This window comes from Lonchura striata, chromosome 18 (assembly GCF_046129695.1).
Source record: "Lonchura striata isolate bLonStr1 chromosome 18, bLonStr1.mat, whole genome shotgun sequence".
Classification (NCBI taxonomy): domain Eukaryota; kingdom Metazoa; phylum Chordata; class Aves; order Passeriformes; family Estrildidae; genus Lonchura; species Lonchura striata.
In genome coordinates this window covers 6,685,145-6,802,873 of record NC_134620.1, presented here as the reverse complement: position 1 = coordinate 6,802,873, position 117,729 = coordinate 6,685,145, and the positions used below count along the sequence as shown (strand labels likewise).

At 48.3% G+C, this 117,729-nt stretch overlaps 5 protein-coding genes across 6 annotated transcripts; 4 read left to right on the top strand and 1 right to left on the bottom strand.

Moving 5' to 3' along the window:
* Positions 1 to 3,885: 3,885 nt before the first annotated feature.
* GSC2 (goosecoid homeobox 2) lies at positions 3,886 to 6,243 on the top strand. Its single transcript, XM_031506189.2, has 3 exons — positions 3,886 to 4,237; positions 5,001 to 5,248; positions 5,783 to 6,243. Exons 1-3 carry the CDS (start codon positions 3,928 to 3,930, stop codon positions 5,882 to 5,884), a joined length of 660 nt encoding a protein of 219 aa, XP_031362049.2. The 5' UTR covers positions 3,886 to 3,927; the 3' UTR covers positions 5,885 to 6,243.
* Positions 6,244 to 7,302: 1,059 nt separating this feature from the next.
* On the top strand, positions 7,303 to 15,214 carry ESS2 (ess-2 spliceosome associated protein). Its single transcript, XM_021549879.2, has 10 exons — positions 7,303 to 7,490; positions 7,776 to 7,944; positions 8,841 to 8,936; positions 9,252 to 9,418; positions 10,183 to 10,300; positions 10,755 to 10,888; positions 11,001 to 11,103; positions 12,072 to 12,181; positions 13,079 to 13,194; positions 13,762 to 15,214. The coding sequence occupies exons 1-10, from the start codon at positions 7,344 to 7,346 to the stop codon at positions 14,045 to 14,047; spliced, it is 1,446 nt and encodes a 481-aa protein (XP_021405554.1). The 5' UTR covers positions 7,303 to 7,343; the 3' UTR covers positions 14,048 to 15,214.
* Positions 15,215 to 19,640: 4,426 nt separating this feature from the next.
* DGCR2 (DiGeorge syndrome critical region gene 2) lies at positions 19,641 to 62,028 on the top strand. 2 transcript variants are annotated; one of them, XM_021549898.3, is made up of 10 exons: positions 19,641 to 19,868; positions 39,676 to 39,798; positions 47,606 to 47,731; positions 48,904 to 49,114; positions 50,099 to 50,175; positions 52,056 to 52,232; positions 53,580 to 53,783; positions 58,090 to 58,242; positions 58,688 to 58,924; positions 59,707 to 62,028. In XM_021549898.3, exons 1-10 carry the CDS (start codon positions 19,790 to 19,792, stop codon positions 59,946 to 59,948), a joined length of 1,629 nt encoding a protein of 542 aa, XP_021405573.1. In that variant the 5' UTR covers positions 19,641 to 19,789; the 3' UTR covers positions 59,949 to 62,028. The 2 variants fall into 2 exon arrangements, with proteins under 2 accessions (XP_021405573.1, XP_077643286.1); XM_077787160.1 differs by having other exon boundaries at positions 47,606 to 47,733; positions 48,897 to 49,114.
* Positions 62,029 to 68,060: 6,032 nt separating this feature from the next.
* Positions 68,061 to 74,933, top strand: LOC110481339 (carbonic anhydrase 15). The gene is made up of 8 exons (XM_021549900.2): positions 68,061 to 68,283; positions 69,794 to 69,829; positions 71,807 to 71,977; positions 72,177 to 72,337; positions 73,007 to 73,099; positions 73,382 to 73,448; positions 73,659 to 73,825; positions 74,474 to 74,933. Exons 1-8 carry the CDS (start codon positions 68,217 to 68,219, stop codon positions 74,690 to 74,692), a joined length of 981 nt encoding a protein of 326 aa, XP_021405575.1. The 5' UTR covers positions 68,061 to 68,216; the 3' UTR covers positions 74,693 to 74,933.
* An 8,728-nt stretch (positions 74,934 to 83,661) lies between these two features.
* On the bottom strand, positions 83,662 to 88,829 carry LOC110481370 (immunoglobulin lambda-1 light chain). Its single transcript, XM_077787159.1, has 4 exons — positions 88,751 to 88,829; positions 88,325 to 88,616; positions 85,723 to 85,760; positions 83,662 to 84,165 (listed from the first exon to the last, which is right to left on the bottom strand). The coding sequence occupies exons 1-4, from the start codon at positions 88,794 to 88,796 to the stop codon at positions 83,828 to 83,830; spliced, it is 714 nt and encodes a 237-aa protein (XP_077643285.1). The 5' UTR covers positions 88,797 to 88,829; the 3' UTR covers positions 83,662 to 83,827.
* Between the last annotated feature and the right edge of the window lie 28,900 nt (positions 88,830 to 117,729).

Below are 117,729 nucleotides of genomic sequence, written 5' to 3'. Positions count from 1 at the left end.
CCGTCCGTCCTTCCCTCACCCTGCCGGGACCCGCGGTCCTTCCTTCCCTCACCCGCCCGGGACCCGCGGTCCTTCCTTCCCTCACCCGCCCGGGACCCGCGGTCCTTCCTTCCTTCCTTCCTTCCCTCACCGTGCCGGGACCCTTGCCGGCTGCAAGGCAGGAGTTAAAGAGCATCATCATCCCGAGCCGTTTCCGTAGTCGGGGAAAAGCGAGATAACCCAGAACCTCCGAAAACCGTGTGCTGCCTGCCGAGCACAGAGGGATTTGGATAGCATGAGGCGGTGTAAGATCTCTGAAATGCCCACTGGAATGCTTCAGCGTGAAGCATTTGTCTGATTCCATCGTGGTTCCTTGCAGAAGAGGAGGTTTGGTACCCCACGGTCCTGCTCCACCACGGACACCATCTCTGACAGCCAGCACCACTATTGGTAGCATCCCTACTAGAAATATCACTAATAACACTACTACCCAGTGGAGAGATTCCACTTCTTCCTGTGGAATGAAATGGCCTTTGAGGAGAGAGACAGGTTTATTGTAATTATCATCTAATCAAATGAGTTTATTAGAATTCTTAATCTTAGTTGGTGCAGGGTTGAACAATTTTAATTGGCACAATTTTAAGATCATCTTTAAATGCCTCCTTCAATCCAAACCACCCAATGATTTTATGACTTCTGTTTTTTTATTAAACATAGTTTTAACACCTGACTAGCACATCGCACTGAATTTCAGCTACACAGAAAATGCTTCTTGTTTGTGATCTTGAAGGATTATTTTTACCCTGGGTTCTTTCTCACAGTGGTTACGGAGTGAGTGATGGGCATCTGCTGCTTGGATGATCACAGGCAGCCCAGGAAAACACAGCTGGCATGCACCAGTGGCTCCACTGGGTGGCCAGGAGGACATTGAGGTGTGGGTCCTGGGCTGAGCACTTCCCTTGGGGATGGAAAGCCCCCAGATTGTACTTTTTTGCAACACTTGTCAGCAGCCTCCATCTCTGTTCTGCTTTAGGAATCAGCCTGGAAGCCCAAATCCAGCCAGGGGTCCAGGTTTGCCCTGACTGCTGTCAATATCAATGAGTGAAAGAGTGCAAGATTTGTTCCAGGTAAGGCAGAGGAGTGCAGGAGCATGGTTACATCCTTCAGATCTGATCCTCCTTTTCCTCAGCATCACAGCCACCCCACACTGGTGATAGCGAGTGGGGAGAAGCACTGCCAAACGAGAGCTCCCACAGGTACCAGCACACAGGCAGGGGCAGGGCAGAGGAGGGTGCTGCCACACTGTAGGGTTTCCAGTGTTCCCATCACCTTGTGCTGCCTGCAGAAGGGAGGGGCAGAGGAGGGAAAGGGGGATTTTTTCTTGTTTCACCATAGGAAGGATTTTCAAACCCTATAAATTCACTTTTGACAAGTGAACAGCTAAAGCAGATTAACCTTTTTGCTAATCCTCTATAATGGCTTTGGAATCTCCTTAACCAATAAGAAAATTATAAGAACCTGTTTCTTTTCTTTTTATCTATATCTATATTGTCCTCTCTTGTCTGCATGTTTTTTCTTTCTTGTTTTATTTTCCTTTCCTTTTCTAATATGAAATAGCCCAGCGATCCTATCTCCCAGAGGCTCAGTAAACAGTACATCAGAAATCCCTTTCCTTTATTCCTCTCTGGTAACAGGGTGCAGAGAAGTGTCTGCCGATTGGGATTTGATTACCAGCAGCTATCAAAAGTCTCTTTGTACAATCTGGGTCCTAAATCCCATAATTCTTTGATAAAAGAAGTATTACCAGTCCATTTTCTGTAGTGAAAGGTATGGGAGGAATGAAAGAAAGCAATCAGTGGAGATCCTAATAGGCTAAGTGCATGTGTGGTGGGAAGGCAGGGCTGGGACAGGATGCCCAGGGAAAGGCATCCTTTGTTAAGGATGGGGAAGGAGAATTAATCCTCTTCAGGCATATGAACAGAGCTGGTCAGATCCTCCACCTGCCCTATGGCCCCTCTGGACCAGCACAGAGTGGGGAGCAGAACCTGGCCCCACATCCACTCCTTGTGCCAGCGTTTGGGTACATGCATAAAAACTGGGAGCTTTTGTGATCTCTGGAATTAGGGCATCCCCAGTGCCTCTCTGGAGCACTGACACCTTGGCAGGGCAGCAGTGAACGTGTCCAGACCGAACAGCCACAAAGGTGTCTTCATCTCAAAAGGTAAAGATTCGCAGAGCTCAGTTATAATCCAAGTTACACCACTGGAACAGCTGAAGCAGAGGCAAATAAAGGGATGGAAGGAAAAGCAGCAGTTTGGTTTTAGGTGAGTCACAAGTAGAACAGCTATGGACGTCTCTTCCCAGCACTAAGGGACCCGCAGGTGAGGAAGGGCAGGCAGTGAGCAGGGATGAGAAGAGAAAAGGGAGCTGAGAGAGGCTCTCCTGGGGACTGGCTGTAAGTTTTACAGGATGCTGGGGACATTGCTGGGCTGTCCAGCATGAGGATCTTTGGTGTGCAGTGGTTTCACAGCACCACCCGTGTGTCTCCTTGGTGTACCATGGGTGGGACTGCAAGGAAACACCAGGTGTGAGTGCTCCCCATCTGAGCTCCTGAGGCCTTGCTTCTCGCCTTGGCTTAACCACACTGAGAGAAAGGGAACTTGGGTTTAAACTTTGCTAAGCAACCTTATCTTAACCACACCTTCTCTATTTTATTCCCAGCTATTCATGTCAGTTAAAAACACAGGGTCCAATATGTTCTCTCCTCCTGTGGATTGCAGCTTCCAGACCTTGCTGTTTGCCCAGGGGAGGGGGCAAAGCCAGGCCTCCCTTCCTGTCCTGAATCTTGGCCATGGCCTCTCCCCAGTTTCTTTGGCTGGGCAGGAGCCAGGAATTGAACGGACTTTGGGAAAGCCTGGCTGTGGCACTGAATCCACACTCGTGCCTGGATGGCTGTGGGACCTCACTGAGAGCACACAGAGGCAGCAGCAGCAACAATCCCCCCCTTCCCTTCCCCACACAGAGCATGGCTCAGCTGCATGGGAGGCGGTTACATGCCACTAAGCTGCTGTGCAGAGCTGCTGCAAGCAGCTCGTAATCTAATTTATTAAGGTCTTTGAATCCTTACAAAGAGTATGTTGGATACATGCAAAGCATCTGCATTATTACAATGATTAGGGCAGCAGACATGGGGGAAAGGGGAAGGAGGGAAAATACGATTTCTCTGCTTTCAGCAGAAAATGAATCGACTTTCACAGAGAATTCTGGCAAAGCCAAAGGCTGTGTTGTCATTAAAAATGATTTTTTATTAAGCTGAACTCTCTCTTCTCTCATATTGTATGATATGACAGCTCTCTTTTGATGGGAAAGCTTTCATTTGGCCAGAGAAAGGGATAATTTGCTTCTTTTAAGGAGTTAATCCTCTGGTCCATTTCCGGGCTGGGAACAGCTATCCTCCCCCTTCCTTGGATAGGAGGCTGCTGCACAATGGAGATCATAACCACCTCAAATCTACACCCGAGATGGAGAAATCAGATTTCCTTCTCCAGTCATTTTTATGGGATTAGCTAAATCTTAGATCCACACTAACCCTTCACAAAGCTGCCAAGATTAGTTAGAATTTATTTTATTTGCAGGGGGGTTTTACGGTTTTCTTTCCAAAGGGATTATATCTCTCTCTATATATATATATTTAGAGTGGCTTCAGTCATAACACAGCTAGGTCAGAGGGAGGAAAAGAGTGTGTGTGTATAAAATAAAAACTCAGCTGTAAGCATGACAGCCACTTGAAATGCCAAGACAAAGCTGTGGTTCTGGATGGCTTTGCCAGTCCATTTTAAAAGCCACATGAGCTGTCCTTTCCCTAGCAAAACCCCACTAGGGAGCCAGTGAAGGGAGAGCACAGCCCCCAGCTGGGCTGCCTGCTTCCCCAGCCGCTGCTGGCACAGGATGTCTTCAGAGCCAGCGCCAGGGGCTGACGCCGGCAGGAGAGGCCTGAAGAAGCCACGTCCGTTCAGCATCGAGGACATCCTCTCCAGCCCCGTGGAGAAGAGCCCCCAGGTCTTGGTGCCGCTGTGCCTACGGAGCATCTTGGACTGCACACCCAAGCGGCTCTGCGAGCTGGAGACCATCCCAGCCAGCTCCCTGCAGGAGGAAGAGGAGGAGGAAGAGGAGGAAGAGCTGGAAGGGGCAGGCTGCAGCTGCTGCTGCTGTTCTCACACGAGTGCCCGTTCCCAGCAGGACCTGCCAGCTTGGCTGGGTGAGTGTTGGGTTTGGTTCAGGTGTGGGGCTTGCAGAGGGGCTGGTGCCAGTGCTGTGGGCAGGGGAAAACCTGGGTGTTAAGTGGCAATATGGCATCTGGCCACAGCGGTCTTGGGCCTGAGGCCCAGCAATCTGAGCTGTTCTCAGCAGGGCTCCTAAGAGTGCTGCTAGCATTTGAAAAGAAGAGGGTGCCGATTATTACTGGATATTTCTGGTTAGTGTGAAACTCTTGAGAGAATGATACTTCGAGGGGTTCAAGCTCTTTGTGGAGAGTGGAGCCCCATGTGCAGAGCTGTGCCTGTGCTTCCTGACAACACCAGCCCTGGGGAACCTCACTTACCCTTTAAGGAAAAGGGTTTTGGCTATGTCAAGCAAAATTACTGTGGAAAATAAAAAGTAGCAAACCCTTAAAAATGCAGTTCAAGAGCATCCTGAAGGTTCAGAATTCCCTTGTGTCAGGGCTGAAACACAGATCTTTGCCGGGCTGTGAGTTTGCAGTTATTTTCTGGATCTGACCATAGTGCAACTGGTAAGTGAACAAAGAAAACCCAGCCAGTGCTCACCACCTGCATCCTTCTCCATGTCATGCCCCAAACTCTTCTCCCACGTGCATGGTGACCACTCAGCTTGCCACCCACTCCAGGTGACTGGCTGCCTCCTTCCAATCTGTAGCAGGGATGCAACAGGTGCCTGAGCTGCCTTGAGCGTGGCGAGTGTTTGAGCCCCACACCTCTAACACTGCTGTCCCTGTCCCCTCGCAGATGCCCGCTTCCCCTGGCCCCTGCGGCTCTTCCACCCGGCAGTCAGGGTCTGTAGGAGCTCCCAGGAGAAGCCAAGGGAGCTGCAGACCTTCCAGCAGATCCAGCGCCGCACGCGCCGGCACCGCACCATATTCACCGAGGAGCAGCTGCAGGCTCTGGAGACACTTTTCCACCAGAACCAGTACCCAGACGTGGTCACCCGCGAGCACCTGGCAAACCGCATCCACCTGAAGGAGGAGCGGGTGGAGGTGAGGTTCTGCCACTTGCTGAGGGCAGGATTCTTGTGTTCCTGCAGTCCCCAGGAACACAGACTGGGGCATTGTGCTGTCTTTTTTTGGGGGCCTGCACACTTATGGTCTCATTTTAAAATCCATCTTGTGCATTTGACAAAAGAGAGTTTAAGTCTGGTGAGCAATGGATGAATATAAACCATTTCAGCTGGGCTAATTTGTACTGGCATCCAGTCCCACAGACTCACATGATGCCTCTCTCCCAGAATCACCTGTCACACAGAGACATGCCCAGCTCTGCTGCTCATCCCCTGCACCCAAGTCTGTATTCCTTACATAAGTGACCTGCGTGACTTCTGAATTTGTCATGGGGGGTCCCAACTCCTTTGTGCCCCTCACACATACCCAAGAAAGATTGCAGCAGAGGGACTGATTACATTTTGTATCAAGCCTTTCTATTACAGTACCTCACAGCCCCGGAGGGCCACTGCCTGTCCCCCTCCCAGTAACACCTGACATGCAAAAGCCCTTTTCTTGTTTTGCACTTTCTAGGTTTGGTTTAAAAATCGTCGGGCGAAGTGGCGGCATCAGAAGAGGGCGACTGCCTCTGCACTGACCCTCCAGCCCAAGCAGCCCCCCAAGGAGAGCTGTTAGTGCTCACAGGCTGCAGAGAACACCAAGAGCACCACTGCCGTAGCTGACAGGCTCAGGGGGGTAACCCGAGGGGGCTAATGCAGCAAAAAGGGAACCTCTGTGGTTCACACAGGAGGAGGACGGGTAAAAGCACACTTTTTGGCACTTTCACATGCCTCTTCCAAACCTAGTTCACGTGGCAAATAACTCAGCAGGCAGGATGTGCAGGGGACAGAGCTGTACTAGTGTTAGATGTGTGTGCTTTAAGAGAAGGAGAAACTCCCCTTCGTGTCTTTACTCTGTGCACGTAGTATTTGTGCTTGTTTTATTGATGTAGATTTGCAAAATATCCTGCAAATGAATGTGTCCTGTTTGCAGCACCTCAGTGGCATCTAGAGTTGCTTTTGGGGTTGAACTTGCTGGACAAGCGATTTGTTTCATAACAAAGAAACACGGGTTTCTTCCCATAGCCTGGGGAGAGGTGATGAACGTGCTGTGCTGAGAGGACTGGCACAGGCAGCCTTCGCCTTCAGCCCTGCTGCCAGCCAGTCCCTGTCACAGCGAGCCGTGTCCGTGTTCCTGGCGGGGCCAAGGAGAGGCCAGGAGCTGGAAAGCGGCGGGATCAATAAAAGTGCCCTGCCACCCCGCCCAGCAGCCAGCCGGGGTCCGCTCCGCGGGCCCGGGGGGTTTCTGAGCAGGTCTGAAGAGACCGTGGGGGCGTTGAGGGGATCCGCCCGGCGCCCTTCCCTTGTCTTAACCCGGTTCTCATCCCGTGTGTATCCCCGTTGCCAACTCAGCTCCCATCCCCTGTGTATCCCGGCTCCCATCCCGTGTGTATCCCGGTTCCTATCCGGCTCCCACCCCGGTTCCCATCCTGTGTGCATCCCGGCTCCCATCCCGGTTCCCATTCCCGTGTGCATCCCGGCTCCCACCCCGGCTCCCATCCCGGTTCCCATTCCCGTGTGCATCCCGGCTCCCATCCCGGTTCCCATTCCCGTGTGCATCCCGGTTCCCATCCCGGTTCCCATTCCCGTGTGCATCCCGGCTCCCACCCCGGCTCCCATCCCGGTTCCCATTCCCGTGTGTATACCGGCTCCCACCCCGGTTCCCATCCCGGTTCCCATTCCCGTGTGTATCCCGGTTCCCATTCCCGTGTGCATCCCGGCTCCCATCCCGGTTCCCATTCCCGTGTGCATCCCGGCTCCCACCCCGGCTCCCATCCCGGTTCCCATCCCGTGTGTATCCCGGTTCCTATCCCAGCTCCCACCCCGGTTCCCATCCCGGTTCCCATTCCCGTGTGTATCCCGGCTCCCAGCCCGGCTCCCATCCCGCCGCAGTCCCGCCCGGGACCGGCCGGGTCCTCCGCAGCGGCAGGGGGCGCGCGCGGCCCCGCCGCTGCCGGAGGGGCGCGCACTGCGGTGCCGCGGCGCGGAGCTGTGACGTCACGGCCGGGCGCGGTCCCGGCGGCGGTTCCGACGCCATGGAGGCGATACCGGTGCCCCCGGCCTCTCCCGCCGCTCTGGTGCCGGCTCCCGCCGCGGGCCCCGTCGCCGTGACGGGGAAGGAAGTGGTGTCGCCAGCTGCGCGGCACTCGAAGAAGATCCTGGATGAGGAGGCCTATATCGAGGTAAGACGGCGGCCCGGGACCGAGCCCGGGAGGCTCCGCTCCGCCGGTGCTTGTGCCGAGCGCTGCAACCGCAGCTGCGGGTGGAAATAGCGCCGGGGCCGCCCCTCGGGCTGCCGGCCTGGGGCCCGGGGCCGCCCCTCGGGCTGCCGTCCTGGGGCCTGGGGCCGCCCCTCGGGCTGCCGGCCTGGGGCCCGGGGCCGCCCGTGGCTTTGCGCTGCTGGCCCCGAGCTGAGCCGGTGCTCCAGGTGTCCCAGCGGGGCATTGCAGTTGTCTCTGTCTCTGCAGAGCTTAGAGAAGATCATCCAGCGAGACTTTTTTCCCGATGTGGAGAAGTTGCGAGCACAGAAGGACTATCTGGAGGCTGAGGAAAATGGTGACTTGGAGAAAATGAGACAAATTGCTATCAAGTTTGGCTCTTCATTGAACAAATCGTCGAGGGACACACCTGCACCCTGTAAGAACTGGCTCTGTGGGGCATCAGGGGTGTGTATCTGATATTGCTGCTCTATCTAACTTCGTGCGGACAATGCTTATCTTAAAGATTCAATGTTGATATTGCATGAGAGCTGAGTGTGCCGGTTTGGGCAGTGTCTGGTGGCTCATGCTGAATTTCTCTTTGATGGTGTCTAATAATTCTTTGAGGGAATGGTTTTGGGAAAAACAGCCATTTAAAAAGCATTCCTCATAGGCATCTTTTGCCAAGTTCCTGCGCTCTAGGTTATGTGCTCTCTACTATGAGAAACCCTAAGCTATGTTTTGAATCCTTATTTTAGTTTGTAGTTTTAGGGGCTCTTGTTGCATCTACAGATATTTGAGATTCTCATGTATCAGGGACAGAAGAAGCTCGTGGTTATCAGAGGTTCCCACAGCAGGTATCCAGTGTTCTGTTTTATGTTTTCTTTCACTTTCAGTTTAGGTGTTTCCTAAAGCCCAGCCCCTGGCTGAGCTCTTGCAGTGGGGTTTGAGTAAGGGGCTTTCTTGTGGCAAAGGGCATCACCAGGTGGTGTCCCTTCCTTCCCTGCTGCAGGTGCTGGCCCTGGCCTGGGCTCAGTTTGATCTGCTGCTGCTTTTGTTGGCAAAAGCAGGGTGTAGGGTGACTACACCCTGGGCTGTGGCTCTCCTAGGAATTTCTCCCAGCAGGAGAAAAATGTCTTAGATGAGGCCAAAATCTTGTTTAGAGGTTGAGACAGAATTCAGTAGAACATTTTGGAGCTCTTTTCACAAGTTTTTAATTTAATTTTTGTTCTCTTGATATGCCTTCTGTGACTTACTTGGTACAGCATCCTTAGAGGAAATCCTGTTGTGTGCTCCAGTAACCAGGTGATTTTTTTTTTTTTTTTTTGATGGCAGATGTTACCCCAGCCACATTTGAAACCCCAGAAGTGCATCTAGGTGGCCTTCCAGTGGGAAATAAATCTAAGACTGGTATCAAGACTGCAGAGGAAGGTAGGAAAATTATGTTTCTCCAGCTGAATTCTTCCAAAATTAAGTTGTCTGCCAGCAGCTGGCCATTTGTACATTTCACCTTTAAAATAAATTGCTATAAACACCATGAAAGGGTTTATTGGAAGCTGGTTATATGTGTTCCAAGCCTGATTTATTCCTGCACCACTCTGTGGAGCTGTGTCTTTGGCCAAGCTTGATGGCATTCCTGGTGTGTCTGTGGAAGGCTTGCTGCCAGCAGGGTTAGGAGGTGGATACAGTGCTCCCCTGGAAAGGGAGGCATTAACCTTCCTCAGGCTTCTTCCCTTCTCTTGTTAGGAGAAGCAGAAAAAGATGATAAAGATGCTCTTCCCAGCCTGGACACCTTCTTGGCAAAGCACACGAGTGAGGATAATGCTTCCTTTGAGCAGATCATGGAAGTGGCCAAGGAGAAGGAGAAGGTCAAGCACGCCTGGCTGTACAGCGCGGAGGAGGAGTACACCCGGGTAGGGAATTGCCTCAGCTCTGTCTCTGCTCTTCCAAGGGACACAGCAGGGAAATGCATTTCACTGGCTTTCTGCTAAGGCCCAGCTTCCTGCATCCCATGACTGCTCTTTGCTTCCCTGTGCAGTCCTGCTTTTTCCCCTTCTGTCACACAAGAACAGTGCTTAATTACTGAGGCTTAGTCTCTTCTGAAAGCTTTGAGGCTGCAAAGCACTGCACAGAGTGTAAGTATTGCTGTCCTTGGCAGCCTGTTCTGTCAGCAGCATCACAGTTCCTGCTGTTTGTCCGTCAGCCCCTTATTATTTGCAGTTTGTCTGTCTTATTTCAGTTTTCAGCTTCTGTTATCAGTAATAACCCACACAGCTGCTGAAGCACAGAACTGCAAGAGCACGGCTGGCTGTGCTGCCTTCCTCAGCTACCTGCAGGGGAGGTCCAAGTGCTGTTCTGGGCCTGCTTTTTCAGTCTTTAACCATCAGCAGTGAGCAGCTGGGACATTGATGGCTGTGGGATGCAGTGCCTTTTCATGAAGTTTGGCACTGACATGTGGGTGTTTGCTGCTGTTGTTTTGAGGGAGTGTTATTTTTTTTTATCCCAATTGTCCCTCAGACTGTTACATACCTTATGCAAGGTGTCCTAGGGCAGGTGGCTGAGCTTTTGACTGAGCTCTCCAAGTTGTGTCTGCCTGAATAAAAGATTGCAGGAGGCTGCTTCAGAATTTTTTTTTTTTCACCTTTTAAAACTTTTTTTTTTTCCATCACCCTTTCAGCGACAAAATGAAAACCTGGCACTTCCTTCAGCCGAGCAGCAGGCTCTGGAGAATGTGAAAGCTGGGCTGGATACCTGGGAATACACAGCTCGGAACACCCTCATGTATTATCCTACAGGTGAGGCATTGGTTCCAGGTGGGTTGGCTCCAAACAGTGCTTAAAGCATTTCTGTACATGACTGAGCAGCACTTACAGGTCATGCTGTGCTTTTTCTTCTGTAAACTTTTTTTTAAACAATGTCTTTTTTTCCCTGTTTTTCTTGGCCTCTGATTCCAAAGTTTGATCATGTTCTATTTGCCATTGAAAAGCTCATCTGTATTACAGAAATACCTGTTTTCAGCAGCCAAAGCTCTTTCCTGGTCTGTCTTCTTTATGATCACTTGTTGTCATCTTCATTTGTTTGCTTCTGCTCAAAGAATTCTCTTTGGACTTGTCAGTCTGTTTGTTCCTATAGAAAAATATATATTTTTGTAAAAGTAGTTTTCTTTTTTGGCTGTAAATGTACAATTGATAACTTCTGTGAAGCAGTGAAGTAAAGAGCTCTTTTTTAAAAGTCACTTTGCTTTTCAAGGTGTACCTGATGATAGTGAAGTTTTTAAGAAGCCCAGGGAAGTTGTGCATCGAAACACCCGTTTTGTGAAGGACCCTTTTAGCCAAGCTGTGAGCAAATCACAGCTCCAACAAGCTGCAGCCCTCAATGCTCAGGTTGGATAATTTTACTTCTGACTCAAATCGTGTGGTTCATCCCCCAGAACTGTGTGTGTGTGCTGGATGCAGCTGACTCTCACCTTTCTCCACATTGTCTTTTGTATTTCAGTACAAACAGGGCAAAGTGGGACCCGATGGGAAAGAACTGATACCCCAAGAGTCTCCAAAAGTGAATGGGTATGGATTTGTGGCTACCCCGTCTCCTGCCCCAGGTAAGAGGATTTTCTTATTTCTTCTGCTTTAAGAGGACTATTACTGCACTTTCTTTGATGCTGTCTTCAACACTAGGGTGTCATTACAGGGTTAGATGAGGAGGTGAAACCTCGTGCTGTGTATGCCAGCAGGATGCAGGGCTTAAATCCTAGTCCAATACACTGGTAGGAGAAGTTACCCTGCATCAAGAGACTCTGAAGTTGCTGTGCTATTGCTCAGGAATCATCTAGCTGTGGGCTACTTTCAGTTGGAACAAACTGAACATTTTAATTCGAGTTGAAACATATACTGAATTTGTACCTGTTCTGCACCTGCCCGTTGTTTCTCTGTGCTTTTTGTGGTTACCTCAACGCCTGAACATGCTGGGGCTTTCCCTCTGGGAAACCTGTAGGTGGCGTTTGGAGCACCTCCTTTCTCCATCGTAAATGCCTTTTCCAAGCCCTGGACAGCAGGATTTTCCAGCCAGAGACTTAATCGGGCTCTTAGGATCCTTTCTACACCTGTAAGAAAAGGTGCAGTCACTGTTTGGTACAGGCTGCCCCCTGAGGTGATTGGAGTGTACATTTGGCTATTACATGTCCTTAAATCTTCTGCCTGTTTTCTTACTTTTAAAGAGTTTCCTATGTTCAAGGAATTTTTATTTAGCAGCAGAGGGGACAACTAGTACTGTAGAGGGAAAAATGAAAGTATAACTAATCAAAAGCTTAGCAAATGGAAAAATGAAGACATGGAAAGGGTGGTGCTTGGTTGTTGTAACTGGGAGGGTGACACAGCTACAGGCAATCCCTTTTAATGGGAACCACATGTTCCCACTGGCTGTGATCTGTGATTTCCTCTGCAGTGTAGGGGCTCCTTTGTTGATTAATTTGCTGCATTTCTTAATTTGCTTCTCTCTCCCTTCTTTTTTTTTGTGATGAATGAATAACAAACGTCTTGCATGGGCATAACTTGCTGAATTTGTTTTCAGGTGTCAGTGAGTCACCTTTTATGACATGGGGTGAAATTGAAAGCACCCCTTTGCGTCTGGAAGGGTCAGAAAGACCATATGTGGACAGAACACCTGGCCCAGCTTTCAAGGTATTTCATGTTAGCACAACATTCTTTTCTGGGGGGGAAGAACTAAGAAGGGAAAGGCAAGTGAGTAAGGAATAGATTAACATGGAGTGTGACACATCTCTGGGTGGTGTTCCCTGTCCTTGAAACTAATAATCTAGCTTGTGCTTGGAGGGTGGAGGTGAGCATGGATCCACATGAAATCTTCTTGGTGGAGCTACCTGAGGTTGGAACACAGGTAGGAACTGCTGGCAGGACAATGAGATTCTGCATTTGGTGGTGGGCCCAGACAGAAGGGCTTTCAGAGGAAACTGAAGAGATGCTCAATTTTTCTGATTTTAATGTGTGAATAGGTGGAAATTTTAGCATTTCCCTCTGTCTTTATCTTCTGGCTGTTGCAGCCTGAGGCAGATGTATCAGTTGAGAGTAGAAAAGACACTCTGGTTTTGCTAATGGCACCTAACCCTGCATGCTACTTGTCTCCTGCTGGTATCTTTGAATGTGAGATGTCTGAGACTCTTAGTTTAAGAAAGGTGTAATTTGCTGTATGTGCCTCTGTTTTGTTAGACTCCAAAGGCCTTGACTGGTTCTCCTGCTGTTTAAGAATGTCTCTGTATGCCTGAGAGCAGGCTGGCTACAGGCCAGGCAAGACACAGGTGACATTGTTTGTCTAGGAGAAACAGCAGGAGGAAATGCCAGAGGTAATGGCTGCTTCCTTGACCGGACTCGTTTTACAATTTTTGTTACTTGCTAAGGCAGGTTGAAGGTCTCTGTGTCCTCTCTGGCCTTTATGCAGCAGCAAAGAGGTGTGGGCTGACCCCACTTGTCCCTGTACATTGGAATCCAGCTGTGAAGGTGCTTTGACTCATTTTTCATCACTCTTGAGTGCCTTGGCAAGTGAACTGTGTGATGCATTTATAGATCCTGGAGCCCGGACGCCGTGAGAGGTTAGGACTCAAGATGGCCAATGAAGTAGCAGCTAAAAACCGAGCAAAGAAGCAGGAGGCACTTCGAAAAGTGACAGAAAACCTGGCCAGGTGAGACTTTTGTTTTGACAGCAGACCTGGGGGTGGCTATTATCTGATGAGATGTAAATCAGCACCTGTAGAAAGGGAGGAATGATGGTAAGGAAGGATACTGGAATCAGGAAGAGGTGCATTTGGACTGAAAGTTACTAAAATTTAAAAATTTAGAAATTAAAAAAACTTAATTCCTGAGGGAAAGTGGCTGGTGGACGTCCCTGACACTCTTTGTCAGCATTACTGCTCTGCCCTACAGCCACCCAGCGATGCCTCTGGATCAGTGCCTTGCCTTATTGCAAAGAAGAGACATGATAAGAGTTGCCTGGGGGGTCACAGGAAGGACAGAATGGGCTCAAAGGAAAAGTCAGGCCATGCCACTCAGGTTTGGGAAGGATGCAGGAGGTTTTTTTGTCACTTGTTTCTCTAGAGAGACAGGCTGCATTTACCTGCAGGCAGAATGACTTCTGCAGGCAGTGGGTCTTCTCTGTGGGGGGAAGTCACGTAGGAAGGCAGTATTACTTTTCCTAATAAAGGCAGATTTTTTTACTGTAAAATCTCTTAAAGCTTTTTATTCTGTTTCAGCCTTACTCCAAAAGGACTAAGCCCAGCAATGTCACCAGCTTTGCAAAGACTTGTAAACAGGACTGCAAGTAAATACACCGACAAAGCCCTGCGAGCCAGCTACACTCCCTCCCCAGCCCACACAGGAACTCCTGGTTACAAGACCCCGGCCAGTGGGCCTCAAACCCCCCAGAGCACCCCACAGTCTAGGACAGTATCTCACACACCAGTATCTCAGGACACTACATCCATCACGGACAATTTGCTGCAGCTTCCCAAAAGAAGAAAGGCATCGGATTTCTTCTGAACATTCCAGTCACCACCAAGATGATAGTGCTGTGCTCAGTGAACTGCAGACTGGTTACTGGAAACTGGGGAAATGGAGATAATTTCTGAAAGATATATTTCTGTTTTTAAGAGCGCTGTGCATTTAAATTAATTTCTGTTCAGCTGCATCTGTTTCTTAAGTGGGGTAAGCCTTTTTTAAAGGCTGAACTTGACTGGGGTCCAGCTTGTCAAACTTGTTTGTAGTTTGCAGAAGAGGGGACACAACCATGTGCATACTGAGGCATGACACAGAATTTTAGAGAGGTTCTCTTTAACTTGAATTTAAACTGATGCAGTTCACAAGTTTGACTAACTTTGTGATCTTGTTAAAACCAGTGTTCCTTAAGAGGACTCCATTTCCTCTTCCTCTGCTTACACTTTGCAGTGTGGGATTTACCTTGCTGCTTTTGCTCAGACTTTTCTTCTGAAGGGTTTTGGCTTGCCCTGTTCTGTAGCTGGCAGAGGGAAGGGATCAGATTTGTTTTGTAGCTGCTCTGTGTGTGACTCCAGAGAGTTGATGATCATGATGCAGGGGCCAGAGACAGTCCTGTGTCATCCACCAGGATGACAGTACCATTCTGAAGCACAGAAATTATACTTCTGATAGCCACACTGGGGCTTTTGTTTGGTGTTTTTCTCCCGTTCTTTGAAACTTTTGGCTTTAGTTTTCATAATTGGCCAAAAAAAGGAAAAGCAATTTTAACCACACGTGCTGTGGTTGCTGCATATGAGCTGACGTTTGTGTGTGGGATGAGCCCTTGTGTGATGTGATCCAGCTTGGAGAAGCACTCACTGTGCACTCTTTAGAAGGAAGCAGGTGTAGCCAGGTGTTTCCACTTCTTGCACCCCACCTGAGTACAAGACAGCATGTGTAACACTTGCCAGCGTTGGCATTTGTTATAGTCAGGTGATGTTTTTCTGAGGGAACATCCATGGAAAGTCTTACCCAGCAACTTGAGGAGTGTCTGCAGCGTTCTCTGAGGTCTGGGGCACTGGGTGCTGTGTTTGTCTTGGTGGAAAGCTTTCTTTTGTGTGGTTTTCTCTCCCACTTCTAAAACTCGTGTCCCTGACTGAAAAACCCTTCTGAGGGACTGTTTTTATAGTGCACCTTGTAAAAATAAATTTATCAACATGACATTGCTAGGAATCATGACTCAAAAATTAGTAATTTTTACCTTTTTAGTCCAGAAATACTTGAAGGCTGTATTTTTATTTTAAGCAAAAAAATTATTCTCAGGTACTCATGAATTAATGTAAAAGGAGTGCAGTTACTAAAGTTTTCATGCTTTCAGAATTGTTCTTTAAGGACTGAACTGGCTAGATATGAACCTAGTTCTTAGGTAATTTCAAATACTAGTTATTTATTTCACAGTGAAATGCTTGTCTCCATTAAGCATAGGACCTCTTTGTTAGGTACACAGGCAGGAGGTCAGACCCTGGCCTGCAGTTTGGGTCACTGAGCAGACCAGGAGCAAGGAGTGGATGTGGGATTCCTGCCCATTTGTGGGTGCAGAAACTCCTCTGAGCGTGGGATGCACAGAAAGGCTGAGCAGCATTCGAGGCACTGCAGATGGGGTGCACACATGGATCAGGAGTGGCATGTGGCATCTCTGTGCCACAGCATTTCTAACTGGCTGTGCTCATACCAGGGTGTAGCTGGAGTAATAGGGGAATGTGATGTCTGAGTGTGGTTAGTTCCACATTGTGCAATTCATGCTTAAAAGCATGAATTTGCTCAGACTTCTTCTGCGGGTTTTGGGCTTGCCCTGTTCTGCAGCTGGCAGAGGAAAGAGACCACCCCAGGTTCCTGATGTCAGTTTGCAGGGTGTGCTTGGGACTGTCAGGGCAGCACAAGTTTGAGGCGGGAGCAGCTTGGGTCTGGGACCTTCGCTGTTTGGATTTTTTGGAGGCCCCTGGGCACAAACACCAGCCATTTTCCCTGTGAAACCAAACCAGACTGCATTAAATATTTCGTGGACAGTGTTGGTTTTGTGTTTGTCCTCAATTGAATTAACCTAGACAGCCACACTAAAATCACAGTCTTGATTCTACCACTGACAGGCCTTCACGTGTTTGTTGGAAATAGAACTTATTTTCAGTTACATGCTGTAAAACTGGATCTGTTGAAAGGGCTGTAGTGCTCTTCAGGTTGGCTGTTCCTGTAATGCCTGTTGTCTGCTTGCTGCTGCAGTTCAGCCTCTGCTATCTGTAATTAGCAAATCAGTAAATTTTTCATTGCCAGATATTTTTGCTGCTGTAGCAGTGGCAGATAAAATGCCTTACAGGCCCAAATCCAGTGTAAAAAACCATCTTAGTTCTTGATGACTGGTGATTTTTTTTTCCTCCCATTATCAGCGTGTTATTTTTCTTTTGCTGTTGCAATAGATCTGCATTTTCCCATGTGAAGGCCCAAGCACACTTGCTCCCTCAGCCAAAATAGCATCTGTAGCTCTGATGCTGCAGAAGTAGCTGGCAGTGAGCAGTGGTGGCCCCAGGCCTCTCCTGGGTGGCCAGGCTGGCTGTGGTGGGTTACTGGATTCTTGGAAGTCTTGGTGGACCTATGTCCATGTGGTATGAACACCATCACATCCAGAGGCTGTGGGGGCTTGCTGTGCAGCCTGGGCCTTGGCTCCTTGCCCCAGGCAGGAAAGAAGATGGGCGACCACAGGAGATTGTTGTTCTTGTAAGTCTGATCACTGAGCCCCAAGCTGGTTCTCTGAGCTCTTCACCTTCAGGGCCAGGAACCTCTCCCTGGCTCAGGGGTAACTATCTCTGCTGTGGTGCAGGGACTGCAGCTTTTCACCCATCCAAAGGCAGGTTCCAGTAGGGAACTGATTATTTAGGTTAAAAGGGAAGCTGTGGTTGGAGATACTTGTTGTTTTGGAGGATTGGGCTATTTCTTTGCAAAAATAAAGGAAATGGGTTTGTTCACTCAGGGGAGAGGGAAATGGAGCAACTCTCACTTCCTCATATTTGCATGTCTTGCCTCAATCCCAGTTCATAGCTGCTGGCCTTACAGCAGCTGGTTACAAGCTCCAGCTCAGGGTCAGGCCAGGGCTAGGGATGGATTCAACCACCCTCACCATGAGCCCCTTCCCCCGCCTCTCCCTGCCCCACCAACTGACCTGGCACAATCTGGAGCAATGGGCACCTCTCATCCTTCACTTTGGTGCTGCTGGGCCATTGATTCACTGCTCAGGGGTGCTGAGGGGCTGCTGGGTACATGGGTGTGCTCTGGGCCCCCCTCTCTTGAGAGCTGGGGTGCCGTGGGACGTGGCATGGAGGAAACGAGACCTGCCTTGCCTTGGGACAAGAGCCAGGGACCAGCAGCTTGTGCCCTGCTCTTGTAGCGGAGGCATTGTAGGATAATTCTTTATGCATCACCCAGTATGGTGGAATGCCCTGGCCTTGGGGTGGATAAGGATACCCTGGATCAGACTGAAGTTGGCCTGTGAGCCTGTGCTGCAGGAAGCCAGGCTCAGAACAGTCTGTGCCCACAGCATCCCATGGGAGGGGCAAAGCTGGGGAGTTTGATGCTCACACTTTGTGCTGGAGGATGTTGTCATACTTCAGGTCCCCACAGGCTCTTGGATCATGACACTGTTTGGCAGCACATGAGAGCTGGGAAAGTGGGTTTTGGCCTAAATCTTCAGGCAGTCCCTGCTGCTTGTGACGCACTGCAGCGGGTCCCCAGGCACGTTCTGGGCACACAGTGCTCCTGGGGCCCCAGGGCTCACAGCTCTGAGCTCACACTTGCTGCTCCCTCAGCTCTGGGCAGCTCTTGACAGGCACAAATTTCCCCTCCTATGTTAAACTGCACATTTAGGTTTGAAAGAAGCACCTCCCTGGAGCTACTGACCTGAGCACAGCATCAGCTTTGTGGGGGACAGAAGCAGTGAGTGCTCAAGAAATCCTGCAGAAGCCCCTCTTCACTGTCTGCAGGTTGGCAGCTGACCCATGGGGCAGTCAGTGACTGAGAGGGAGCAGGAGCCGTGAAATGAAAAGTAGCTCTACATCCATCTGGAAAACCTTTGAGAAAAGTTTGCTGCTGGGTATAGTGAGTAATTGGTATTAACTGGGAAACTGGGAGTGGGTTAAATTGGGTCAAAATGGTCCTTATTGGAATTGCAATGTTTTATTTGAGAACTACAAGTTGTAGCAAAAGAGTAGAAAACACCTCATTGTAAATATTAAAAATAAACAAACATTTCCAAGGCAGCTTCCCAGGTTTTGATTTTGAATAGGTTGTACTAAAAAGCTGGAATTCCCTGTGGAGGAATCAGCTCTGCTGATGGTGGGTCAGCCATTGTGTCTGGCCCCTGGCTGAGCCTACGTCCTGATGCTGCCCAAACACTTCCCCTTGTCAGTGGAAATTCCAGATTAATTTGGGAAGTGGATCGTAATGCTAAAACTGCCTTTGATCCCAAATGCCACCTAGGCTGATCTCCATCCAGCACCAGGAGAGTTGTGGCACCGGGCCACTCTCTGCGGCCAGGGACAGCCACCACCCTGCCCAGCTGACATGCAGCAACACCCAGGGTCAAATTCCTACAGGCACCTGTCACTTGCAGGGCCACTGGCAATGAGCTGAGCCAGACAATTAATTTTCTTTATGCATTTCCTCTCTGTCTGGGCCCGGGAACTGGGAAGACAATGTTTCCAGGAGCTATGGAAACACCTGACTGGCTCTGGCACTCCGGGCTGCTGGCTGTGGGAATGCCCCAGCCCTGGGTGCCACTTGTCCTTGTCACCCTGCAGACATGAGAACAGGGACTGTCTCTTCCTGCTGTGTGCAGGGGCGACCAGAGTAATGAAAAAGCAAAAGATGATCAACCTGGAAGCCTGCTGGGGCTGGGAAAGTCCAGAGCTTTGTGCCTCTGCTGTGGGGCAGGCCAGGTGGTGGCACTGGGAAGTCCCTGCAGAGGCAGAGAAAGGCCATGGCAGCAGAGATGGAGGGGACCTGGAAAGGCTGTCCCGGGGTACAGAGGAAGCTGGTTGGGGCTGTTCCAGTGGGAACGGGAAAGGCTGTCAGGGAGTGATGGATGTGAGTAGGAAAGGACGCTCCAGCTGAGGACAGGGAAGTGCTGTTCTGGAGAGAAGAGATAGAGGCTGCTCTGGGGAGTCAGAGAGAACAGAGCAAGAGTTATCCTGGGGGTAATGGGGCCTCCATTCTGCTGAGGACTGCGGGGGCTGGCAGAGGCCGTGCTGGGGGTTGCGGTGGCCGTCAGTGGCCGTCCCTTGGGGGACCGAGGGGCCGGCGCGGAGCCCCGGGGGTCGCGGGGCGCTCGGGGCCGCCCCGCCAGCGCCCCCTGCCGGCGGCCCCCGGCCCCGCCCAGCGCCGTAAGGGGGCGGGGCGTGCGCTGAGCCGCGCGCTCGGCCCCGCCCCCTGAGTGCCGATTGGGCGGGCGGCGCGCGGCGGGAGGGGGCGTGGCGGCGCGGGCACGGCGGCGGGGAGGCGCGGCCGCCATCTTGTGCGCCGGCGGAGCCCTGCGAGCCGCCCCAGCGCGGCCGCCAAACCCGCGCCGCTGCCGCCGCTGCCGCCGCAGCCAGGGCCGCCGGCTCCGCCCGGGGCGGCGGCCAACGGCGGAGGGAGGGCAGGGGAAAAGCTCGGTGCGGACCGGGGCCCCCTGCGGGCCCGGCGGCGGCCCCTCTTCCCGCCGCTCCGCGCGTCCCTCCCCGCGGGTTTGTGGCGCTGTGCCGGGGGAGGATGAACGGAGGATAAATGGTGCCCAAGGCGGACAGCGGCACCTTCCTCCTCCTCTTCCTCCTGGTGCTGAGCATCACCGAGCCGCTGCGGCCAGGTAGGGGCGGCGTTGGGGCCGGGCTGCCGGGCCGGGCGGCCGCAGGGTGAAGCCCCCGGGGTGGTTTGGCCCGGAGCCGGCCCCGCCGGGGAGGTTCGGGCTTTGCTGCCGCTTTGTGCGTGTGAGCAGAGCCGGGACGCGGCCGAGCATCCGTCCCCTGTGCCGGCTGCCTGCATCCGAGACAGCCCGGGTTTACCCGGGGAGTCAGGGCAAAACGTTCGTGTCAAAGCCTGAAAGCTTGGCTACAAATCTGCAGAACCCTGCGGGTAATGAGCGCGGAAAATGTGGTGACTTAAGTTTGAAGGTGCTTGTTGCTTACCTGTTTTTATGTTGTGGGCCTTTGTATGCCTGCACGGCCAGACAAAATGTTTGCTTTCGAAGTGCCATTTAATCCTTCCAGGAAGAGTGTAAAGAACCTGCCGCACCTGGTTTGTCTTTCTGGTTCTGTTTATGCTTCTTTTAGGGAAATAATTCAGCGATGGAGTTGGTATGCTAGCTGCTAGGAATGGTGCTTAAAATCTTGAGATTGTTAACTTGGGAGAAATGGATGGTGTTTGCGGGTAGAAAACTACAGTTTTTCTAGGTATATCACTCAGCTGGAGTTTCTTTTTGGGTGTTGAACTCTCTTGGAGCTTGGCAAAGCTCTCGGGTGTCATGGGCAGCTCTTGCCAAAGAGCACCAGTAGCCAAAGCATGCGGCTGCCTGGGGTGGCTTTGCAGGTTTGGGAATCGCTCTCCCATCACACCAAGCAACTGCTCCGTGCTCCTGGTAAATAGGAGAGTAAGAACCATGGTGTACTTTGAAAGCTTCGAAATAACTTTTATGACCCAGACTAATAAAATGTAACAGTATTAATGAACTGCATCTAAGTGAGTTCCCAGCAGAGCTGAAACACAATTGGGTCAGTGTAGGCAGAGTTATTGAAATAACTAACTTGGGTGTTGAAACGTCTCTGTGTCTGCCTTGTTTTGTTTTAGCTTGTTTTTTTGGCAGTGCAATGTATGTACAGGGCTTATGATATGCACTTAAGTAGCCAAAAAGCCCTTGTTGTGTTGGTAGCCTAGCATTATTACAGCTAGAGGCTTTTATGGCTGAGAAAGTACTATGTAAAACTGATTTCAAGCAGTTCCTTTTTGCTGGCACTAAGTGCTGCAGGCTGCTGGCTTGCTGGGTGAAAAGGTTCAGCTTATTCAGAGCTGTCTCTGTGCTTTTATAGGTGGGTGTACTTGACCCTGAACTCTGATGGTGTTGAGACTGTAGCCTCCTAGACATTTAAAAATGGCGTTTTTCATATTGTGTCACATTTGTCACTCCAGTTTGATATTGTACATCTGTCAACAGCTGATGCTTGGTGGATGAACACAAATTTTTAACTTAGATTTGCTTTGTTAAGATGAAGGATATTTTTCTGCTGGCGCTGTAATGTGCCTGCTTTAGAAATTTGTGGTGCTGTAGCCTCACTGGCAGAAGTGTCCTTGTGGGCAAACCTTTACTGATCTGCCCAGATTCTACACCACTGGCTTTGAAACATGTAGTGTTAGAATTCCCCTGTGGCAACTCCATAAGTATTCCATGAATTTTGCTCAAACCATATGTATTCCTGAACTCAAGGTGATGCATCTGGATGTAGTGTTGCAGGTGGAATTCCTTGCTGTGTGAAGAGTTTCTGAGTTCCATTTGGAATATACTCATCCATCCTGTTTACATGGTGGCTGAGCTGTCCATGGTGATGCCTCTCCCTCCTCCTCAGAGGAGAGCCCATCACTTCTGGGTGGCCTCACAGCTCTTTGCCGATGTCACCTGGCTTGTTTGGTTTGCTTCATTTAGTATCTTGAATCTGCTGTCTCAAACAAATCACCCGTTTGATAGATTAAGAGCACAAGGTGTGATCCTGAAACATGAGGTGCAAGTAAGGAAAACCTGGCTCATGCAAGTATAGAGAACATATAGAACCAAATTTGCCACTTTAATCAGTGGTGAAGAAATCTCTGTAGTCTCCTCTGGGGAGAGACAGCAGAAAGAGAAGAGTACTTGGACTTAGAATTTAATTCCCTTGTGGTGTTTGCTTTACTTTTTACTTCTTTAAACCTGTGTGTTGTAGCAAGTGTCTTTTTGGTTTAGGAAGGACTCCTGCAGCTTGCTTAGCTTCAGTCTGTACTTGGAACTATCAGATGAGTGCTGCAGAGCCCTGGGAGGTTTTATGTACTCGGAGATGAATGTGTAGTCCCTTCACAATTCAGTCCCGGCAGATCAGGCATCTCTTTGTATTTCCATGTTAATTTGACACTAGCTTTGTATCCATGTTCTTGCTGTGCTCTTCAGACAAATAAAACCTTCTTTTAAGCCTCCTCAACTGTAGTATCTTTTCTTGCAATCTGAAAGGCAGTGATTTTACATGAACCTATTTTTTTTCTTCTTTTAGGGTGAGGTGGGCTTTAGTAAATTAGGAAGAAATTAATTAAAATTTCTTTTTTTCCCTCAGTTTTATTCTCTCTTGGTTGAGTCTGTTTTGTGCTACTGTCATCACTAACAGCACCAGGTACTTTCAACATACCATGTCATTGGCCTCTGCTGTGCAGATTTGGATTCCTGAAGGCACTGTGGGCAGTGGATTTTTCTGACTGATCCTGTGGACTTGTAATGGTAATTTTGAGCCTTTGAGAATTGCCACTTGGATTTTTTTTTGTCCCAGTGTTCCATCTTTCTCTTTCTGTTTTGGCCATATCCTTCTTCTTTTGAGTAATTGCCTGCTTTATAGTGCATTTTTGAGAGTGTTCTTTTCTTTCAAAGTAGGGCATTTCTCCTTGAGTTGTGTTAATTACTGTTTTTGGAGTCTGCTAATGTGAATCGAAGCTGAATGTATCAAACACTTCCAACTATATGGGTGTAGAGTGAAGGACTAACTTAATATTTCCTTTTAACACTTGCTGATTTTACTCTGGTGCTTTTTGGTGATATTTACCGCAGTAGGGTTTAATTTAATAAAATCTTTTCCAGGACAACTCAAACCCATCTGCTTCAGGTTATCTGACTAGGTGGCTGAGAGAGCTGATGTCTTTGTGTGAGGAAATATTTCAGTGATGTGTTAACTGAGTTGCAATAACATATTCTGATCCTAGCTTAGATTTTGCCCCAGTTTCTGAACCAGTGTATTTCTGTCGATTGTTGGAAGAGTGTCAGAGATGTAAATTATTATGAATTCAGTCTTTCACAGTTTGAGAATATTCAACAAGTTTCTTTTTCTGTTAACATCCCAGAGCATCCCACTGAGAAGCAGAGGTTTTGGTGTCTTTGTGTAGCGTTGGGAGCTTAAGCAGTCTGGAATGACCATGCTGACATGTTTCAGAATACTATTTAGAGGATTAATTAAGATCATCATCACTAAAGACAATAACATGTTTTCATATTTCTCTAACAAGATACTGCTGCTTGCTAATGGAAAACACTTAAACATGGTCAGGCTTTATATTGGATTTTGTAATAGTGGTTTAGTACAGAGCCTTGTGAATGTAGGTCATCGGGCTTTCTTATTAGAGCATTTGCCAGGCAGCTAAAAGCCAATTGAGTTCTTGTTCTTGCAGCGTTTTTTCTCCACTTCAAAGCCAGCTAGAGGAAGTAATTTTATTACCCAAGTTCTGTTTCAAAAAGATATTGCACAACACACTTAATCTGCAATGCTTAGAAAGACTTGCCAGTGCAAGTGGTCTGGTTAAAACCCCACATCCAGCTCACAGCTGGAACTTCCCATACCTTGTGGAGCTTGCTGGCAGCTGTGGCTGTGCTCTTAAAGGTGGGGTGTTGGTGTTTTGACATGATACAACTGACAAGTGTATTAAATTGCTAACTCTTCTTGACTTCTAGTCAAGAGGTGTTGATCTTAAGTGCAAGGCAAAACTCATCAGAGTAGAGGTCTAAGCAAACCCACAATCAGCACAGTTTCAAGGTGTGCTGTGACTGGATGGGTCTGGTTTTGTCCAGTTGAAGTGTATTGATTAGTTCAAATGGAGACCTAAATATATCGGTCATAAAATTTGCTCTGGCCAGTGTTCCTCTGCTCTGGAGAGACTTTGTTGGTAGGCAAACATGAACCCTTATTTTCTCTTTGTTCACTAGGTCCACCTTGGTGAGAGCTGTGGTGACTGATATTTATTCAGGTTCATGTCATTGCTAGCTGCTGTTCCTGTCTATTTAGGTGAATTCCCAAGAGGAAGGTTCTAGGAATGAGGGGTAGAAGTGTTTTTATCACACTTCCTCAGTTAATTTTACTGAAAGTAGAGCTTGGCCTGTCTTCCAGTCTGGTGTATTTCCCCCTCATCCCTTTGCTTCTTAATCTACTGGTTTTAAGTTTTATTTTTCTTCCTACTGTTACCTATTACTGAGTTTATGTCCTGATTTTCCTTGCTCTGCTGTTTGTTGTTTTTACAGCTGCAGAGCGAAGCTGATGGATGCAAAAAAGCTTTTTTTGTGGCTGAGCTCAGTGCATCAGAGACACAAAGCAGAAGGTATCAGACCTTATTAGCAGGTCTGATACTTTAAGACTGGTAATTCCTGATGTTAATTATAAAGCAAAATTTTTGAGGCGCAAGTGTATTTACTGCTAGCTCTGTATACAAAGTAAAGGAGAAAAAAGAAGTCAGTAGGCAGGGCTGTTTGCATTGCTTTGGCTCTGAGAAGTAATAAACCAGAGGGGCACCTTGGGGGTTTGCAAACACATGACTTCTATGTCCCTAAAGTAGGTTTGGGGGCAGGGGTAGGTTGGTCCAGGACAGCAGAAGTGATGGAGGATAGGGCACTGTCGCAGCCTCTCTCTGCAGCAGGAGGAGGCAGCTGTGCTTCTTTCTTGGTATGTGAGGGGAAAGGCACAGCTAGACTGAAGAGAGAGGAATTTTAGATACCAAGTGTGAAAGATGTAAAATCCCCTGGTGAATGTCAGAATGTCAAGACTTCAGTGAATCATTCTGTCCCCTGGCATTACCTTTGTTAGGGCTGGTTTTGATGTTGAATTGTAATGTAAGAGTAGTAGCTGTCTCTGTGGTCCATCTTTGAGTAATTGCCTGGGTCTCTGGGTTTTTACGTGGTGATTTCTTGCAACTTTTATAAGTTCTTGTTTGATGCTGTGAGGTGCATATGAATAACTTCTTTTGTGATTAGCAGAACTTCCCATTGTGCAGACCTGTGTACCCTGAGTGGAGCTTCTGATACCTGAAAGTTCTGTCTGGAGCAGAACCTAGAAGGAACTGAGTGGAATCACAATAAGACTCCTTCAGGTCTTACTGTTTGTGCTCAGGGATGTTCTGTATTTTGAAGTGGACATGTGCATTGGGTTCTTGCAGGGATAGCCTGGACAAGGAAGAGCTTAGATAAAAAGGGAACAAGTACAGCTAATGAGAGACTCTGCAGATCTTTTCCTGTGCAATCTGAAGGGTTAACCTGTTAAGGGAAGAGCCTTGCTAATCTTTTATTCTGTGTAGGCTGATAGAAAGTTATGGCTAGAAGGAGTATAAGAGATGGGGTCATCTGTCTTCCTGTCCCAAAAGAAAATCTGGCAAACCCCCAGCAACTCATGAAGGTGTTTGTGGAGCACATTGTTAATGATTTCCTGTGATAAACTCCAAACACCCGATTCTTTTTGTAACTGTAGTGACCAGTCTGTTTGTTCTGCAGTTATAGCTTATTATCTGTATAGATGCAGTCTAATGCACGAGTCCCTCGGAAGCTGTGGCTTTAAAGAACAGATTCAGTTTTCCAGGACAGTTCAGTGCCAGTTTTTGTGCAGCACTGAGTGTGGTGGGTGCCTGCCAGTGCCCAATCCTTCCTGGCTTTCCACTCACTGGAAGGGTTTCTGTTTCATGCTGGATCCTTGCATGGCAGGCTCACATGTCTGCACTGCAGTTCAGTAGTGGTTTTGTGGAGGATCCCGAGTCCAGGAGGAAACATGGATCTGTCGGTGAAGTTGCTGATTTGCTGCAGTAGGACTTGAGCAATTTAGTTGTTTAAAAACATGAGTTTGGGATTAATCTTTAATCCATATTCCCTGAACTGTGAAATCCTCTGGCATCTTGTGTTTTCCTGTGAAACATTAAATTTTTCTTCGTTTTAAAAGGTCAGCCTGCCAATTCTGGGTTTCATGAACAGCGTTTTAATGGTATTTGCTAAATGGATCTCCTAAGAAAGTTATTAGTAGTGTTTTCCTGCCATTCAGAGAATTTAGTAATACGGTTTTAAGTTTAATGGCAATTGATAGTTACTTCATTATCTATAACTAAACAACATTCAACTTCCTACTTAATTAAAATTTAAATTGGTTGGTCTAACACTATATTTAACTTCTGTTTATCGATTATTTTGCTTGAAAATTATCAGCCAGCTCAGGTGGTGGAAATGTAGAAGTAGTTTATGGTGGCTGCCCTTGGGATATTCCCTGCTCTTTTGTCCTTTAACTGATTTTTCTTTGCCATATTTTCATTTGTGTAACTCTTTTTTCCTGTGTTGCCTTCTCTTTCATACACTGCTTCTGTTATGCTTCCTCATACCTTTCCCACTATAGGACCAGTTACTTGGGGTGCCCAGTGGAATTATTTGAAAGTCAAAGCTAGTAGAAAAATGGGATTAACTGCCATTTCTAGTAGAATGATTCTGAGTGTTTTGGGCTGGCTGCAAAACGATGTTTCTGTTATCCATTAATATTTCTGTGTTTGGTCTGTGTTAATATTTCTTTAGCAATGTAAATAAAAAGATTTATTCTGATTTAAAAGTAACTTGCTCTTTTATACACTTCAAAAGAAAACAACCTGCTGAGTTTGAGTTTGTGCACAAGTAGCATTTTGCTTTGTATATGTTAAACCTCTAAAACTCACTGCAGCTTGTTTTAATCTAGGGAGGGTTAAAACTGCATTTGTGTTTTCTCTCTATTTGATTTGTAGACATTTGATTAACTTAAATTACTCTTCACTAGTTAAAATCAGTGACATAAGAGTACTCTATTAATGAGGTCTGGGAAAATCTGCATGAAATGTTGGGAGTCTTGTTAGGAGGGAGATCAGAGACCAATAGAAGCATCATGCTACCTCAATTCTGGCAGTAAGCAGGTTGGAGGAAATTATTCAAGAATGCTGTAGTGCCCATCTTTGTCTTTCTGAGCAGTAGTGGAATTGAATGTAGTTTTTCTATTGAGGTGGCAGCTGAAAAATGGCAAAGATCAAATTTTGTGGCATAGTACCTGACACATGGACATAATAGATGTTGAAGAGTGCTGGCAGTACTTGAGTTGTTAGGTGTGGGGGATGAGAAAGCTACCCTCAGAAGGTTATGTGCCTTTTTACAGCAGGGTTGGATCTGTATTTGCTGACTTCTGGTAGAACTATTATATTTAGGAGTTCGATACGTGGACTTTCTCCTCAGGTATTTGTTTTACTGGGGAAGAGGGAAGCACAGTGAGGACAGACAGAGTGTGGCTGACATTGGCCACATTCCTGCTTCAGTGGAGCAGGGGAATGCTATTCAAAGCATGAGCATTTGCTCCAGTACACAACAGCCACTACACCAGCTCCTGTGAAAAGGATAAAACTGGCTTTCTGTATTTGAGGTCATAATATTTCTGTGTATTGAATTTTTGCTCTTAAGTGTTCTTGGTGCTTGCTCGTCGAGTCTTGTACAAGATGTGAACAAAAGTGAAACAGGAGCAAAAGGTTTTTTTAGTGTGACCTGCATTTGAATAGTGCTCAGGCACAGCTTTCTTGTCTCCCTGAATTGTTAGATTCTTGTTTAAGACCTTAACTTTCTTAGGGCCCTGTAGAGAACTTCTTCCATGTTAATTTGGTTTTAAAATTAAAAAATGATGTTAGTTTTTAGAGAGTGTTGTAGTTAAAAAATATCTGGTTTCATAGGTAGAACTTTGTCACCTATACTGCAGTTCCTCATGTTTTAGTTTACCAAAGTTTTTAAAGTGTGTGCTTAGCTTTAAATTGTATATTTTCATTTGATTTGTTAGGATTGCTCACGTGCTGAAAGTTTAAAGAATATGCTTAAATACTGCTGAATCTTGTACTAAAAAAAAAAAAAGATAGGAACTTTTTTTGTTTTCCTGCAAAGAAGGAACATGTGTAGTCTTGCTGAAAGTAAATAGGCTTGCTAAGTAATACTGCTGAAATGTGGCAATTCCTACTGTAATTTAAATGGTGGTTACAAATTAGCCTTGATTGCTCTGACAGTTCTTGAATTGATGTTATCGTGTTTCATCTGGGTACTCTTCTTGTTGAAACGTGATCTAAAGAAAATACTAATTCAGTTCATGTAAAATTTTGGATTTGAATTTTTCCTCTGAGGAAAAGGAGTTTCTGTAGAGTATTTTGTAGCTTTTAGTTGTTTGGTTGGGATGTTTTTTGTGGGCTTGGAGTGTGTGTTGGTTTTGTTTATTTGTTTGGGGATTTTTTTTTTTTTTTGGTTTGCTTGTACATATATAGTTTATTTGGTCAAAGGGAATACAGCCTTTTCCTGTACTGACTCTTAGTGAAACTGTTTTGTATATGAACAAATACTGATCCAAACTGACTTGGTGGGATGTATTAATCTTGAGGATACAGGAAGAGAAGAACCATCTCGCGGGCCTGGATTTTTTTGGGAGTAGTTCTGGGTGGGCAGCTACCAGGTAATAGCTTTGGATATAGAAGTACTTTGAGCTGTGGAACCCAGGTAGTTGAAGGATTTGTGGTGTGTGGGGGATAATCCATCTGTCCTGACCTGGTATATGGATTGTAGGGAGAAAGCACTGTTGTTGATGGTGCCCTTTTCTGGAAACAATTGATGGCTTGCTGAGTATATCACTGCTGATGTTGTTCTTAATGGACTTTTTCTCTGTTGCTTCATTTCTTGGAAGAATTAGTATGTTGTGTATGTGGCTGTGTTTAAATTCTGTGTGAGGAATAGTGCTGTTAGCACCATTTCCTGTGAGCTTCTTTCATAAGCAGTGGGGCTTAATGAAACCTGGGCTTCAGTGGGCTTGTCTCTGTCTGTGTACCTCCTCTGCTTGGCACTGATTTAATAAGGCCAGATTTATCCTGTGTCCCTCTGCCTATTCACAATACATTCTCTGCCATGAAAAAGCTGGGGGTGCTGCAGGGTCTCTTGCAAAGGTTCAGTTACCCCAGTTCACCACTTCCCTCTGCTGCCAGCTGGGAAACCACCCCCGGTGGTGACAGTGTGACACCCAGGTGTGCCAGCAGGCTGAACAGTGCAAGCCATGTGGGGTTTCCTGCCCTCTGTAGCTCAAGAAAGTCATAATTTCCTTCCCTTGTGCAAGCTTTGGAAAGATATGCACTGTCTTTTCCTGGTTTTGACTTCTCTCAAGCTTGCTTGACATAGTTTAGTGAATTTGTGAGGTGTGATTGGCACTTTCACTGATCAGCTTTCTTTAGGGAAAGGGTTAAAAATTTGGTACAGCACAGGTGTAAGTCACTTGTCACTGTTGTACTAAAACACTGAAATCCTGCCTAAGGCTGTACAAAACACTTGAGGCCCTGAACAAGGCTGTTAGTGTGGAGAAACAGTAGGCTTTAATTTTGAACTATATTAGAGGCTTCTCGAGTACCAATGACTTTGGTTTTGTTTGTACTGACTGCTCTTTGTGCCTGTGCTGTATTTTGCTTTTCCCTTCTGCCTCTTTACTTATTATCATAATATAACAGTTTATTGGAGGGGGGAGAAGTGCAAGACTGTTGCTTAGCCTGGTATTCTCACTATGAAAATAAACTGGTTTTCAGTCTGGAATGCTGCAATGCCTAATTCACAGTATTCTTTCAGCTTAGTTCAAGTAGCAAGTTCTGTTTTCTCTTTGGTTTTAGCAATGCTGGAGAATAGGGAAATAATTTTTTTCTGTTTCAGTCTTAGGAATAAGTGCCCACTTTCATGAAACTCAAAGTCTGTATTTTCTAAGTCTTAAAAAACTATAGCCAGGATTCCCATTCAAGAAGCTCTAATGTTGTTGCTTTGGCTGAATGCTGTGTCTGTTCCCTGCCTTTGCTTTTTTATTTTTTTGTAGTTATTTTGATTTCTCTTTCTCTTTTCAGTCCTTCTTGGCCTTGAGTTTGCCCTCCAGACAAAGAGCAGACAATGAATTGCAGTGAATGACACTTGTGAGCAAGGAAAAACTGGGTCAGTTCCAAGCTTGAGCAGGGTGTAGGTATAATAAATGTAGAATCATAGGATCATTTCAGTTGGAAAAGACCTTTGAGACTATCTAGTCCAACCATTAACCCGGCACTGCCAAGTCCACTAGAAAAACATGTCCCAAAGTGCCACATCGACACCTCTTTTACATACATAGGGATTGTGACTCCATTTCTCTGGTCAGCCTGTTCCAATGCTTGACAACGCTCTTGGTGAATAAATTTTTCCTAATGTCCAATCTAAACCTCCTCTGATGCAATTTAAGGCTAATTCCTCTTGTCCTGTTGCCTGTTACTTGGCAGAAGAGGCTGACCCCCACCTTGCCAGCACCTGCTTGCAGATAGTTGTAGAGGGTGCTGAGGTGTCTCCTGGGCCCTGCTGTGTGGAAGGTTTTTTACTGAGTGAAGATCATGCCCTCTGAACTGAGGGCAGCCCGTTTATCTAGGAGAATGTTGCAGCAAGTGGTCTGAAAGATTTACTAAAATCTACTGGGTAAATGACATCCACAGCCTTTCCCTGGACCACTAAGTGGGTCACCTTGTCCTAGGAGGAGATCAGGTTAGTCAGGCAGGACTTGCCTTTCATAAACCCACGCTGGCTGGGCCCGATCACCTGCTTGTCCTGTGTGTGCCATTCGTGGGGGATGATCTGCTCTGTAACCTTCCCTGGCACTGAGGTCAGACTGACCAGCCCAAAAATCCCCACATCTACCTTATGACCCTTCTTACAGCAGGTGGCTGGCATTCTTGCTGATTTCCAGTCAGCTGAGACCAACTGAGCTCCAGGACTGCTGGTAAATGGTAGAAAGGGGCTCAGTGTGCAATTCCACCAGCTCCCTCAATATCCTTGGGTGGATCCCACCCAGCCCCATAGACTTGTGCATGTCCTAAGTGGCCATAGCAGGTCACTTAACACCTCCCCTAGGATTATGGAGGTTTACTTCTGCTCCCTGTCCCTGCCTTCCAGCTCTTGGGAGTGGGTACCTGGAGAACAAATATGAAGGGAACTGACACCATCCCTTACTGTGCTGTAAAATCTGGATGTTGAGGTGATCTAGCATAATTTACTATGACAGAACACTGAGTAATACTGAATGTTGATGAGTGTTGCTCATTAAGGATTTACAGTTTTCAGCTGGAATGCTGTCACAATTTTAATTACTTCATGAGGTTATGCTGAGGTTATGCAAAAAATGCCAATGCCTCTAACATGTATTATTAATTTATTTTTGAAACTGGTGCCTTCCTATTAAATGGGATTATAACTTCAGAATCTCCAGTTTTTAGGAGCTGGAATTAGATTTGAGAATAAATGTGGGCTGTGCTTTGGCTATGAGCATATCATGTGGCCTTTTTTTCCTCCCAGGTTGTGTGCTGTTAGGTGCTGTTGTGCTTTCATACTCTCCTGCACATACTTAGGCCATGATGAACTAAAGCTACATGATCTAAAGGTACTTCTAAGCATGTTTTCAGTATCACGGGTGAATCACCAAGCATTTTATCTTCTGTGGAATTGGACATGAAAATGGAATGCTCTTTTTCTTTAGCTTTTGCTTCTTCTGAAAGTTTTAATTTTAATTATTCTATAGGCTTTTAATTTGAAGAACAGTAAATAGAACAAGTTTTATTTAGAAACTAATAAACTGTGAAATGGATAACTGATGGTGACACATGAGTTTCACAAATAAGTTTTCTTCTTTGGAAAAGATTGGTGTTATAGTCTGCTTTCCTCCTACTGTGACTTTGTTATAAAGTACTGTATTTATTTATTCTGCTACACTGAATGCAGCAGTGGGTGGTATAATAATAAACTCAAAAATACGTAATGGATGTCAGATTCACCAAGTGACACAAAGACCTGCTGGGAAATGAGTGGTTAGTGGAAACCTCTGAGATCAGAAGCTGAGGGAAATACCATTTACGTATGGCTTCTCTTCCCTGAGAGCAGAGCCCTTGTATGGGACTGGGGGTACCTCAAAGACAGGTTAAGAACAAGAAAATCTGTGAAGCCCGGGTCAGAACATCCTCAGGTGCAGTTCCTTGTGAGCTGCTCTGTCCCCAAGAGCTGTTCAGCAATCGGCCTTGGCCACTGCAAGCAGAGGCGGGGCAGCACGGCCCTGCTCCTTACAGGCTGGCAGATTTTCAGGAATTTGGTGACAGGTACACTGTACCTGCTCCAGTGAACTTCACCTGTGCACTTGGGAGGCATCCAAGCTAGGGAAACTGCTTTTTAAGTACAGATGCTTACCTTAAGGACAATTTTTTCACATATCTGCTGAGGACTACATTATGATAACCATCATGTTACTGTTGTGTTGGAAGTATTAAGAGTGTTTTAAAGTTTATGTTACTGCAGTAAATACCAGTCTACAGCAATATTGATTGTGTTATGCTTCCTCTTGAGCATAAATATTAGATAGAGCTGTATGTGTGTGTTTGGTGGTGGGCGTGATGTTCCTTCTCCTGTTTTGTTTCTGGTGCTTGTTTGCAGGCATTTGGTGAGCACTGGTGCTCAGCAGAATCTCCAGGAGTGAAGGACTTAGGGAGTTGGGCTTTTTGCTGGTAGGGACTGAGATCTGATCATACTCATGCAGTGTAGCATAGCTCAGGTTATATAGAAACAGTGATTTAAAAAAAAAATTTTTTTTAAATTTTAGTAAACTTGTTCCTAAGTGTGTTAAAATATGAAAGGATAGTGCAACATGTAAGTACAGGTCTTAAGTATGTAGGTTGAGTATTACAAAACGTAAGAAAGACCTGTTGGACAAGTTAAAATCTGAATAAGAAGAGTTACTGGTCTAAGCACTTGTAGTTAGAGTTTTTGTTACTGCTTAATCAGCTTTTGATGACTGTAATTGCCTCTTGAAAGCTGAACAGAATATTCCTTTACAGGTTGGTTCATCTGGTTTGGAACAATGACTGACTTACACTGAGAAAGGAGGAAGTATTTTTGTCTTTTGTTTTCCTTTGGTCTGTAAATAAAAACGATGCCAGAGGATCTACCATGTCCAATCTTGAGAAATGTGATCAAAATAAGCAAAAAGTAAGTTTGATGTACACAAAAACCTGCCATGGTTCATTAAAAGCTTATGTGTAAAACCAAACCATGTACTTCAAGCTTATCTCTTCCAGTACAAAAATTTCAGAGTAAGAGCTTGTCATTGAAATAACATTAAATGCTGGGTGTACATTTAATCAAGTCTCAATTTCCATACAAATGAAGCTCAGCAGACAAGAACAATTAGTGTAGCAAATAAAAAAATTACATTTCTTTGTGTTAAAAACTGAAATAGATTAAAATCTATACTTGCTGTGTAAACATTAACCTAGTGCATCTGTAGTCTTAGCGACTAAAATACTATCTTAATGTATCAGGCTTTGCTAATTGGTGAATCCTTTAAGAAAAAAAAGTTCAGCAATTGCAGCCAGAAGAACCCAAACTTTCATAATCAGTGATTGCAGTCACTGAGTTTAATTTCTGTATCAAAACACTTCGCTGAATTGAGAGTTATGTTTTGGAGTCTTTAGTTTCAGCCTCTGGTTCCTCAACTGTACCTCTGAATTTGTGAATTGCTGTGATATCAAGGTTTTTGTACTGCTGGAGAGTTTATATTTTAGAGCTAGGAACGTAGGTGGGGGGAATGTTCTGGCATACGTTTGTACTTTAGGATCTATTGCTCCTTTTTCCACAGGCTTCTGTAGTGTTAATCTTTGGTGTCTTGAAAATATAAGGTTGAAATTTGGATTTTGAGGACTTGAATGTATTCACCTAATACTTTTCAGTAGATGTTTATTACATGTGCCTGAGATAGGGCTTTGTCATTTTTATTGGATATAACATTTCTTCCAGCTGAATTTCTTCTGTATCTCTGTTTTCAATTGAAGCAGGATAGATAATCCTGCTAAAACAGTATCAAAGTTTTCTCATTTACCCAGCAGCTTATCTTTGCAGGAAATGTTTACAGCTGCTGGCTTTTGCTCATTGCCATGAGCTGTTTCCACCGCTGCTCCTGCTGTCACCCCTGTGGTGTGTGACCTGGGACCAACCTTTCGTGCCTCAGAGCTGGACCCTGATCCTCACTCCAGGCTTTTCAGATGCCATGGAGATGAAGGTCCCAACTGTTTAAATGTTTGCTGTTAGAACAAATATTTAAAGCAATAGACATATTAGTTGTTGTTCTGTCTTCGGTGGCAGACAACTATTATGATGCCCCAATTCCACATTAATGGATACTGGATTTGTACAGCTATATTTCTGCTGAATTTGCTGGAGCATGCAATCTTTCTGGTTGGAAGGGGACAAACCAGAGCTGGTCTGGCTTAATGTGGACAGACAGTAGCTAAATTTATCTAAAGCTTGCTGTTTCAAACCCAACTGATCACATTCATTTAGGAAACTGAACGAGCAAGTTGATCTTGTTTTGAATCAACACTTTGTCTCACGTGTATGTTACAGCCTTGCTTTGGCATTGGAAGCTCTAAAATGAGATGTACTGTGTTGAAAAAGTAGTTTCACATACTGGATATAGATTCTCTCTACCTTTCTTAAAAATAAAACAATTGTTTTGAGTAACCATGAGTAACCTCATGTTTTGCATAAAAAGAGGGTTTAATAAAAAATTAGTTGCAGTTTAGATGCGAGCAGGGGGTGTTTTAGTCCAAATGAACCTCAAAAGTCTTTAAAAATGATGCAGAAAATACAGGTTCCAGGAAGTGTAATGCTCGGGGCAGCTCAGTGACCAGTGTGCATCTGCTGCAGGAAGGATGCACTGCAGCTTCTCAGTGCTTGAGCTCCAGGAGGAAAATGTTCTTGATGACACCGGGGGAGTACATGAGGTTGTTAAACTTGAAAGGGCTTCCTGGATCATTCTATAGTGGCCAAAATCTGTTTTGTGAAACACATGAAGCTGGCTGGAAATAAGAGGGAGCATGTTTGAGTTTGTGTTTTGTTCATCAATCATGAAGTCCTTCCTGTGGATAATGTTCCTTGTAAATGGGTTTCTTTTTTGAGTACTTTGCAGAAAATCGGGAAATTATCTGCTGTAAAGAAAATTCAACAAGCTGGTTGACCCCTGTGTTGAAATACACAATGAGTTCTGTGAAACACCTAGCATTCAACATGCAGTGGGCAGAATCTTCAGAACAAAAGCTCTCTGTGAGCATGTAAGCAACCACCTTGAAAGATTAGGTTTTTCCCATATGAAACCTCAGTTTTTCTGTTAGCTAAAAATCTTGTTTTGCTGCTAGCTAGCTTAGAAAAATGTGTGACAGTTAAAGCAGATGAAGGCCTCTTGTCTGTATGGCAGTGTTTAAATTGATTTATAATCTTGTCATTTCCGGTTTGATGAACTAAATTTCAAACTGTTTTGTAAGTTTTCTTTTAAATTCCAAATTACAAGTCCACAACTAACCTTGGTAAGACTTCTTTCAGATGAGTGACTTGTGGATGGGTAATATTTTCTAATAACATGTTTAAGCAAGTTGGTATTGGTGTTTTTTTTTTGGCCTTTACTTGACAGTAAGTTTTATCTTTGGTTATATATTTAGCTTGTAGAATCAGAATGCTCTGAATCTGATTTCAGTTTTTCTGCTCGTTTTATATCAAGTTAAGGAATTTCTTGTTTTCTCTATCTAGTTTATAGTAGAGAAACGGGTGAAGTGTTGCCAGAGAACACACTGTTGTTACTTAATATTTCTGATAGACATTTGTTCAGGTGCAGGCGTGCTGGTGAAAGAGGTGGTTGCTTGGGGTCTAGGGAGTAAACACAGTGTTATCATGAAAGCATAGAACTAGCAGTCAGGACAGCTGGCTTCCTGCAGCTTCTCTTGTCTGTAGCCTTTGACAACTCTTGAATGGTTCTGTACTTCATTGTAACCGTGGCATGAGGATGCACTGGTTGGTAAGATTGTTGAGGGTTAATGTTGTAGAAGTGCTCTGAGATAGTGAAATGAAGAGATTATCATGACACCTCACTGCTTCAAGTGTTCTCATGTTCTCACCCTGCTTGAACTTTGTGATGTTTTGTAAGTTTATACTCTGTATAGTGCAAAAACTACAGTTGCTGCTATTTTTAGTGTTTTAGTTGTCTCCTTTCTTCCCAGCAAATGCCAGATAAATTTAATTGCTCTGCAATAAGATTTCAGTATGCTAAGTTTTATCTTGTAGCATAGCAAAGACTGCATCTGATGCTGAAAAGAAAAGCCTTTTATGTTAGAATTGCACATGTGAATCATTAACTGCTGATGTCACTTATCACATACGTGAATGCTGGGGGAGGTTGCATATCCACATTTTCACTTCAAGGCAATTGTGTATGCCCTTGACTTAATGTTGTCTTGTGCTTCTGCTCCAACAGCTGCTTGCTCTTAGCTGAACTTGTGCCATTACATATTTACAAATGATTTTGAAAATATGAAATGTTTCTGCATTTAACAGCTGGTAGAAAGTATGGTTTTAGTGCTGTGTGGAGGTGATAGTTTAAGGCACATTCTTTATCCTTTTTTGCTGTGAGTTACTATCAACAGCTGTGCACTGTGAGAGATACCTGGCTTTAAGGACAGAAATGTTCTGATATTTTTGAAATCTTTGCTATTCTTCAAAAGAACTGAAAATATATGGGTGAAGAAAGTTTTTATTTACCATACTCCTAGAAAGTACAAAGTCTGACCATGTGTTAAGTGATTACTTGCATTCCAGGAAAGATGGATGGTCACATAATGTACTATTCAGTAGTGCTCATACATCTTCCTGACACTTGTCCTGCTGCTGGCAGTGTGACTTGCCTTTTCTGTGGTGGAGATGGGCTTGAGATGTTTTCATTTACCTGCTGTTTTAACTTAAAAATAGGCTACTGACATGAAATGTTTCACAGAGTTCTGGAGACCAGCACATGCCCTGTGCATCCTTGCCTCTCCCAGATATCTCCATTCTTGGGCTAAGTATCTTACAGCTTTGTTATAGACTTCCATCTATTTTTGTCTGTATGTTACTGCTGATGGCTATGGGTTGGAATGGCTTAGGAGGGCTTATTGACAAAGATTTTAATTTCACAGTATTTCTTTGTGTCACATTTCCTCCCTCCACAGCAGAATTGCATAGCAGTTCATGTTCCTTGGTCTGAAATAATTACTGCATCTGACAGCATGATCTCCGTTGGGAACAATGGTACAGCTGGTCTGAAAGGTGTTTTAATAGAAATGTTTTGTACTCTTCCATGTATCCACATTCTTCAGAGAGGAGTGTCTCTAACACAGGAAGTAATGACATTACAGCATGTAGCTGGCATTTTTTTAATGCCCATTATGCTGCGATGGAGTCATCATTTTATCTAAACCAGTCATATGTAATTGTACATAAAATGGTAATAGCATGTATGAAACTGCAGACAGAAGTATTCTTGACTGTTTTTCCCTTGTGCAGGTTGGCATTCCTGGTGGATGCTGCCTGTGAAGCCAGAAAGCTGCAGGATAACTTTGTTCACAGGGTGTGTGTGTGAATTCCATTGAAAATAAGCAGTAAAAGAGAAAATCAAGTTTATTTTCAAGTATTGAATTTTGCCATAACTACGGGTGGATGCAGTGCAAACCTGGAGCTGGGCTGAGAAAAGTCTTTGATGTGTTAAGAGATCTAGCACAAGCCCCATTGTAAATTCTGTAGTTGGAATTGTACTAGCAAGACTTTCTAAGGAGCCTCCCACTGTGTCCTGACCTTGTGCAAAAGTGGGGAAAGAAGCTGCAATCATTTACCAAATGGTGCTCTTCTTTGGACTTGAAATCTGAATGCTTTCAATTTGAGGTTTTGTATTTGTTTGATTTGGTGGTTTGTGTGTTGTTGGGTTTTTTCCTCTAAGTTAGAAGGAGATTTAATTAACTCAAAGAGGTTAGATTTGAAATTATTTAGCTTAAAGATAGATTTTAAAATTTCTCTCTTGCTATACCCTCCCCATTTTATTCCCCTTTCACTCTTCAGGCTTAAATAAATTAATTCTTTTTTTTTTTTTTTTTCTGAGGGGGAAGTCATTATGACTGGTAATTTTATTTTATTTTTTTCCCCATTTCCCCTGTGCTCATTCTCTGTTAGCTGTTTGGGCTGAGTAAAACTCTAAATGGGTGAGAACACTGTCGTGCTGTCAGGTCTGTTGTTGCAGTCAGTAGTCTGGCAGGTCCGTGTGAGTTCTTAGCATCTTGTGACCTGAATGTTTGCTCTGAGTAGGTGGTTGCTAAGAGGATGTGCCTGCTTTTATTTTTCTAGAAGAGCAGGTCTGTGCTTTACAGAGGAACCAGTAGTAGGACTGGATTTTAGTCTAACATTGAATTAGAAGCTGTTATCCACATGTTATACCAATTACCAGGTATACCAGCTTTTATTGAGAGTGCCTGGTGACTGGGTTTATTACGCCCAGTCATGTTGTTTGAACACTTAAATGTGACCTCTCTCTTGATTCAGCTTAGGCATGTGTTTCAAGAAGTAACAACTGCAATTACAGTCTGCTCTTACATTTTACACTGTGGATGAGAGAATGCATACCTATATTTTAAATTCTCTTTTAATGATTTCCTTCTGCAAGACAGTTGCCTACTGTATCCATCCATCAGTAGGTTATATATATAAACATTTTTTTCCTGTTTAAAAAGGTGCCAATTCTCTAGACATAAATTACATGGGATTAATGCAGCTCACTGAGAGGACAATGTGCTAAATTGCTCAAAAACAATGGTTGGAAAATGGACAGCCATTGTCTAGAAGAAAGATGGGACAATGATGGTTAGGTGCAAAAGCGAGCCTGTGGATTGTGTTGGCACTGGCACACTGGATGTGAACAAGCTTAGAATTGCTCACTTTTGTAGACAGACCTTTTTATTCCCTGCAAAATGTTTTGAGGGACTTAAAATGAAGCCGTGTTATTAGGTTCTGGCATTTGATAGATGGAATTGAAAAAAAAAAGGTTTTTAAAAAGTTGTACTTTTTGTAATGCTAATTAGGTGCGACAGTGTAGTGATGGCAAGTAGGCAGTGAACTCACAGAAGCAGGAGCAACATGTTTGCAGATAGTGACAGTTTCTAGTAAAGGATATGTTCACATGGAGAAAGTGTACAAAGGATCTGAAGCTAGAAAGTGAAAACAGGTTCATGGATATAGATATTGTTTTACAAGTAGTTCTGTGAAATGTCTGTAAATCACATTGGGCATTTGTGCAAGTCTAATGGGTTCTGGCATACACGGTGATTAGAATGGAAATAGGATTCTGAGGCTGTTGCATAATGCAGCGCGTACCTATCGAAGCGTATTTTTGTTGAAATTCAGCTCTGGAAAAATTGAACAAGCACTCCTCAGTGCCCCACAAGAAGTAAATGGGTCATGCTGTGGTAATAGCTGCTCACAGGCTATCTTTATCAGGAAGGTTTTACCACAGATGTCTTGAGAGAGTTATTTCCCATACCCTCCTGTCTGTTAAAGCCACAAACATGCAGTTTAGGACATGAAGTGATCTGAACTGAAGGAGTTTTTAACAGGCTGAGTTAACCAAAGATATTGTCCATTACGCTTCAGTGATCCATTACATGACAGATGATTAATACATGTATAAATTTTCAAGAATAAATAACATTTCAAAGAAAGCACCATTTTTTTTCTTCTTTGCCAGAGCTCCGCTGCACCCCAGGGCAGTTTGCGTGTCGGAGTGGAACCATTCAGTGCATCCCTTCAAACTGGCAGTGTGATGGATGGCCCACCTGCGAGGATGACAGCGATGAAGTCGACTGTCCAGGTAAGTAAATCTAAGAGAGTGCTCAGCCCAATAGCAGCTTACTTTGCAGCAGTACTTTAACTCTTTCAGGCTATTTAAAAATTTTAAAATAATATCAAATACAATATTTTATTATTATATAATATTATGTATAATATATTACAATATAATATATCATATTATCAATATTATATATTAAAGATAATATTTTATTTATTTTTAAATTGGTGATTGTTTGGTAGAACTGTACACATTATTAACAAAGGCTGGGTTGGCTTTCTCTTCATTTTTTCTTCACAGTTTTTTGCTTGTCTGAATAATCCTTCCACTCTTACGGTCAGAGCAGGTATCCTGAAGATGAGGAGAGTTTGTGGTCTAAAAAGAGACTTTCCTGACAAGGAAAAAATGTTGCAGTTAAACTGAAATGACACATAAGCCTGTGGTTAAATTTGGAATTACTGATTTGGTAGTATATCACTCAGACGGTGCTGGGTGACATTGCTGGACTCGGGTAGAGAGCTTGTTTTATTGCTTCCTGTTCTGATTACACTTCTTTTGCTTAAGTGGAGAACTTTGTTCTGCCAGACAAGCTGGTGTATTTGCACTTCGTAAGCTCCTATGACCATATGCTTTGAGGAGCCTGTCATCAGCAGTGGATCTCTGCTAAAGCTACTGGATACTGAGCTGTGCTTAAAAACAAGCAAAGAAATAGTGATTGTATAATCACAATGTACAACTGTGAAATTGTACAATCACAGTTTTTTACATTTTCAGTTGTTCTTGAAAAACAGGCTAGTGCAGCTCCTTCTGTGTGTCTTAAAAGTGAACTGACCTGTAATTTTTTTTCTGTTAAGAACAGTGAGACAAGTATCTGAAAGCATGAATTCAGCTGTGGCACAATTCAAAACTTTTTGTCTTTACAGTGTGACTAAATTACATTCAAAAACTGTTTTAAGAAGTTTTTTTCCAGTGAACTACTTAATTTTCTTGGCAGAGAATCACATGAACTCCGTGGCATTGCCATAACAGCATTCATCATTCTGAGTTCTCAGCTATTTTAGAAAGGTGCTACAAAATAGTAACATTGATGTTTTACAGCAACAAATTCTTTTAAATTTTCATATTATCTAAAGCAATTACAGAAATAAATCTAACATTCAAACTTTGAAACTGTGCTAGAGTTAGCCCATCTCCCCAGTGTGTACTGTGGACAAATAATTAAAAGAATGTCAGTGCTCTTTTAAGAAAACTTTTTGTTAGTTTGTATATGTGAATGTGCAGTAAAGGGGAAAAACAGTTGGTAGTTTCTTCTGACACTGAAAATTAAGCTGTGCCATTGATAGTCTATTTGAGGATATTCTTTACAATGTGGATGTACTAAAGAAAATTGCTTTTATAGCTGTGCTGTTATTCTTCCTTTTTAGCTAACTTTGGCCAAATGTTAAAAAGCTATGGACCTCATAAAATTCTAGAGTATGATGGAATTCAGTGGCTAGGGGAGGGCAGAGTCATGTTAGTGCTTGGATTTACTCAGAAAGCACTGACAACTTTGCTTGTGGGAACATTTGAACTTCCACATTAATACAAAACTATTTTTATCTTCTCCTGTTCCTGATGTGTTAGTCAGCAACTTAAGTTATTGCCTGGAGTATGCACCAGGATGGTGTTGACTAAGGACTGGAGTTTCAAAGAATGTTTGGTATATGGATAGGAGGAGGGTTTTATGGGAGTAACATTTCTCAATACACAGGTTCTGGTGTTGTGTTTGGGGTGTGGGTCTCACTGGACTGTCTAGCCTGACATGATGAGAAGAACTTGAAGGTTAAAGAAATGAAATGTGGGAGAGACTTGATTCATTTCACCATCATGTCTGTGTGCAGGAAGAGAAGAATAATGCCTGTAAATACCAGAAGGGAAAATGCTGGACAGCAGAGAGAGGAAAGTATTCCACTTGATGAGAGGAATAATTAGATAAGTAATTGGTGAAAAGGCTGTGCTCAGTAAAACAGCCAGAAAGCAAGTGTGGTGTTTATGAAAGAACTGAGATATTTGCACAGTAATGTGAGGAGTGCAGCCAGTAAACCAGAGGAACAAGAACTACTCATGTAGGAGGTAAAAACTATTATACCTGTAGCAATAAACTTGGTGGGACTGCATCATGACCTGCAGTGGGTATTGAGGGGCAGGTGTTATTCACAGCTGTCAAGAATAAGAGGTTGGTGTGCATGGGAATGTTGTGCTGGAGCATAAGGAGGAGTAGCATCAATGCAAGTAAACCTGAGGGCAGAAGCAGTTTGGAAGAGCACAGTGTGCTTGTGTTGAGGAAAGCAGTACAGACGTGAGGAGTCACAGGAGAAGACTGTCTTGGGACATTGATTGGGGAGCTAATGCTACTAATAATAGTAACATAGTCATGCTCAGGAGTGGCAACTTTCTTCTTTGGCCACTGAATTAACAAGAAATGATACAGCTTTAAATTTAGAAAATACCTTTGGATTAGATGAGCAATTGTGTGATGATTCAGCTAAATGTAAATACTTTAATTAAAAAGTTCTTCCCTTCAATAAAGTCAGTCTGAAGACTAAAAGAGGTAGTTAGTGAAGCCACCTGGACTTGTGAAACTTGGAGAATTATAACATCTTTAAATTAAAAGGCATGAAAACTCTCTGAAGCATGAAAAGAAAGCATGCAAGAAAGGGCCCTGAATCTGGTTGGGAAACTTGTTAATCTTCAGCCCTTGAGCCACTAATGGCACACTCCAACATGAGCAACTCAGAACAGATCAATGACAGTGAATTAGGGTTTTGTGTTAAAAGTGTGTTTCAATGACTCCTTAGTCATGTTGGTATTTTGGAAGGTTTATTACAAAGCCCTTGTAAGTTGTTTGCAACTGTTGGTTCACCTTTTTTAGGCCTAATTTCATTTGTGTTAGTAACAAAGGTGCTATTAAAAGAAAAGGATCCATAATTAATAAATTAGTTTTGTAATCATGTATTGGATGAAGTGCAAGGAACATTCCAAATTGTAGAGACTTTTTGTTTGAATTTCTTATGGCATTTTTTTCAGACCACAATTAAGATACTTAATTCATTGGCAATCTGAATAAGTGTATAATGCCTATTTTTTGCTGTATTTCTCTGAAGATTGTCATTACTGCTGTTTTTATTCTTATCACAATGACCATTTTATTTTAAAACATGGAATTCCTTTCAGTCCCAAATTTTCCATGTGCAAAGTATTGTTCCCCCCTGCCCTTCCCACTAGGCACCCATGTGTCAGAGGAATCTGCAGCAGTGATTACCCTCAATTCATCTCTCTGACAGACTAAAACCAGTGTCTGCCTACTCTTGTGAGTGATACCAAAATTGCTGGGAGGGTTTATTTTGTAGTATGTGCCTGTGACCTGCTTCTACTTAAGCAGTGGAGCTTCAAGAAATTTGTGTCAACAATAATTGATCTAAAAATAGTTTATCTCAAAGTGGTGTATTTTATGAAATTGTAGAAACAGGCATTAATATCTTAAACAAGGACTTTTAGAAATGGGAATTTATTCTTTCTAATCACTTTCTCTCATGTTTCTACACAAGCAATCGAAGTAGAAACATGACTTTTTCACCTTTATGAAAGTTCTGTATTTAAACCCATAAGAGGGAAGGGATCTGCAGTTTACCTTTTACTGCTTATTGGATTTCCAGCTTTGCTTCTACCAGAATATCAGATCAGCTTCTGCAGATATCCTGCCTTCTTTGCAGGCCTTCTGGTGTAACTCATTTTCAGGAGGCCAAGCAGAGCAGGGTTTAGTATAGCTCTGGCTGTGTTTTCCTCCCAAACTGCAGGCTTGATGTTTTTTTCTGTTGTCTGTGAATGAAAATGGATGTCTTAAATTCGAGTGCCCTTCATAAATCCTATCCATATCAGTTTTACATCTTTCCCTTCTGATGAAGCAGCAGCTGCAGCAACCTGTTTTGAAGTGATCAAAAACAGCTTTGTGTTTTATTTCACCAAGGATGTTTTGTATGGTTGAAGTGACTCTTGACATTTGTGCACTTTTTACTGAATCTTCTTTTTAAAAGCTAGGTATTAATGATAAAAACCTCTGAGCATTTCCACACCTTTCCTGGGCCCTTGGTGAACTCGTATTTTTTTTTACCCTACCTCTTAGTGTTTAAATTATAAGCTGTTTTCTGCCAGTCCATTACCTTGAATAACACTCAGCACAGCAGGATGCTGTTCTTGCTTGGCATTGATGTCCTTGCACAACACAGTTGATAACACACAGCATGGAGCTGCTTGATCTGAGAAGAATCACTCCCCTCTAGGAGCTTCTGAACTATATTTCCAGATATTGAGGCACAAAACTGGACTTAATCTTGAAGTTCTCTCACCTCTCAAACTACCAGATGGAATTAGAAGCTTTCTAAGCTTTCAATAGGTAATATGCTGGACGGAAAATTTGAAGCTTCAGGGACAAGGCAGGTTTTATGTAAATTTTGAGACTCTATGTGTTTAAACAGGAGCAACTCAAATCTTGGAACTAATATGATATGGCAGACCTGGTTGCTTCTCAGGCAGTTTAATTTTGACATCATTTGACATAGTACAACCATCCTTATGAAGGGTTTTGCTTGAGTGACTTGACATCTGTGACACAGTTTTCCAAAAGGTAGAAGGAGCCATCAGCATGGCAGACTTCCATTCTGAATTGGTAACTTCAAGTTTTAAACAACTGAAAATAGCCATAGAATTACCACAGTTAGACAACTTTCTCTTGATGGATAGCCCTATACTCAGACTATAATTGTGCTGCAGCGAATTAGATAGCAGCTGTAAATTGGAAGGAGCTGGGTGAATACTAATCGTGACTTGATCCTTTGGGAAACACATTGGAGGATGCTTGTGTTCACTACTCTTAATATTCAAAGGGTGAAAAAAAATAGTGCCCATGAGGTTTTCCTTGAACCCATTTTTTCATTTTCTGCACCAAATTTCTAGCCAGCAAATGACATTTCTGGAGTAATTGTATAAAGTCAAAGAAACAGATCTATATCTGGCTTGGCTAGTAAAAATACCACTGTTGTTGTTATTGCCTGTGGTTGTAGTATTTAGAAGAATAAATATCTTGGAAAATAACTGATCTTCCAAAATTTCATCGCTTTCAGGATATGAAGTGTGCATGTAAGCACTGAAAAGTATGGCTTTTCCTTTGTGAAGCATTGAGACAGGGTTAGGTTCTGATCTTCTGAGTTAAGTTGTTATCTAAAGATGAGTCCATGGCACTCTAATTTATTTTTAAAGATAAAATTATTTGTAAAAAGGAACTGCAAACAGCATGTAAAATTCTTCTGCAGAGTATTGCAAAAATGGAATAGAAATCCAGTCCAATTACACCTTTGCCACCAGAATCTGCAACAGCTTTTCATGGCAGTCAAATGCCATGTTAGCATCTCTATTGCCCTGGAAAAAGTTGTCTTTGTGTCTTTTCTTAGGAGACAGATATTCAGGTCAAAGAGAAGCAATTTAATATTTGAACAGCACAGTTTATTAAGCAGCTGTCAGCATTGGGCTTGAAGAAGTGACTTGTGGTGGCTGCTTTGTGCCACTTCAGTCCTGGTTTCAGCAGTGAATCTGCTGACAAGGGCAGATGCTGAGGAAGGAGTGAGTTCCGCTTCCTGGGTGCAGACTGGTGGAACTCTCTTTGTGTGGAATCTGTGTAGCTATTTTTCAAAGCATCTGGCATAAATTCTGTTAATTCAGGAGGTTAGCATGTGTAACCCTTCCTTAACCTTGCATGTTAAAACCTGTGAACTTTTGTTTTATTCCTGGGGGAGATAAATTGTTAAGTCCTCGTGGGCGTTCTGTTTAGCTGCAGAGGGTCAGCCATATGGTGCTGCATCTGCTCTCACTTCTGAGAGGCAACTGATTCTTCATGTGTTTGGTTCTAACTGTTTTTTTGGGTTTAGCTATTACCATTTAATGCCATGGGAAAATAGAGCTCCCCATGCTGAGCTCAGTAGAATTTGATAAAGCATTCTACATTAGTTAGTGTTATTTTTAAAGTCTTGCTATAATTGATATGCTTTTTCAGTGTCTCAGTATCACTTTGAAAATCATAGTGTAAATAGTGCTACTGAACCATTAGGTTTAAAAACAGATTCTAAAAGTAAAAATAGATTAGCCTTTAAAGTAATAAAAAATCAGTAATCTTCACTGTCAAATAATTTTACCATTTTGTGTCCTTTGAAATGTGGGCTGTCTGAGTTTCTTGGCACTGACTCCTTGCCTGTGATAGATAGTGTATTCTAATACTGAACACCAGAATTTCTGCTTTATTCCTGTAAGGCCATGTGAATATATTATGCACAGCCATTCCTTAATGGGTGATCTCTGTAGACATGTAATTCCTCGGATAACATGATAATTAAATAGCCCTTGCTTATCCCATTAACCCAGGGCAAACTCAGTATGCTAGAGACAGATGAATGCAAAGTGACTCTGCTCTTCCTGGGCTCGAGCTAGGGATTTGTTTTGCTCATCAGTGCCTACATTTTTTCTAAGGAGTGCACTGTTTGATGTTGGGTCTTGTGGAGGTCTTTCCCCCAGGTAATGCACTGATCAGCCTGCAGCCTACCATGAAATTGCTGTGGACCTCTTGCTTTCCAAAGACAGTCTGAAAAGAGAAAGTTTTATTGACGTGGTTTCATATGTATTTCAAACAGATGTAGTTAAACCTGTTACAGAAGACTGTAGCTTCTCTTTATTTGGGATCATGACTTTGTTTGTTTGGTTTAGCGAGGCTAAATGGAGCTAATCAGCTTTAAAGGAAAATAAGCAGATTTTTTATATAGAAGTGAATGTCTACATAGCTCTGTGCTGCTTAAACCCTATTACCTTCAATAACATCTAGTAGTACTGAGTAACATACAAGCAGATATTTATAATGCTTATATTATAAGCATGGTTTTAATTTTTCTTTTTTTAAGGTTAATCTCTTGTTTCCACATTAATCATTCTTGGTGCCCACCTCTGTCGTTCCCTAAGGCTTCTCCCCACCACCATACCAGCCTTCCTGCTTAGGAGCTTGCTAGTTGTGCTGGCTATGGCCCCCCCTGCCTCCACCTGAGCTGGGTGTTCCTTACTTACACCTGGTAGGCACATGGAGCCCTCCAGCCCCCTTTCTTGAACAACTTCTTACACTGTGTTCTTCCTAAGTTACTGAATCTAGTGGTCATGTACACCTGTTAACCCTGACACTGAAATGAGGGGGTGTGTGGGTTTATTTCAGACATCATCGCTGAAGTTTTCTTTTAGAAGCTTGAGAGTGAATAAAAAAGCCTCGTTCTCCTGGCTGAAGATCAGTCTCCTTTCCTGGTTTTAATTACATCCTACATCGCAGAGCATGTGTTGGAAAATGTATTGGAGGAGTTGTCTTATGTCCTTGAACACACAGCTGAGGAACAAAGCAGCTGGGGAGTGGGTAGTTCTGTAAACAGGAACAGATACAATGCGCTGGGGATGATGCATTTGCTGCAGCAGTTGAAATGATGAGCAGTAAGTCCTGTGTACAATTGCAGGGTGCTGAGAATCTGCCAAAATATTTCATTTACACTACACGACTCATGTAATGGTTTGTTGGTTCTTTTCAATTGAAGGTATTTCAGTTACCTACTGAGTAAAATGGCCAAGCTGTTACTGTAGGGACCTGCCATCTTTGCTTACCTGAGTCATGCATCACATATGTCTTGAATTAAAACCCAGAGAAAGTTTAATAAAATGAATCTGCCTTTGCTTGCATCTTTCACCAGTACTAACTATTTCTCCTGGTCCCCAGTCTTGACAGGGGACCAGCGAACTTACCATGGGAAGGAGAATGTGGACTCGAGGCACAGTCGAGGGAGAGGAGGAGAGACCACCCGCTTCCACACCGTCAACGTGGCACAGCCTGTCCGCTTCAGCAGTAAGTTGCAGACTGGGAAATCTGGGCCATCTTTCTGCTAATTAATTTACAAATTTAGGCTATTTGTAAATTAAAAAGTAATAGTGTTTTCTCTTTCATAGCTTTCTGACCAAACTTTGAATGCTATTTCAGGTGTTTGTGCATTTCTTTTATATATGTTTTGCATGGTTTATATAGCACACCAGTACATGCAAAGAATGCTGTGACACTAATAATTCTCTTTTTGGGAAACCAGAGTTGCAAGTTTCTGTTATAGTTCATCACAGAGTTGTAACAGAATAAGAAAGGATACAAACCACAAAAGAAAAAAACAGAATAAAGAGGCTTGAGAACAGAACTGTGAATTGCAATGAACAGAACAGTTTCACAGTTTCTGAATTTTAAGTTTCTTAGGCAATGGAAAATTAATAGTGCAGATACAGGTTTAAATGCCATCCTTCTGTCTTGTGATTCTCTCTATTAGTTACCCATCACCTCCAAGAATGTTGGTCAAAAGCCTGTGGGCCTGTTTCACCCAGAAATGTCTCAAAGCTTTTGTTTCAGGTTCCCTTAGTTGAGTTAATTGAGAGAAAGCAGAGACAGCAGTTCACACCATCACATTCTTACTTCCTAAAGACCTGCCTTACAGTGGTGGTTTTTCCAAAGCAAGCAAGAATTTACCCAGAACTTCTGTCATCTTCAATGATTCACTCTGGGGGCAGGATTATATGAATACTATTGAGACTGTAAAAGTAGGTGGAAACTTCACAGCAAGTTGAATGTATTGCTAATCACCTAATAGAAAGACACAGTCATTAAATTGGCCACCTCCGGGATTTTTGTGCTGCTTGTTTTTGCTTGGATTGATCAAATTTATTTGTTTTATTAAGATGTGCAGGGAAATGTCTTCCACAGTTGATGGTCAGTCTTAAAGATTTTAAAGGCTGTGACAATGTGATGGGACTTTACTAGGACCTTAATCTTTTTAAAAACATTTAAAAAAAATCAACATTTATCAGAAACTGTAGTAAAGTAACCTTTCAGGGATCTGTAATGTGTGCACCTCCTCCTGCAGAGGTGAAGTGTACACACTGTTGTGTGTATGTATCCCAGTGATACTTGATTAGGATGCATTATCTTAAAGATCCTAATTTGGGGGGAATGGTTTCCCTTCTATTCTTCATGTTTCCTAGGAAAGTGCCCAACAGGATGGCACCACTATGAGGGCACAGCCAGCTGCTACCGGGTGTATTTAAATGGGGAGAACTACTGGGACGCTGTGCAGACATGTCAGCGGGTGAACGGGTCCCTCGCCACCTTCACTGCAGACCAAGAGCTGAGGTTCATCCTGGCACAGGAGTGGGACTTGGAAGAAAAAACATTCGTAAGGAAGGACCAGCGTAGGTGAGTAGGAAGAAAAGGACAGAGATCTCATGTTACAGAGAATGGTTTCTGTGTGGTACAACTGCTGGTGGTTCAGTTTGTGTAGAAAATCTAATGGTAAAATTTACATCAGGTGAGTAAGCCAGTATGAATGTGCTGGCTGGCTGTTTGGCAGTGCCTCATCTGGAGTTTTTTAAAATTAATATTAACAGATAATTCAATTCAACAGAGTCTTCTTATCAGCAGAGTCTTCTTATCTTCAGGCTGTCTTAGCAAGGTACAGGTATTCTTGAGCTGCATCAGGGAGGGTGGATTTAACAATGACTGCTGCTGCACTGCCTTGTATAGAAATAGTTATTTAACTTTTTCAACAAGATTTTGATTTCCGTGAAGTACCTGTAGCTCTAACAAAGAGCAACTTTGAGATAGGAATGAAGTAAAAAGGCATTTTGAGTTGCAACTACTGTGTTTGAGTGGTTTTAGATATTTCATTCTGTTAGTTCACAACAAACAATTCCTTATTTTTCTGTGTATGGGTTTTTTTGTTACTCATGCGCTGCTGTGACAGATCACCAGGAGTGTCTGAGTAAGTGTGTGTTTCTGTCTCTGGAGAGTTAAATCGTTTGATCCAGAGCAGTTTGACCTAAGTTGTTCAGAAATGCTCGGCTTCTGGATGCTGCTGTGTGATTTTTGGGTTTGAGATACTGAAGTGCTGCCATGACAACAGAATAAGGTGCTGCTTATGAGTAGAAATAAAGGACACAATCAGTTATAACTTGTAAACCTAGAAAACGACTAAGTATTTTATCAGGTATTTTCCTCTGTTCCTCACCTGTAGTCTCTTGACATTGCTAGTGTATGGGCCAGAAAGATAAGGAAAAAGGTCACCAGAATATTTTGAAAATCGGCTTTTACATATGAAGGCATCAGGAGGTTCTGTGTAATTTAATTTGTTGCTGTGTTTTTGGCCTGTGTCTTTAGAATGTAATTTAATTTGTTTTGCAGGTTCTGGGTGGGATATCAGTATGTGATCACCAACCGAAATCACTCTCTGGAAGGTCACTGGGAAGTAGCTTATAAAGGTGGGTCTTTCTAATTGCTGCTTAGTTCAGTGCCCATGAAAACTGTATTAAAGCATGAATATGATTTGCAAGAACAACATGACTTCTTTCACTGGTAGTGTTGAAATAGTATAGGTGAACTGCTTCGCTTCACAGGGTAGAAGTGGAAGAGTTTAATACTCAACACACATCTTATTTTAAAGTTTAAGAAGTTTTATGGGTTTTCCCACTGGCATGGAAAGAATATGTGTCAGTTTATCTGGGCTTTCACCTTGATTAAATGAGAGAGGGGAAACTACTCTGTAATTCCTCATTCTTTGTGGTGAATGTTTAGATGAACTGCTGATTCCTGGTTATAGTATTTGCACAGTAGTGTAGCATGTTTGGAGGTTTTAGCTTTCTAAAAATTGATAGAACTTTGTATACTAAAACAACACACTTGAATTTTGCAGAATTTACACAGATGATTTCCTTTCTAAAGTATTTCAGGTAGTTTACTTAAACCATGTCAGAATTTGCGTAATCCCAGAAATATATCTCATTTTATATGAAAAACTGAACATCAATTTGATGGGCGTCACTGGCTAAACCCTTTCCATTGCGAAACAAGCAGCTCCCTCTGCTGAAAATGCAAAGCTGTGTTTCTACACCTTTTATTACTAGCTAATTCAGTCAAGAGATTAAAGTCATAATATAACTCTTATGTGTACAGTTGCCTGTTTAATTCGTGTACTGGTTTAGGTAATGGAAAATTTATAACAAAGGTGTTGCTTTTTAAGCATCAGCACTGTGGATTCCAGTGTAGCATTTGAAAACTAATTTGAATAGTTTTTTTCTCATGCATAGTTTTCAGTATCCAGGGGTAATCTGGAAGAAAAACTTTCCTTTAGGTACAGACACATAATTATGATCAGAATTTTCAAACAGTTGGGTCTTGAAAAATACTTCCTTTGACACATGAATACAAAGATTCTCCTTAAAAGGACCTTTCCTTGCTCTTTGGAAAGCTGACTGCACTGCCATCTGCTGACAGAGAGGTCACAACAGGGACGCATGAATTACAGAAAAAATCATCTTAACTTTATCATTAGTTTTATTTAATTTGATGCATTATATGAATTTAAACCTCCTCAATAATGTATAATCTTCTGTTTTCAAGCTTTTTATTTAATAGATACCTCTATAAAGTAAAGGTTACATAGTAACATTCAGTAGTTTGTGAAAAGCTTTTCTTAGGCTTGTATTGACGCAGACTTTGAATTTCTAATACCTGTTTGAAAAGTGATTTAGGGTTCTAAAGCTTGAAAATTTTAATTTATTGTTGTGACATGTGGAACATAAGCCCTCCAGAAAATGTCCTCAACACCTTTTGCACTGTTTGGAGCCAAGATGCTGTTTCATGAGTTGAAAGGACCAAGCTGTGGATGCCCTAGTGCATTTCCCCAAACATGGGGTGGCTCTGCCAGGGCTGCATGGGTGGATGCACATCCTTGGAAGCACTGGTGGGTGCATGGAGTGCCAGGCACAAGATTGCTGTGTGGGTTCTTGCTTCACTGGTAGCAATTGTGACCAAACTCAGCGTGGTTTGAGGAGGTGTATAACTATTGTCAGGCAAACCCCATGGGGCTCTGTGAAGCAGCACTTGTGGGGATGTTGGAGTATCACTTCTGGTTCAGAGTGACAGAATTACCCAGTACTTTGAAAACAGCAGCCTCTTTTCTGTGTGAGTCACCCCTTCCCTCCCAGCTGTTTTTCTTCCCCCAGAGCAGTGTTGCTAATGGGAGCTGATGCTGGAGGACTCTTTGTATTGGAATTGGTGTGCATGAAATGAGTGATGTTACAGAGCCTCTCTAAAGCTTTACATGCCCACAGGCTGCTAATGCCAATGTATCTTGTTCCAGGCTCTTCAGAAGTATTTTTACCCCCTGACCCTATCTTTGGTTCGGCTATGGCTGAAAAGGAAAATGTTCTTTGTGCCCAGCTCCAGTATTTCCATTTTCCTACCCTCCGGCGCCACGGTTTACACAGCTGGTATGCTGAAAACTGCTATGAGAAATCTTCATTCCTCTGCAAAAGGAGTAAGTTGGGTTCAGTTTCAGTGTTAACTGTGTTGTGTGTTTAAATGTGCATATAATAAGTAGAAATTGGAAATTGTTTCATTACCCTTTCTATTTTTTTGCCCAGTGAATTAGGAAAAAAAGGGTGCAGTTATATTTCTGCTTGATTTTAATAAATAAGAGTGTCATAATGGGTGACTGTCACACAGTACAGAGTTTTATTAAAAGATCATTAGGAAACAGTATCAGCTCCAAAACAAACTTGGGCAAAAAAAAGTTTCTTTTTTTAATGTCTTAGTAGTAAACATTGCTCTTAAGTTATTAATTTCACATTAAAATGAGGAAATGCTTATTTTAGAGTATAGCAAATTCTACAAAATTCTTTCTAGCTAATTATTAGACCTAGAAGGGAAAGACAAGTGGAGCTCACCGACTTAAAAGTGGAAAAAAGGCTTTTGTTCTGTATCTTGCAATGCTGTACTCCAAAAGCCTTGATACCAACAGAGATATTTGCAGTATTATCAGGTAATCTTAAACATTACCTGATCTAGGTGGTGCTTCTTTGCAAGGAGAAAAGTTGTTTAATTTGAAGGTTATACAGGGTGCAACTGACTGCCAGGGAAGTTGTGCAGCCTCTGTCCTCAGAGGTTTTTATGACCAGATTAGATAAAACCCTGAACAACCCATTGGGATATCATGGCTGACCCTGCTTTGATCAGAGATTGAGCTGGAGACCTCCTCAGGTCTCTTCCACTCTTAATCTTCCCTGTGGACCCCAGCAGCTGACCTGTGCCTGGGGTGGAGGGGACAGGCCACCCTCCCTGAGCAGACATTCCAGCTGCCAGCTCCCAGCACTGTTTTCTCTCTCTGGTTTTGTCACTTGCTTTTAGGTCAGTGGGCAAAAGGCAGCTAAGCTTCCCCTGCTGGGCAGGGATCAGGATGCTGCTAGGACAGTGGAAGTACTATTGCCTGGCTCCCTTTTTAGTCCTGGCCTGTTAAAAGGCCTTCAAATTTGGTCTAGAAAAGATCCAGCTTTTCCTAATACCAGGAAAGAGGAAGGGAGCTGCAGCAGGCTTTGGCAGTGAAGGTTAAGCTTCTCAGACCACTTGCTTTCCTCCGTCTTGGAGAGGATGCTTGAAGTGTGTCAGTTCCATTAAATACCTAAAACCCACCTTTTCAATGAACTGAAAATCATCTCTGTGTCCCTGGAGACCATCCATTACCCTTTCCACTCCCTGGAGATCCCTTTTCAAAGATCTTTAATGTAAAGACCTGGATTTTAACTGGTGGTCTGCTTATGTTTACAAATCACTTAACACAATAAATGAAGCTGAATTCCATGGATATGGATGTGCCTTTCTGTTCTAGGCCAGACTTGTGTTGATATCAAAGACAACATTGTTGATGAAGGCTACTACTTCACTCCCAAAGGGAATGATCCCTGTTTGAGCTGCACGTGTCACAACGGTGAGCCTGAGATGTGTGTGGCTGCCCTGTGTGAGCGGCCCCAGGGGTGTCAGCAGTATCTCAAGGACCCCAAGGAGTGCTGCAAATTTACCTGCTTAGACCCAGGTAAGACTCTGTTGCTACAGTTTTGTCAGTAAAAATTACTTGAGTGCTCAACTTGGGTATCTTTGGGTATAGCTTTGTTTGAAACAACACATCCTTGTAGTGCTTCTACATTGCTGGGTACAACCACCCCGTGGGAAGGGTCTCAAATAGTGGGAAACACTTCAGGCTGTGGCTGGTAAAAATGAATTATCCATGATGCTACATAGAAAGGAGAAGCAATAGTTTATTTCCAGTTTGGAGAGGGACAATACTGTGGGTTTTTAGTAGAGCATCTTAGTACATTTCCTTTGTCGTGTTTAGTTGTCATGAACACAAAACACTTTTCTCTTGAGTACTAATTAAGCATCCTTTTCTGATCATGAGCATATTTATGTGTGGAAGTTTTCATGCAGGGATCATGTGGGAAGCAGAGTTTTTAAATTGTATCTTTTCAATAATCAGGACATACAGCCTTGGTTATTGGATTTGGCATATCAGTGCAGGTTTTTGTTTTGGATCGATGAAGTCAATGCAGTTGACTTTGAACTGTTTGTCAGTCACTGTTTTGGGGTGCAGATTTTGGGGAGGTTATTTTTCTGTACAGGAAAGAAATGTAGCTTCCTTGGAATTTACTGTGAGAGAGGTCAGATACTGGAGCAGATTGTGGAAATGCCTTCTGTGCAGATATTCAGTGCCTGATTGGACTCTGTCCTGCATAGCCTGCTCTAGCTGATGCTGCTTGAACAGGGGTTGCACTAGATGATCTCAGGATGTTCCCTTTACCCTCAGCCATTCTGTGATACTGGGTTTTTTGGTATTTTAAAATAACCCAATCTTATCTGAGTGCATTAAGAAACTTTTTCTGAACTCCTGTGGAAAACGCAGAAGATCAACTCTTCCATCAGAGGCTTCTATTTCAATCTGTTACAAATAAAGGGGTACTTATTGGCTTCCAAATTTGCAGTCTTATTAGTCCTAACTAGGGAGATTAATCATTAAAAGCCACTGTCTCTCCTTGTGTCACATTTGTTCTGAGGGTTAAGCTTAACAGATGTTTGCAGCTAGTGTGGCAGGTCTGCAGTGAAAATAGGGAAAAAGCAGGAGTCTTCCTCCCACTCTTATCAGCTGAATTAAGACTTAGGCTTCACTTTTTTTATCTGCAGGAACAGTGTCAGCAAAGCATCATCCAGCAGACAGGATAGGATGACCTGGGATAACCTCATGTCGTGTTCTTTAATCCTTGTTTATTGCTGTGGGTCTTAACTATTTTGTGAATACTGATTTGAAGAGTGTATTTTACCATCCTTTCTCATATTTAAGCTTTTCTTCTGTATTGATGCTAAATGAGACTCTTTCATTATACTCTTGCTTGAAGTGTTCTGGTGGATTTTTCAGTAACTCAGTTTTTTAGAAAGGAGTTATCAAGCAGTCATCCAACTTCTGTCATCATGAAGTTGCTTCAGCTAGTGATAAACACAGAAAATTTTAAATTAAACATTTCAGTTTTCCTTCTGGGTGGTTATAAATGACTATTCCAGATGACAAAAATTAATGAATTACTTTCTTTAATCAGCATGTATTTATCTTTGTCCAATTCTTTCATATATCTTCCCTAAGCTGTGTTGCAAAGGAAAGAAAACAGTTTACTAATCAACAGTAAGTAAATTAATCACCCAAGGAGAAACCTGGGGGAAATAAATCCTGCTGTTGAGTTGGCAGGTAATCAGCTCTTGCAGCGTGAGTGGGTGAGCAATGATTACAAGTGGTAACAAATATTACTCAAGGACTTGTAGTAGGGGGATTTTTCAGTGGTAGGAGTAAGCTGAGCAATCACAGCTATACTCACTTAAAAGATGCTTCTCATTTAGCCAAAGATAAATAGCAAAGGAAGATTTTGAAACCCAGGTAGTCTGTTTATTGCTTCTCCATGTAGTGGTAGAAAATAATTTTTCTGTTGTGGCTCTTGTTTAGACAGACCTGCAACTGTGAAAAGGTAGCAGAAGAAATAAAATACTTGGAAAGAACTGATGTGCTGAAGCTTTTCTAGTGACTGAACTGGTGCAGTTATAGGGCACTACTATACTGAGGGTAAAAACAAGTTTTCTGAAATAATTCATTTTGTATTTATGTGGGCTTTAGGTGTCTTTGGTGGTCTCAGTCCCACCCTAGAGTTCATGCCTACTTACTGCCACACATTTTTGCACCTGCACTGTACTGTGATGTGGTTCTTTCTCACAGAAAAATGCTGCCCTATCTCCACCTGGCTCCCCTTCTCCAGACAAATCTTGTTCTTTCTCATGGCATGTTGATATCAATTGTCCTTGATATCAATTGTTATTAACAACAATTCTCATCTGTTACTACTAACAGTCCTTGGCTGGCTCCACAGCCACCTGATTGTTGGTGTTTGAGACATACACATGAGCCCCTTATCTGGGAATTGAGAGATCAAAAGGATCCCACTTTGGACTCCAGTTTCTAGGGTCACAAGAGAGTGGGCTCTAGTTTTAGTAATTTTCCATCCTAGCTACAGTTTGAGTCAGTAACTGTCTTTGAAGGTGCAATAACAAAAATATCACTCCAAGTGGGTTGTTATTCAGGCAAGAAAAATAAGTTTCCAAGGCTGTTCATTAAAAAGTAGATGTTCTTTAGACACCTGTTAGTTCCTGGGAACACTCAGTGTTTCTGATAAACTCAAGAGGGCTTAGTCCAGGTGCAGCTCATCAAGGCTGAGGTCTAATGAGCATTTCTCAGATCACAGTGCAGCCTGCAGAGGGGGGATGCACCACCAGTATTCATCCCATGACTAAAGTCAGCATCTCTGGGCCTCTGCACCTATGTGTATGTTTTACTAAAGGCACTTCAGTGCTACTGAAGCCTTGAATATTGTGCAGTGATCATGGAGTCGGCCCTGCCGTAAGATGGAGGAGGAGCAGGGGCAGGTCTGTGGTGTTCATGAGGCTGTGCTGGCTGGGAGGTGTGTGACTGCATCAGTTGAAGCTCTGTCTGTGGTACTTGCTGAAGGGTTTGACAGCACCCAGGCTTTTGTGCTGCACAGCCAGATCTGAGAGGGTGTAATGTTCAGCTTTATACATAGTGCACTATTTAATGAATTTCTTCTTGCCAAGAAGGCGTTACATAATAAATGCCAGCCTGTTAGCCACATACTGCAACAATACCGATGAGGTGAATTTTTCTGTTATTAGCATGTCTAGCAAACTAATACTTAAAACTTTTGCGAGGCTGAAAGCCTTCTTTTATGAGGAATCTTTTATAAGACTTCAGTTGCAGTTAGTGAAAGGGAAAGTATGGAGGGAGCTCTTGCAGCTTGAGTAGGTGTGGGAGAGGTGGCCAGGATCTGGCTGGCTCCTCTGAGAAGTGGTCCTGCAGTGCCTGGGAAGGGGGCCATCCCTGCTGGTGTTTGTGTCCTGCAGCAGCAGGTGACCACATTGTGAGACCACCTCATCTGTTTCTTACTCACTCCTAACCTGCTTGTTTCTCATTCAGAAATCTCTAATGGGAAGTTAGTGCAAAGAACACCTTATATCAACTTTTAGGTCATTCTAGTTTGTGTAGAGTACCTGTGTATGTGTGTGCTACTTATGCATTACCAAGTGGGATTACTTGAATTTGAAAAATTAATGCTTCTTGTGCCTGGTGCAGGGAGTACAGTGGTAATTTGTTCACAACAGCCTTTCCTGTGTGGGTCTGGCTAGCAATGGGATAGAGCTCTCCAAGTTCTGAGCTCCTGGGTCTGTTTCTTGTTCTGCCACTTGCTTTTAGTATAACTCTAGAAAAAGTTTTAATTCCCATTCACCTTAATCTCTTCAGTTCCCGAGTGATGATTACTGTGTTCTTATCACTTAGTGGTTCTAACCAGTGTACTGGGTGACAGTGACAATGTTCAGAGATTTTTTAATTGGAAATTGAAGGGTTAGGATGTTCAGAAATTATTTAGTGTATAGATATGCCAGTTCTCAAGTCTTTGTCTCTTTAGTATAATATGATCAGCCATGCAAGGGAAACAAGTGGATGTGCAATATGCCACTAACCTTTCTTTTTTCCAATTTTCGGAGGCCCGAAGCCTTCATTGGTTTTCCCCTTTTCCTGAGGAAGATATTATTAGATACTTTCAGATCTTCTTGCAGTAAAAAGATAAATCACCTGATGATTCATGTTTTTCTTATATATTTGAAATATGGAGAAGTGTTAAACCAGGCTAATGAATCTCCACTCTACGTTTATCTCTGTGTTACTGACAGAAGAACATCAAGAAAAAATGAATCTTGAACAAAAATGACAGGCTGTTTTTATGTTTTATGAACAGATGGCAACAGCCTGTTTGACTCAATGGCTGGTGGAATGCGCCTGATCGTGAGCTGCATCTCCTCCTTCCTCATCCTCTCTCTGCTGCTCTTCATGGTCCACCGGCTGCGCCAGCGGCGGAGAGAGCGCATAGAGTCTTTGATCGGAGCCAATTGTGAGTATCAGCCCTCTCCTTGTGCTGCACATTGGTGTATGTAAAGGGGAGAAAAGTCATCCTCTTGCTTGACTGTGCCTGTGGGCACAAGACCTGTGTCTTGGTGGGGTCTTCAAACTTGAACTTCTATAGATAACGGAAGAATATTTTTGTTTGTATGTGCTCCAAATCTGAAATATCTTCTGTGTGAACAATAGTTTGTAGTTTGAAGAGGTTAGAGTCAAATTTAGATATGATGCAGGACAAACAGACTGAGGAGCAGGTGGGCCTGGGTATTGTGTAATTGCAGCAAATTGACTTGGATGGGTTATGTAGGCTTTTCTAGGTCTCCAGGAGACCCGAGTTCCTGGGGTGTGAAAAGTGGAAAAAAGTGTTGAGATCTGACTTAAACTGAGGAAGACAGCACGAGATAAAGTCACTTACTCCTTTTCTTCTCTTGAAATAGTGCACCATTTCAACTTGGGCCGCAGGATGCCTGGTTTTGATTACGGTCCCGATGGTTTTGGAACTGGCCTTACTCCACTGCATCTTTCAGACGATGGGGAAGGTGGAGCATTTCATTTTCACGATCCCCCTCCACCTTATACTGCTTACAAGTACCCAGATATTCAACATCCTGATGACCCACCTCCTCCTTACGAGGCTTCTGTCAATCCAGACAGCATCCTTTGTTCTACTCCAGGTATGCAGGCAATAATTTCTTTTTTCTCCCACTTTTTCATTTTGGCTAGAGGATGGATTTTTTTTTTTTTTAAGCTATAATCATGTGTTTTAGCAATTGTGACAGAAAAGACATTTTACCAAAAAAATTGTGATTTCTGTGATGGGAAAGTCTTTTGTTAAAATGTATCATTGAGTTTGGTTTTTCTCAAAGGTTTTTTTAATCACCTAACTTAGCAGTGGAATCCAATCTGTAAGCAGTTTACCTCTTAAACCTATTTTTGAACCTAACCTTGGATGGATTAGCTGGTTACCTTTTTTTTACCATGCTGCTACCATTTTTGACCTTTTGAAGATAGGTCGATAGAGTTTGGTGTTAAGTAGAACAAATGTCAAGTACAAGGGATTCTGGATAAAATGTATCCAGCCTCTTCTCTCCTCCCTGCTTCTCCCACCCACACCCCCCAAAAATTGACCAAAAATACCACTGTCTAATGATTCACCCAGTGCTCTTCAGTTTTGCAGCTGTGATATTCACATACTGTAGAAATCATTCCAATTTGGGATTTTATAGCAGCATATTTCACAAGATAAGCGAGCCTGATTAGAGCAAGCATTTTATTTATATGTTAAAGTTTTATTTTTGTTACACAATTTTCCTCTTTTGCAGTCTCATCTTGTTGTGCATTAGCTCAAAACCAGGAAAAACTCAGAGCTTCCAGAAATACGGATCATAAATCTGTTTGGGAACGTGAAATGGTAAACTTCACGTTCTGATTCTGCTTGGTTTTTTGTCCTTTGCAGATGGAGTTCTTTCTCAGGCTGTGCAAAGCAGTCCTCCATCACTAGGAAACTGTGATGTATCCGCACAGCTGACAGAGGGATCGCTTCCTCCCTCAGTTGGTCCTTCTCCAGTGGAGCTGGAAGACTCTGCTGACAGCAGCACCTTTCTTGTCCCTCCTGACACACCCATAAATGAAAACACCCCAGCAGAAACTTTGACAGGCAGCCGCCACAGCCACTGTTCCCTCAACACCATTGTATAAAGGAGTGAAACGCCCAGCACCGCTCAGAGTTTTAGCAACTGTTTGCACAGACAAACACTAATCCGTGGCTTGAACTTCAGAAAGAATCTCCACTTTGTTTTTCAAACACTGCTTTTATGTTCTAGATTAGGATTGTGCCTCTCGTCTTTTGGCTGTTGTTATTCATTCACTAATCAATTTGTCCTGTAAATATGGATTGTACAACTGCTCTTTTTCTCCATTGGCTATGGAAAGGAGAGCAGAGAATTCCTTTGACTTCTGAGGAGGTGAGAAGTATGGGTGGTTTGGGGTTTTTTTTCCTTAACCTGAGAGGAATCAAAATCTACATCAGAGGAGAGCTGCTTGGATTTGGCTGGATACCACTGAACCCAGGAAAAAGACAATGGAAAAGAAGGGTGGGGGCAATCACTGTTCAAGCAGAGAAGATGGAGCTGCAGCGGAGGGGGCTGGGGGCCTGTTTTATGGAGTGGGACACATGCCATCAAGAGTTACACTGTGTAAAACACTTGGGGTTTTGGTCTGCCTTGATCAGAACACCAGAGAAACTGGAGCAGGAATGGTCTACGCAATATGTGACAAATGGGTACTGAGAAAACTGGGATTTGCAATTACAATTGTTTGTTGTAGGTAGTTGCAAAACTTCATATTGTTGGATAAACTTCTGGCCCATGAACTGTATGATGTCCCTTTGGTAGAACCCTCATGTGTGTTAGGAAGTACTTTAGGGCAGAGATGGGGAGCAATTAACTTTGATGCAGCCTGAGTTCACTGTATGACACCCCTGTTTTAATCCCATAAGTAAGATTGAGGTATTTTCTTTCTGGTTTAACTTCTTTGCAGTGAACGGTTGCATAAAATTGGCCTGGATACAAGACCACTGTTCTGCTTTTATTATTGCATGCTATATTTAGCATGTGTGTTCCCTCCCCTTCAGTTCATTTCTTTACAGTTCTACAAACACCACTTAAAAATGGTGGTCAACATGTACTATAGGTGATGTTTAATTCTAATTGGACACCTGTTCCTTATCTCAGTCCCATAAATAGCCAACCCTGTTCTAGAGATTTCCCCTGTGTCCCCCAAGCCATTTATCCAGGTCCCATGAGGGGTTATAATGAGGTTAGTGTACTTAAATCAATAAAGCAGTTTGCTTCAGTCTGATATGTCAACCTAAATTTCCCCCTTGTATTGAACTCTTTAAGCTAAGTTAATTTACAGATGGCAAAGATTCATTCAATCCCTTACAATACCCAAAGTCAAGCACTGTTGGTTTTGATAATGAGTATAAAATAATCTTCACAGGCAGTTTTAAATTTTAGATTTCAGTGTGCAAATAGTTTACCTTTTTCTCCCATACTCCCATTGCCTCTACTTCTCCTTGACTTACTGTAACAGTCAGCAGATGAGATGAATTTTAAGGAATTTGTAAAGAATGCCTCTTGTGAGTGGTCTCCTGTTACCTTATGAAGGGTACGAGCCTAGAGGGACAGGAAGAAAGCACTGCATGGGAGTGTGTATGTGATCTATTTTTCTAGTAATGATGAGAAATCATACTTGTATGACAAATCCTAACCCATTGTTGTGGTTTCCCAGTGCAGCTGACTCTTTCCCCATGGAATATGCTGCTACTTTCTATTCCCTGTCTTGCCTATAGGCTTATACTGTACTTGGGGATTGGTCTTGACAGTTCAACTCGTTTTGCACAGAAAACTGTGAGTTTGGTTATCGAGGTCGTATCTGGTGTCTCGGCACCAGACACTCGCAAACAGCCCTGACTCCAGCGGAGAGCGTGAATCACAGTTCTGGGGAGCGCTGCTGGCACACGAGTGGGAGGAAGCACTGGTAGGAAGCCTCTGCCTGGAGCTGTTCCACCACCCCTTCCTGCTCTCTGCTGTGCCTGGCTCCAGCAGCAGTGCTGCAAAACTAGAGGAGCAGTTCTCCACCCTGTGGGATCTCTGACCGAGACCTCCTCCGAGTTCCAAGTCCTGGTCTAATGAAGTGGATGGATAGCAGTAGTCAGAACCATGCATTCAAATTATTGAGCATTTCTGAAGTATGAAAATAAAGCGGGTTTTGTGCATTTTTGAGCACATTCATACGTTTTATACATTGTATGTACTGATTTTTCTTTAGTTTTATAGGTACGAATGCGTGTGTGCGTGCGTGTGTATCTGGGTGGTGATATATATATATATACAAACACATATATATATATATCTATACATACTGTAGACCGTAACCTTTGTGCTGTGTCCAGCTAGGTGAAGCTAAGCACTGAGATAGAAATTAGGCTCTAGAGTTAATACTTCTCTCAAGCTGGCTACACTCTCTTGTAGGACAGGCTGTGATAGTGTACACTTAAATAGGATGCAAAGTCTATGCTACTATAATCTGTTCCTTAAAAGTACTTTGTTAGCAGTGCAAAGTAGAAAATTTCCTATTTCTTTTGAAGCCAGATTTGTCCTTTGTAGTATCCTAGCGCAATAACAAAAGGCCTTTTGGCTTGGTTCAGTCTCTGAAGCTGCATTTTGTGGCTGAGGTGAACAGATACCTTACCTCACACTTCTCCTAACACTGCGGGAATCTGTTCAATATTTTTGTATTTTACTTTTGGTTCTGTGGTGGATTTTATTTTCAAATAAGCTCTGTTACAACTGGCAACTTCATTGTGGCTCCTGGTTGTAGCTATTCCAAATGCAGGCTTCTTTGTAGGAAGCCTCAGTGTGATATTTTCTGCATTGCTTCTGAGCCTTTCCCACTTGTATATTGGCAGGAGGCTGCTATTTTCTCTGTTTTCCCCTATCCTTCTTCATCTTAAATGTAAACAAGGGAAATTCTGCCTTGAATGGAGCAGCTCACTAAGTACAGATCATTTACCTCTCAGTGAGCTGCTAATTTGGCAATAAAATTGTCATTTCCCTCCCCCTCTTTTAATGTAACTTTTTCACATTGAGTACTTTCTCTTGGAGTAAGAGCCTTTGTAGCAGAAAATGTCCCAACTACTCAGACTGCTGGACCAACTGGGGAAGAGTTAAGTTTTCTTGACAACAGTGGACTCCTCAGCAAACCTTCCTTGCCCTTGGCAAGGTGACTGGGCAGTTTGTCCCGAGGGCTGATGACAGGGAGTTGATGCTTGCCCAAGGAAAACCTCTCTGGTTTGATTGCCACTCACTTAATGAGATCTTTGGAGTTACTTTCTGCATTGATTTTTCCCCACTGCCATTCACATCTCTGGATGTTCTTCTTAACATCTGGTGCATCCTGAATGTCCCTGCAGCCCCAGCAGGGAGATGACATTACCACATGGTTCCCAGCAGCCTGTGTGAGCCCAGGGTGTGTTTTTCTCAGGATGCCCTTGACCACAGTTGTTGTCAAGTCCCAGTGCTTGGTTCTGTGCTGGGCTGGTCCTGTCCCACTGTGGCCTCAGACAAAGCTGCTCCTCAGCTTCCCTGTACCGTGGTGCCATGGTGAGCCCTCTGCTGTTCCCTAAGAGCAGCTCCAGACACTCTGGTTTGTCAGTGATGCCCTTCCACAGTCCCACAGCAGCCTCTGGCTCTATACTGGGAGAGTTCAGAGTTAAATGTTGCAGGGGCAGTGGGTTCTGCTGTGCAGGATCAGCACCATCATTCAGGTGTGCGAGGAGCTTGTCTGTGTAGTGTTCAGTCCTGTTTAGTTTGAGCTTCAGACTGTTCCTTTAGCCATGCCCAGCAGGACACTGATCTAGATGTAAAATGAAGTAGGTGGACATTTTTTTCTGAAGGCTGAATCTTAGTCTCCACAGGTGCCATGGGGTGATGGCCTGTTTCAGTACTGGCAAAGAAAATGGTTTTTTTTGTGACCAGTAATTATTACCATTCTTTTCCCATCTCATGTTAAATTAATTTGAACCTGGTACTTAAAGATGTTTTTATTTTTCAGATGTGACTTCTCAGTGGCAAAACACTGATGTTTTAATGTTGCCTCGTACAATCCATAATGTGCATCTCCTTTTTTCAGTTGCTGAAATGTCTTTTTTAAGTTTCCCTTGCAAGTTGGGAGCGGGACTGTAAAATTACAGCAGTTGAGTGTAGAGGAGGTGAGTCAAAGTTCATGTTTGCTTCTCATGTTCTCCAGTCCCAAGTGAAATAGGTGTTTCCTTGGAATAGATGCTTTCAGTGATGAAGATGCGCTTCCCCCTAATAACAGTCAGCATTGCCTGACTGCTACAGTACCACATAGCTTTAATTTTCCAGTATGTGCCCCTCGAGTGTTGAGTGGGTCAGGGCTGCTGCCAGCAGAGGTGGCTGTGCTGCACCATCCCTGTGTGTTGGGCTGAGGATGCCTGGGAGGCTGTGAGAGAATGAGACACTGCTTTGTACCTTCCTCTGGAAAATCATTTTAGCCAGTGCTGCACTTGCAGGCTTCTCCTGTGTAGTTGGTTTGTGACTGGACTTAACTGTGGCAGTGTATAAAAGATTTTGATATTGTGTGAAATACCATGTAGAATTAAAATTTGATACTATAATAATTGAGTCCCTGTGACACTGGTTTTCATTTTAACTTCTTTGGGGTTGGCACTAATCTCCTTTTTTTTTTTTTCAAGATGCTGTGAGAAACATTTCATCCAAATGCCAAATAAATTGTGTTCTGTAAGAGAAATGTTGTGTTCCAATGTCTCCTGATTTCTGCGTCGATGTGGTTGCCCAGCGTTGTGAAGGAGGGTTTTGTTAAATCACTTGTCTGAGCTGTGATCTTGCAAAAAGATCAATAAATGCATTTAACTTTGAGCAGGTAGTCTGCCAGAGTTCTTATGTGTACAGATTCCAGTGGGATTCACCTGTATTAGTGTGATTTAGGAAAGTCTTGAGTTTATACCCAAGAAAATGAAGAGCAGTATATTCCTGCTGCCCTCCCCAAACCCCTGGGAAGCTGCTGAGTGCAGGGGCAGGGGGTTCTGCAGAGGGAGAGGCTGGTCCGGACTCCAGCTCCCTCTTTTCCCACGAGCTCGCAGTGTTTGCAGCGGGGCCGGGGGGGCTCCGCCCCGTCCCTGTGCCTGCGGAGGGCAGCCGGCCGCGGCCCCGAGCGGCGCAGCTCCGGAGATCCGCCTCGGCTCCGGCCGGGCGCTGCTGGCTCGGCTGGGCCCTTGCCCCGCTGCTGCCCTTGGGGGCACACAGAATCTGTGCCAGCTCTTGGAGGGGCTCGGTGTGGCCCGGAGCCTCGTGGGGTTCTGCTGGTGCTGGGACATCCCGTGCAGGTACATCTTGCCCTGGCCTCCTGCCCCTTGCCCGGGGCCGGGACAGCTCCTGTAGGGAGCAGCGCGGCTTGTCCGAAGCCCGGCCACGGCTCTCGGGGCTGCCCGCCCTGCCCCGGGACACCCGCGTCCAGAGGCAGCTGTCTGCGCTGACCCTCGGGCGCTGTGGCAGGGCATTGCTGGGCAGCCTCCCGCTGTAAGCTCTTAGCAGCTTAAAACGCGTTTTTCTGAGCGAGTGCCGAGCAGCTGCGCTCAGCACGGCGTGTCCGGGGCGCTCAGCCCCTGGGAGAGCGCCAGGGCGGGGAGCGTGTCGGAGGCAGGGACCGCGGGTGCCAGGCCGTGGGGCGGGAGATGTCGCTGACCCCTGCCATGAATGCGGGGGCTGTGCAGCGGCGTGTGGCCAGAGCGCATCTGCCGGCCACAGTGCCTCCTTTGTGCCGCGCTCCCTGCCCCGCTCCCAGCTTTCTTCCTGGGCTAGCAACAGCTTATCGTGGGGATCAAAGATCAGAGCATTTACTGCCTCTGAACTTTGCCTCTCTGGATGCCCGCCTCCCTTCGTGCACCCATCCCTGTGTGATGTGAACCACTCTGGAGGCTCAAGTCTTGATCTTGTCACTATCACTGTCCTTGTCTGCCCGTGTCCCAGGCCAGGCTCCTGGGTAGCAGTGAAGGATTTACCTCCAGGAGCTGCTGGCACCTCTGCTGCGTGGCACAGGGCTTGCTGATGGTGCACATGGTGGGGGCTCCCATCAGGGTGGCACTGTGCCCACGACCAATCAATGGTTGCAGCTTAAGTAACTATTATTATCTTTCAGTGGTATTTTTCCCCTTATCGTGGCTCTTGCCCTTGGTGCTGTGACTACACGTGTCTGCAGGGACCTCTCCACCTCCTGGCTCAGTGGCATCAGGCTGATGGACGTGGTGTTGCCCTATGAGGAGGTCACAAAACTGCAGGATCAGCTGTGAGCTCACCACCACCACCACGTCAGCAAGGCCAGCAGTTTCAAGGCTTGATCTGGTTCCTGTAGAAACTGGAGGTTGCTCCTGCCTGCCATGAGTGCAGCCAGCCATGCACCCTAGGCAACAATGCAGTGGGGATGGGTGGGAGCAGGTATGGCACAGTGCTGCAGTGCCACCACTGCCTTTCCACATGCCTTGTAGATCCCACTTCTTCCTCACTCTCTTCTCGCTTCTTGTGGGGGCTGTGCTGAGCCCCACACCCTACTCTTGCCCCTCTTGCTAAAAATCACCACTAGAGAAGCCTGAAAACCTAAAAAAGCATCCATGGGGCAATGAGTCTCATCTTCTGACCCCAAGAGTTTTGGGTTTCTCCCCCACTCCTGGGCTGTCCTTCTGTGGGCGTGTAGGAAGAGGGATCACTTGGTGGGCTCATGTTTCCAAGGGAGGTTTTGATCCCATGAGCGCCGGAGCAGCTCCTCTCCTGCCCGGCAGCAATCGGCAGCAGGCTGCAGAGCTGGTGCGACCCTCTGCCGCACCTGCCCGCCCCTTGCGGCTCTCCGGAAGGATGACCGCAGCCCTCTGCAGACTACCTCATCCCTGGAGCAGGGGCCAAGTGTCAGCCACGGCACAGATCCAGCCCAGCCCAGGGGACACCTGTGCTGCCGCCCTCCTCTGCACCCTGCACCGGGGCCCAAACGTGGCTCAGGGCTGGTGCTGCCCGGGTGGGAAGAAGGTGCCCCCAAGAATCCCTGCTGAGGCTGAGCCCGTTGTAGCATTGGCAGCCAAGCAGCTCTGCTGAGCCAGAGCCCATCCCTGGCCAAGCCGGCAGCAGGGGCTGCTTCCCGCTGGCCGGGCACTGCTGCTGGCTTTGTTCATCCTGGCAGTGACTCGCTGATGCTCCCGGCCAGGGTGAGGGGAGCTGCGGGCCGGGCCCCTTGGCCTCCTTTCCTCTGCTGCGTGAGGATGGCACGGATATTTAAGGAGAATGTGATAACACCATGCTCCTGTGTTCTCACCCCTTCCTACCTACCTACCTACCTGCTGAGATCCTGGCTCCTGTGGGACCTGCCTGGACAGGTGCAATGGGATGGCATATGCTCCCTCTGTGCTGAGGAGCTGAACGGTTGCCTCCACCAGCACGGGATGGCTGCACTGCGATCCAGTGCGGCTCAGATGGGCGCACAAGGCTTGTGCCCCAGCACTGCCCCCAGCACTGGCCAGCCAATGCCCCATGGCTGTGAGAGTGTGAGCCACTGCAGCCTTGTGCCCTCTGGAGAGGCAAGGGCTGGACCGTGTCCCAGTACTGTGCAGCTCTTTGGTGACTGCAGGGACTTAGGGTCACCTATAACGTGGCTGTCAAGGCAGCCTGGGCCCCGAGGATGGGGCTTCCAGGAGGTGCTCTCTGGGCTTTGTCCAGAGAGGGGCCTGTGCTTGCAGGCATGAGTTGGGTTTGGTCTGTGGGTCCCCATGGCACCACCTGCCCCTCATCAGGTGGGAACCCCCACGCTCAGACATGGGAAATGCAGGACCCACTGCTGGCTGGGGGATTCCCAAAGCTGGGGGGAGGGTATGTCCCACAGCCTGTGTCTGCAAGGAATGGGGACGAGATGGGCCAAAGCTGCTGTCCCCAGCCCGTTCTGCCTCCTGGCAGGCCCCTGAAGTCCATCTGTGGTCCCACACACCGTGTGGGGGCAGGCTGGGCACAGCGGGGATGCTGCCGACCTCCAGCTTGGGGATGGAGAGCGGGATGGGGCCGGGCGGGGAGCGGGGCGGGAGCGCAGCGCCCGTGGGCTCCGCCAGCCCCCGCTCCCCGCCTGTCCCTGTGCAGGCAGGGACCCGCCGGCCGCGAGGGGCTGGCCGGGGGCCGGGCTCTCCCCGCTCCCTCCTAGCAGCCGAGGAGTTAAAAACTCAGCCCGGGTGATGAATATGTAAGAGCAGAGCCCAGGCTGGAGCTGAGCATCTCCCGGGCTGCGGGCGCTGCCAGCGCTGCCGCCCGCTCCAGCCCAGCACCGGGCGCACTGCGGAGGGACGGGACGGGACCGGGAGGTGCGGGGGTCCCCCCGCTGCCCCGCGCCGCCATGGGCCCCACGGGGCTCGGCATAACTTTCCTGACACTGCCCCTCGTCGTGCGAGCGGCCGCGGGAGGTGAGCTGCGCCCGGGGCGGCGGGGCCGGGTCCCGCGGGTGGAGAGGACGGGGGCGCGGTGCTGGGGGGCTTGGGGGGCGCCTCTTTTTCCATTCCCTTCCCACGTGTCGGAGAGTGATGCGGGCTGAGGGGCTGGCAACAGGGACTGGGGGACCTGGTCTGCCCAGGAGCCCTCTCCTGCCCTCCCACCTCCCCCTCCCCGCTGCTGGATGGCTGAGTGCTGCCGGGCACGGGGGTCTTGAGGTGGTGGGGCCAGGGCCCCCTTGGGACAGTGGGGTCTTGGGCTTCAGCCCAGGCGCCCCACAGACCTGCACCACCGGGAAACACCAGTGAGGATGAAATCTCTGAGGGAATGGGCGCTGCCGTCCCGGGCCGGGGCGCTGGGTGCTCACCTGCATCCGGGCCAGGCTGGGGGCACCCAGCGGTACCTTGGCTCCTGCCGGAGGATGCTCGAGGGCTGGTGCGTGCAGGTCTGAGGATTTCCCAGGAGTTCTGCTTGCCCCAGAGCAGGGATCTTGGGGCCGTCAGAGTCCTGCCTGCTCTGTCCCACTCCCAGTTCTCCTCTGGGGCTGGTGTCTCCTGTACCACTGTAGTGAGACTGAGGATGCAGTGCCGCAGGCTGGGGCCTTGAGCACAGGTGGAGGCCGGCAGGGCTGCTTTTGTCCTGCTGCTCCGAGCGGCTGTGGCTGGCACAGAGCGCGGCTCGGCTCGCCTGCAGCCGGCCCGCTGGCATGGCCCCTCGGCCACCAGCAGGAACCCTTCACGTGGGCTGGGCCGGGCAGCACCGGGTTGCTCTGTGCCTCCTGTCAGGAGCAGAACGGGGAGCTGAGGAGGGAAGGGGTGCAGTGCCCAGCTCCCTCTGCAGAGCTGATGGCCCTGAGTGGATGTGCAGCCAGCAGGAGCAGGGTGCCAGCTTTGTTGGCATCCCCTTGGTGCCCCTGCACCTGCTGCGCCAGCACTTGTCATCGAGCCTGTGGTACCCAGAGCCACCCGAGCGCTGCTGGGAGCTCGGCAGCTCTGGCTGAGGCGGCCCTGAGTGACGGGACCGGCCACCATCCCCACAGCGTGGGCCCGGGCCTGCCCACCGCCACTGCTGCAGCCGCTGGCAGCCCAGCCGCGGGGACACCGGGCACGGCTGCGGCTGCCCCACGCGGCTCCCGCTCGCCGTGGCTGCCGGGGGCCGCTGCTGTGGGGCCAGGGGCTGCCTTGGCTCCCCAGGAAAAGGGGGATGGCCCCATGAGAGCTGCGGAAGGAGCACAGTGAGCAGGGAGGTTTGGCTGCCTTGGAGCAGCGATACTGAGGGAGGTTTCCCTGTGAAGCGTGTGGGGGAGGCAGGGAAGGTGTGAAAACACTAGCGCCAAAAATAACCATGATGAACACAAGTGTTGGTGGGACCCCGGGCTGCACTGGGGGATGTCCTCATTGTCAGGGGGTTGGGCACGGCTGTAGGTGGGTTTGGGAAAGGCTGCCTGTCTCCATCACCTGCCCTGAGCTCTCCTTTCTCCCGCAGGGCAGTGGTGTTACGACTCACAGGACCCCCGATGCGGTGAGTGGTGCCAAGTGTGGGTGTGCTGGGCTGTGCAGGGCTCAGAGCCTCGTGTCTCCCCACAGTGCCCAGCTGAGAGCACCCTGGGCAGCATCAGCAAGGTCCAGTGGAGAGTGTGGCATGGAAAAGGGTAAATCCCCTCATGGGAATGGTTAGAGGAGCTTCACTTTCGGGGGTGGTGCTGTAGTGACTTGACAAACACCTGAGCCCCTTAGAGCAACTCAGCCCCACCCCTCACCTCAGCCAGGTCCACGTGCTCCTGGGGCAGCACCAGCTTTCCCCCTTCCACCTGAAACAAATTAAGTCCAGGTTTTAAAATACTCTATTAGAAACCCTGTGCAGTGTAGGCAGCAAGGGGGCCTGGGGATCCAGGGGCCCGACTGAGGAGGGACAGCTCCCTTTGAGCAGGAAGCAGCCCTGCCTGGGTTGGGAGGGAAGCATGGCTGGGGGCACTTTGTCTCAAAACACACAAATACAAATTACAAATAGCTTGTAAAAGGTTAATTAAAGATCATCAAGCATTTAATCAGCTGTTACAGCCCAACTGTTTTATAGCTGTTGGGTTTGCATGCCCTGTGGCTTGTGAGCGTGGATTGCTGGGCTCCGCTCATCCCTGTCGGAGCGAGGCTCGGTCTTACCCGGTTTAATGTTGCTGGGCTGGCAGCGAGGGCAGGTTTTGGCAGGGCAGGGACCGGTGGGAAGTGGCTGGAGCAGCGTGTGCTGGCTGTGTGCCCGCAGCAGAGCCATGTGGAATGCCCCTGCCCTTATTGAAGGCACCTGGTAATCTGTGGGGCCACCCAGTTACACCGTGCCAGGAGCCTGGTGGGATGGTGGCATGGCCAAGCTGCATCTCCCAGGGCTTCCAGGCAAAGAGTTGCCTGAAGTAATGAGAGGAGAACATAAAGGGTAAGGGCTGAGCCCAGGGGGCAGGAGGTGAGATACAGCCCACAAGTGTCTGTGGTTTTGTCTGCCCAAGAGGAAGGTAAACGTCAGAGCTGAACATGGGGCACTGCTGGGGGAACAGTTCCCCAAACCCTGGCTGGAGGCAAAGGGGGCCCAGCCATGATGTGTGTGAGAAGAGCCAACAGTTCCTGCTGGGATGTGCTGAGCCCCCCTGGGAATGGAGATGCCCTGGGAGAACAGGGCTGGAAACACTGGGGGAGCTCCTATTCCCCAGCTGGGACTGAGACCAGACACTGGTGGTGCCCAGTGCTGATACCTCTATCCTGGGCTGCACCAGGAGGAGGAGTGGGGTGCCGTGGCAGCCACACTGGAGCAGTGAACAGCAGGGTGGCTGGCTGGCTATATCCTACAGCTGTGGACTGCCACAAGGTTTGCAAGAAGATATGATGTTGGGGCAATGGGGACAAGCCACATATATGGGTTAGTTGTGTGTTCTGGCCATGGTGGCAGCCATGGGGACCCTGCTCACAGCCCCCAGCATTGTGGATTTGCAGTGGGTGCAGTTGGCTGCCAGCACTGCTGTGTCCTCACCCAGCTCCTGCCATGGTGACCTCCCCACCCCAGCAGCTGCTGATGGGCATTGTGTGCTTACCCTGGAACCTGTGTAGGATTTGTCCCAGGATGAGTTGTGTGGCCAGGTTGCACTGTGTCCTGTCACAGCTGGACAGAACCAGAATGAGTAGGCTGAACATGCTAAAACCTGCAATGGGCAGAAGGGGCAGGGAGAAAAGCCTGCCCTTCACCAGCCAATGTGGACGCTGCTGCCAGGCTAAATATAGCCCCTGGCCCCTCGAGGAAATCCTGCTGAATTATGGATGAGGCTGCAATAAACCCCTGATCATCAATAGGGAGGAAATTTAGCCAGGCAAGAGAGCAGTTCCCATGGGATGCAAGAGAGCAGGGCTGGGCTGGCAGGGACAGCAGGGCTGGTTGGGGACACAGCCACCCGTGGCCTTGTGTGCCCCTTTGGGTGGTTTGGTGGCTGCCCGTGGTGCCCCTGCTCCTCCTCTGCAGGGCCCAGCCACTGGAAGGAGCTGAAAGCCACATGTGGTGGTGACAAGCAGTCCCCTGTGAACATCGACAGGCACCGGCTGCAGCGGGATGGTGGCCTCGGGGACATCCTCTTCGAGGGTTATGACCAGGCTCCCCCTGGCAAGTGGAGGCTGACAAACAACGGGCACACAGGTGCGTGCTGGGCACCTTCTCCTGCTCCAGTGCCCCAGTCACCATCCTGACTGGGGCTTGGCTCTGGTGCCCCTCCTGGCTGCTGCGGGATCCCATGCAGATGAATGTTGGTGCTGGGATGAAGCTGGGGAAGAAGGAGCTGTGCCAGGGCTGTTCCCCACCCTAAGCCTCCCCTCACCCTGTCCTGCTGCCCTTGCAGTGATGCTGAACCTGGCGAGTGAGTCGGCCTCTGAGCACATCACCATCAGCGGCGGGGGCCTCCCCGGCCGGTACCGCGCGGTCCAGCTGCACTTCCACTGGGGCAGCCCGGCTGGGAATGGCTCCGAGCACACCCTCGATGGGCGCCAGCTCCCCATGGAGGTACGTGAGAAAAGGTCCCCATCACGTTCTGGGTTGCCCAAGCCCTTGCTGTGGTGGGAAGAGGTGATGCTGGGGCACCCCAAGGCTGTCGTGCAGCTGGTGACTGGGCTCTGCAACTCTGCACTGGTGGCTTCAGCTGTGCTCCTGCACAGGCACCCGGCTGGTGAAAAAGCAGCTGATGTGAGACTTGAGGTGTTTCTTTATCATGTGTGGGCCAGGCTGCTTCGTCCAAGGCACTAAGTGGGGTTTGGGAGGCTCTGTGCCCTGTTGGGACCACACACTGAGCTAGTGAATGCAAGTGAGAGCAAGCAGGAGCATGCTATGCCAAGCACATTGGGATCCTTCTGGATGAAAGAGACTCTGCGCCTCTAAAATATTCATTATCTGCCAGAGGAAAGCAGAATTTATGTTCTGTGTCTGGAGAGCACGCCGGGACTGCTGGCCCTCTTTTGCACACCCTTCAAAGGATGCTTGCTTCACTGGGGTGCTTTGATCCTCTAAGAACCCAGCCCACAGAAGTGCCAATAGGACCAGAAGGGCTTTACTGGGAGAGGTTGACTCAGTCTGGCCACCCCAAGCTGGCTGGAAGGATCCATAGCAGAATGCCCTGCTGCCAGGGTGTTGGCTGGGGGCAGCTGTGCATGCCTGACTCCTCTGTGCTTTCCTCAGATGCACATTGTCCACATGAATGCCAAGTACCAGACACTGGCAGAGGCCAAGGGGCATCCCAATGGGCTGGCTGTCCTCGGCTTCTTCTTCCAGGTGGGTCTGCAGGGGTCCCCTGGAAACTGGGTGCTGGTGGTGCAGCCAGGCGAGCATTGCACAGGTGTCCTGGAGGAGTGGGAAGGGGAGGAGGGCTGGGTCAAGGCCAGGAGAGGCTGGGGAACCCAATGACTACAAGAGAGGGCTGGCTGGGAACCTTCCCCACTGCTCTGCAACAGGGGAGGCTGGTTCTGCCTGCGCTTGCTTGGCAGGACAGGATGACCCAGCTCTGTCCTGCTCAGGCTCTGCCTGACTCCAACCCCTTATTCTCCCCGTACACAGGTCTCTGAAACCAGTAACACCAACTACAACACCATTGTGGCAGGGCTGAGGAATGTCTCCCATGCTGGTGAGTCACCTCCTCATCAGGGCAGGGTAGGAAATTGGGGACCCTGCTATAGGAGGGCAGGGATGCACCCCAGTGGGTTGGATGGGGGACTTGCCAGTCTCTGGCTTCATCTGGGTTCATCTGCTGAGGGGAAACTGATGGGGGTGGCCCTGCTGTCCCCACCACATCCCCGGCAGGGGACAGGCTGAGTGCCCCTGTCTTGCCCCACAGGGGACTCTGTGGATTTGGCCTCCACGTTCCGCCTGAGCACGCTGCTGCCGCGTGCCGCCCGCCTCTCCGGCTACTTCCGCTACCAGGGCTCCCTGACCACCCCCGACTGCAGCGAGGCCGTCGTCTGGACTGTTTTTGAGGAGCCAGTGGAGATTGGCCGGGAGCAGGTACTGGCATGTACAGCCCCACGTGCCAGCACCCGAAAGGCTGGATCCCCAGGGTGACCCCTTCCTGACCCTTGAGCAAGAGCACAGGGAAAGTCATCTCTATAATAATGCTCCTGGCAACTTGGCAATTAATTAATTTTATGAAGGTTAAGTAACGGAGATGTGGCCACCTGCCAGTGGAGAGAAATCCCATCCATACTGCATTCCTGCCCAGCTCTGGCATTCAGAAAGAGAAATGGGAGTGAATCCATTGAAGCTCAGTAGAGACTCCAAGGAGATGGATGGATGCGTGGATGCATGGAAGGAAGGAAGGAAGGAGTTGTTCTCTGTTGCTCAAGCATCTTAGTATATCTATTTTCTTGAGGGAGTTATGGGCCAGCCACTCTCTAAGTGCTTACTATTGGCACCAAAACACAATTAGCTCCTTTAAAACTCAAGACCTGATCCTTGTAAGGGCCTGTCTCTGCTTACGTATGGGTCTGGCTTCAGCAGAGCAGTGAGGGGTGGTGGGAGGACACCCACTGCTGTGGGGCCATGCCATGGGTCCTGTGCCATCAGCAGTGGGGCAGTATGAGGTGGGCTGGCAGCGGGCAGGGGCCTGGGGTGCCTGGCAAAGCAGCTGCCCACCCTCCCTCTCTCCCTGCACAGCTGAAGGCATTCGTCAGCACCCTCCACTTCCCACTCGAGGGATCCATGCTCCTAAAAATGATCAACAACTTCCGCCCGCCGCAGCCCCTCCGCAGCCGCAAGATCTTTGCCTCCCGTGGGGCCACAGCCAGTGGCGGGTCCCTGCACGGGGGCCACCACCAGCTCCTCTCAGCCCTGCTCCTCCTGGCCCTGCTCAGCCTCTTCTCACCAGCCCCGTAGGGTCTGGCCCTGCTGCAGTGGAGATGGAGGTGATGCATCTTGTTAATGGGTAATGGGAAGCAAGGAGAAAAAAAAGCACCTTGAAACCTTGGCTGGGTGAAGATTTTGTGAACCTGCATCCCTGCAGAGGTGAATCTCTGCAAGCCTGGAGCTGCCCCATGATGCTCCTGTAGATGGGCAGTGGGAGCTGCTGGGAGGGGGATGTTGTATTGACTGGAATAAAGCCAAGGTATCATCACTGCTTCTTTTTTGCTGGCTCTGTGTCCCTTTGCCATCTGGGGCAGGTGCTTGGCATGGCACTGTGGGATCAGTGGGGAGGGAGCTGGGGATGGTGTCTGGGTGGTATTCAGGGATATCCTCTGCGTGGTGGTGCAGGCAGGCAGGAAAGAGCCAAATCCCGGTCGTGGCTCGGGATACCCACAGTCTCTGCGCTGCAGACGCTGCCCTGTCGCTGCCCTGTCGCTCTCCCCAGGCTGGGGATGGCTGTGGGAGGGATGGGGATGTCCCTGGAACACGGCACCTGCAGTGCCCTTGTGCAGGACACAGGGATCTTTCCACGGAGCTCATTTTGTGCTGGCAGGAATAACTGCAGCTGCCGGCGCTGCCGGGGCAGCGCTGTGTGAGTGGGGTGGTTCATAATTAATGTGCTGGAGCTCCAGGCATGTTCCCATCTTCTCCTGAATTATGGGTGAAGAGCACAGCCCGTTATCTGGGAGAACAGGAGGCAGGCTGAGGTTTTTCGTCATTTCTGGAGGGATCTACTGCCAGTGGCCGCACCACTCGTGGGTCCCGAGCATCCCCTGGAGGGGGAGGCTCCTGGGGGAGGCCCTCGCTGCAACAGGCTCTTCCTGGGCGGAGTGGCCCCGTCGCAGATCCTCGATGCTCACTCCGGGGGGATGTGGCTCTGTGATCCCCCTGGAGCTCAAGGCTGGAGCCGCGGGACACGGGGACAAGGGGACAAGGTGACAGGCCGGACACGGGGACAGGCCGGACACGGGGACACGGGGACACGCCGGACACGCGGGGGCGCCGCGGGCACGCGCACGGAGAGGCGCCCGCAGCGGCTTGGCGGCCGCCAGGGGGCGCCCTCCGCACGGCCCCGACACCGCCACCTCTGTCCCCTGTGCTTCTGTCCCCATCCCCGACACTGTCACCTCTGCCCCTGTGCTTCTGTCCCCATCCCCGACACTGTCACCTCTGTCCCTGTGCTTCTGTCCCCATCCCCGACACTGCCACCTCTGCCCCTGTGCTTCTGTCCCCATCCCCGACACCGCCACCTCTGCCCCTGTGCTTCTGTCCCCATCCCCGACACCGCCACCTCTGTCCCGTGTGTCTGTGCCTCTTGTCCCTTGCTCCCTTGTTCTTGTGTCCCCGTCTCTGCCATCTGCGTCATGTGTCCGTGTGCCTGTGTCCCTGCATCCTGCCATCACTGCCTGTGTCCTTCTGTCCCCGTTCCCCATGTCCTTGGAGCCCTTTCCTTTGTGTTCTTGGGCCGCTGTCCCCTGAGCCCCTTGTGTCCTCATTCAATTTTCCCCTCTGCCCCTGTTCCATATGTTCTTGTCCCCTGTGTCACTGGCTCCCATGGCCTCTTGCCGCTCTCCCCCATGTCTGGATGCCATTGTACCCTGTGCCTTCATGTCCCCAGCCTCAGTGTTCCTATGCTCCCTCTGCCCTACTACCCTCCCTGCTGTGCCTTCTCTTCTTCCCATGTGCCATCATGTCCCCTGTGTGTTCCCTGCCCTTCTGTGTTCCCATGTCCTCCATTCTCAAGTCCAGCCATGTCCCACCATTCCCAGCTGCACTGCCCAGCTCCAGCCCTCGTGCCCAAAGACCACAGGGCAGCTGCCCCATGGATCTGCCCAGCTCCAGCCCAGGGTGGGCCCAGCCCAGCTGGCAAGAACAGAGGATCCAGTTGGCCGTGGTGAGCCCCAGGTGGCTGCAGCCCCCAGTCCACTCCAGTACCAGGCCAGGGTGTGAGGGGTACCCAGGCAGTGGGACCAGGTGCCTGCCCAGGGGGGACCATGGAGGGCATAGGCTGTGGTCCCCAAAGACATTGGAGACCAGAATGTTGGGCAGTAGCTCTGGCAGCAGGCACTCCACAGGGTCCCCATCACCTGTGGGACCTGTCCTGGCTGGCTGTGGTGTCCCCAGCAGAGGACAGTAATGGGCAGCAGACCAGGCAGGGTCTGGCACCAGAGACCTTCTGTACAGCTGGATACCAAAACCACCCCGAAGGCTCAGCACACGCTGGGCACACACCCAAAATCTGTGCCTCTGCTGGGAATGCCGGGCTGCCTGGGAAGGAACAATGTCCCCCCGCCATGAGCCGCTGCTGAACTGGGGCCCAACCCCGGCTTCTCCCGCTTTTGCCCTGCCCGCGGCGCGGCCGGGCAGCGGTGCTCGGGTGCCACGTGCGGGAAGCTTTGTGCCAAGGCAGCAGAGCGTGGCGAGGCCAGGGCTATTCCTGGCTGCCAGCTGATGTTTGGCCGAAGCGGGCTCTTGGTTTTGGCGGGCTCTTGGTTTTGGCGGGCTGTAATTTTAGCAAGGGCTGTTTCAAGCTGCGGGGCTGCGGTCAAAACAGCTGTCTGTGTGTGTGCCTGGCCCAGCTGGGGGGCTGTGATGTGCATCAGCACCCCCTGCCCACAGCCAGCCCAGGGGTCCGGCCAAAAGTGCCCAAAACATGGCAGAAATGTTTAAAGCTGGTGGGTTTTCCCCGCAGTAGCTGTAGAGGAAGGGGCCCGTGGCTCTGGTGTGGGGCCGGCAGCATGTGCACAGGGTGGGGAGCTGCTGGTGAGGATGTCACTGGCTGGGGTAGGAACCCAGAACCTTACAGATGGAAAAACAGTCCAAGATCATACTGACACTGCCAGCTCCAGCCACGTCCCTGAACACCACATCTTCAGGATGCAGGGTCCAGCCCCAGGGTGCACCCAATGCTCTCTGCCACTCCCCATCACGCTGTCTGCTCTGCTCACTCTGGCTGTGGAGAAGGAAAAACGCAAATTTGGCTAAAAGTCTTCCCTAACTGGGTAAGCCTAACCCTGAGGGCCTGGTGTGAACCCTGGCAGCCGCCCCCATCACACCCCTCAGCCACCACTGCCACAACCTTGTTGTCGCCATGCCACCAACATTCCCCACCTAGAAATTTCTTAACATTAAGCTAGAAAGTCTCACCCAGGGAGTCATAACAAGGTCTGCAGCTCAATTACTATGTTTCTCCAGACAGAGAGCACCAGCCCTGTGATCAGATCTTCCTCCATCAGCACACCTGAGTGGGGATGAGCACATGTTTACCACAAATATGAGAGAAAACAAAGGTTTGCTGCGTCCCCAGACCAGGCTGAGGCTCTCCTGGGAATTACATTTTACTACTACAATAAAATTGAAATAATAAATATTTTGAAGCAGCTGAAAGATGTTTATTTTTGAGTTGGTTCAGCTTGTTTACAATCTGCTTACAAGCCCGGGCACTTATCTTTGGAGCTGTTTACTGGGCTCTCCTGCAGGCTCTGGTGTGGTTTCATACACATCTAAATAACCCCCAGCAAGGGGGTACCTTCCTGCCAGCTGTGTGCCCTGGCAGTTGCTGTTTTGACACAGTTATGCAAATGATTGCTCTCATCTTCACAAATGAGCTTGAATGGTCAGGTTGTGTTTTCAACCACACAAGCCTGAAACATATATTTATTTCATTTAATTCTTTTCCAGTTGCAGCGCAATAAACCCTGGTCTTGCACTCTCTGACTGTCTTCAGCTGGGGCTTTGACCCAGGGCTGCCCAGGGATGTCTGATAGTATTTTGTCATTCATGACTTGTATTTTATAATTTGTATCTTGTATTTTATTAATTTATAACATGTATTTTATTAATTTATAAATGTATTTCCCAGACTTAGGTAAACCTGCTCCATATTTTGTGAACCTGGAGGCTGCCCCTGTACCCTGCAACAGGTCAGACTGAGGGATGACCCCAGAGAAGGGGCTGCTTTGGCAGCAGGCAGGGACTGATCAGTTTAATTCAGTAAATGAGTGAGTAGATTCAGGGTGACCTGAGACAGGGTAGCAGCAGGAAGCTGTTCAGGCTGGTCCCCCTGTGGTGGCGACACAGGGAGACAAGGCCACGATGTGAGCAGTGTCAGGGTCTCCCCTGGCCTCAAAGCCCACGGGTGTGGGGTCAGTGGTGCCCAGCCCAGGGCTGGATGCGCTGGGGTCACTGGGGGTGGAGTGTGCACATATCTGCACATACGTGTGCAATGTGAGTGCACACACGTGTGTGTGCATGTGTACAGCAGCTGGGACATCCCACACCAGGGCAGGGACCACCCTGTCAGGCAAGACCCCACTGGGCACACTGTCAGGGACCCTCCAAGGGACTGGAGGGGTGACCCTGGCCTGGGGACACATACCCTGTTATGGCACGGAGTCTCGGCACAGCCCCGGCACCAGCCCCCAGTGGGTATTTGTCCACCACCACCCACCCTGCCAATTTTGGGCAGCATCATGCCACCCCAAGACCCTTCCCCTGTGTCACGGGCTGATGTCCCCCACAAGGTGATGGCCCCAGGGTGAGCCTGGTGAGGCAGGACACAGAGCTGGCCACCACCTCAGGGCTGAGCCGACTCCGGCTCGGCCGCGTGGCGCTCACTTGCCTTCACACGTCAGCACCCACTGGAGACAGTTTCACTTCCTTTTTTGGGGGGCCCTTTTGAATTTCTGATTGGGGACTGTAGTGGGTGAGGAGTAAATTTAGCCAGGGGATGCCCCACCGCCGCACAGCTGCACGGTGGGGCTGGCCTGGGGAAAACAGGGGCCAGTGCTGGCGTGGCACAACCTGGGCTCTGCACAGCCTTTCCCCAGGTCCTTCAGAGAACACAGCGATGTGCGTGGAGCAGGATGGGGTGCAGGGACCAGCAGCACCCTCCTGCTGCTGGGGGGCTGCAGCCCCTGCCTCAGGCAGGGCAGAGGCCATGGGTGTCACCTGGGCTTTGGCACACCAAAGCGAGGGGACTTGTGCCATCCTCCCACTGCTGTCCCGCTGGGTCTGGCTCTGTCCCACTCCCCCAGCCTGGGCTGGGGCTATTCTGGGACCCTGCTCTTGCTTTCGAGTTTCAGCCCTGCTGCCTCCAGGAACGCGGCTGTTTGTGTCGCTGCAGCTGCGCTGGGGGCAGCAGGACCCATCCCCTCCTCTGCCACGCCGCCCGTGCCTCTCCAGACGAGCTTTTCATCAGCACCAGGTGCACTCTCTCTGCTCCCGCCACGTCCCCACAAAAACAGACCCCACCTCCTCCTGGTACAGGACGTTGGGGCTTGCCTGGCCTGGGGAAATCACCCGGTGATGTACAAAAGAAAAACCAAACAAAAAACAAGCAAACAAAAAAAACACCAACCAAAAACCAACAAAAAAACCCAAACAGGTCAGGGCTGCTTTTTGGGGCACAAATGTGACCAGAGGTGGTCATCATGGAGGGGACCCAGGGAGGGTTTGGGGAGCAGAGCAGAGCTTTGTGCTGGAGGTTTGTGGCAGTGGTTTAGGAGGGAAGGTTGCAAGAGTTCCTATGGTCCCACATTCCTTTGCCGGCATTCCTGCATCCTTCACTCTGTTCTCAGCTGTGGGACCCCTCCAAGCCCAAGATGTCCAAACCCCAGGCTTTATCAAATGCCCCCTGAAAGCCTTGCTAAGCCCTCACCTGGGAGCCTCAGCCTGAGAGAGCATTTTCACCAAGCCTCAATCCTACATGGGAGCCACTGCTTCTCTTTGCAGCTAATTAAAGCCTTCCTGAAGCATCTCATTTACTAAATTAGATCCCCCTCATTTTAAAATTACTGGCAAGCTGGGAAAATGAGAAAATAAATGACTGTTAAAATTGCAGTGCAGGAGCCAGCAGAGTGAGAGCGGGAGCTGCAGCTGGGGAGGGGAGGGAGGTTTCGGTTCTGCTCAGCACATTTGCTCACCAGACACCCCCAGCAAGGGTGGTGCGGGAGTGGATCCAGATTGCTCTTCCCAGGCTCTGCTTTCCTCCCTGCCAGGGGATGGATCAGGCCCTGCATCCCTCTGTGATTCCCAGCCGAGGCTCCCTGGCCCTGTAGAAGGTTTGTTAAGGGTAAAACTCTGGCTGGGAATTCGCCAAGTTGCAGGCAGCGGGGGAGGATGGGAGCCCTGGAGGGGCCAGGGCCACTGATCTATAATTAATCAGGCTTTTTTCTTGACAGTTGTTGCTTATGGAAAAGATTTAGCAAAATCTTTTAATCAATAATTAGTGAGGTTTAAGGCCCCCTGAGTCAGAGATGTGCCTGTGCCTTGCCCACACAGACCTGAGCTGAAGCGAGACCCCACCTCATGCCCCAGATTTAGCCCATGAAAGCTGGGCCTAGTGTCCTGTGACCAAGGAATGGGATTTACTCAGGAGATGTCAAGATGAATCTCAGGACCTGGGGAAAGAATTGCCCTGACACCTTCCCCCAGTGCCTCTCCCCAGAAATGTGGCATTTCTTGGGGTAAAACCTGGCAGCACAGCTGGGATGGGGGCCCTGTGTTACCTGTCATTCACTGCAGCCTCAACCACTACTAAGGTGATTCAACAACTGCTGGAATTGGTAATTATTGAGGCTTGATCTTTGCAGCAGAAAAGAAGTGGACATCCTCCCTGGCAGCAGGTCTTGGTCATTGGGGCATTTCTGGCTGGCAGAGTCTCAGGCAGCAGCTCTCCTGGCAGCACCACAAGGCTGGAGATGAGATGCCAAAGGAAGGGGTTTGCCAGGGAATAACCTTGCTTGAGCAAGAAAGGGGATCAGTGGCAGCGTGGAGGAGCTGCTGCCATCTCTGGGCTCACATTCCTCAGCAGTGAGCTGGGATGGATGGCTGCATGCATGGATGTGGCCAAGCTGCAGCAACCCTCACCTTCAGGACCGCCTTCCATAGCCCAGTAGCCCCTCAGGAGCTGGCCCTGCACCTCTGCCATGGAGAGCCTTCTCTGCTCAGGAAACTCTGTTAAAGAAGCTTATATTGAAACACAGTTGGACAGATCCCTCCATCATCTGCCTTTCCTTCTTTTCCCTGGCTCTGACTCAGGCTGAGCATCCTGCTGCTAGCTCCTTTCTTGAGGCCAGCAGCAGCCCAGGGGTCTGGCCTGCACATGCTCTGTAGCAATGGGATTTGGGATTTCCTGCGAAAACCATGAGCTTGTCACCCCGCACGTGGGAAGGGAGATTGTGACTGACCCCCTGAGCAGGGTGATGGGAAGGGGGGTTTGCCCTATGCATGGGGCTGTTCCATGGCAAGGCCTCCTCTGCCCAGCTGAGGAGGAGGATAAAGCAGGATTAAAGCAAATTAAGTTGTTTTGGAGCATGAGGTGCCTTTTGGCAGCTGAGGTGGGGTCAGGGTCTGCTGCCAGTGCCCTGACAAAAGCAGAGGGAAGGGCACTGTGCTCTCATATCAATACAGGCTGGGGCACGAGGGAATTGACAACAGTCCTGCTACAAAGGATTTGAGGCAATCAGTGGATAATGACCTGAAAATGTGCACCTGCAGCCCAAAAATCCAGACATATCCTGAGCTGTATCAAAAGCAGTGAGGGCAGTGGTTTGAGGGAGGGGATTCTCCCCCTATATTCCGCTCTGGTGAGGCCCTATCTGCAGTGCCGTGTCCAGCTCTGGATCCCACAACATAAAAAGGACATGGACCTGTTTGGGTTAGTCTAGAGGAGGCCACAAAGATCTCAGAGCACTGGAGCACCTCTGCTATGAGAAAAAGAGAGGAGAATTGGGGCTGTTCAGCCTGGAGAGGACAAGGCTCTGACAAGACCTTATAGCAGCCTTTCAGTACTTGAAGGGGGCTTATTGGAAAGATGAAGACAGACTTTTAGCAGGCCCTGATGTAATAGGACAAGAGATGATGTTTCTTACCTAAAGAAGGGTCAATTTAGTCTAGGTAAAATTAAGAATTTTCTTACTTTGAGGGTGGTGAGTTGTTGAAACAGGTAGCTGAGGGAAGCTGTGGATGTCCCATTCCTGGAAAGACTCAAGATCAGGCTGAAAGGGGCTCTGAGCAACCTGATCTGGTTGATGTCCCTGTTCATTCCAGGGAACTTGGACTGGATGACTTTTAAAGGTCCCTTCCAACCCAATCCCATTCTAGGGTTCTATGATTCTGTGTCCCCAGAAGAAACTTGCAGGGACATGTGGCTACACAAAGCCTGGAGCAAGGCACTCCACTAGCACAGCCTGAGGAAGGGGATGTGGTGGGGCCATCCCCCCCTTTCCCAAGAGGCTGGTGAGGGATACCTCCCCCAGACCTGCACACAGCACGGCTGGGTGCTCCCAGCCCCTGTCCCTGGAGTAGCTCCTGGCTGCCCTGATGGGGTGACGACAGCAGAGCACTGGTGCTTTCAGTAAAGCAATGGCTGTCAGGCCTTCCATGGGCACGGCTGCAGGGAAACTTCCCCAGGGCTGAGCTGGGCATGGGGACAGGGCATGTGGCACACAGGAGTCCCAGTTGTCGTGGCACAGGGTATGTGGACAGGTTGGTGTTTGTGCTCAGCTGGCAGCTACACCGGGACCCCCATTCCGGGAAGTATGGGGTAACAATGAAAGAGAGACAGGGCCAGGCCTGGTGGCACAGGGACATGGCTGGCTGTGTCTCCACCAGAGGCCACGTGTGCCTGCAAGGCAGCTGGCACCCAGAGGCACAGGAGCAAGGGTTGAGGGTGGCACAGCCAGAGCTACGTGTTCAATGAGTGCACGGGGGCTTAGTGCAGGCTGTGCCCCAGGCTGCTCATTCCCTGGTCTTGGCAGTGCCAGGGGGTTTCATTGGGGTCCCCGGGGTTGAGCAGAAGCTTCAGAGAGCCCCCGCAATATGCGTGTGTGTGTGTACACATATGTGTGTTCCCATCCCACCCTCCCCACTGGTGCCACTGGGCCGATGCCAGGCAGCAAGTGGGCAGCGGGCGCATTGGAAGGACACAGAGACAGGGATGCTGAGCCAGCGCTAGTTCAGTGTCGGTGTTTATTTGTGTGACACTCACAGAGGCGGGACAGGGGCAGGGGACGGGCGGACATGGGCAGAGACATCTGCGGCAGGGAGCCGCTGCTCCCAGAGTGGAGGGGAGGGAGGGAGCCAGCAAAGGGCCGGCAGGGTGGCTTAGGCACACTCGGATGTGTTCAGGGTCTTCTCCACGTTTCCAGCCGTGTGCCTGACCTTGCACGAGACAGAATTGTAACTCTGCCATTCAGTGGGAGTCAGCGACAGGTAACTGCTGGCTATGTACCGGGTGCTGCTCTGCTGCTGGGCATTGCTCTGCTGCTGGGGCTGGCTGGTCTCCACACCACTGGTGATGGTCTTGCCGTCAGCCACCCATTCCACCGTCACATCCCTTGGGTAGAAGTTCTCTATCAGGCACACCAAGGTGGCTTTGCCCTGTGACATCTCCTCGGAGGATGGCGCGAAGAGGTTGACGGTGGGAGCAACCTGGGGCTGGCCTGCAAGGGATGAGAGTGGTTCTGGGTCAGAGAGGGCCCTGTCCCCCACCACAACCCCTGCCTGCCCTGCTGGCACTACACAGAAACTCCCCACCTTCCCCACAGCCAGAGCTTATCACTCGTAACTGTACTGTATTTACATTTATATATATATATATATATATATATATACACATATATATATATATATATACACATATATATATATATATATGTGTGTGTGTGTGTGTGTGTGTGTGTGTGTAATACATATACACATAGATCTCATATATGCTTGTATATATGTTTTATATACACTATATGTACATATATGTGCATATATGTATTACATATGATAGATATATACAGCTAATATACAGAATATATAGAAAGTATACAATATGCATACATATGTGGTCCATATCATATGAATAGATGTATGATTCTATTAAATGCATTTAACATGAATATTTATACATTTCTGTATCTCATATATATCTAAAAAGACTTGATATATATTTATATATATACATTATATATATTTATATATATAAAAATTAAATCTTAATTTCTTTGCCATAAAGCCATTTCTTTCCTTTTATGAGGCATTTTTTTTAAAACCCAAAAATTTCACAGACAAACAATCCTGTTTTCTGCCCAGTTCTGCTTTCAGACATTTTCTTGTCTCTGAAAAATTACCACTAAAAATCACTCAAAGGAAGATGGAAAAAAGATGTTTGGTCTTTCTGGTGTGGTTCTGCTGCCTTCTCCAATGTGCAGTGTTTCTATTTCTATCTTCACCTCTTATTTCTATCTCTATTTCCATTTGAAAACCAGGATGGAGTCATTAAATACCTTTTGATGAAGAAATGGTCAAAGTACATTTTTCTTGATCTTAGCCCTGAGTAATTTGGTTCAAATTGGGAATTTTCACCAAATTATTTTAAAAATTACAGACAAAGACAGACAAACAACATTTCCAACAGCATTTTCAGCGTAATAATCTCCATTTTTGACATGTCTTACCTGGACAATGGGCTCTTTAAGATACCCCTGGAATCTTTTGTCTAAGATTCCAGGGACATTTTTAACATGAAGTCAGGATGACTGTGGACTGCTCACAGCCAAGGACAGGCTGTTCTTTTACAGCACCTTCACCCCTGGCCACGGGACCCCGCAGAAAAACCCCTGGGGTGACAGACTTTGTCCTCAGGACTAAGAATTGGGGATGTAGACTTTAGACTGACAAATTTCTTTGACAAAGACAAAAATCACCTCTTTTAGGGACCTAAACTTGAGTTTCTTTCCCCCTGAGACCTAAGACACGTTTCCTGGACAAATTTTAAGACTTTTCGATTAAGAAAATACGCCCCGATTCTCCGTGGCGCGCACAGAGTCATCAGAGTCCGCAGGGACGAGACAGAGCCCCCAGCGCCAGGCTCAGTGCCTGGCCCCAAACGGGCGGCAGACCCCAGCCCCGCGCCAAGTCCGAGAAAAAACCCCAAATCACCAAAAATCGACGAAATGTCAAAATTTTGTGGTGGGAAAGGGAAGGACGAGGGGAAGCCGTCGACTCACCTGTGACCGTCAGCATCGTCCCGGCCCCGAATACACCACACAGTGACACCAGGCCATACAAAAACCTCCTGTCTCATGGCAGAGCAGCACCGGACCCCATGGATGGGGGAGGATGGAGAAGATGGTCTGGAAATATCCCAATGGATGCAGTGGAATGAAGGTGATGGGATGGAGATGTCCTGATGGGCACAGCAGGATGGAGGTGTAGGCACAGCTGTATCTGTGGAGTTTTGGTCCTGGCTGGGCTCTTTCAGTGCAGCTCCCACACCAGCAATGGAGCTAATAGCTGAAGGTCTCTGCAGGCAACTTATTTGTATTAATATTTACCCTAAAATTAGGGAAAGGCAAGAGGTGGAGATGCCTACATAGAGCTGAGATAGCCAAGGAAAGAGTGAGCCAGAATGGGCTTCAGCTAAAACAAATTAACTTTAAATTTCCCTGCAAAAGCTTGGCTGCTTCTTTGAAAAGTGTTTTGCGTGTGGTGCCAATCCCACAGATTGGCAGATTCAGTGCTCAGTTTGGACCACTGAATGCCAACAGCACCAACGTAAATTGAACCCACAGATTTTCAAATGATGTGGTTTGTGCAAGTTGTTGTAGAAAGAGGCAGAGTCAGTGAATTTCCTGAGTCACAGGAACTCTATAAATAGTTCACTGTAAAACAGGTAACACTTCGAAGATTTTGTGGTTTGAGACACTTTCTCTTTCAGAGGTTTGCTTTGAATCTGTGAAGGTTTATGCTTTTGTGCAAAGTCTGAAACTATCCAAAAAAGAAAAAACATGACTGAAATTGTCTACACAAAGCATTTAGCTGAAGCCACTGCCCTCCATGTGGATGATCATTTTCTGAGCATTTCTCAGGCTTCAATGGGGTTTCAATTTCATTTTGTGGGAGGACAAGAGGGGGAAAATGTTCAGCTCTTGAGTCCTGCTCTCCTTGGAGAGAGGCATGGAGGAGGACAGAGGCTGTGCTGGATGCAGCAGGGTGCTGCTGAAGTAGCTTTTGGCATTGCCACCAGAGCAGGAGATCTAGAAAGTCTCTCCCAGATTGGCTGACACCTCAGACAGCAGACTCTCAGATGCTGCCTGGACCAGGGAATGTAGACAGGGAGAGGGGAGAAGAGGGGTGCCAGTCAGTGCCTCAGGGCAGCCCTCTCTGACCTGCAGGACAAGGGCTCCTGTGCCAAAAAGTCCTGATGGAACAGAGGGGTCACTGCTTCAGACAGAGCCCAGGGCCTGAGCTGAAGGCCAGGGCCCCATGAAGAGACCTGGCAGAGCAAGAGGACGTGGCTGGCAGCAGAATGAGGTGCTGGGGCTGAGGACATGGCAATGCCAGGCACTGCAGAGCCCCAGGGCCTCCTTGTGCACAGCATGAGGCAAGCAGGAGGCCATTCACAGGCAATGGTCATGGAAGGGGGACATGAAGCTGCATCAAGCCCACAGCCCTGCTCAGCCCTGAGAGAGAGGGCAGAGAAGCTCTGTTTTTAACTCCTCTGTTTCCAGAGGGCTGTGCCCCTTGTGGTGATGGTCCAGGAGCTCCTGGCACAGCTGTGCTGGGAGCTGGGGTGGAGGCATCAGCAGGGCTCTGGGCACCAGCCAGGGAGATCAGGAGAATTTTAGCTCTGGAGCACAGGCAGGCACAGGAGGTCATCCCAGCATTTCTTTATTGAGAGTATGGGCAAACACTGGACAGATTTCCTAGAAAACTGGATGATATCCCAGGCCTGCAAGTGTTATACAGGCACTTGGACAATGACCTACATTTTTGTCATCCCTGTAATGGCCACGCAGTTAGACTGTGATCATTGAAGGCCTCTTCCATCTGAAATGGTCTGTTCAGTTCTATACTATCCGTTCTCATCCACAAATGACAAGGGCTGTAAGAATGGAGCTGTGTCACTGGGAACAGCCACATTCACTACATGGCAGAAAAAGACAGGGTTGTGCCAGGGACCTGCCCTACCAAAGAGGGACAGCAGAGACTCCAACAGGCCCCTGCCATAGCAGGAAGACTTTGCATTCCTTCGCCATTGTTCTGTTTCACCATGGTAACATCATCACTGCCATTTTGATAGTCACCACATTAACAGACAGCCTTGTCCTGGGCTTGGACACCAGAGATGGTTACTGTGCTCCCGGAGCCGGGTTGGGATCTGGAGACTCACAAAGGGATGTCTGGTGATCCCAAGTCAATGTAGTAGATCCTAATGACAGGGGCATGGCCAGGAAACTTGGGCTGGTACCAGTCACAACTGCTGCCATCCCTGGAGCAGATGACCTTGATGGTTTGTCTCACAAGGCTGACATCGAGTAGAGCTGACAGAGCACTTCCTGGACCAGGGAAAATGAAGAGGAAGAGGAGGGAGAAAAGAAGATGAGGGTCAGCCAGTGACCTGAATCACAGCCCTCCCTGGTCATGGGAACAGTGGAAGGACAAATCTGCCTCAATGCACATACATGGGACATCCTGGGCCATGACAGTGTTGCTGGGAGGTCATAACTTCCTCAAATGACAGAGGATGAGCACAGTTTTGGGGCTCCAAGGGTAAGCTGAAGCAGGATGTTTTTGTACTACTTCCCCACTGCTCTGTGTCACGGTGCAGCAGTACTGCTGCTGTCATAGCTACCACAGAAATAGATAGCCTCGTCCTCGGCTTGGACCCCATTGATGGTTAACGTGGCCGTGGAGCCGGACTTGGATCCGGAGAATCGCGAAGGGATGCCCGAGGGTCTGTTGTTATTGTTGTAGATCACAGTGACAGGGGCACTGCCAGGGATCTTCTGCTGGTACCAGCCATAGTTGTAGCTGCTACCAGAGCAGGTGATCTTGACCGTCTCTCCCACCTTGGCCGACAGAGAGGATGGCTGAGTCAGCGCTGCCTGGACCAGGGAACCTGGAGAGGGAGAGAAGAGAGGGGAGAAGACAGGAGTCAGTCAGTGTCCCAGGAGCACAGGCCTGCCTGGGCAGCAGGATGGGGTCCCTGAGCCCAAAGGCCCAGTGCAGGCACGGTGAGTCTGGCCAAGGCACCTGTGCTGTGGGCGAGCACCACGAAGAGAAGAGGGGCCCACGCCATGGTTCAGTCCCACCAGCTCAGCGTCCCCAGAATGATGGGGCTGTGCCGTGGACCCTGACTCCCTTTTAAGCCCCCGCCCGCCCAGGACACGTCCCCTCCATGCAAATCCGACCCTGCGGTCACGGCCGGATCCTGCCCGCGCCTCTCTCCGCACACCCCTCCCGCTCCACACCCAGCCCCACCATCCCAGATGCAGCAGGCCTTGTCCCCAGACACAAAGCGGAGACACCCCCCAGCTCTGAGCCTGAAACCCACCAGCATTGACTCCCCTGTCCCCACACCAGGCTGAGTGGCTGCAGTGCCTAAGGAGAAGGGAGAGCTGGGCGTTGTGGCAATGGCATACAGGAGTACCTGCAGCTCCCAGTGATGAGACTGGAACTATGCCAAGCTCCACCATTCCCCAACTAATTTTTCACATTTTTCCCTCCCATGAGTATTCCAGGCCTGTAAAATACCCCCTTGCTCTCCTGCTTTTGTGCCCTAGCTCTTCCTCTGACAGCTGAAATCCACCACTCAAGACCAAGACCTTTGCTCTTCCCAGGCATTCACACCCCAGAACAATGGGAGTGGGCCAGCACTGAGCCATGGGATCCAGCAATGCCGCCCCATTAGCTGATCATGAGCCCAGAGTGCTGGCGCTCAGCAGCCAGAGCTGGGTCAGCTCCTGCTCAGTCCTGCTCCAACTCAGAGCACAGGGATCATGGCTGTCTTTGGACATCCCAACCCAAACAAAGAGTGGCTGCAACGAAGGAAATTCCCTCTCCGCCCGGACCCTCCCTGTCCCTGACTATGCTGTCCCCAGGGTGCCCAGGGCACCAGGGGCCTGGCTGGCATGGGCAGGGCAGGGCTGTCTCCCTGTGAGCAGCATAGAGGGGACCTGCTGGAGCACAGCATGTGTCCCATAGCAGGAACTGCCACACAAGCACAGATGCTGCTCCATGGTGTGCCTGAGCAGCTGCAGGCAGCACCTGAGGATGCCCCATTGCAGCAACAGTGGCCCTGTGTCTCCCTTTTCCCGTGTTGGGAGTTACCATGGCCCTGATCACCACTGGTGTCCCAGCCAGAAGAGTGAGAGCCTCCTCCTGCTTTTCCTCCTCCTCTGCTTGGACCCAGCCATGGGTAATGTGGCCATAGAGGTGAGTGTGTTTCCAAGTGCTATATATCCCCTCCCAGACTGCAAAGAATGGGAAGGGATCTGGGGCTTTAAGGGAGTGCCAGGCTGAGACACCAAGCACAGCCACATTCAGTGCAGGGCAGCAAGAACAGGGCCATGGTGGGGGCCTGACCCCCATCAAACAGGCACAGCAGAGACTCCTGACTGATATCTGCAATAGCAGGAGGTTTTTGCATCACTTCCCCAATTGCTGCATGCTACTGTGGAAGCACTGCTGCTGCTGTCCCAGCCAGCACAGAAATAGTCAGCCTCGTCCTCGGCTTGGACCCCAGTGATGGTTAACGTGTTCGAGGAGCCGGATGTGGATGCAGAGAATCGCGAAGGGATGCCCGAGGGTCTCGAGTTATCAGCATAGATCAGAGTGACAGGGCCACTGCCAGGGACCTTCTGCTGGTACCAGCCATAAGCATTGTTGCTGCCCCTGCAGCAGATCAAGGTGTTTTGCTGAAGAGACCTGGACACAGATGACAGCTAAGCCAGAGCTGTGTGAGAGCCGTGGGCTGTGGCAGAAGCTCTCCATGCCCAGCCAAAGCACCCAGGGCTCCTGTGTCCAGGCAAATGCCCATGTGCCCAGCCCTGAGCTGCCAGGGTGGCTGCAATGCTGCTGGGCCCAGGCAGGACTCAGACTGTGGAGCAGGTATGTGGCAAAGGTATTCTTGGGCAGCTCCACGGGCTACAGCTCCTTACATTGTCCCAGGCTCCTCTGCCTCTCACATGGATATTGGGCAGTGGGGATGAATCCAGGTCAGGGCTTCTACAGCACCAGGGCCCAGTCACTGGGAACACAGTTGTAGAATCATGGAATGGTTTGAGTTGGAAGGGACATTAAATACCATCAACATCTCTGCCTTGGGCAGGGACACCTTTCACTAGACCAGGTTGTTCAAAGCCTCATTCAACCTTGCCTTGAACACTTCCAGGGATGGGTCATCCACAAGTTCTCTTGGAAACCAGCTCCAGTGCCACATCATGCTATGAGTCACAGCCCTGAGACATGGAACACACAGGGAAGGGAATAAAAAAGTGCCAAAGCTGGAGAGGTGGTCATGCCTGGTAGAGTGGAATGAGGCATCAAAACCAGCCTTTTTGACACGCAAGATCTCGCTTGCGTATGGCTCAGTGTCACCATGAGATCAGCACTGCTGCTGCCAAAGCTACCACAGTAGTAGACAGCCTTGCTCTCAGCTTGAACACCAATGACCCTCTGGAGCCAGACACAAAACCAGAGAATCATGAAGGAATATCTGAGGGACTTCTGTCATTCCAGTAGATCACAGTGACAGGGGCACTGCCAGGGACCTTCTTCTGGTACCAGCCATACTCATAGCTGCTCCCAGAACCTATAGCCCAGACAGTTTGTCCCAGGTTGGTTGGCACCAAGGATGACTGACTGGACCAGGGAGCCTGGAGAGAGAGAGGTGAAAGGCAATAAAAGATGGGGGTGAGCCATTGCCCTGGGAGCACATCCCTGCCCAGGCAGTAAGATAGGCCTCCTGTGCCCATGGTCCTCATGCCACCATGGGAAACAGCCTCAAGACAGAGAGGAAGATTAGAGACCCGTGAATCTGGAAGGAGAGCTGGCAGCAGCAGAGCAGTAGAACATCACCCTCTGAGGGAAAGGGACCTGGTCATAGCTACAGAAACATGAGGGAATCAGGGTCCAGCCTGGCCCAGGGCAATGCAGCAGAGACAGCTTCAGCTTCAGCAGCAGCAGCAGCAGCTTCAGCAGCAGCAGCAGCAGCAGCAGCAGCAGCAGCAGCAGCAGCAGCAGCAGCAGCAGGAGGGAGCAGCCTGAAGCAAAAGGCAGCAGGGCTGGGGATGAGGCAGTGCCATTCCTATTGTGGGGACGGGAGAAGGGGGTCACCTCCTGTGCCTTGCCATGCACATTCATGTCCTCCTGTGGTGGCAGGGGACAGGAACCTGCCTCAAGTCCACTATCACAGCTTTGTTTGTCCATGAGAAAAAATGGCTCAAAGCCTTTCTCTCTTGACACTGGCTTCTGTGTCTCACTTCCCAATTACACATCAGTACTGCTGCTGTCCCAGCTAGCACAGAAATAGTCAGCCTCGTCCCCGGCTTGGACCCCAGTGATGGTTAACGTGCCCGTGTAGCTGGACCAGGATCCAGAGAATCGCGAAGGGATGCCCGAGGGTCTCTTGTTGCTGCCATAGATCACAGTGACACAGCCCAAGGCACCCCAGCACAGAGGCAGCAGGGGGAGGACATGGTCATCAGTAGCAAGATGTGATGGACTGGGGGACAAAGCCACACCAATCTTTGTAGGGACAAGGACAATGACCTTCAGCCATGGTGGAGAACAAAAGAACCTCCAGTTCTGTGGGACAGCAAAAGAAGGATATTCATAGCCATTGCTGTACAGAGGACACAGGAACCCACCCCACAGCCAGCCAAGAGGGAGGACGGCTGAAATATTCTCTTTCATTCTGGAGTCTGGAAATCCTTGGAATTTTCACTTCCTACTTCTTGCCGTCACGATACACCATAGCTGCCACTGCTGCTGTCATAGCTACCACAGAAATAGACAGCCTCGTCCTCGGCTTGGACCCCAGTGATGGTTAACGTGGCCGTGGAGCCGGATAAGGATCCGGAGAATCGCGAAGGGATGCCCGAGGGTCTGTTGGTGTTATCGTAGATCAGAGTGACAGGGGCACTGCCAGGGACCTTCTGCTGGAACCAGCCATACCAGTTGCTGCTACCCCCAGAGCAGGTGATACTGACAATCTCCCTCGCATTGGCTGACACTGAGGATGGTTGACTCAGTGATGCTGCCTGGATGAGGAGAGGGAGAGTAGAGAGGGGAGAAATCAGAGGTCAGCCAGTGCCCCAGTAAAACAGACCTGCCTGGGCAGCAGGTTTACAGGGAATGCCGCACTCAGAGGAGAGTGGACCCAGACACAGTCACCAGCATATTTGAGGAGTAGAGCCCAGGCCAAGGAGGCATCTCAGCGTAGAGTCAGCTCTGGCAGATGAAGATGGACATAGCCATCAGTAGCAAGAGGCAGTGAGGCGTGCAACACAGATATAACCAAGAGTTTTGTAGGGACAAGGACAATGGTCGCCAGCCACAGAGTTCTGTTCTCTGGGACAAAAAATGGTATTCATAGCCATGTTAATGCAGAGGAGACATAAACCTGCCCCAGTCCCACATCCACAACTCTGCTTGGCCATGAGAAGGACTGAAAATCTATGCTTTTAATTCCTCTGTCTTTGTCAGTTCACCAGCATAGCTGCTGTCCTGGCCACCACAGAAATAGATAGCCTCGTCCTCGGCTTGGACCCCAGTGATGGTTAACGTGGCCGTGGAGCCGGAGGCAGAACCGGAGAATCATGAAGGGATGCCCGAGGGTCTGTTGGTATCCCGATAAATCACAGTGACAGGGGCACTGCCAGGGACCTTCTGCTGGAACCAGCCATAATAGCTGCTGCTACCAGAGCAGGTGATCTCTCCCACCTTGGCTGACAGTGAGGATGGCTGCTGAGTCACTGCTGCCTGGACCAGGGAACCTGCAGAGGGAGAGAAGAATAAAGAGATCAATCTGCACCCCAGGAACACAGCTTTCCCAGAGCAGCAGGATGTGGCCCTGCATGCAGAAGCCCTGTCCATGGCCTTCCAGTGAGTCAGGCCATGGCACCTGAGCTGTAGGTGAACACTGTGAGGAGGGCCACAGACCATGGTGCAATCCCACCAGCTCCATGTTCTCACCCTTCTTTGGGCTGTGCTGTGGACCTTGTCTAGCTTTTAAGCCACTACGTGTCTGGGACATGGCTTCTCCATTAAATTAAGACTCCATTCACAGGGCAGGAACCTGCTAGTCCATCTTTCCCTAGTTCCCACTCAGCCCCCTCATTAGGGGATATTTACTATACCACTTTTTAACTGCTGAGAAAAACTACCAGATTTATGATGAGTTACACCTGTCAGGGTGTTGGTAGCACCAGGGATCCCTAAAGCCAAGGGCACTATCTGGTGCACTATCAGTCTGCAAAAACATTGCTGTAAACTGCGGTTCTCAAATTTCAGTCATTCCTCAGAAACAGCATCCCCAGCATCCATGGTCAACAACAACCATCCTGCAGGGGACCTCAATCCTGACCAGCATTGCTGTCTATGCCACCACAGAAATAGACAGCCTCGTCCTCGGCTTGGACCCCAGTGATGGTTAACGTGCCCCCAGAGCCGGAGAATCGCGAAGGGATGCCCGAGGGTCTCTTGTCATTGCTGTAGATCACAGTGACAGGGGCACTGCCAGGGACCTTCTGCTGGTACCAGCCATAGCCATAGCTGCTGCTACCCCCAGAGCAGGAGATTCTGACAGTCTCTTCCATGCTGGATAGAATGAGCATGGCTGCTGACTTAGTGTTGCCTGGACCATATCATGTGGAAGAGGAGAGAAGAGAGGGGAGAAGAGGGGAGCCACTCAGTGTCCCAGGAGCACAGGCCTGCCTGGACAAGGTTTCAGAGAATGCAACACTCATGGACAGAACAGGCATGGACATGGTCACAGGCATTCCAAAAGCAGAGCCCTGCCAGTTGCTGAACGGCTGCACAGAAGCAGCTTTGGCAGCACAGAAGGACGTGGCTGTCTGTAGCAAGAGGCTGTGGGGGAAATACCTACACCAAGAGCTGCAAGGAGGGAGAAGGACCAAAATCTTTCCTCTGCATTTTGAGTCTCTGACACTTTCTCTTACTCATGGTCACCACACACCATAGCTGCTGCCACTGCTGCCTTCATAGCTACCACAGAAATAGACAGCCTCGTCCTCGGCTAGGACCCCAGTGATGGTTAACGTGCCCGTGGAGCCGGACTTGGATCCGGAGAATCGCGAAGGGATGCCCGAGGGTCTCTTGTCACTGTAGTAGATCACGGTGACAGGGGCACTGCTGGTGCCAGCTATAGCTGCTGCTGCTACCAGAGCAGGTGATCTTGACCGTCTCTCCCACCTTGGCCGACAGAGAGGATGGCTGCTGAGTCAGCGCTGCCTGGACCAGGGAACCTGGAGAGGGAGAGAAGAGAGGGGAGAAGACAGGAGTCAGTCAGTGTCCCAGGAGCACAGGCCTGCCTGGGCAGCAGGATGGGGTCCCTGAGCCCAAAGGCCCAGTGCAGGCACGGTGAGTCTTGCCATGGTACCTGAGCTGTGATGAGCACTGTGAGGAGAAGGGCCCAGGCTATGCTGTAACCTCACCAGCTCCATGGGGCTGTGCTGCAGGCCTTGACCCACTTTTAAGCTCCCACTCACTCAGGTGCATGCCCTCCATGGATATGTGGCACCCAGTGTTCTCTAGAGCTCCTGTCCCACTGTTCCCTCAACCCACTACAGGCACCTCTGTTTCACCAAGAGGCAGCAAGATTGATCTGGGTTGCCTGCTCCTTCCTCAGCATGACTGATGAGCTCTCACATCAGCCAGAGACCACTCTGAGCCTGTTCCTGCCTAGTAGGACCCTGGCATCACTGCACACTTTCTGCTTCAACCGAGGGTGCCACCTTGGACCTCTCAGAATTGCCACAAGAGACGAGCAGAACAGAGAAATGGGGCTTTGAAAGGGAATGGGAACCACAGCAAGACCAGGAGCTTTTAGGCTCAACAACACTAAGGAAAATCAACCCCTCATTTCCTCCAAATTCAAAGTGAGCTGAGGGTCTCCAGCAGCTTTGCAGTGACTGTGGGTAGAGCTGGTCTGGTGTTTGTACCAATCATGAGCACACAGCACCTGCACTCCTGTCTGGCCAGGGGCTGCCCCTCTGCCTCCTGCGCACAGCACGGCCCCCGGCAGCCGCCAGAGGAGCCTGCGGGGCTGCTCTGAACCTCGCTGGCACCTGGCTGGCCACAGCTCCTTTGCCTCCTGCCTGCCCCGGCAGGCTCCTGCCTGCGCAGTGGAGCCACACTGACACCGTGTGGGGACAAGAAGGGACAGGGACTTCACTGCAGGAACTGAGAGCAGAGCCCGGCACAGGACTCTGCCCTTGCTGCCTCTCACCCCTGCCAGGGCTTCCACCAGGTCCAGAGATTCCTCTGGTCCTGGGCACAGCCATCAGGGTTTCTGCATGGCACCCTGCCCATGGCAGCCTTTGCTCACAGGGGAGAGTGTCTCACACAGACACAGGGTCCTTTGGCACAGTTGCTGTCACCAGAGATGAGGTGGCATCAACCCAGAACTGGCAGGGACCAGCACCACTGTGGGTCTCCTGCTGCTATCACAGATCATAGTGACAAGGACGTCTGCTGAGACCAGGCATTACCACTGCTACTGATCTTGAGAGTCTCTCCTATGTTGGCTGACACCTCAGACAGCAGACTCTCAGATGCTGCCTGGACCAGGGAATGTAGACAGGGAGAGGGGAGAAGAGGGGTGCCAGTCAGTGCCTCAGGGCAGCCCTCTCTGACCTGCAGGACAAGGGCTCCTGTGCCAAAAAGTCCTGATGGAACAGAGGGGTCACTGCTTCAGACAGAGCCCAGGGCCTGAGCTGAAGGCCAGGGCCCCATGAAGAGACCTGGCAGAGCAAGAGGACGTGGCTGGCAGCAGAATGAGGTGCTGAGGCTGAGGACATGGCAATGCCAGGCACTGCAGAGCCCCAGGGCCTCCTTGTGCACAGCATGAGGCAAGCAGGAGGCCATTCACAGGCAATGGTCATGGGAAGGGGGACATGAAGCTGCATCAATCCCACAGCCCTGCTCAGCCCTGAGAGAGAGGGCAGAGAAGCTCTGTTTTTAACTCCTCTGTACCTCATTTCCACATCTCTCTCGGTATCACCATACCAATTGCCACTGCTGCTGTCCCAGCCACCACAGAAATAGACAGCCTCGTCCTCGGCTTGGACCCCAGTGATGGTTAACGTGGCCGTGGAGCTGGAATAGGATCCAGAGAATCGCGAAGGGATGCCCGAGGGTCTCTGGTTACTGCTGTAGATCACAGTGACAGGGCCACTGCCAGGGACCTTCTGCTGGAACCAGCCATAGTTGCCATAGCTACCCCCGGAGCAGGTGATCCCCATGGTGTCACCCACCTTGGCTGATGGTGAGGATGGCTGCTGAGTCACCACAGCCTGGACCAGGAAACCTGGAGAGGGAAAGCAGAGAGGGGAGAAGTCAGGGGACAGTCAGTGTCCTAGGAGAACAGACCTGCCTGGGCAGCAGGTTTACAGGGAATGCCGCACTCAGAGGAGAATGGACCCAGACGCAGTCACCAGCATATTTGAGGAGTAGAGCCCAGGCCAAGGAGGCATCTCAGTGTAGAGTCAGCTTTGGCAGATGAAGATGGACATAGCCATCAGTAGCAAGAGGCAGTGAGGCATGGAACACAGATATAACCAAGAGTTTTGTAGGGACAAGGACAATGGTCGCCAGCCACAGAGTTCTGTTCTCTGGGACAAAAAATGGTATTCATAGCCATGTTAATGCAGAGGAGACATAAACCTGCCCCAGTCCCACATCCACAACTCTGCTTGGCCATGAGAAGGACTGAAAATCTATGCTTTTAATTCCTCTGTCTTTGTCAGTTCACCAGCATAGCTGCTGTCCTGGCCACCACAGAAATAGGTAGCCTCGTCCTCGGCTTGGACCCCAGTGATGGTTAACGTGGCCGTGGTCCCAGATGTGGATCCGGAGAATCGTGAAGGGATGCCCGAGGGTCTGCTGTTATCCAAATAGATCAGAGTGACAGGGCCACTGCCAGGGACCTTCTGCTGGTACCAGGCAAAGTATTTATTGGGATTGCCTTCTGAGCAGTTGATCTTAAGAGTCTCTCCCCATTTCGCTGACACTGAGGATGGCTGACTCAGTGATGCTGCCTGGACCAGAAAACTTGAAGAGGGAGAAAAGAGAGGGGAGAGGAGGAGCTCAGTCAGTGTCCCAGGTACACACACCTGCCTGGAAAAGATTACAGGGAATCCAATAGTCAGGCATGGACGTGGTTACAGGCACATTTGAGCAGCAGTGCTCAGACAGTTGCTGAACGGCTGCACAGAAGCAGCTTTGGCAGCACAGAAGGATGTGACTGTCTGTAGCAAGAGACTGTGGGGGACACAGCTTCACCATGAGCTGCAAGGAGGGAGAAGGGCCAAAATTTTTCCACTGTTTTTTGAGTTTCTGTCACTTTCTGTTATTCACTGTTACCTCACACCATAGCCACTGCCACTGCTGCTGTCATAGCCACCACAGAAATAGACAGCCTCGTCCTCGGCTTGGACCCCAGTGATGGTTAACGTGCCCGTGGAGCCGGACCTGGATCCGGAGAATCGCGAAGGGATGCCCGAGGGTCTGCTGTTATCCCAGTAGATCACAGTGACAGGGCCACTGACAGGGACCTTCTGCTGGAACCAGCCATAGTCGCTGCTGCTGCTACCCCCAGAGCAGGTGATCTCTACCGTCTCTCCCACCTTGGCTGACAGAGAGGATGGCTGAGTCACTGCTGCCTGGACCAGGGAACCTGGAGAGGGAGGAGGGGGGACAAAGTGAGGGTCAGTCAGCATCCCAGGAGCACAGACCAGCCTGGGCAGGGGAACATGGCCCCTCTGCTCTCCAGGCACAATGACTCTGACCTGAGCACTGTAGAGGGGGAGGGGCCCAGGCTATGGTGCAATCCCACCAGTTCCATGACCTCACAGTGATGGGGCTGTGTCATGGACCTTGACCAGGAGAGCCTCTGCTGTCCAAGGCACCAAAGAAATAGCCTCATCCCCAGCTTGGACCCCAGTGATGGTTAACCTGCCTGTGGAGCCAGATATGGACACAGAAAACTGAGAAGGGATGTCTCTTATCATTAAGATAGATCACAGTGACAGGGGCACTGCCAGGGACCTTCTGCTGGTACCAGCCATAATTGTTGCTGCTCCCAGAGCAGGTGATCTTCACTGTTTAATTACACTGAGTATGGCTGACTCAGTGATCCTGCCTAGGCCAGAGAACCTGGAGAGGGAGTGGTGTAACACTGGAAAGGTCAGTTTTTTCTCCCCAGGAGCACATCCCTGCCCAGGGAGTGTGACAGACCCCTGTCCACAATGGTTCTTGTGCCACAGTGGGACAAACAGCCTCAAGACAGAGAGGAAGATTCGAGACCCATGAACCTGGAAGGAGAGCTGGCAGCTCTCCAGAAGAGCAGTAGAACATCATCCTCTGAGGGAAAGGGACCTGGTCATAGCTACAGAAACATGAGGGAATCAGGGTCCAGCCTGGCCCAGGGCAATGCAGCAGAGACAGCTTCAGCTTCAGCAGCAGCAGCAGCAGCAGCAGGAGGGAGCAGCCTGAAGCAAAAGGCAGCAGGGCTGGGGATGAGGCAGTGCCATTCCTATTGTGGGGACAGGAGAAGGGGTCACCTCCTGTGCCTTGCCATGCACATTCATGTCCTCCTGTGGTGGCAGGGGACAGGAACCTGCCTCAAGTCCACTATCACAGCTTTGTTTGTCCATGAGAAAAAATGGCTCAAAGCCTTTCTCTCTTGACACTGGCTTCTGTGTCTCACTTCTCCATTACTCACTGGCTTCATCCCTTTGCCCTACCAGGACTGCTGCTGTCCCAGCTAGCACAGAAATAGACAGCCTCGTCCTCGGCTTGGACCCCAGTGATGGTTAACGTGCCCGTGTAGCTGGACCAGGATCCGGAGAATCGCGAAGGGATGCCCGAGGGTCTCTTGTCATTGTTGTAGATCACAGTGACAGGGGCACTGCCAGGGACCTTAAGCATAGCTGTAGCTGCTAAGCCCAGAGCAGGTGATCCTGACTGTCTCTCCCACCTTGACCTTTGTCTTGGATGGCTGAGTCAGTGCAGCCTGGACCAGGGAATCTGGAGAGGGAGAGAAAAGAGGGGAGAAGACAGGGGTCAGTCAGTGTCCCAGGAGCACAGGCCTGCCTGGGCAGCAGGATGGGGTCCCTGTGCCCAAAGGCCCCATCCTGGCTCAGCAAGTCTGGCCATGGCACATGAGCTGTGGTGAGCACTGAGAGGAGGGGAGCTGCTCAGGCTCCAGTGTGATCCCCCAAGCTTCACGATGTCATGGTGCTATGCTGTGGCACCCAACACCCTCTTATGTGGCTGCCTACCTGACACAGGCCCTCCATAGAAATGTATCTCCCAACATCTCCTGACAGCTTTGGTCTCACTGCTTCCTCTCTTTCTTGCCCATCTATGCAGCAAGATAACTCCAGGCCACCTGCTCCCTTGGGCAGGCAATCAGCTGGGAAAAATAGGACCTGCTCCAAGCACAGGAGGCATATCTTAGAAGCTGGTGTATCTCAGGAACCACAGGATTACATTCAGCTGGATTGAGGTGTGTGGGCAAAGGCCTCAGCGTTAGCAAAGATCATGTCTTCCAACCACTTCCTTCCCATGCTGGGGCTTCTGCACAGGCTCTGCACCTGCAGCTGCTCAGCCGAGCCCATGGTTCCCTTCCAGTGCTGAGGTGCCACAACAGCCTCAATGCAGGCACTGCCTCAGCACCAGTGACTCTCCCCCTTGTCAGCAGCCCCAAAGGGAACAGAAGGGCTCTGCACCCTGAAGCCCCTGGAGCACAAGGGCAAGTGCTCAGCCTGGCCAGCTCCACACACCTGCACAGATCTCTCCACACCACCCTTCCCAGACCTGCCTCTGCCTTTCTATGCTGCTCTTTTGGCCATGAATGTAGACAGGAAAAATTGCAAAGGGATGCTCAAGGGTATGTTGCTCTAGTGACAGGGGCACTGCAAGGAACCCTCTGCCTGGACCAGCCAGCATAAATCTAGCTACCACTAAGCCCAGAGTGGTGGATCTTTGTGGTTTCTCTGAGGCTAGATGACACCAAGGATGGCTGAGTTGGCAACACTGCCTGGACCAGGGGAGAAGGAGACAAGAAAAGAAAGGTCCAGTAAGGCAGGCTGCTCTATTCTGTTGCTCGATACTGGAATCTAGGGAATCCTCACAGAACTCTGCCATAGTACATTTTGTATCACATCAACTGTGCAATGTAGCAGCATCACTGCTGCTGTCATAGCTAGCACAGTAATAGACAGCCTCATCCTCGGCTTGGACCCCAGTGATGGTTAACACGTTTGCGAAACCAAACCCAGATCCAGAGAATCGCGAAGGGATGCCTGAGGGTCTTCTGTCATTGTAGTAGATCACAGTGACAGGGGCACTGCCAGGGACCTTCTGCTGGTACCAGCCATACCAGCCGCTGCTAGCTCCGGAGCAGGTGATCCTGACAGTCTCTCACATGTTTGCTGACATTCAGCATGGCTGACTCACTGCTAGTGCCTGGACCAGGGAACCTGGAGAGGGAGAGGAGAGAGGGGAGAAGGACAAGGGTCAGTCAGTGTTCCAAGAGCACAGGCTTGCTCAGATAAGGTTATGGGTAATGTGACAGTCAAAGGAGAACAGACATGGAAAATGGCAACAGGCACAACTGGGGAGCAGAGCTCAGCCCCATGTATCACAGCACAGAGGCACCAAGAGGAGGACATGGTCATTAGTAGTAGGTCAGAGAACTGTTGGAGACAAAGCCACACTATAGGTTTTGTAGGGAGCAGAACAATGATCACCACCCACAGAGACACCTCCCAGTCTCTCGGACAAAAAATTTAGAGCAAAATTTAGGGCCAGGATCATGTGGAGGAGGGAAAAACTTACTCCAGTCCAACATTCACACCTCTGCTTGGTCATGAGAATGCCAGAAAGTCTCCATTTTTGCTTCCTCTCTACCTCACTTGAAAATCTCTCTTTGTTACTGTACCAGCACCACTGCTGTCCCTGCCACCACAGAAATAGACAGCCTCGTCCTCGGCTTGGACCCCACTGATGGTTAACGTGCCCCCAGAGCCAGAGAATCGCGAAGGGATGCCCGAGGGTCTTTTGTCATTCTGGTAGATCACAGTGACAGGGCCACTGCCAGGGACCTTCTGCTGGAACCAGGCATAGCTGTAGCTGCTGCCAGAGCAGGTGATCTTGACCGTCTCTCCCACCTTGGCCGACAGAGAGGGTGGCTGAGTCACTGCTGCCTGGACCAGGGAACCTGGAGAGGGAGAGAAGAGAGGGGAGGAGAGGGGGTCAGTCAGTGACCTGGGAACACAGATCTCCCCAGGCAGTGGGACAATGATTGGACCCCCATGCTCAATGTCCCCAGCTGGTCACACTGAGTCTGGCCAGGATATCTGCACCAGGGGTGAATAACACTGCAAGGAGGGGGACAAGGTCAGCCAGGTGCCAGCTGCTCAGAGATCACAGGATGGGGATGGGTTCAGGCTCCTTGCTGTTGTGGGGTCATAGTGGGATGTTATCCAGGGTCAGGGGCTTCCCTGAGAGCCAGAGGTGCTCGGGAACTCCTGTACAGGCTGAAAGTGAGCCCAGTGGGCTGGCACTGAGTACACCCAGCCAATGCATCCTTAGCCCAGCAGCTCCTCTTGAACACAACAGAGCAGCCCTGATCTTCCCTGGCAGCCTCATGCATGATGCCAGAGCTCCAGCACCCATGGGAAATATCCCTTCCCTGGTTTTAAATGCAAAGCTTTGGCCCAGCTCCCTGGCCCATGTCATGTCCCCAGGTCTTGGTGCTGGGGGCAGAAGGCTGAGCTCTATTGGATGTTGTTCAGGGGCTCCTGGTGCAGCTGGGCTGAAAGCTGAGCTGGAATGCAGCCAGCTGGGCCCTTGGCACAAGCTGAGGAACACAGGGGGCACATCGGTCTTGGCAGAGTGTGCAGGGACAGGGCTGCGGGGAGGTTGTCCCTTCCCCACATGACAGAGGATGGACACAGGGATGGGACTGTAAGAGACAGCTGAGGTGGGAAGCTTTTTTATCGCTTCCCGATTGTTCCGTGTCAGTGTGCAGCATCACTGCTGCTGTCAGCACCACCACAGAAATAGACACCCTCATCCTCGGCTTGGACCCCATTGATGGTTAACGTGCCCGTGGAGCGGGACCTGGATCCGGAGAATCGCGAAGGGATGCCCGAGGGTCTGTTGTTATTGTAGTAGATCACAGTGACAGGGGCACTGCCAGGGACCTTCTGCTGATGCCAGCCAGCATAGCTCCAGCTGCTACCCCCAGAGCAGGTGATCTCTACTGTCTCTCCCACCTTGGCTGACAGAGAGGATGGCTGAGTCAGCGCTGCCTGGACCAGGGAACCTGGAGAGGGAGAGAAGAGAGGGGAGAAGACGGGAGTCAGTCAGAGTCCCAGGAGCACAAGCCTGCCAATGGGAGAACATGCCTGTTCAGGCACAGCAAGTCTGGCCATAGCACCCGAGCTGTGGGCAAGTACTGCAAGGAGAATGGCCCAGGCTATGGTACAATCCCACCAGTTCCATATCCTCACAATGATGGGGCTGTTTTCTGGGCCTTGACATGCTTTTAAGCCTCTACCTGCCCAGGCACAGGCCTCCCATGGATATGTGGCACCCAGTGTTCCCTGGAGGTCCTGTCCCAGCGCTACTACCACATGCTGCAGGCACCTCTGGCCCACCAAAAATTGCTCTGGTTGCCTGCTCCTTTCCCAGTAGGGCTGATTACTCTCAGATCAGCTGCAGACCACCCTGAGCCTGTTCCTGCCCAGCAGGACCATGGCCTCGCTGCACTGGGAGTTCTGTGCACAGAGCAGGGGACAGCACCACCTGGTCATGGGGACACATCCACCTGTCCTGGAGCACCCAATCCTGGCTGGTGCTTCCTGGCCACACAGGGCACTGTGCTCCCTGGGTGCTGATCAGCAGCTGGGAAGACCACATCCTGCTTCAACTGAGGGTGCCACCCTGGATCTCTCTGAATTGCCACAAGAGACAAGCAGAACAGAGAAATGGGGCTTTGAAAGGGAATGGGAACCACACCAAGACCAGGAGCTTTCAGGCTCAACAACACTAAGGAAAATCAACCCCTCATTTCCTCCAAATTCAAAGTGAGCTGAGGGTCTCCAGCAGCTTTGCAGTGACTGTGGGTAGAGCTGGTCTGGTGTTTGTACCTATCACGAGCACACAGCACCTGCACTCCTGTCTGGCCAGGGGCTGCCCCTCTGCCTCCTGCGCACAGCACGGCCCCCGGCAGCCGCCGAAGGAGCCTGCGGGGCTGCTCTGAACCTCGCTGGCACCTGGCTGGCCACAGCTCCTTTGCCTCCTGCCTGCCCCGGCAGGCTCCTGCCTGCGCAGTGGAGCCACACTGACACCGTGTGGGGACAAGAAGGGACAGGGACTTCACTGCAGGAACTGAGAGCAGAGCCCGGCACAGGACTCTGCCCTTGCTGCCTCTCACCCCTGCCAGGGCTTCCACCAGGTCCAGAGATTCCTCTGGTCCTGGGCACAGCCATCAGGGTTTCTGCATGGCACCCTGCCCATGGCAGCCTTTGCTCACAGGGGAGAGTGTCTCACACAGACACAGGGTCCTTTGGCACAGTTGCTGTCACCAGAGATGAGGTGGCATCAGCCCTGAACTGGCAGGGACTGGCAGGGACTGGCTGGGACCAGAATGTCCAGAGATCATGACAAGGATAGTCCCAGATCCTCTGAGGAACCACAGCACAGGACATTTTGAGGGCAAGGACTAATAGCCCCACCACAGCTCTTCACTTCCAGTAGCCATGACATGTCAATATCCTCCAGCACCGCTGAGGGTCTCTTCAAGCTGTCATAGATCACAGGGTCACTATCAGAGACCTTTTGCTGGGACCAGACACAGCCACTGCTAGCCCCAGAAGTCTTGATGGTTTCTCCCAGAGTGGCTGACACTGAGGATGGCTGACTCAGAGATGCTGCTTGGGCCAGGGACTATGGAAAAAGGCAATAGAGGGAAAAAGAGGGGTTTCACCCAGTGTTCCAGGAACATGACCGTCTCCCGGGCGAGGGGATGGAGAATACCACACTCAAAGGAGAATGAGTGCAACCAGAGCCACTAGTGAATCTGGGGAGCAGAGCCAAGGCAAATGTACCCTAAGGCATCCCAGCACAGAGGCACCTCTGGCAATAGGAGGAGAATGTGGTCATCAGTAGCAAGAGGCAGTGGGATGGGGGACAAAGCCACACTGTAAATATTGTAGGGACCAGGACAATGATCTCAAGGCCCAAGTTTCCCTCCAGTGCTCTAGGACACAAAAGGGGGGACATTTGTAGCAACAGTCATACAGAGGAGACAAAAATGTGCCCCAGCCTCACAACCATCACTCTGCTTGGCGATGAGGAGAACAGTAAAATGACATTTTTATTTCCTCTGTACATAATTTGAAAATCTGTCATTTTCATTACACCAACATAGCTGCTGTCTATGCCACCACAGAAATAGACAGCCTCGTCCTCGGCTTGGACCCCAGTGATGGTTAACGTGCCCCCAGAGCCGGAGAATCGCGAAGGGATGCCCGAGGGTCTCTTGTTGCTATCGTAGATCACAGTGACAGGGCCACTGCCAGGGACCTTCTGCTGGTACCAGCCATAGTAGTTGTTGCTGCTACCAGAGCAGGTGATCCTGACTGTGTCTCCCACCTTGGCTGACAGAGAGGATGGCTGAGTCACTGCTGCCTGGACCAGGGAACCTGCAGAGGGAGAGAAGAGAGGGGAGAAGACCGGAGTCAATCAGTGTCCAAAGGGCACAGACTGGGCAGCAGGGAGGTACCACTCTGGCCACTCTGGCCAAAGGCCCCAAGATGCAATGGAGGGGCCCAGAGCCACAGACAGAACCCAAAACATGAGGGTCCTGCAGGGAGAAATGGCAGAGCAAAAGGAAAGAGAATGCTGCAGTCAGTGCCTCCACGGTGCTGACCACCACTGCTGCCGTCATCACTACCACAGAAATAGTCAGCCTCGTCCTCGGCTTGGACCCCAGTGATGGTTAACGTGGCCGAGGAGCCGGACTGGGATCCGGAGAATCGCGAAGGGATGCCCGAGGGTCTCTCGTCATTCCAGTAGATCACAGTGACAGGGCCACTGCCAGGGACCTTCTGCTGGTACCAGCCATAGCTGCCACTGCTCCCAGAGCAGGTGATGCTGACCGTCTCTCCCACCTTGGCTGACAGAGAGGATGGCTGAGTCACTGTTTCTGCCTGGACCAGGGAACCTGGAGAGGGAGAGGTGAGAGGGGAGAAGGAACAGGGGTCAGTCAGTGTTCCAAGAGCACAGGCTTGCTCAGATAAGGTTATGGGGAATGCAACAGTCAAAGGAGAACAGACATGGAAATTGGCAACAGGCACAACTGGGGGGCAGTGCTCAGCCCCATGTATCACAGCACACAGGCACCAAAAGGATGACATGGTCATAATTGTGAGTCTTAGTGGAGTGGAAGACAAAGACATTTATTTTGTAGGGAGCAGAACAATGATCACCAGCCACAAAGGTACCTTCTACTCTTTAAGACACAAAATGGGCAAAATTAAGAGCTATGGTAGTACAGAAGAGACAAAAACCTGCCCCAGTCCTACATCACAATTCTGCCTGATTATGAGAATGCCAGAAAGTCTCCATTTTTACTTCCTCTCTACCTCACTTGAAAATCTCTCTTTGTTACTGCACCAGCACCACTGCTGTCCCTGCCACCACAGAAATAGACAGCCTCGTCCTCGGCTTGGACCCCAGTGATGGTTAACGTGGCCGTGGAGCCGGATGTGGATCCGGAGAATCGCGAAGGGATGCCCGAGGGTCTCTGGTTATTGCTGTAGATCAGAGTGACAGGGCCACTGCCAGGGACCTTCTGCTGGAACCAGCCATAGTTGCTGTTGCTACTCCCAGAGCAGGTGATTTTGATGGTCTCTCCCACACTGGCTGACATTGAGGATGGCTGACTCAGTGATGCTGCCTGGACCAGGGAACCTGGAGAGGGAGAGGAGAGAGGGCTGGAGAGGGGGTCAGTCAGTGACCTGGGAACACAGATCTCCCCAGGCAGTGGGACAATGATTGGACCCCTGTGCTCAAACTCTCCAGATGGTGACACTGAGTCTGGCCAGGATACCTGCACCAGGGATGAATAACACTGCGAGGAGGGGGACAAGGTCAGCCAGGTGCCAGCTGCTCAGAGATCACAGGATGGGGATGGCTTCAGGCTCCTTGCTGTTGTGGGGTCATAGTGGGATGTTATCCAGGGTCAGGGGCTTCCCTGCTTGGGAACTCCTGCACAGGCTGAAAGTGAGCCCAGTGGGCTGGCACCCAGCCAATGCATCCTTAGCCCAGCAGCTCCTCTTGAACACAACAGAGCATTCCCTGACCAGCCCTGATCTTCCCTGGCAGCCTCATGCATGATGCCAGAGCTCCAGCACCCATGGGAAATATCCCTTCCCAGGCTTTAAATGCAAAGCTTTGGCCCAGCTCTCTGCAACTTTTTGCTGGGGCCACAAGGCTGAACTCCCTGGTGTGACGTGCAGACATGACAGGCACAGCTGGACTGAGAAGCAGCCAGCAGGGCCATTGGCACAAGCTGAGGAGCATAGGGAGACCTTGCTGCTGGCTCAGTATGCAGGGACAGGGCTGCGGGGAGGTCATCCCTTCCTCAAATGACAGGAGGAGGGCACAGTCATAAGACTATTCAGAGACAGCTGAGGTGGGAGGCTTTTATATCGCTTCCCCATTGTTCTGTATCAGTGTGCAGCATCACTGCTGCTGTCAGCACTACCACAGAAATAGACACCCTCATCCTCGGCTTGGACCCCAGTGATGGTTAATGTGGCTGTGGAGCTGGAGGAAGAGCCAGAGAATCACGAAGGGATGCCCGAGGGTCTGTTGTTATTGTAGTAGATCACAGTGACAGGGGCAGTGCCAGGGACCTTCTGCTGATACCAGCCATAGTTGTCACTGATACCAGCCATAGTTGTCACTGGTAGCAGACATAGTTGCCGCTGCCACCACAGGTGCTAATCCTGGCAGTGTCTCCCATGTTGACTGACACTAAGGATGATTCACTAGTGCTGCCTGGACCAGGGAATGCAGAGATGGAGAGGGTAGAGGAGGATCAGCCAGTCTCCCAGGAGCACAGACCTTCCTGGACAAGGCTACAAGGAATGCAGCAGCCAAGGACAGAACAGACAGGGACAATGTCACAGGCACATTTGAGGGGAAGAGTTCACCCCATTGCAGAACAGCTGCACAGAACAAGTTCTTGCAGCACAGGAGGACATGATCGTGAGTACCAAGAGGCTGTAGGGGACATAGCTACACCAAGATCTTTGTAGGAATGGAATAATGGGTCCCAGCTGTACAGTCACTTCCTGATCGCTGCAACACCAAAGAGAGGACATTCCGTGCTGTGGACATGCATAAGGGACAGGAATCTACCTCATTCACATGAATAGCCAGGAGGAAGAAGGACCAAAATCTTTCCTCTGATTTTGGAGTGTCTCCCTTCCTGATCCTCATTGTCACCATACACCATAGCTGCCACTGCTGCTGTCATAGCCACCACAGAAATAGACAGCCTCGTCCCCGGCTTGGACCTCAGTGATGGTTAACGTGGCCGTGGAGCCGGACCTGGATCCGGAGAATCGTGAAGGGATGCCCGAGGGTCTCTTGTCATTAGCATAGATCAGAGTGACAGGGCCACTGCCAGGGACCTTCTGCTGATACCAGCCAGCATAAGGATAGCTGCTGCTAAGCCCAGAGCAGGTGATCCTGACGGTGTCGCTGGACTATTTCACTTGGCTGATGGTGAGGATGGCTGCTGAGTCAGCGCTGCCTGGACCAGGGAACCTGGAGAGGGAGAGAAGAGAGGGGAGAAGACAGGAGTCAGTCAGTGTCCCAGGAGCACAGGCCTGCCTGGGCAGCAGGATGGGGTCCCTGTGCCCAAAGGCCCCATCCTGGCTCAGCAAGTCTGGCCATGGCACATGAGCTGTGGTGAGCACTGAGAGGAGGGGAGCTGCTCAGGCTCCAGTGTGATCCCCCAAGCTCCATGATGTCATGGTGCTATGCTGTGGCACCCAACACCCTCTTATGTGGCTGCCTACCTGACACAGGCCCTCCATAGAAATGTATCTCCCAACATCTCCTGACAGCTTTGGTCTCACTGCTTCCTCTCTTTCTTGCCCATCTATGCAGCAAGATAACTCCAGGCCACCTGCTCCCTTGGGCAGGCAATCAGCTGGGAAAAATAGGACCTGCTGCAAACCAGGACACCAGAAGCCAGTATGCTTCAGGAGCCACAGGATTACACTCAGCTTGATTGAGATGTGTCGCAAAGGCCCCTCAACCTTAGGCAAGTTCCATGTCAGGGGATGGCAGGAACATTTTCTATCCTGCCTTGCCAATGCATCCTCTGCTGCCACTTTCAGCAAACCTGTGATCCTGGTGTCAGCCACCCTCTGTGCATCCCCTGAGGCAGCTCTGCTCTTTCAGCCACTTCCTTCCCATGCTGGGGCTTCTGCACAGGTTCTGCACCTGCAGCTGCCTAGCCAAGCCCATGGTTCCCTTCCAGTGCTGAGGTGCCACAACAGCCTCAATGCAGGCACTGCCTCAGCACCAGTGACTCTCCCCCTTGTCAGCAGCCCCAAAGGGAACAGAAGGGCTCTGCACCCTGAAGCCCCTGGAGCACCTGACCCGCCCCACACACCAGTCCTTGTGCATGAAGTAATTAGAACATCAGAATATGGTGCAAGCCCTCCTTTGAGGTCAGCTGTGTTGCATGAGCTCAGCTAAAGTCACGATACTTTTGATTTGCTGTTGGTCATATTTGACATACTCTGGAATTGTGGCCTGATCAGAATGACACTACAACAGCCTTGGTTCTTCCACAGTTGCTCCTAGCTCTCTAAAGCTGCAATTTCAACTCTCTCCCTCTAAAGACCGTAAAACACAGAAAAGGTGAATAGAGGACTTATAAAATGCTGACTAAATTTCTGCTCCTCCTGCAAAGTCTAAGTGCCAGGCTAAACTGTGATGTTCCTGTCTATAGGCAGAGCCTCATTTCTATTGGTTTTGTCCCATTCATCTCCCCTATAGTTTTAACTTTGCGTATGCTTGCTTAAACTGTATAAAATAATAATTAAATAAAAATATATATGAAAGTCTGTCTACAGACATGTTGAATATAAAACCACAAAAAACAAACAGTGGTGGATTATCGTGCTGCAAAGGATCTGTAGAATGCTATTGCAATCACAAATGATATAAATAAGTAGTACCAGTCATCAGATAAAATTGCTTGCATTGTTCTTTCCCAGAAGTCATCAAGTAAAATAATGGTTCCATCAGCAGATTGCCTTTGAAATCTTGTTTTTCCAAAAGCTTGAGAGCTTTAGCCTTAGCAGTTTATCCAACAGAAAATCAGTCTCCCCATTTCTGCCATCCTATGGCAACTTGCTGCAGCAGGCTGCTGCAGCAGGGTGAGGATGGAGTGTGAAATGCTGTCTTCAGAGGGTAGCAGTGGTTGCACTTTTCAGTGTTAAAGAGATTCTTCACCCCTTTCCAGCACTTCATAATAATTTTCCCTAGGGAAGGCGATCAGCTTGGTCTATCGTGTCATTCCCGCTGAGATATATTCCAGCATTTTATGTGTTTGCACCACTGTTGATGAGGTCAAGATGCTGATGGCTTGCTCTTGCTTTCTTTTCCAACTTGGTATTAATTCCTTAGCAGGTGATACCGCTGTGTGAAGCAGTAATTGGAAGAACTTGTAAGAACCAATGTGATTTGGACAACTTTGTGAGAATTCTCTCCCTTTTCTCTCCTAGAAAAACAGGATATGATCAGAAGTGCATTGTGACCTTTGTCCGCTCAATGGGACAGAAGTGGCATCCTCCTTCCTTGGTAGTGCTGCTCAAACCAGTGTCTAAACATGTTAAATAATTAAAAATATTTGTTTGAAAATATTGCCTCTTCTCATGTCTTTCTTTGAACTACAAAGCAGCTGTACCAAAATGTAAATTTGAAGAATGTCATGGAGCTGAGAAGGACTTGAATATGTGTAAAAAAGGCAAGCAAGTAGAGGCAAACGGAAAATCTATTCCATTTTAATATAAGACAAGTGCATGCTTCTATCAATTATTAAAAGAAAGATCAGACCCTTTGCAAAAGTGGATTGAGCAGGGGAAGGAATGCAAATGATTGTTTCATGTTGGGAAGATATGATAAGAAATGTCAAAATCTGTGCTTCCTGATAATACTTCTATGTGGTTTAAGTGATGTCCATCCGTCTTGCGAAAAGCCTGGTGATTCTTGGGTGTCTGACATCTCCTTTTTATTTGTCAGCTGAGAGACTGGGCTGGTTGATGTGTATTTGGCAGCAGATTTAATGAGGGCACCTGATGGAGAAGTAGCTCTGCTTATCTACGCTGAGGTCAGTGCTGGGGATAATTGGGATGGGTTCTATACTGCCTGATTTCTGTAGTTTACAAGAATATTAATGCTAGTTAAAAATGGTAGCAGTTGACATGTAATGAGGAACAGATATAGAATTTAGCCGAACCAATTTGGCAACAGCTATCTGTGGCAGAAGTGGAAAGTCCTAACTGCCAGCTTTGCTGATTTTAACTTGAGCCACTGGCCTTGAAAGAACCCACTACTGCTTCACTAGGATGGTACATGGATAACTGGATAAAAATCCTTCCTCTCAGGGGCTGAAGTGCTGAAATGCACACCTCTGAGTTGAGGCCACCACTGAACAGTTGATGAGTTGGCCTCGTGTTTTCTGCACTCTCAGAATCTCTCTCATTGCAGTGGCAATTCTTTATCTCCAGGCTTGTAAAACTTTCTAATAAACTATACTGGGAGTCAATATCTGAATATAAAGAACTAAAGCACAGCAAATCCTAAACATGAGTCTTTGTTCTGATATTCTTTTAAAAAGCAAATGCCTTTTTTATTTTGCTCATCATTTAGCTGGACAGGTTTGAGCTGTAGGATTTGTTCTGTCTTGTGCTAGTCACTTAACTGCACACACAGTTGATCCTTTTACCTAGCTCCATAATGTGATATTTGTTCTTCAGTTCAACTGTAGTCAAGGAGGGGTGGGGGAGGAGGTGAAAAGGAATTTTCTAACTCAGCAAGTTCCACAAAAGATGGAGTTCAGCAAATTATCAGTGCTTTAATAACAGCCCTCTGCATTTCTTTACAACCTGAGGCAAGCAACTAACTATATGCAGAGAGGGGAAATGCCAACTTCAAAACCTGCAGGGAATGATGGGAAAGTACTTAGTTCTTCATTTTTGATCCATGTCTAATTAAACAGACAGCTCTATCTAGTATTTTTGGTCAATTAAGGTCTGACTTGTAGCAGCATGCACATTGTCTACACAATGTTTTCCATTTTGAGGCAGTTGTGCGGCCACAGATTTTTCTTAGAAATCATGGTTTTGGTAGATTAGAAGTATATGTCTTAAGCAGGAATTCTCAGGATGCCTTCAGATTGAAGCATGTTTGTTGCTGTGGGCTGCTGTTTCAACTATGGTGAAATAGTAGAAACCTGCAGAGTAGAGAAAATGAAATTAATTCTGTCTGAAATCTTGCCTCATAGAAGCTTTTCTATTAAGTATTTCAATTAAGGAGATAGAAAACCACAAACTATAGTTGCAAATAGAATGGGAGACAAATGTTAGGTTTTCCATGGATGAGGTGACAATCTGTTTGTACTGGTAGTAGTTGAAATAGAGACTAGTACCTGATTTCTTATCAATGTGTTAGAAGCTTCCAGTAAAACCCAGCTCTCATTTATCCCATATGTATTCTATCTCTCTGCATGCATCTACAGAGTAAGGCACACTAATAGTAATCAAGGTACATTGGAATCCTACACCCATTGACTGCATTTTGTTCCTGTCCTGCCCAAAATGTGTTTAGATTTTAAACTTCTTGGAGCAAAAAGACAACATTTGTAGTTCTTACAACTTATGATCATGGCCTCACCTGGAGCCTTTAATGTACCTATTGATGTGAATAGTACCTGTCTTACACAGATATAAAATATTGCCATTTGAAGAAGTGGAATAGGATTGGATGTGACATGTGTGACATATTTGTTTAAACACTGGAAAAAAAGTAGCATTATTGATATTATCCTATGCATAAAATACATTCCTCAGGTATGTCAGATGACACTCGATGGTGTATCCACATCTTCAAACAGAATAATGTAGATTAGCAGCAAACTACAGTTACAGACCTGCTTGGTAATAAAAGCTGCACTGTCTGAGGAAATAAACATGTTCATACTTGGGTGAACACAGTCCTAATTTATCTAAATCACCGTTGCTTTAAAAATACATATTCAAATAAAAAGTTCCAATCCTCTGTAGTGGCAAATGCATACAAAAGTATGAGTAAGCAAATGTGAAATACCTCTTCTGATGTCTTTTTTTTCTGCTTAACTACAAGCTCACCTCTAATAACATTTTAGCTGTTGTAGCAGCCAGGAGCTGCCAGCAGAGGTTACCACAGCCTTTGGAGAAAGGCTGGTCCCTCTCCACGGAACTTGGCCGGCACATGGCCCCTGGATCTGGACTCCTTTTGATGAAAGGCATGTGAACCTATGACTACAGGAGAGTCATTGCATTGCTCCAGAAAAAAGCATGGAGTGTATGTCTAGAATTCCTCCTGCACCTTTGGCCTGGCCACCTAAAATAACCTACAAAATAAACTTCTCTGTGAGGACTGCATAAACTTCTCTGTGAGGACTGCCTGAATTTCAACCTCTTGAGTGATCCTGTGTGCTAATGTGGGAAAAGAGACATGACAGAGGGGTTGCCTCATTGATGATGATGATGATGATGATAATAATAATAATAATAATAATAATAATAATAATAACAACAACAACAACAACAACAACCATCATCATCATCTCAGCCCAAGTGAGGCCAGATCTGGAGTATTGTGTTCTATTCTGGTCTCCACAGTTCAAGAAAGTCAAGGAGCTACTGGAGAGGGTCCAGAGGAGGCCACAGAGATGAAGAGGGGTCTGAAGCAACTTCCTTATGAGTAGACACTGAGGGAGTTGGGCCTGTTTAGTCTATAGAAGACTGAGAGGAGATCTCATTAATGCATATAAATGTCTCCAAGAGATGTCATCCAAAGGATGTCAGAGGATGATGCCAGACTCTTTTCAGTGGTGCACAGTAATAGGAAAAGAAGCAATGGCCATAATATAAAACGCAATAGGTTCCATCTCTACATGAGGAAGGACTTCTTTCCATGGAAGGTGGCAGAGCACTGGAACAGCTGCCCAGGGAGGGCCTGGAGTCTGCCTCTCTGGAGACATTCCAAACCCACATGGACACCTTCTTGTGTCACCTGCTCCAGGGAGCTTGGACTGGGTGATCTCCTTCCAGCCTGTTATTCCATGATTCTGTGAACAGCAACAATAATAGCAATAATAATTCTTAGAATACCCCTGACCCTCACAGTAGGGGTAGGAATTGGATAGATTTGCCCAGCAGCTGCTGTCTGGGCTGCGATGGTAGCTCTCCTCACACCTGATGGGGCATTGCTGTGCACTCTGAGGGTACTAGGGGACCTTCCTGCCTTTTTTCTCCTCACACACCCTGCTCCTATATGCCACCTTTTTTCCCCTCATGCACCCCCAGCCCTGTTTCCTATCTTTTTTCCCATCACGCATCCCCAGTCAGACTAGTTTCCTGCTTTTTTCCCCTCATGCACCGCTGGCCCCCATTTCCCACCTTTATCCCCCCATGCATCCCTGGATCCATTTCCCACCTTTTTCCCCTCACACACTCCCAGGTCCATTTTCTGTGCTTTCCCCTCACACACTCCCGGGTCCATTTTCTGCGTTTTCCCCTCACACGCTCCTGGGTCCATTTTCTGCGTTTTCCCCTCACACACTCCCAGGTCCATTTTCTGCGTTTTCCCCTCACACGCTCCCGGGTCCATTTTCTGCGCTTTCCCCTCACGCACCCACAGCCACCATGAGCTGCCTGGCGTGGGGCTGCTGTGACAAACTCATCGTGGGATGAAGCTGTCAGACAGGACGGAGTGTGTCGCCCTCAGACAGGTGTCCTGTGGCTCACGGAGTTCATGACCATGCCCAGCCTGTGGCCAGGGACGGAAGCGGCCCATGGCCCACCAGGGAATGCTGAGGTGAGGCTGAGGGAGGTGGCGGCCATGCCATGCTGAGGTGCTGCCCTGTCCCTGTCCCAGCTTTGCTTACACTTCCCCTCACTGCCTGCAGCCCAACAAGCTTGCTGCAGGTTCATGTTTGGTTTAAAGACTGTATTTTAATGTGTATTTAAGTGTTAACCTCCGTGTGGGGCTCAGAACTGGCCCTGACCTGTGGGAATGGCCGAGCTCTTCAGCCTGACTTTACTTTTCCCAGCCCCTCATTGATGTAAATTTGCTTTTAAACCTCCTGCTACCCCCTAAGCCTGCTTTCATTTTTCTCCACTCAGCTCACTGAATGCTTTCATTTCTCTTTTTCTTTTCTCCTTTCCTCAGGTCCCTCTGTTTTGCCTTAGCTCTGTCTCAGCTGTAGTTACTGAAGGCTGAAACAGGATAGAATTCTCCCTTCTAGAGATAATGTTGCTTAAAAAGAAAAGCACTCCTCCTTGCTTTTGATAAAAGAAAGCATCTCCTTTTTTTCCCTCCTCAATTTCTCTTCACCTCCACATGGCTCTGGTGCTATCTGTAGCTCTCCATTGTCCCAGTCCACCTTTACTTTGTTTATTTTTTTATAAGTTCATACTGTCATGGCTGCAATCCGTGTTAAAGGTGCACCCATCCAAAATTTCAAGAGAGAAAACTTGTGTTTCTTCACACCTGTGCCATCCACTGGGCTGTGGAGTATTAATTTTCCCATTTATGTTGCATTTGTCCCTAAAAACTCAGATCTTGGACTGAGCAAAAGCATCTCAAATACATGGATTTTGCTTCGATAAACATGCATTTAGTTTTTCAGCCGTAGGATTTGTAAACCTGCTTGAAAGTTACTGAAAACCCCTTTGTTGCTAAAGAAAGCATTTGTCCTCATGCCAATATCCCAGCCTGCTGCCAGCAGCAGATGAGGTTTGCTTGCAGAAGATAAATTATTTATGGAAAGGTGTACATTCTATCTGATCTGAATATTTACAGTGATAAGTTTATATTTAGAACTTTTTATAATATCAAAATAGCACCAGCATCAGTTAAGCTTTTTTTTTTTTTTTTTTTTTTTTAAAGTAGATACTTAAGATTTTGTTGTTATCTCTAAATGACCCCAGGTAAGTTGTGCTCATGAACCTTCATCCTGATGCATAGAAACCCAGCCCTATGCTGAAAAGTAATTATTATATATATAAACAATGTTCTCCTGCTTTGCCTAATGATGTCTGGGAAGACTAGTTCTCAGTGCTCAACAGGCTTTTATCCTGTCCTACTATTTTTAAAATTCAGGCTGGGTTCTCTCTGCATCTTGTATATTCCTGTTTTTAAAAGCTTGGCAGTTGAAAATTAAATTATATACAGGTGATACATGAACTCAAATATTAATGTCAAATGTTCAAATTTCTAACATTAAGTATTCAGCACTTGTGTGCCAAGTCCACTCCTAAAATCATACTAAATTTAAAAATAACTGAGAATGTGCTTTTTTATCATCTGAAGATTGTAGAGGTTGAATTCTTTCTTGTGTAAAAACTACATAACTATCTTACTCCAGCAGCTGCAGAAAAAAAAAGCCACAAATGCTCTCAGACCCATGAAAACATTGTGGGAGATCGCAACTGACAGTGACTGCAAGACGAGTGAAATAAAAATCAAATTTCAACCTGGGGTGTCTTAGTTGTTTCTGATTATGAAATGGAAATGCATTCAGGTTTGAGGATGTTTTTGGTACACAAGTAATACTCAGCTACAAGGGATGTATTAAGAAGCTGTAATTTTTTTAAGTCAGTATTTCAGATCCTGATTCCTGCAACTTAAAAATGGTGCAGCTGGGGGTAGGTGGAATTCCTTTGGAATTTATTGAGTGCTGTAAACTGGGTGAAGACTGAGAGCTTTGGACCTCTCAGGATTCTCCTTGGCTTCCTGCCAGCTGGCTTGCAGGTAAGTTCCATGTAAAGAGCTGATATATTCTGTCCTCAAACTCAGAGTTTGCTGCTGAAATGCTGCAAGGGACCGGGCTATTAAAACAAATTAAGCTATCTATTTGTGAACATTTTGTGATGTTACACTGTATGCACTTGTCACACTGCTGCCACATCAAGGTTAGAGTGAGAAGGTGACTAGCTGGCAGTCACTTAATCAAAGGGAGCTGTTGATGTCTCAGGTAGCCCAGGCCGGGTGAGGCTTGCATGCTCCATTGCTTTTAACAGCCAGATAATGAATATGCTTTCCAGAATCTGTGTTTCTCATAGGGGAAGCAGCAGCTGCCTGTGATCTGTGTCCCTGTCAAAGGAAAGTGAGATGTAGTTAATTCTGGGCTACACAACAAAGACATATTGATCAGAGTTCTTTTGGCTCTGGTTGGATTTGTGCAATAACAATGACTAGGACAATGCAGCAAGCCAGGATGGCAAATCTAGATATGCTTTGTCTTACCCCAAAAAGCATGAGTTCTTACCACCAAGATCTGCTGCTGGGCATCAGCAGGTTCAGAGCAATTCCACTCCACAGGGTCAGCAAGACACTGAAATCAAGTGAAAAGGGCACATCTTGTTCACGTCATTATAAGTACACTTCATTTGTAGCTATAAGTTAAATTCATAGATTCAGCACAAACAGCTTGCAGTGCATAAGTTACACATGATTTAAAGAAAAAACAAACAACCCTGTGTTTATGCTATCTGGATAAAGTCATATAGAGCTGCTAACAGAGGTAATGAACGTTGCAAGAATTATACAGAGTGAATGTATACATTATGTTTCCTCTGTTCCTGCTCTACTAGTAGGACTTGGATATGGATGAT

Coding starts and splice junctions, on each gene's coding strand:
- LOC110481370 (XM_077787159.1), bottom strand. CDS start 88,796: ATGGCGTGGGCCCCTCTTCTCTTCGTGGTGCTCGCCCACAGCACAG. Junction 88,617..88,750: donor GGTGCTCGCCCACAGCACAG/GTGCCTTGGCCA, acceptor CTCCCTCTCCAG/GTTCCCTGGTCCAGGCAGCG. Junction 85,761..88,324: donor TATGACAGCAGCAGTACTGC/TGCACCGTGACA, acceptor GGTGTCACTGTG/TGGTGTATTCGGGGCCGGGA.
- DGCR2 (XM_077787160.1), top strand. CDS start 19,790: ATGGTGCCCAAGGCGGACAGCGGCACCTTCCTCCTCCTCTTCCTCCTG. Junction 47,734..48,896: donor AGCCTGTCCGCTTCAGCAGT/AAGTTGCAGACT, acceptor TATTCTTCATGT/TTCCTAGGAAAGTGCCCAAC. Junction 58,243..58,687: donor GTCTTTGATCGGAGCCAATT/GTGAGTATCAGC, acceptor CTCTTGAAATAG/TGCACCATTTCAACTTGGGC.
- LOC110481339 (XM_021549900.2), top strand. CDS start 68,217: ATGGGCCCCACGGGGCTCGGCATAACTTTCCTGACACTGCCCCTCGTC. Junction 68,284..69,793: donor CGTGCGAGCGGCCGCGGGAG/GTGAGCTGCGCC, acceptor TTTCTCCCGCAG/GGCAGTGGTGTTACGACTCA. Junction 69,830..71,806: donor CTCACAGGACCCCCGATGCG/GTGAGTGGTGCC, acceptor CCTCCTCTGCAG/GGCCCAGCCACTGGAAGGAG.
- GSC2 (XM_031506189.2), top strand. CDS start 3,928: ATGTCTTCAGAGCCAGCGCCAGGGGCTGACGCCGGCAGGAGAGGCCTG. Junction 4,238..5,000: donor GGACCTGCCAGCTTGGCTGG/GTGAGTGTTGGG, acceptor GTCCCCTCGCAG/ATGCCCGCTTCCCCTGGCCC. Junction 5,249..5,782: donor TGAAGGAGGAGCGGGTGGAG/GTGAGGTTCTGC, acceptor TGCACTTTCTAG/GTTTGGTTTAAAAATCGTCG.
- ESS2 (XM_021549879.2), top strand. CDS start 7,344: ATGGAGGCGATACCGGTGCCCCCGGCCTCTCCCGCCGCTCTGGTGCCG. Junction 7,491..7,775: donor ATGAGGAGGCCTATATCGAG/GTAAGACGGCGG, acceptor CTGTCTCTGCAG/AGCTTAGAGAAGATCATCCA. Junction 11,104..12,071: donor TACCCCGTCTCCTGCCCCAG/GTAAGAGGATTT, acceptor ATTTGTTTTCAG/GTGTCAGTGAGTCACCTTTT.